Below are 144,179 nucleotides of genomic sequence, written 5' to 3' on the forward strand. Positions count from 1 at the left end.
CAAGACACAAAAGACACTATTTCAATTTTAGTGCACCAATTGAAGTGTTTGTTAGTCTATGAAAATAAGGAACACAATAAAGATCAAAAACCCTTGCCAAGGTCCTGCAACAAAGATCTATTAGCAGTTTGGATGGTTTCAAATGATCACCCCTTCGTGCAAGCACACAAGTTAGGTAAATTTTAGATCCAAAAGACTTTGTGAAATAGGGGCCTTAGACAAAATGATTTTGCTTTCAAGACAAGCTGCACCAATTTCATTAGCTAGATCTGAAGATGTTAGCTCAATATAAACCAAATCTGAAATCCAAATGACAAAAAACCAAATCAAAGAAACCAACATGCAAAAATTGAATACAGATGCGGTTATCAATAACACAAACGCTAGATAAATACGCAAACACGGTTAGATCTGTTACAGACATGGTTCTTGAACACATACACGTTTGTAGGCCTCACAGATGTGAATAGGGAACACAGATGTGCTTCTTGGAATTTGTAAAAAAATAAAATAATGCCAAAGGCATAGATGCAATTCCAAATATCACAAATGCGATAGAAAATCAAAAATGCGACCTGAAGGTATGCAGATGCGAAAATATCAAAATGTTGTCAGAAATGTCAGATCTGCAACTTCAAAAACACAAAATCTGCAACAAAAGATGTTAAATGCAAAAGGGACAAGAGTCCCACTGGGCATCCCAAAATGTACACGGTGAAAATGGATAACAACAATAATATTGAAAGACTGAATAGATTCAACCACAAAACCATAGCCTAATAACAGTAAAGATCCACCATAACATATGAAGATTACCTAAGACAATGCAAATCAAATGAAATCACAAATATTATACCATCACATGTCCAATAGGGTTTGAATCTCCATTCTTCCTATCTCCATTGATCTTGCTTGACATATTTGCTCTCAGATTTTATATGCACAAGAGCTCAACAAAAGAACGGAAATGTGGTTGCAAGTAGGATCGCATATGAAAGATCGAATGCTAGGATGCTTGATTAAAATGTATATGTCCAGGGGTTGAATGCATAGGGTTGATAATGAAGGAAGCATCTCCTTATATAGAAAACACTATAAGAAATGGAGGGATAAGATTGAGAGGTGTAAAAGATAAATGGTTGGCTATGATTAGAGGGTAGGTAGAGAAAATAAGAAAATAATGAGAGGGTAGGTAGTGTATGAATTAAGAGATGAATGATGTGTCATAGGTAGAAAAGGCTTATGAATTAATTAAATAAATAAAGATTTATTTAATTAATAGAGGAAGTGGGATCAATTAAATAAATAAGATATTTACTTAATTTAGGAAAAGGAAAATTTAAATAAATAAATGTATTTATTTAAATGAGAAATAATGCTAGAAGAGGATAAATGAATTAATTAAATAAATAAAGATATTTATTTAATTAGACTGGACAATTTTAGATGTCTACAATTAACACTCAAAATTTTATCCTTTTAAGAGAGGCCTACCAAGAGACACATCACTCTTGAGAATGACCTCGCACGGTAAATCCTTCAAGCCACTATAGAAATCAGGTGTGAGCAAAAGCTGTAGCCTTGGGTATAGTTGTTCCTACAGTGTAACTTGCCGAATGGACATATGGGCCTCACCACAAGTTACAAGGCTCTTAAGTGAATCACTGGAGAATGAACTTATGTCCAAAAACATTAAACATTACTAGACACCTTTTTATATAGAAATCCACCTATTCAATTGATTAAGGATATTTGTGAGAAGTTCAGTGCAAGAGCATAGATGGTTTTGCTCCCAAGATACTCACCATACATATTTCCTTGAGTTGAAATAGGGATTTTTGAAAGGCTACTTGTAGCTTGATAAAAGTGGTGACTACCCCATCATAGGGATCATCTATCTGTTATGCTCATGAAAGAATTAATATATCATATCCTTACCTGCTATGACAGGATTCATAAGGTATTTAGTACCAAAGTTGACTAAATATCAAGATGTGGGCTGAAATTATTGCAACTAGCCATTTGACCTTAGGGATAAAGTGTGTTTGAAGTGTCTTCATTTTGTGTCAGACTAGTGATAAATTGAGCTGACTTCAAGCTTATGGAAAAACATAAAAAAACATTTGAAAAGGGGTCAAAAAGTTCAAATATTGGGTTGATTTAGACCCACACCTATTTGTGCCTTTTAAGGAAATATTATTGTGCTTGTGTGCTTGCTCTGTTTTCTTGTCAAAGAAATTCAAAACCAATTCAAACCAAGTATTCATCCAACACAAATTTCCATCCAACATTTGACCAAGAAAAATATCAAACAAAGTGCAAACAAGATATCAAATTATATGACCATCCTTCAAATCTTGAGAAAGAGGAATCTTCATCAACATGTAAATTTGAAGAGAAGACCATTGAGTTCAAAGGCTTTTATCAAAAGAAGGAAATTTTTCTATCTCAATAGATAAATTTTTAGCTCACACAGAGCCTTCTTGCATCATATGCATCTATATCTTCAAGGAAAATCCAACGAGTTTGATAAAGAGCCTTTGAACAACAAAGCCTTTACTCAGTAAAGAGCTTTAAGTTATCATAAAAACAAAGGAGGCAAAATCAACCCTTCTTTCTTTCCAAACATCTGCATTACATATAACATAGCTCAAGAAGAACCACCAACCCCCAAGAGAGAAGAGGAAGAATTTTTCCTATTTGTGACACAAATTTTTTATTGAGGTTCACATTCTATCCACTTTCACATTAATACACCATCAATCCATTCAACTCTCAAAACATAAAAAGGTCTTGTCCTAATTTCTTTTTAGATATTGCTTAAATCAAAAGAACACATCACTTTTTAGAGTGTCTCTACATCTAGGATAAATCATCCTAAGAGGCATTTCTATGCAAGTTAAAACTAGTCTATGAGTGCATCCTCTCATTACTAGGTTGCTTGGTTTGTAACACATCTCAAACCTAGCTATACCTTATCACATCAACATTGTTGACAACACAAAGATAAATTCATAAAAGGACTTTGGTAACATCAAACCTTCAGTGTTAGAGATCCATCTTCTAAACACTTCACAAAAACATTTACCTCTCATTCCATCACCAACTCATAATCACTTTCACCAAACTTCAAAAAAAACTTTCAAATAAAATGGCTCACACCAGATTGAAAACTAGACAACTAGAGATCGAAGAAGAAGAGGACAAAAATCTCAATGACTTTCAAGAAGCCATTGGAGGAGGTCCAAATGAGGAAGATCCTAGTACTTCAACTCCTGAAGCAATAGAAAGAGCACAACATAGCCTTAGGTTCAATCAACTTTTTGATGAAATCCTTAAAAACAACATAGATGCTCATTTTTTGAGACTTCCTCAAGAGGGAGCTAAACTACCCTCTGATTTTGATACCACACAAATATGACAAACATCATAACACCATAGGCATAACGAGGGTGGAAGAGGTCAAGATTACTTCAAATATGACCTTAATCAAGGCAATCCCCCACCTCCTCCTCCTAACGAAATAGACATGTTGAGGCAACAAGTCAATAATCTCACCCAACAACTCCACAATGGTGTGAAGACTTCCTGGATTTCACTTAATGATATTTGTCCCTATTCCTTTGATAGGAGCCTACATATGCCACCATTTCCATGAGGGTTTGAAACACCTAAGTTTGAAAAGTATCAGGGAAAAGGAGACCCTAGAGATCATGTTAGGGAATTTCACTCAGCTTGCCTAGAAGTGGCATATGAAGACACATATCTAATACGCCTCTTTCCTCAGAGTTTGTGGGGAACAACCATGCAATGGTTTTCCCGATTACTAGGTGGCATTAGGACATTCGAATAAATAGTACAAAATTTCATCGCGCATTATTCACACTACATAGAACGCAATGTTACCATGACAGATCTATGTAATACCAAGAAAAAGCCAGGGGAGCTATTTTAAGCTTTCCTATAATGGTGGAGGCAACTGTCTAGTAGACGTTCTCTTCATCTACCTGAACGAGAGCTAGTGGAAATATATATTTCCAACTTGAACAATGAAATGGAATTACACCTAGACATGAAGGGCACAGAGTCCTTTCAAGACATGATCACTAAGGGATTAAAATGTGAATGGGCCCTTATCAAAAAGGGACTTATCAAGATATAGAATGAACCAAAAGATGGCCCTCGACCATGTTTTAATAGTGATAAACCAAACTTCTAGAATAAGAACAAAAATATTGTCAATAACGGGGTCGTAGATGCAAGGACCATAAAAAGTGCACAACTTGTGGTCAAATTTGCAGGGCAAAATCCCTCTCCTAAAAATAACACCATTTCTCCTCCACAAAATCAAGGTTTCAATGCATTTCAAGAGGAACCAAGACAATGACAAAAAAATTATAAACCAAAACGTACATACACACCCTTAGGGGAACCCATCGAAATGGTATTGCATCAATTGGTCTCTTCAAAAATGGTGACCTTACCAAAGACATCTAACTATGAACCTTAGGTCAAACCTCCATGGTGGAGAGATAATGAACATTGTGAATTCCACCAAGGGAAAGGGCGTAAAACAAGTAACTGCCATAGACTGAAAGATCTTGTTCAATATCTTATTGACCAATGAGAAATTTAAATCGAAGGACATGACCTAAAAACCTCAAATAATGATCATCTCATGTTCAAGAATCTGCTTTCATCACAAGATCAAAGGGGTCCTTCCACCTCAGGGCGAAACACAAATACAACTAATTATACGCGATCTACCTATAATTACACTGTGAATCACCTCTATGATGCCAATGAAAAAATTGAAACCCTCACCATTAGAGATCCAAACCCTACCTACAATGTTGTTATGCATCGTAGAAAGATCACCATTAAAGCAGCTCCACAAAGCACAACATCCATCCCAAAGTAGTATAATCTTGTGGAGCAATTAGATAAAACACCCACACTTATATCCATCTTAGAGCTTTTGTGCCTATCCACATCTTATAAAATAATCTTGGATCAAGCTCTCCAAGAAGCATCAGTCCCCGCCAACCTTAACACAGATCAATTTTAAGCCATGGTTGGCAGTCTCAGGTCATCACCATGCCTCACTTTTTCCGAAAGTGACAACGCTTCATTCCAACAACCACATAACGCATCCCTTCACATTGAAGGATTCATCAACCAACACAGAATCAAGCGAGTCTTGATTGACAATGGAGTCAGCTTGAATATATGTACCTTACAATTGGTCACAACATTGGGATATGCAGTTGAATCAGTAGACCCTCACAAAAAGATAACCATAAAAGATTATGATGATGCAAAGTGTTCTTCCAAAGGAGTAGTTGTGTTACCAATCCGAGTGGGCCCAATGGTAAAACACATCATATGTCAAGTTCTAGACCTTCCTCTATCATATAATTTATTGTTAGGAAGACCTTAGATACATGCCATGCAAGTCGTTCCATCCACCTATCATCAGTCTATCAAGTTTCCCCATAACCGTGTAGAAATCACAATCCTTGGTGATGCAAATCCATTTGCATATTATAAAAACATTACCATCAGCCAGAGATTATCATTCCTAACAATAGAGAAGTTATCCCATCCACATCATATGTTAGTCCAACCTCTCTTTCCAGCTCAAACACCCCTATACGAAAGCAAGAGAAGCTAAAAATAAAAATGGCAGAGGAAGGTCCTGGGAAATATAATCTAAGCCAACTCTTTTGTGTTGGGCAATTACCCACTTCCCTTAGAACTCATGGAAAGCCTCAAAAGTTGCTTCAAATGCCATCAGCTAAAAAAGAATGCACTTTGGCACCTTTTATCCTTGGTAAAAGTCAAGAAGAGGAAAGTAGAGATGAGGACCTAGAAAAATAGATCTATAAAGACCCTATCACCACATAAATCCCACAGGCTAAATTTTCTACTGATAAATATGGAAAAGGCCTTATAATTATGCAAAGAATGGGCTATGATGGTTAGAGCACTTTGGGACCTTGCAAACAAGGATGACACGAGCTGTTGTAGCTTGAGTTGAAACCCAAAGATATCACTGGATTAGGCTTTCAAAAAGAAGCTCTTGCCAAGCTCAGATTCAAAGGTAGACCCAAAAAACACATGTATCAAATAGTTACTCCAAGGAGGCCCTCCTTGATTATCTTTGTGGCACCAACAAAACCCATTGTACCAACAAGACTAATAATCAAATCAGCTGCATCACTCACACCCACTGCACCAACAAAACTGATAATTCCATCGGTAGCAGTAGTAGTAGCACCCACAGCATCAACAAACCCCATCACTCCATCAACAACATTAGTACCATTGGTAGCATCACTGACAATTCCATCAGAAACAACAGTAGCACCAACAATATCGATACTCCCAGCAGCAACATCAGCAACACTGATACTCATAGTAGTAGTATCCCAAACACTAATAATCCTACTAGTATCCCCATCAATCCCACCTATAAAAGTGCATAAACATGAGACCAATGCACTATTCAATACAAAGGACATCGCAACATGGTAGAGTAATTGGATGTTAGAAAGTGATTCAGAGACCGACTCGCGTGAGTGGGAATTTGATTCAGTAAATCTAAATACTTCAGACAAGGAAGACACATTGCCTCCACCATCCCATAAGGATATCCTTGTTTATGGGGAGACATGGATTAAAACCTTTTGGGCTCATGAGCAAGAAGCACCTTCCATAGGTCCTACATCAAATCCGACACCAGACTCTGACAAGGAGAGTACCATTGATGAACTTCACTCATCTATCTTAACCCTCACTAACACCTCCTCTGAACTTAACTTAATTGATGAAGTAATTCCCATTATCCACCAAAAATTCATTGACTGGAACCAACCTAATCCCCCATGCCTTGACCAATTCCAAAATGATGAGGTGATCATTGACTTTTTGGAACTATGGGATAACATACCAAGCGGGAATCACAAAGCTGGATTCGCCATCGAACTTAATAGTGCAACATACTTTGGGGCGGATGCGAAACCTTTCAGCCACAAAAATATCACAATAAAACATGGATCTTCCAGTGAAAACCACACTATGGCACTATTTGATCCCAAAAAAGTAAAAGGAAAGAGTGTATCCAATGGTGAAAACCTATCTGAGGTTCCTGAAGATGAAAGGTTTGACATCCTCCCCTCCAATAAAAATCAAGAACAATCAACGATCCTCATCAAGGAAAAAAAAGAATTCATTGTGGGGACACTTGAGACTCCTCAAAAAATACATCTGGAATCTCTTTTAACTCTTGAGGAACAACCTAAATTTGTAGAATTCTTCCAGAAGTGTCAGATCAACTTCATAAGGTCATATGCAGACATGCCTAGTTTAGATCCTGATTTGGTCATGCATCACCTCACTGTGGCAGAAGGAGCTGAGCTTGTCAAATAGAAGCTTTGCAAGATGCACCCCCAGATTGTTGTACTAGTCAAAGAAGAACTTAAGAAACTCCTGGATGATGGTTTTATCAGACCAATTGATTACGCAGAGTAGATCTCCAATATAGTACCTGTTGGTAAATCAAATGGGGGCATTTGTATCTGTACAGATTTCATAGATCTAAGCAAGGCATGTCCTAAGGATGAATTCCCCCTACCAAACATCAACATGATTATGGACCTAACAGCAGGACATGCCATTCTTTCTCTTATGGATGGCTTTTCAAGGTACAACTAGATAAAGATCGCTCCAGAAGATCAACATAAAACTACCTTCACATGTCCATGGGGAACATACTATTGGAACGTGATGCCTTTTGGTCTAAAGAATGTAGTGGCCACCTATCAATGAGCTATGACCACCATCTTTCATGATATGATGCATACCATAATGGAGGATTATGTCGATGATTTACTAGCTAAATCATTAACAAGAGAAGGTCATATGGAAATATTAGATAAAACCTTTGACAAACTAGAACAATATCATGTTCGACTCAATCCAAAGAAATGTGTCTTTGGAATAACCTCGAGGAAGCTTCTAGGATACATTATCTCAAGCAAAGGCATTGAAGTAGATCTGGTGAAAGTCAAAGCAATCATGGACATGCCACCTTTGAAGAACATCAGTCAATTAAGGACACTACAAGGGAAGCTACAATCAACTCGGAGATTCATTGCACAATTGGCAGATAAGTGTCATCCCTTCACACATTTGTTACACAAAAACATCCGCTTTCAATGAGATGCTAGATTCCAACAAGCATTCCAGATACTTAAGGACTATCTCATGAATACACCATTGTTGATCCCACCAGATCCACGTAGACTTCTATTGCTCTATATTTCAGTAATGAATATGGCATTAGGAGTACTGCTAGCACAACATGACGTAGAAGGGAAAGAGTGTGTTGTATAGTATATCTTGTGCACACTGGTCAACTATGAACTCAATTACACATCTATTGAGCGAGATTGCCCTACAGTTATCTTGGCAGCCACTAAACTGAGCCACTACCTGTTGACACATAAGTTACAACTCATTGCCAAGATCGATCCACTAAAGTACTTACTCAGCAAAGAAACATTGACAGGCCACTTGGCCAAATGGGTGATGATTCTGAGTGAATTTGACATTGAGTATGTGGACCACAAGGCTATCAAGGGCCAAGTTATTACAGATTAGCTGGCCGATGCACCCCTCATAGGTGATCATCCTCTTGTTTCTAACTTCCTAGATGAAGAGATCTTCATGATCACACCAACACAACCATGAAAGCTCTACTTTGATGGCTCATATACTAGACATGGCTCGAGGGAAAGCATTCTGTTTATCACACCTCAAGGTGACAACATCCTGAAGTCTTATAGGCTAACTTTTTCATGTACAAACAACATAGCTGAATATGAGGCCTTGATCATAGAACTTAGACTAGCCATACAATGAAAACTGAAAGAGATATAGGTATATGGCTACTCCCAACTGGTCATTCGACAAGTCATGGACAAATATCAGACCAAGGATGATAAGCTCATGTCGTACAACAAATGGTGGATAGTTTAAAAGCATCATTTAAAACTATCACCTTTGAGCAGATACCTTTGAGATGATATGTTGCCTTATTGGTTCTGAATCCCCATGGTACGGTGAGTTCTACACTTACCTCCGTGAACACACACTCCCTCCTAACCAATCCAATAACCAATGAAAAACCTTCATTCACCAAACCTCTCGATACGCCATTATTGCCAAAACCCTATACAGATGAAGTCTTGATGGTACTCTCCTTCAATGTCTGGAACAAGATGAGATAACAAAGGCCTTGTACGAAGTACATGAAGGAATTTTTGGGACTCACTCAAGTGGTCATTCGTTAGCAAAGAAGATCATGCACGTTGGATACTATTGGTCATCCATGGAAAAAGACTCCTACTATTTTGTCAGAAAATTCAAGAAATGTCAAGTTCATGAAGACCTGATACATGCACCAGCACAGGAATTACAACCAATCACAACACCATGGCCCATTTGTCAATGGGAACTTGACCTTGTGGGTAAAATTCATCCATCTTCATCCAACAACCACAAATTTATCATTACCACCACTGAATACTTCACAAAGTGGATCGAAGCCATTCCACTTACCCAAGTCACTCACAAGCAGATTGGCTCATTCATCCTTAATTACATCATATTCTAGTATGGTGTACCCATGTCCATCATCACAGATAACAAACTTCCTTTCAAAAATAGGATGTTCATGAGCTCTGTGAGAAGTTTCACATCCAATACTACTTTTCCAGTCCCTATTACCCATAAGGTAATGGTCAGGCTGAAGCATCAAATTTAAACATATTGAGAATCCTAAAGAAGACAGTCAATGATGTTGGCCATGATTGGAATGTTCAATTAAATCCAACACTATGGGCATATCGAACTGGAATTTGAACCCCTATAGGTGCAACTCCCTACTCACTAGTCTATGGTGTAGAAGCCATCCTTCCTATTAAGGTTGAGATACCATCTCTACGGGTTTCTTTTCATAATCTGATAGATGATGAAGCATATCGAGTCTCCTGTCTTCAAGACTTGGAACGACTTGATGAAAGGTGACAAGCTACATACAACCACCTCAAGGCCTATCAATAGTGCATGAGCAAAAGCTATAATCATCGGGTTAAACCTCATACATTTGAGGTAGGTGATCTTGTTCTCAGAGAAAATCCTCATAATCAACCACATAGAGAACATCAGGGCAATTTTGAATCCAATTGGTTGGGTCCATATGTTATCACGACTATATTTGGGACTGGTTAATATCAGTTGGCTACTTCAAAAGGAGAACTGCTAGCAGATCCGATCAACAGCATGCACCACAAATGGTTTCATACATAAGCTATACAGAGCATCAGGCTCCAATACATACCAAAAAAAAGAAAAACATTCATAAAAATGTCCTGAAGAAAATACAATAAAAAATCAAAATGGTAAAGAGAAAAATCATGCATCCAAACAGTGAACAACCACTCTGGTGGCTCCTTGGGTAAGTATAATGGTGAAAACTTGGCAACCAAGTGCCACTCATAAAGGTATGGCTCCATTTTCTTTCAGACTTGTTGCGATCACATTCATTGCATCCATTCATCCATCATTCAAACCATGGCTTGTTATCAATCTGCAATTAGGGATAGTACTTCATGCATCATGCATCCTACTTTACATAGTAATGTCTACAATTGGGGGAAATGCTCTTAACCTCTTGATGGAAGTGGATTCTACATTACTTGTGATTCATTGAGTTCTTCATTCAAAACTGACTCGCAAAATCCAAAAACATTAAAAAACACTCACAAAATCCAAAAAAAAAAGACATTCAAAACTGACTCACAAAATCCAAAAACATTCAAAAACACTCACAAATATCCAAAAACATTAAAAAACACTCACAAAATAATTTTAAAAAACCATTCAAAACTGACTCACAAAATCCAAAAACATCATAAAAAATCAAAAATCAATCAAAAACCTTGCAACGCATAATATCCTTTGTACATACACATCGCAAATAGACATCAAACAAACATTTTGAACTACTGAAACACTGACCACTTATCAAATCCACCAAAACAATCAACATAGGTACACACAATTGTCTTAACAAGGATGCATCCTTCCTTCCCAAAACAAAGACATGATAACATTTTCTTTGACAAGAAAATTTTGTTTAAGCTATCAAGTACCTAGTCGGTTTGATAAGTTATTTATTCATTTATATCAGGTTCCTACGCTACTCCAAGATATCCACAAGTGATTAGAGTAGCCGAGCTAGTTCCTAAGTATTGTTTTGTTTATTATTTGCGAATTGTTCCAATGAAGTTATGGGGAATGTACTAATGGTGTCTACGTGGGAAGTTCACTAGGCTATGTGATCATATGCAAAAATATAGTCATGGATCACTATGGCTTACTAACTATAGCGTATACCTCGACCATCTACACATGAAACATAATGGAGGGTCCATATTCTTTTATCTATACTCCTTGCTTGTAGGTACAATGCTCCAAACTTGGTTCCTGTTGCCTCATCCAAGATTGATACTACCATGCTCAATGATGAAAAATAAAGCACTATGGATCATCATTTCATCTCATCTGTTTATATTTCATTTCCTTGCATTCCATCCATCCATAAATTCATATAGCAGCATATCATTCATACATAGTAATGATAATGCATACTCTATTTTGACCTTCTTCCATAGGAGTGAGTCCTAGGTCCTCCATATCTTCTATCTAACATTGAATCCCACACCCCCCCACCCTCCCCATCTTGATAATCAACATCACATACCCTACATCATTTCCCATCAACTCAATCAAGCCACATTCATCATTTTCCATCTCTACTAGGAGGGGTTGCGTTTCCCATCCTAGGTCATCCACCCAATCAAGCAAGTTACTTTGTCTACACTAGTACATCGAATCTCACACACGTAGACTATCAATGGATACTCTGATCAAGTATCTTAGGTCTCAATAGGTAATCAATCATGGAAAACCTACAATACAACAAACACTTCTCATAATGACCTAGTCTCAACGGGGCTGCTATGATTCACCACAAACAACCTACAACACCAACACTATCAATTGATCAACCAATCAAGCACAATCAAAACCAATAATTATATCAATTGTCTCAATCTCAACAAGTATTTTGCATTAGATACCTTGGCTTCATCAAGAAATTACATCAATTGTCTAAGTCACGACAGGTCACATGTTGGCAATGTGTTTTCATTGATGTCAACTGGTATGGGATGACCACCGGTATAAGAGCTGTATGTGCAACACTGTTGTGAAAGAGTACATGATGTGATATCTTGGATATCACCTTGTGTTGCAGAATACCAATAAAGGTAAGGAAGATGACCTCAGGAGTCATTAGTACACAAGTTAGTGTCTAACTTGTGTGATGAGATAGAGAGGTGTTTGAGTAGTTGTTTGTGATGAAGAGGCATAATGTTATTTGAATCTCATCCACACCGGAAGAGAAGATTGAACAGGTCACCAGTATGATGTGAGGTTATAAAACAATAGGAATCTCACTAGATGAAGATGCAGTCATCTTCAAAAGCAATGAACAATAGTGAGTGTGTCCACACTGGTTCACATGTGCCTGTTTGAAGATATACTACACAAACAGGGAACTCGTATGAGCAGATGACAAGGTGTTACTCCACCAAGTAAGTGGGGCTTATATTCTATATGCATTGAGTGCATTATAGTTTGGCCAGATAAGAGTGAAGAGGTAAAGGAAAATACTTGAAGGATCACACTAGATCCACCAGTAAATTGAGGGAATGCCTTAAGTGCATGAGATCAGAGTTATGCACTGGATCGACAGAGAAGGAATGTTGAAGAATAATGATGTGTTTGTCATTCAGACAAACCAGCTAAGCAGATAAAGTCAAAGGAGAATGGTCTAACCAATGAAGGATTCTAGTGAAGGTTGATGATTGGTGTCATCATGAGTGATAACTAGTGTGTAATCCCACTGGTAATATGAGCAAGGTGCAGATGTATATGACTCTCCACCTTGGGAAAATGAGAAAATGAGCTTGCTAAAGAAAGACATGTCTGACAACCGGTCAAGGTGGTCCACCCATAGTTTAGCAGAATGCAGACATGATGAGGTTACTGGTACAGTGTGTGATACTGGTAGGGTTAGGAAACTGGCAAGAAAGAGGAACCGGTAGAGTGGTTGGTCGGTGATCCTATCTGAACCAACATGAAGTGTCAAGCTGGCAGTTGGTCAATATGAATGCCACATGGAGTCAACATGGCGGACATGTGTTTGGATAAAGATGGAATGTACATCGATGGGGTAGGTATAGACTTGGTCGACTTGAAAGGAGACTGCAAAGAGTGAGGTGAAGTTGCAAAAGTGCATGGCTCGAGATTAAACAGACAAGAGAGGATCAAGGATAGACTGATCGAGCATATCGGAGTAGTTAAAGAAACCCGTCATGCCATTAATGGTGATTGATCAAGAAGTATGCCAACAGATTGTTTGTAAGTTGTTGAAGAAGGAAGGTGTGTTTTATAAGGCACGTTAATGGCGGAGTTGTGTGAATGGATGTCAGAGTGATCCGATTGAGCAAGATCTAATTGGATTTGGTTTGCCTCGAGGATGGTGAGAAAACCCTAACTGCCTAGATTTTGAATTAAGCAATGGTAGGAAAATCTAGCTATAAGTATGAAGGTAAAAGAGATTGTTTGGTGCTACTGGATAGTAAAATATTGTGTTATATCAAAGTATGATACTTTTGCAAGTAAGAGACTTTTGCAAGTAAGAGAAAATCAGCCGAGTGCTCAATGAGAGTCTAAGAAGTGAGTGAGAGTGAGGGAGAACTTGGTTGAAGTGTTCAACTGATAGGAGAGAAGAACTGGTAGTGTTCTTATTGGCAAAGTATAAGTGAAGGAGGCTGTAGAGAAGGTTGACAGAGAATAGGCAAAGTGTTGTACTAGTGAAGAGAAGAGAGAAATGTAGAGATCCAGCAGAGAAGAAGAAGAGGAGAAGTGTATCGGTAGAGTTTACCAGCAGTTAAGAAGTAGCAGAAGAGTGAGTCGGTGTAGAAGAGAAGGTATCTCACCGATAGAGTAAGACATATGATAAGGTTGCAAGATCGACTTGTAACAAGATAACTAATTATGTATTTGATGTTTATATTGTGAACACTAATTTGTTGCTCAGTGCAGGGGTTGATTCTCCTTGGGTAGGTGCCCTAAAGTCAGGGGTTGGTGCTCCTTGGGTTGGTGCCCTAAAAATAGTAACCATGTTTTCATTGTGAGTTTGGATTGGAGCAGTAGACTCCAACAACACTTCTCACCGAGGTTTTTCCCATCTTCGGTTTTGCTCATATATGCTAGTGTTATGTGATGTCCTCTTGTGAGTGTTTGCATTTGAGTTAGTCTCCCCTCTAACCAGTAAGTTTGTTCATAGTTAGATCTAATAACTGGTATTCTCACATAGGATAGATAAAGGGAAAGGATTTCAGAACCACTGATTCATCCCCTCCCCCTCTTAGTGGTGCATTGTGTCTAACAATTGGTATCAAAGCATAGATTCCCAGCTAGATGAGCTTTCTCTATCTTGGGTAGATTCCTTCTTAAGGACACAATCGTTTGTTTAGAATCAATCCCTGCTCCTGTGTTTGATGGTTCAAACTATTCCACATGGAGTTGTAGAATGGAAGTCTTTCTATCCTCTCTTGGGTTTGATGTATGGATGTCAGTTATCAATGGTCTCCCCAGGAATGTTAGTCCTCCCACCAGATTTGAAGAAGAAAGAAGATGCTTGTGGAATGAAGAAGCCATGAAGGCAATATTCAATGGGCTCACCAGTGATGTCTCCTCACAGGCGGATAAGTGTAAATTGGCAAAAAGCCTATGGGATAGACTAAGGAAGCTCTATGGAAATGAACCCTACAACACTAGATCAGTTTGTGAGGATGAGAAGAACAATGCAGCAGACACATGTATAGATGACAGAGGAAGATCAGATTGTTGTTGTTGCAATGGAGATAAGGAGACTCATCTCTTCATGGCCCATGAGACAGACATTGAGAGACACTCATCAAAAGGGGATAAGGCTGATAGATCCCACTGGTATGATGTGTTTGACAGCAACACTGAAGAAGAAGATGTAGAGGTTGATCTAGAAGGTAAGTTGCTAAGCGCACTTGATGAACTAAAAAATGCTAGAAATGAACTTAAGGACTATAAGAAATCAGTTCATGAAGAATGCAGCAAGTTGAGAATATGTCTTGAAGAATCAAATAACAATATCTGCATATTGACATATCAAATTGAAGAGGAAAAAGAATTGACTGGTGAGTTGAAATCAGTCTTTGATGGTAAGAAGAGAAGATGTGAGGATCTCCAGCTAGAAGTGGAAACAAAGGACAAAGAGTGTCTGAAGCTGAAAAGGAAATGGAGAGCATCAAGAAAGACCTTGAGAAATGTCAAAATGAGCTGAAGATAAGGATCCGGTATGATGGCAGTACCAAGGCCTTGGAAAAAATGTTAAGTAAACAAAAACATTCCAATGATACTGGAGGATTAGGATGTGGCGCCAGTGAATTCTCTACAAGCAAGGAGACCTCCCACAAAGATATTCAATTTGTCTCCTCAAATGGAAATGGAAAAGATCAGACCTTCACTTTCAAAAATGCTCCAAAGAAAAGGATAGATCTAAATACAACCAATGAGGTCATGAAGCTGAGAATGAAGAATGGTGTTGCTTGGAGGAACAATGCAGATCCGAAAGGAAAAGGAAAAATGGGAGAAGATAGCTTCACCAGAAGTAAGAACATGAGAATGCAGCCTAGAAGGTCTTTCACCAGTAGAAGACAAGGAGATGTTGTTGCCCACACATCATGCCAAGTGTGGAAGAAGGAGGGATCTGATAGAAGACCAACAAAGAATGGACAACCCTAGATCCATTCCTAGAGAAGAAGAAATAGTGAGGACAAACCAGTAAAATCACCTCATGTCTGGCTGAACAAATCTGTAAGTAATAAGCCACATTTCTTTGGTTATTGTTTTGAGTGTTAAGGATTTGGTCATAGGGAAGATGAGTGTAAAATAAGGCCTAAGAATAGATAGGGTATTCCTCCTAGAAATAGCATGTTAGATTGTAAGAGAAGAAATGCATTTGAGCATAAGACATCAGAATGTAGAAACATGCATAGGCCCACTCTTGGTTATGCTAACAAGAATCCATTTACTATTCCTAGAAATGTAAAAGTTGTATGCTATGACTACAATGGATTTGGCCATATAAATTATGAATGCAGGAAGAAGAACTCACCTTCCTATGGCAAGTGGTGGAACCGTCCTAATCAACATAAAGGCAGTTATAGGAATTATGAGCAACAAAGACCTGGATGGAACAAAATGAAAAGTGTTCCTACACATGCAAGGAATTCAAGGAAACCGTTAATCAACCAAAATGGCATGGTCAGAGGAAGAAGAGATAACCAGTATGTTAGAAGGTTCCCCAATCATGAGGTTGGGATGAATATTGTGTGCTACTATAGCACTACTTCCATCTCTAATGGAGAATCTAGAAGTGCAAGGATCAATCAGTAGGAGAAGAAGAAACCTTCTCCCCAGACTGAAAAGGGGAAGAAAAGTGAGACCAAGAAGACCTAGAGGAAGAAGCAGGAAAATAGGACCATGGACTGGCATTTTGCATTAAATGCACAAGTGTTATCTCCTATAGCTTAAAGGAGATGCAGGACTTAGGGGGAGTTACATATTGACCAGATCTTTCACCCCTTAGTTGAATGTGGATAAGGAGATGAACAAGCTGCTACCGATAAGAGGAAGAAAATAAGATGGCAATGTGTGTGTGAAGTTACCGCCTTGACTACACATGGAAGATGGTCTACTGCTATAGGTGAAATGAACGGTAGCAGAGGAAACTAGAACTGGGAAACAAAAGTAAATAGGAAAGTGACTCGGTATAAAAAAGTGACCAGTGTTATTGGAAAGGACCTGAATGACATGGATTGGTTTGATAGCTGATCTCACATGGATGCATCTTTATGAGTCAACCAGTTGGATAGTTGGCATTGTGGTCATGATAGTAGAGGATATAGCTACTAAGGTGAGCACCATTTTTAAATCTAGTAGATGAGAAATGAGGACCATAAATATGTGGTTCAGGGGGAGAAAGTATTTGGTCAGTGGTGGTAAAGACAAGGAGGAATGACATCCTGACAGTGCCCTTTGCCATTGTTGTCAAAGGGGGAGAAGGATTCTGTAGTATACCGCATACTACATGTGTTTGAATCCATGGATCATAGTAAGGGGAAGGAAGACTATGTAGTATGTTGGATACTACATGTGTTGACATCAATGCCAAAGGGGAGATTGTTGGCATTGTGTTATCATTGATGCCAACCAGTATGGGATGACCACTTGTAGAAGAGATGTATGTGCAACACTGTTGTGAAGGAGTACATGATGTGATATCTTGGATATCACCTTGTGTTTCAGAACATAGGTAAAGGTAAGGAAGATGACCTCAAGAGTCATCAGTATACAAGTTAGTGTCTGACTTGTGTGGTGAGATAGAGAGGTGTTTGAGTGGTTGTTTGTGATGAAGAGGCAGAATGTTATCTAAATCACATCCACACCGAAAGAGAAGATTGAATAGGTCACCAGTATGATGTGAGGTTACACAACAATAGGACTCTCACCAGATGAAGATGCAGTCATCTTCAAAATCAATGACCAACAATGAGTGTGTCCACACTGGTTCACATGTGCCTATTTGAAGATATGTTGCACAAATAGGGAACTCACATGAGCATATGACAAGGTGTTACTCCACCAATTAAGTGGGGCTTGTCTCCTATATGCATTGAGTGCATTATAATTTGGTGAGATAAGAGTGAAGAGGTAAAGGCAAGGACTTGAAGGATCACACTAGATCCACCAGTAAATTGAGGGAATGCCTTAAGTGCATGAGATCAGAGTTATGCAATGGACCGACAGAAAAGGCATGCTGAAGAAGAATAATGTGTTTGTCATTCAGACAAACCAGTTGAGCAGATATAGTCAGAGGAGAATGGTCTGACTGATGAAGGATTCTAGTGAAGGTTGATGACTGGTGTCATCATGAGTGATAACCGGTGCATAAGCCCACCAGTAATATGAGCAAGGTGCAGATGCAAATGAATCTCCACCTTGAGAAAATGAGAAAATGAGCTTTCTCAAGAAAGACATGTCTGACGACCTATCAAGGTGTTCCACCCACAGTTCAGCAGAATGTAGACATGATGAGCTTACCGATACAATGTGATACCGACAGGGTTAGCAAACTGGTAGGAAAGAGGAACTGGTAGAGTGGTCAGTCAGTGATCCTATCTAGACCAACATGAAGTGCCAAGCTGGCAGTTGGTCGATATGAATACCTCATGGAGTCAACATGGTGAACATGTGTTTGGATAAAGATGGAAAGTACATCAACGGGGTAGGTATAGAGTTGGTCAACTTTAAAGGAGACTGTCAAGCTCAAGATGAAGTTGCAAAAGTGTGTGGCTTGAGATTAAATAGATGAGAGGATCGAGGATAGACTTATCGAGCAAATTGAAGTAGTTAAAGCAACCCATCATTCCATTAATGTCGATTGATCAAGAAGTATGCTGACAGATTGTTTGAAGGTTGCTGAAGAAGGAAGGCATGTTTTAGAAGGCACGTTAATGGTGGAGTTGTGCGAATGGATGTCAGAGTGATCCGATCAAGAAAGATCTGATTGGATTTGGTTTGCCTTGAGGATGGTGAGGAAACCCTAACTGCCTAGATTTTGAATTGAGCATTGGCAGGAAAACCTGGCTATAAGTATGAAGGTAAAAGAGATTGTTTGGTGTTGCTAGATAGTAAAATATTATGCTACTGTGAAGTATGATACTTGTGCAAGTAAGAAAAAACCAGCCCAGTGCTCAATGAGCATTTGAGAAGTGAGTGAGAGTGAGGGAGAACCTGGTTGAAGCGTTCAACCAATAGGAGAGAAGAACCGGTAGTGTTCTTCCTAGTAGAGTAAGTGAAGGAGGCTGTAGAGAAGGTTGACAGAGAACCAACGAAGTGTTGTACCAGTGAAGAGAAGAGAGCAAGGTAGCTATCCAATAGAGAAGAACAAGAGGAGAAGTGTATCGTTAGAGTTTACTAGTAGTTAAGAAGCAGAAGAGAGTAGTAGAAGAGTGAGTCAGTGTAGCAGAGAAGGTATCTCACCGACAGAGTAAGACATATGATAAGGTTGCAAGATTTACTTGTAACAAGATAACTACTTATGTATTTGATGTTTATATTGTGAACACCAAGTTGTTGCTCAGTGCAGGGGTTGATTCTCCTTGGGTAGGTGCCCTAAAGTTAGGGGTTGGTGCTCCTTTAGTTGGTTCCCTAAATCAGGGCTTGGTGCTCGTTGGGTTGGTGCCCCAAACTTTGTAACCATGTTTTCATTGTGAGGCTGGATTGGAGTAGTAGACTCCAGCAGCATTGCTCACTGAGGTTTTTCCCATCTTGGGTTTTCCTTGTATATGCTGGTGTTATGTGATGTCCTATTGTGAGTGTTTGCATTTGAGTTAGTCTCCCCTCTAACCGGTAAGTCTGTTTATAGTTAGATCGAATAACCGGTATACTCACATAGGATGGCTAATGGGAAAGGATTTGAGAACCATTGATTCACCCCCTCCCCCTCTCAGTGGTGCATTGTGTCTAACATCACTTTGGTTCACTTACTCAGACTTTATCATGTCCAAGAAAACAACTGACATTAACTGTCACACTTTGAATTGACCGAGGCAATTCAACCGATTGCACTAGATTGTCTAACCAATTTTGATCAATTGTACAGTATCAATCAAAAGAACAGACTACCTTTGCACTATATCTCTTGCATGACCTAAGGGTACTCGTTGGATTTCCCTTTGTCCGTATTCACCCATTTTCTCCCATTCTTTCATCATTATTACTAATTTCTTCTATTCTACCTCCCCTCCACTTTTCGTCCTTTTTCGAGAGATCACCTGATTTTTCAAAAAAAATTGACCCATCTCTCGAGGGGGCATACCACCCATTAAATTAACATTTATGGGGCATATTTCTTCAAACCTATCCTTCTTTCTTTGAAATGACATGATAAACTACACCGTCTCAAAGAGGGGCAAATGTAGTCACATAAATCTGTCCACTTAATTAAATGAATATTTACTATTTATTTGATTATTTAACCACCAGTCACCAGTTGATTAAGTTAATATTTAATTAATTCATCCTCAAGCCCTTCTCCTATTAATTAAATAAATTATTCAATTTATTTAAATTAATTCATTAAACCATGCCTCTAAATCAAGTAAATGAATAAATCCTATTTATCTAATTTAACCACTTTCTTCTTTTAAATAAATAAATAAACATTTATTTAAATCCCTAAACTACCCCCTCACTTGCATTCTCCTACAAATGCATGTTGCAAACACAATTGAAATAAATTAATTTTATTTTAAATAAAATCCTACTTTCCCTCACCCACCAAACCCACTTGTAATCCTAAATCCTCTTCTAGAATCTTCTAACCACTTTCTAAGTTCTTCTAAATCACTCCTAATTAGCCTAATCCCATCCCCTAATTATTATCACATTCCTAAGCAACTGGGAGTCACTTCTCAAAGCCTTAAAGTCTTTGAAAAGCATTTAATGCTTTATGTGTTCAACAAGCTAACCCCTAAAGTCTCCCAAACCACTAATGGCTCTTGCATGACCATTAATAGCTCTTACATAGCCATTTATGGTTAACTCAACTCACCCACATGGTTAGAGACTTTCTCTCTACTCTACCTCCATTTGACTCATGGATCTCTTCAAGCATTTATTGCTTTGACCATGGTTATCCTCACTAACTCTTGCACAAGAGTTTGTCCATTGGATAAAGACATTATTTATTGGATAATGGCTTTATTCATTCAACTCAACATTAACCTTACCTCCCAAGTTAGCCTTCAATTCATGTCAAGCATTTAATGCTTCTTTCCTCTCCCCTCAACCCATCTCATGTTGACATTTTTCATCCTGGGATTGGATTGAAATCCCTCACATGGATCATAAACCCATCAATCTTGACCCTTTTTGAGATTACTCAATCTCAACCCCCCACTGCTCTATTTTACCTATAAATAGAGCTCATTTCTTCATAATCCAGATCCAAAAATCTTGTATGCATCTAAGTTGTAGTGAAAATTAGAGAGAGCATTTAGAAACATTTATCTTTTGTTATTTTGGTTAAAATAACATTAGATAATTAAATAATCTCTCACATTTTAGCTTGTTTTACACTTTCATTGGCATCTCATAATCATTTCAATCTTGAATCTCCATAAGACATCTAGAATAGTGTAAAAAGATACTGAGATCTACACTCATTTGGAACTTGGAGAGGAGAGGAACAAGGGAGGAGTAGCTACAAACATGGTGGAGGGAATTTGGAGATATTTTATTGCATTTCTTAGTTTTGTTAAGCTTTCTACTTTCTGTTTGGCATCTCTCTTGATATGCTTGCTTAGGATAGTCTTTGATTTGTGATTTCTAACACTAACACTTGGATTGTTTCTTGTGTGTTTGTGTTTGTCTTCCTAACATATTCTAATCCCATTTTGCAGATCATCAAAAAGTATACAAGACAAATCTAATGATGTTCTTTATCTTATTCATACTGATTTATGTGGTCCTGCTAGAATAAAGAGTTTTCAAGGTGATAGATATTTTATGCTAATCATTGATGATTATTCTTAAATGATGTGGGTTAGTTTTATAAGGGAGAAATCTGAAGCTTTTGAAAATTTTAAGATCTTTAAAGCTAAAGTTGAGATAGAGATAGGGTTGAAGATTAAATGCTTAAGGTCAGATTAGGGTGGTGAATTCACATCCGGTAAATTTAATAGTTATTGTGAGAAGTATGGGATAAGGATGCATATGTCTACTCCTCAGACACCTCAACACAATAGTATTGTGGAAAGAAAGAACAAAACTATCTTGGATGCGGCCAGAACTATGATGATGGAAGCTAATTTGCCTCATATCTATTGGAGAGAAGCTGTGAGCATGACAATATACACATTTAATAGAGTTCTTATCAAAGGAGACACCGGTAAGACACCTTATGAGTTATGGTATGGTCATACACCTAATGTTTAAATTTTTTAGAATCTTTGGTAGTAAATGTCATATTAAAAGAGATGATTCCATTGGAAACTTTGATCCTAGATATGATGAAAGGATATTTCTTGGTTATTCTAATGAAAGCAAAGCATATAGTGTTATAACAAAAGATTGCAAAGAATTGTGGAAAGTGCTAATGTCAAGGTGGATGAGTTGTACATGTAATACCCTAAAAATGGTCATCTAAACCATGGGCCCCTCCTAACCAAAAGCAATTAAATCAATCTTTAGCACATTATTAATTCTTTAATCATCAAATATCACATGAAAAATCAATTACTCAATATTAATTAAATATTTATTTAATTAATTGAATCATTTCCAAGAATATCATTTTGATCAATTATCCTATTTTAATTTATTAAATATCCTTGCATATTTAATTAATTAATAAATTTTCCATTTAATCATGCAAAAGGAATTAATTTATTACAAAAGAGGAATTAATTACAAAGCAAGAGTTGAATTGAAATTAAACAAAAAGAATTGAATTGAGAGAGAAATCAAACTTGAGATATTATTTCTTTTTCTAAATTTAGAACTTGAAATCAGAAAAGCAATTAAATTGAATTATTGAATTATTCTCTAAAATTGGAACTCAAAGCTTTTCAGAAAAAGAAGTTCAGTTGCATTGAAAAGACCTTTTTCTTGAATAAATCAAATATATGCATGGAATTATCTATTTTTATCACAAATGCATGGAATTAGTTAAACCTTATTTCTAATGCAACTTGAACTTCTTATTTGAATGCATTTCAATTAAACTATAATTGGAATCTATCTCAAAGTTAACTAAACCTGATTTCTCAGTTATTTTCAATGAATCCTAAATTGAGCTTTTTTGTGATTCTCTATAAATTCAGCTTTCAACTCTCATTTCAATTTACCCCAGAGATTTTTGAGAACATGCTTGGAGATTATTATCACTCTAATTTCGCTTTGGAGTCATTGAAGATCATTGTGCTTTTTAGATTATTTGCATCCATATTTAGTTTACTCATCATTGTTTGAATCCATATTGCTTGAATTTGTTATTTGCTTGAATTATTCATCCATTTTGCATCCATATAGTTAATATCATATAGATTAAATCCTTCATCTTGGTGTAGTCTATTCACTGGTATTGCTTATAAAAATTTGAGAGCAATCTTATACTCGTATCTTTTAGAAGGCAATTAGTTGCTTTGTTATGGGTTATTACTTATTGATTATTGATTAACTAACCATACATGTAATGACTTAATTGAAGTGTTGTGATTGTAGCTATAGACCCTTTTTCACACACCACATATCTGGTGCCCACCGTGGGGCATAAGACTACATTTTTCGACCTCCAAGACTGAATGCTTATTCTTTTTGTTATTTTCCAGATTTTAGATTTTTTTATTTTTGTTCATACATCTCTACGATATTTCCCACATGCTAAAATGACAAATTGCAGGTGTCATACAAACTGGAATCCTGTCTCGTACGAGCTGGAACCCTATATCATACGAGTTTTTATACTATCGTACGACTCTATATTTTCTAGTAAAAAAAGAAAAAAAAGGTTAAATTTCATGATTTTTATTGATTATTCTGACGACTGACCCTGACTGTTTATCTATCTATCTCAGAATTTTTCACAGCCTAATCAGTTTTTGCAGAATGCTTGTCGAAGAATATGCTTATCGCACAAAGACAATATGACTACTGATTCATTGTCTTTGCAGGTTGCCTGAGGAGAATTGACTAAACATCATGTATTCTTTAAATTCATTTTTAGGAACCTAAATTGCTATCTAGTTAAAGAACAAATCTATATTTCATGTTTTAGAAGATTCTGAGAGGTAGGAGAGTATGCTCTTTTCTTTTTCTAGTCAATCAGAAATCCAGACCCTTGAGGTTTTTTCTTTGTTTGAGATTTGTACATCTTTAGCAAGCCTGCCCTCACGAGGGGTTGAAAAACTCTTAAAGCCATTACGGTCGGTGTGAGGGGAATGACCCAAGTGGGAATGGCTAAATGCCAAGTACTCCAACCACTATAAAATAAACATGATTTGATGAAAATCAAGTCAATGGCAGTGCTCGGGAGTAGCTCTCCTCCATACCTTCAGGTATATTAAACCTTGGTTTTCAAGGCTGGGAGACCTCTTAATTGAGTTTATACCTCGATGTGATGAATGGATCCCTTACTAGTTCCAATTAAAATTAGAAGCTACCCGTTTCATCTCTGAAAGGGGGTTAATCTTTGTGCAAGAGAGATAGAAAATCTCCCAAGATACTTGTCATTTCATTCCCCCATTAGCGTTTGGAGTGAATAATATGATGTTGAGAATCCATTCCATGAGACTCAATGGTCGTATTCTGATTAGCTATTGGGTGTGAACCTGAGTTTACAAGCAAATGATTTCTTTCCTCACCGGATTCCTTAGGGTTTGAATGTTGTGATTGGATTTACTATTCATACTATGTGTTTTCTGTGTTTTCATCCCTTAAACAAAAAAATAGAAATACCCACATTAGAGAAGACAAGAAACAAACTCAGTGATTAGAAACTCTGTCTATGTCAGAACTAGTCTATCCTAAGTCAAAACTCTATCTGTGTCAGAACTAGTCCATCCTAAGTCAAAACTCTATCCATGTCAGAAACTAGTCCATCCTAAGTCGAAACTCTATCTGTGTCAGAAACTAGTCCATCCTAAATTGAAACTCTATCCGTGTCAGAAACTAGCCCATCCTAGGTCGAAATTCTGTCCAAAACTAGTATATCCTAGTCGAAAATCAGTCCATCTCAGAGTTGGTCATACTTAGTTGTCATACTCAGCAATTGAAAAAACTCAAAATTTTAAGTCTCTGCCCTGTGAATAGTTGTACAGGTCTTCTTATTTATCGTCCTAAATCACATCTTGTCTCATATGAGTTTGTTTATTTATCATCCTAAATCACATCTCATCTCATACAAGTTTTTTCATTTGTCATCATGTGTTAGATCCTGTATCATATGAGTCAATTCATCTATCATTTGGCTCTATATATTGTGTCATATGAAACAGAACTAAGCTAAGTCTTTTGTCATCCTGCGTATACCCCTCTGTCGTACAGTATGAGGCAGCAACTACTACAAAACATAATTGTTGTCATCCTATAGCTTCTCAATTGTCATCCGGCTCAGAAAACCCTCTCGTATGAGTCTCTAGTTTTATCAGAACAAAATAGTCAAACTTGCCTAAAAATAGTCTACAGCGAACATAATACTGGTTATCATTTTCCTAAGCATAAACAGATCAAGACAGTGTACCTCTACCATTTGCATTGCATGATTTGGTCAATCATCTTTTAGCTAGTTCAATCAACTACCTATCAAATTTAAGTTACTTAGATAACATCTTACACAGGATAGATCGTTCCTAAAACCAGACCGAATCTTACACTACTCTTAGAATCAACTTAGATAGATGTCTTATACATGATAGATCTTTCCTGAAACCAGACTAAAATCTCAGTTGTTTCTCTCAAACAATACATTAACCAAACAAACTAGCTCTAAAATTGATCTTGACCTCTGCGTCACAAACAACTTTAGGTCACACTAATCCATAAAAATGCCTACTCAAACCAAGAGTTCTTGTAAGAAAGAAGCCAAAGGCAAAGGAATACCCTTTTCATACACCAACAATCCATTTTACGAAGGGGACCCTCTCACTGATAAACCTTCGTCATCAGGAGTACCAGTTTTTGATAAATCTGAATCTCCCACTATACATGAGACAGAATACAATGGCAAAGGCAACCTTAATATTCATGAGAGTGATATTGATTCCTCATCAAGTGAAGCTGAAGAAGATACTGAACCTCTAGAAAAAGAAATTTGTGACTGTCAAAAGGATAAAGACTTTAGAAAAATGATGAAAGCTATCATGACCCGAGAGAAGGAAGACTATTTCTTAGAACTAGCAAAACAAGGTGTCAAACTTCCTACTTGATATGATGTTCAGACACTCATTAATAAAAAGGAAGAATCACCTATACTCATGGTACACAAACAATTGCAAGCCTTACAGATGGAGGTCACAAAACTGAAGAATAAAGGTAAGTCCCCAAAATAATATTCTCTGGAAATAATATGTCCCTTTCCATTTGACAAGAATCTATACATGCCTCCATTTCCTTCACGAGTGGAGATCCAAAAATTTGACAAATATGATGGTACCTCAGACGCTCAAGATCATATCAGAGAGTTTTGTGCCACCTGTATGGAGTTCATGCATGATCAAACGTACTTCATGCACCTTTTCTCAAGGAGTTTAGGGGGTCAAACAATGGAATGGTTCTCAAGTCCACCCAAACGAATAAAAATGTTCGAATAACTAATCCAACTACTTTTACAACAATACTCATACAACATTCGACATCTTGTGACTATGATCGATCTTTGTAATACTAAACAGAAAATAGGGGAACCTCTTCTTACTTTCCTCCAGCGCTGGAGAAAGATGTTCTCTAGGTATCCACGACCTATCCCAGACTCTGAGAAAATGGATATATTTGTCAATAACTTAGTCCTCGAACTGAAATATAGCATACAAATGTAAGAACACCCATCATTTAACAAAATGGTAGATAATGTCATTCGAATGGAAGATGTGCTCATAAATAAGGGGGATATCAACCTTAGAAAGAAACACAACCAGGATCTAGCTCTAAAGAGAAGAACAAGTATTGGAAATTTGGCAAAGACAAAAACAAGAATGTTGTTAATGATGGAGTAGTAGACACTATTAAAGCTAACTCAAAGCCCACGATATTCAACTTGGCTAGTGGTACACAAGCACTTAAAGCTGCTGAGGCTGCAGCAGAAAATCCACCAAAGAAAACAAAATAATGGTTCAAAGAAAAGCCTTGGCTTTCCAAACCTAAGCATGATTTTACTCCTCTTGAAGAATCATATGAATCTGCTTTCAAAATTCTATTGGCAAACAACTTGATAATGCTACCAGATAACTCCAGACCATATGATCCAGAAGTCAAACCAAGATAGTGGAGAGAAAATTAATACTGTGACTTCCATTAGAATAAAGGTCATAACATAAACAATTGCATGAAGCTAAAACGTGAGATTCAAGATCTCATAGACGTTGGTAAAGTTGTTGTTGGGAATCATCCAACCAAGGACCCTTTTCCTATTTATGAACAAGGTGATTCTTCAAAGACCAAAGGAGGTGCCAAGGTAAATTATACTTATACCAGTCAGGACAACGTTATCAACATGACGGAGCCTTCCCACTCAGAATATTGCAATGTGATTAAAGTCCAAGATAAACCAAATGAATCACGATATGCAAGAGCTCTGACTTGATCTGAAAAGAAAGTCACCCTCTAAGGAGATAGTTCTTCCAACCCAGCTCAAGCAACATCAAACCCACCAGTCTTTCCAAACAAACAAAAAGAATCAACCTTGGACAAATTTAAAAGATTAACTTCATCATCATCTTCTGGATATAGTTTCGTTGAACAGTTGAAAAGGACAAATTCTCAAATCTCAATCTTTGAATTGCTAAAACTCTCATCTGCTCACAAAGAGATCCTAGACAAAGCATTGCTCACCACCAACATTCCAAAAGATTTAGACATTGATCAATTTCAGTCTATGTTGGGTGATCTGACTTCACCTCACTATCTAACCTTCTCCTAACAAGATGAAAACTCACTAAATTATCCACATAACCAGCCATTGCATATTGGAGCCATGATCCACAAACATAGAGTCAAACATGTTTTGATAGATGGAGGCATAGGGTTGAATATATGTACTTACAGTCTGCTTACACAACTAGGATTCTCTGAAAATGTCATTGCTCCTGGCAAGAAAATAACAATAAAAGCCTATGATTAAGGAGAAAGGACTTCTAAAGGTCTGGTGTCATTACCAATCAGAGTGGGACCTATAGAAAGAGATGTCCTTTTCTAGGTACTTGATATTCCTTTGGCATACAATATCTTACTAGGCAGGCCATGGATTCATGAAATGAAGGCAGTACCCTTAACATACCATCAATGCTTAAAATTCCCCTATAATGGAGCTGAAGTCAGTATTCTTGCTGATACAAATATCATTTGTAATGCATTAACAAAAGGTGCAGATACTTTTGTGCCTCATAATAGGGCAGCCTCTCCAAATGAAGATCTAGAAGCGTTGATGAAAGACTTAGAAAAGAGATTGAAGATTATGAATACCGACATGGATGGCTACAAGATAGAACCGGTACTTTCATTAGTTTTTCTCCCTCTATCACCAAAATAGTTGGGCAAGCCATCAGAGGCTATGAGAACACAAACTTCAGCTTCAAATACCATGTATGATGGTCTCTTTGTATAGTCATCTACCTCCCTAGTGGATGGAATAGAAGGAGATGTTGTTCTTAACTAGCTCTTTAAGGAAGATAGTCAAAATGAGGAGGTATGACATTGTGAGATTTCCTCAAACCAATATAGTCCTGGCTACAAAATGATTCAATGCATGGGATATCCAGGTGCTGGTCCTCTAGGAAAACAAAAGGAAGGTATTACTGAACCAATTCAGTTGCAAACAAAATCCACAAATGATAAGGCTGGACTGGGATACAATCCGAAAAATACATTAGACCAAAAACATGTTTCTAGGTCTAAGTGACATAAAAGGATATCACCTTCAACATTACACGAAGTAGACACTCAACAAACAAAAGAAGAATGTAGAAAAGAGAAAGAGGAATCAGTAGTCAAGAAAGAAGAAATAGTCAATGCTCAAGCTTCGATGGTATCAGCTACAATAATACAAGAAGTTGAGGTCCCTGAGGATATAAGAGATGAAGTAGTAAGAATCAGAGAATTGTTTGCACCACTAAAAGTTCCAGTCACATATACTAGCAAGCAAGTAGATGATCCAGAGACTGACTCAAAAGAGTATGAATGGGGTCCTGACCACCTCTCAGACACATCCACTACAAAAACTCTAGAAGATTCTAGCGGTGTCATAGATGATACTCAAGAGTTGATGCGCATAAAACTAGAGAAGGAAATACAAGAAATTAGACAAAAGAGACAAGGAAATTATGAACAAGGACTGAAAGAAGGAAGAATACTAGAAAGCTTCTCATCTATGTACCCCTATGATAAAATAGATCAAATCAAGTATAGCACTACACAAGAAGAGTTGGAAGCTACAGAATAAGAACCAGTTATCAGTCCAGAGGAAGCTAAATGGATTAGACGATAGCGAATCACAAAAACATCAAGATCATGTCAACAGGTGTGTCAGATACAAATGACAAATGAACCACAACATGAACGAACTTGCAGTATTAGAGATGTTGGTGTTGATACCATACATACACTTACTAAATCACATGAAGAAGACTCAGAAACTTCACGTGATGACTCTGATGACAGTCTTATTCAGGACAATATCTACTTAGCCTCAAATTCTGAATCATCTGATACAAACAATGAAAATATGTCTACTGATCTTATCACTGTCAAACCACAATATGACATCCATTTTGGCATAGTGAATGATGTTACAAGTATGTCTATTGGATTAGATCAACTAAATATTAATGTGAACTTTAATAATCATGATCTGACTCTTCCTGGTCTCAAGACACTTACGCAAGGTATTCTTCTGGAACTCAACTTTTTGATCCACCGCTGTGATAACAATACCATGAATGCTCTTGAACCTACCCAAAATTTATCCTTAGTACATCCTGAAATGATTGAATGTACTTTACAAAACTAGCCCATGAATATACCTACTTTTACCAATGATTATACATTAGCCTATTATCTCAATGCAAATGAAACTATGGACTCTTCCACTAGTGAACAGAGTGAAAATATGACTGAAGTGGATATCAAGTATCTTAGTCACAAAAATAAGAAAAATAAAAAATAAAAGATTTGATGGTGAAAACCACATTGTGGCGGTATCAGAATCTAAAAAAGAGAAAATAAAGGACATACCTAAAGGTGAAAATCTCTTTAAGGCGCCTGAAGGTGAGATACTTGATATACTGCCAAGTCATTTCTAGGAAAGGTCCTCCATATTGATCAAGACAACTCAGCCAGTGAACTTTGGGAGTCAAGAGACACCACACATCATTCATGTAGCTCAATCACTATCAGCAGAAGAACTGACGGATTTCACTAAGCTATTCTTAGAAAATAAAATAAACTTTACATGGACATACTCCAATATGCCAGGCTTGGATCCTGATCTTATCATGCACCATCTTTCAATCACACCAGGAGTAAAACCAGCTAAGAAAAAACTTTGTAAGATGTACCCACATGTAGCACTATTAGTCAAGGCTGAACTAGAAAAACTGCTCAAAGAAGGATTCATCAGAGCTATAGATTATGCCGAATGGATTTCAAACATAGTACCTGTGTTGAAGGTAGACAAATCTATCAGAGTTTGCATAGACTTCAGATATCTTAACAAAGCATATCTGAAGGATGACTTTCCATTACCAAACATTGACATGATAGTCGACATGACTACTGGATATGAGATGCACTCACTAATGGATGGGTTCTCCGGCTACAACCAAATAAAAATAGCTCCTGGAGATCAATAAAAGATAGCATTCACCTATGCATGGGGAACCTTTTGCTGGAATGTCATGCCATTTGGGCTAAAGAACGTAGGAGCATCCTATCAAAGAGCAGTTACTACAATTTTTCATGATATGATGCATAACAATATGGAAGATTATGTTCATGACACCTTAGTGAAGACTATGAAGAGATCAACGCATATTCAAGAGTTAGGTCCTATACTAGACAAAATGGAAAAGTTCAAGTTTTGGTTAAATCCAAAGAAGTGTGCATTCGGGGTGACATCTGGTAAACTACTTGGCTACATTATTTCAAAGAAGGGAATCGAGGTTGATCCTGAGAAGGTCCAAGCCATAGTGGAAACGCCACCTTCGAAGAACATTAGTCAAATGAGAAGTCTACAGGGACATCTCCAATCCATTAGAAGATTCATTTCTCAGCTAGTAGACAAAGCTCAACCTTTCACAAAGGTATTGAGAAAAGGAGTAATATACAACTGGGATCAACAGTGTGAACAACATCTTCAGCAAATTAAAGAGTACCTATCAAATCCACCAATATTGATGCTACCTATTCAGGGTAAATCATTGATCTTATACATATCAGCAATTGATTCATCATTGGGGGCACTTCTGCCATAACAAGATGACAATAAAAAGGAGCGAGCTATCTGTTACATCAGTAGGACATTGGTGTCTTATGAAAATAACTACACTATAATAGAAAAAGCATGCTTAGCGTTAGTCTTTGCATCACAAAAACTAAGACACTACATGTTAGCACATTCAGTCAAGCTGGTGGCCAAAATTGATCCACTCAAATATCTTCTCAATAAAGCAACACTTACAGGAAGATTGGCGATATGGGTCATGATCCTTATAGAGTTTGACATTGAATATGTGGAATGCAAAGCCATAAAAGGATAGGTAATTGCTAATAAACTTGTTGAAGCTCCACTCGAGGACACTCAACCACTACATATAGAGTTTCTAGATGAATCAATAATGCACCTTACTCAACAACCCTGGAAGATGTTCTTTGATGGGTCCTTTACCCAAAATAGTTCTGGTGCTAGAATATTGTTTATTACTCCTCATAATTATTGAATCCCAAAGTCTTATAAGATTCTATTCCCCTGCACAAACAACATTGCGGAATATGAAGCTTTGGTAAATGGAATGAAGCTATCAGTTGAATGGAAGGTTGTTGAATTGTATATCTATGGAGATTCCCAGCTGGTAGTTAACCAAATCAATGATACATATCAGACTCAAGATGAGAAACGCATACCTTACAAGAGGATGGTGGATGATCTCAAGAAGTACTTTGCTTTTGTATCATTCCAGCAGATTCCTAGATCCACAAACAGAGTAGTCATTATATGGCTACCTTGACATCCATACCTGAGTTACACGAGTCCAATGTTCGCTTTGATTTAATGGTGGAAGAGTTACATTACCCAGCCTATGATGTATGTGTCCAAATCATTATTACCTATTGAGGTGGAAATACCATCTCTAAGAGTTTCTTTCCAAGGTCTTGTTACTAATGAAGATCATAGACTATCTAGATTGTAAGAGCTCAAATTGTTGGATGAGCGTCGACAAGTGGCATTTGATCATCTTAGAGTATATCAGAAGAGAATGTCCAGAGGATATAACAAGAAAGTGAGACAAAGAGAATTTTAGGTTGGTGACCTAGTTCTGAGAGAAAATCATAAAAATCAACAGTTTCGAGACAACAAAGGGAAGTTTGAACCCAACTGGCTGGGTCCCTACATTGCTACTACAGTATTTGACTCTAGTGCCTATCAACTCTCAAATTCAGAAGGAGAACAACTTTGTTAACTGATTAACACCATCCACTTGAAGAAATTATTTTCTTAGCATTCTTTGTGCTATCAACATGTATAGCTAGAAAAAGTCCTGAAGAAATCCTAAAAATCGAAAAAAGTCCTGAAAAATCAAATTAAAAAAATCAGAAAAAGAAAAAGAAAAAAAAATATAAAGAGAGAAAATGCCCTGGTGAAAACCTGGTAAATAGGCACCTTGGTAAAAAATAAAAATGAATCTCTACCAAGTAGGTGAAAACCTAGAAAACAGACGCCTCTTGTACTCAAGCACTCCATCTATCAACACAACGTTGGCATTTCTCACTTTCATGTATCTTTGCTTTTGCTTGTACATATTCTTTTAGCCACTTTCGTGACATCCTGGTTCATTGAAACCCTCATGACTTGAAACTGATCAACAACCTAGTCTTAGGTTACTCGATAGAGCAACTCACATGTCCTAAGCAATATCAACCAAGTCATCTTTTCATCAGTGAAACCTGGTCATCCACTCTGAGTCAGTTACCTATCTCCTAACTACCAAAGAGTTTTATCACTGAGTAAACAAGCAAAACAAACAATCACTACATAGTTTGAGCTATGAATGAAAATTTTCTTTGTGCTGTCTTTTATATTGGTTTTTGACTATTATCCCTCTGAGTAACTCGAGGAAGTCTATTATGACTAAGAGGAGCAAGGATTGGGGGCATAATATTTTCTTTATTTTCTGCTTGTAGAATGATCCCAATGATCTGGAAACATCTAAATTAGCTGGGTGTCTATGATAAGAGCCTTCACAACAAGGTGAAATCGCCTCACAAACCTCAACTCCCCTTATTTGTATGCTACAAAGAGGTCCACATCATTTCTTTGTTTGTTTTGAGGAAGTTTCTTTATGATGCAATTCGGGTCCCTGCGAAATATGTCCAAGGAAATGAACGAAAAAAAAGGGTCATTGTGGACAAGATAATTAATATTGCACATTGAAAAAGAAAGGAACTCTAACCTGCCTGTTGTGTTCATTATGCTCGATGATGAATCTTAAGTATTTTAAATCCAGTGACTAGGTTCAGGTTGCATATCATGTTGCATATCATTCTGCATTTTTGTGAATTTAGAGTGATTTTAGTGTGATAATTGTGAGATTTTGCCAAGATCAAGGGCACAATGAAAAGTATTAAAATAGAGACAAAAGAATGACAAGAACAAACTGTATTCTCATCAATATGAAAATGATCAACTGGATTCACCAATACAATAAATATAGGTCTGCTTATATAGGCAAGGCCATATAGATGTATGAGCACACAATCATGACATGTGGCTCAATGAGAAACAAGGGTAGGTAAGAAATACTAGGGGTAGGTAGGAGAAATAATATAATATTCCACAAGAGGTGGATGACCCACCAAATGTGGAGTGTAACAACAAAACAAGACCACAAAAGGTGGAATTTCTCCTACAAGCTCTATCCCTATGTGCACACTTCCCTAAGTGTCTCAAATCCAAACTACAAAGAAATGCATTATCCAAAGTTAACTTAAGTAAAGTATAATAATATCCATAATGAATATTTATTTACACCAACACCCCCCCTTAAGTGCAACTTAGGAGAATGAAGACTCAAGTCAACAATGCAAGATGGGTCCCGACTACTAGGCCATGATAGGTACCCATGTACAATATGCAAATGCAAGCAAAACCATGCAATGCAATCTCTCACAAACAAAGAAAAGGAGAAAACCCAGTGGGAAAAAACTCCCCCCCAAAAGAGAGATGAAAGTACAAAAGACTCTCAAAGAAAAAGGACAAAACCTCAAAGAGTAAAAAGTCCCCCCAATAAGAGAGGAAGGAGAAGTTAGCTAACCCTCCCTGATGACACATCTTGCACCCCCAAGAGAGCTCGCAACTGCTGGAACTTACAATCGGTGAAAGGTTTGGTGAATATGTCTGCAACCTACTCTGCTGTAGGACAATACTGCAAATCAATGACTTGCTCTTGAATCAACTCTTGGATATAGTGCATATGGATCTCGATGTGTTAGGTCTGTTGATGTTGGATCGGGTTTTTCGAGATAGCAATAGCACTCTGATTGTCGTAATGTAGAACTATCGGTCATGGAGTGGTGAACCCAAACTCTGTGAGAATCTGCTGAAGCCAAATGGTCTCAGTCGCTGCATTAATAATGCCTCGATACTCAGCCTCAATCGAAGAAAGAGAAATAGCATGCTGCTTCTTGCTCTACCAATAAATAGGGCCTGAACCAAGGTGAAAACTATAACTGGAAGTAGACTTACGATCATCAAGATCGCCAGCCCAATCAGAGTCTGTGTAACCAACCAAGCAAAGTCCTATGCCTACTGCATAGTGAATCCCATAGTGATGTGTACCCTGGATGTAATGAAGGATGCGCTTGGTGGCTTTCCAATGAAGCTCATGTGGTTCCTGCATGAAGCGGGAAACCATGCCAACTGCAAATGAAATATTAGGGCGTGTATGGGTCAAGTAGATGAGACTACCCACAAGCTAACGATACAAAGTGGCATCAACTGGTGGAGAAGAACACTGAGCCTCAAGCTTGACTCTAGAAAGAAAGGGAGTTAGTGCAGGCTTACAATCAGCCATATGAAAGCATGCAAGTATATCAAGAGCATACTTGGGTTGTGATAGTGTAATCCCGGAAGGTGACTATGAAATCTCTATCCCGAGAACGTAGTGTAAAAGACCCATGTCAGTCATAGCAAATCTGTCATGCAAAGCAGATTTGACCCTGCTAATGATGGATGCGGTACTCCCTGTAATGATCAAATCATCAACATAGAGCACAAGTATCAAGTGAGAGTCATCCTGTTACAAAATATAGACATTCGGATCAGAATGACACCTAGTGAACCCTGCTGAGAGAAGAAAGGAATCCATCTTGGCATACCAAGCCCAGGGGGCCTGCTTAAGGCCATAGAGAGATTTCCTTAGTCTGCAAACCAAGGAAGTATCTTGGATGAAACCCTGCGGCTGCTCCATATAAATCTCCTCATCAAGGTCACCATGAAGAAAAGCACTCTTCACATCCACCTGATGTACAACCCAACCATGAGCTGCAGCAATAGCAAGTGTCAAGCGAATGGAGTTCATCTTGGCTATAGGCGCAAAGGTCTCAGTATAGTCAACACCTGCAACTTAAGAGAAACCTTTCACAACAAGTCGAGCCTTATACTTATCCACACTACCATCCATTGCAAACTTGGTCCGATAGGTCCACTTACATTAAACCATATTTCTCCCCTTAGTGAGATGGACTAAATCCCAGGTGTTGTTCCTCATCAAGGAACTATGCTCCTCCTCCATAGCTTGGTCCCACTCAGGAACCCCTGATGCTTCCCTAAATGTCTGTGGATCAGAAGTGGTAGCAATGAATGCATGTGGAAGATCCTGATGTTGTGATCGAGTTCTCCATGTATCTAAAGGATCCCCAACAAGAGAACTCGCAGACTCAAGTGTCTGTTGAGCCCAATGAGGTCTAGGTGGAGGTGGAGAACGAGGCTCCTCAACTACAAGTGGACCCTACAGAGGTGTAACCTTGCGAGTCAGAGTTAAAGGAGTCTCGTCATCTAAATCACTAGCATCACTATCCATAATGGAGGAAGGTGGAGGAGGTAGAGAGGCTAAGCTAGGAGAGCTTTTCTCAAAGTGAACACTCCTCTCAATGAACACCTCATGTGTCTCAGGATCCATCAATCTATATGCCTTAACACCCTCAGGATATCCAACAAATATCCAAGGCTGACTCTGAGGTTCCAATGCCTTGAATTTTTGCGGAGGTATGCGAGACCATGCTGAACACCCAAAGACTCTAAAATGTCTAACAATCAGTTTCCTACCAGCCCAAGTTTCAAAAGGAGTAATACCTTGCAAAGATTTGTGAGGAACCCAATTCTGGATGTGTGTGGCACAACTGATAGCCTTGGCCCAAAAAGTGGGATCAAGAGAATGTGCATGAATCATACAGCTAGCCATTTCTTTGAGAGTTCTATTCTTGTGTTCTGCAACTCCGTTCTGCTATGGAGTGTATGCTAGAGAATGATAAAGATCAATCCCCTCAAATGTACAAAAATCCTCAAGTCTCTTGTTCACATATTCCCTTCCATTATCTTTACAAAGAATCTTCACAACTTTCCCAAATTGCTTCTCAACACGAGTCTTGAAGTCTTGAAATCTGTCAAATACTTCATTCTTATGAATAATAAAGTAGACCCAAGTGAAGCGGGAGTAGTCATCAATGAAGGTGAGGACATAGCGGGCCTTACTAAATGAAGGTGCTGGAAATGGACTTGCTACATCATTGTGAACAAGTTGAAGAACTTCCAAAGCTCTCCAAGCTTTCCCCTTATCAAACTTCTCTTCGGGATGCTTGCCCATGGAACACCCTGAACATACACCCTCTAAAAAACTGATTTGAGGTAGACCTGTGACCATGTCTTTAGTGTTGAGCTGCTAAAGATAGCGGTAGTTGAGGTGACCAAACCGCTCGTGCCATAGCTTACATTCTAAATTTGAATGAGTAAGCAAGGCCCTAGAAGGTGAACTTGGCACAAAGTGGGAGAATGAATAAAGCCTTGAGTTGTCATTGACTTGTCCCACTACTACCAAGGTATCATCATCAAGTTCCTTTACCACAACTGAATCTGGTGTAAACTCAACCATTTTCCCATTCCCATAGTGAATGATTTGATAGATAGAGAGAAGGTTGGTAGACAAGTTAGGAACATAGAGAACATTCTCAAATGTTCCATCATCCATGTCAACTGAACCCTTGCCTTCAACCTCTACTTGTGTATCATCACTTATGTAAATGTGAGGTACCTTAGATGGCTCCAATGAAGAAAACTGCTCCTTTGTAGAACCCATGTGATATGAGGCACCTGAGTCAAGTATCCACTACTATGAAGAACTTGTTGTAGCCACAAATACTTGCCCTTTTCCCTTAGATTGTGAGGAAGAGGAAAGAGATGAATCCTTCTTTGTGTAGGCAGATAGCAAGTTGATGTTGTTTTTCTTAAGAAGATTAGTTAACTCATCAGCTTGCTTTGTGTAGCATCAATGCTCATCATGACCATACTTCTTGCAATATGCACAAATTGGCTTATCCTTCTTAGGTGGTGTCCCCTTCTTGGAAGAGGATGAAAAATTGCCTTGTGATGGAGAGCATGATTTTCCTTTTTCCTATTGTGGTTGTGACTTAGATTGCTTCTTCTTCTTGTTGGAATCTTTGCCTTGACTTCCTTGATTCCCTTGATTAGCCACCAAAGCCTTGGACTTTGAAGACTTGAGAAACCCCATGTTCAAAAACTTAGATTGTTCCAATATCAACATTTCTATGAAAGCATCAAATGAAGGCATAACATAGGAACTCCCCACTGTCAAATGATGAGTTTGGAAGCTAGACATAAATGCTGCATATTCTAGTGAAAGCTTGTCCAACAAGTTGAATATCAACTGAGCATCCTTTTTGTGAATTCCACAATCCTTAAGCTTTGCTCTTAGCTCATTTTCTTTGGTGACATAATCTTGGATTGTATCAAAACTCTTGGGATCCAAGTTGGTAAGCTCATTGTCAATCTTATAACCTCTGATTTCATCAACTTGACCATACAATTTTTGAAACATATCCCAAGCATCTTTGATTGTAGTACACTTTTCAATATGAAAGATGAGGTCATCTGATACATACTTGCACAAAGTTCCAAGAGTCATGCAATTCTTAGTGAGCCATTCTAATTGAGCATTAGGATCAGCCTTAGGATTAGGTGGTGCTACTTTTGTTCCATCTATGTAATGCGTGAGACCTTTTTCCATTAATTTGCTCCATACTTTAATTTTCCATGATGCATAATTATGTGGAGTTAAAGGTGGAAATTTATGAGGACTCATTGCAAAAAAAATGAAAGAGCACAAGGAAAGAGAGGAAAAATCACACAAGACACCCCCCCAAATTCACTCAATCAAAGAACCCCCCCAAAAGTGATGATTTGGTAGTTTATACTTAGTGCATGTACAATGGGCCACTTGCAAAAAATGGCAAAGTGGACTTCTAATTTCAATTTTACAACTACCTCAATAAGGCCAAAAGAGACTCAAACTAATAATGCAAGAGATCTAAACTAAGATCCAAGCAATTTACAAGTACCAAATAGGCCAAATAAGACCAATATCCGAAAGTACAATTTCTACTTAAAATATCTAAAATCTGATCATAGATTATGAAAGTAGATGAAAAAACATGCACTTTCAAAAAAAATGGTACCTGAAAAGGAGGTCGTATGAGCTCAAATGAGGCCTTTGAAGTTGCAGAATTGAGGATTGGACAGGTACAACTGAGAGAATCTAAACATTTTTAAAACAATGTGCACCAAAACTAGAAAATAACCACACCACAGCAAAGAGCATGAAAAAATAGCCTAAATAAAAAAAAATTGCACCCAAAAAGGAGCAAAATTGAGCAAGTTATGGGCCTCCAAAGTTGACCCAAAAATCCAAATTACTCAATGGAGAGGGATCTAAAAATTTCCAAAGAAAATGCTGACTGGGTGTTGCTGATTGGGTGTTGATTGTGTGCTATTGATTGGGCAGAAGCTGACTAGGTAGAAGGTACAGATCCCAAAAATAATTTTCAATTTTATTTATTTATTTTATTTTTTTACAAAAATCCAAAAATTTCGTGTCGTACTGCCTGAATTGGGCAGAAAATTTCCTCCACACCCAAAAATTGATTTTTGCCAAAATAGGTTGAATTTATACTTGATTTTTATGGAAACGGCCTCCTGAATGCAATGGTGAGGTTGAAAATTCTCCAAGATGCCTCCAAAAAGCACAATTCCTCATATCCGAAAATAGAAGGCTTCCACGATGTCTCCAAAAACCAATCAATGAAGCTTCAATGGCTCTAATACCATGTGAGATTTTGCCAAAATCAAGGGCACAATGAAAAGTATTAAAATAGAGACAAAAGAATGACAAGAACAAACTATATTCTCATCAATATGAAAATGATCAACTAGATTCACCAATATAATGAATGTAGGTCTGCTTATATAGGCAAGGCCATATGGATGTACGAGCACACAATCATGACATGTGGCTCAATGAGAAACAAGGGTAGGTAAGAAATACTAGGGGTAGGTAGGAGAAATAATATAATATTCCACAAGAGGTGGATGACCCACCGAATGTGGAGTGTAACAACAAAACAAGACCACAAAAGGTGGAATTTCTCTTACAAGCTCTATCCCTATGTGCACTCTTCCCTAAGTGTCTCAAATCTAAACTACGAAGAAATGCATTATCCTAAGTTAACTTCAGTAAAGTGTAATAATATCCATAATGAATATTTATTTACACCAATAATAATAATGATCTCTTTATTGAATGAGAGCTGAAAGCATAATCATTTCTTACGCTAAGTGGTCTATTTATCATCATTTCTTTGATCGAGTATTTGTGTTTATGAGATGTTAGCTGCATACATAAACATTTAATATAGATTCATACATTTCATTATTCACTCATCTGCAGTCATCTTATTGGATAGAAAAATGAAAACATTGCATTACTCATTCATTTATTTGCATATGGAAAGAAACAAAATTAGACATCTATAATAATTTGCATTACATACATTCATATTGAAAAGAAATGCATACATATAGAATAAAGCATATAAAAGATATCTCATAAATGAATCAACACAAGTATGATGAAGTCAAATTGGATCTCGTATATATATATATATATATATATATATATATATATATATATATATATATATATCATGTCAAGTCTACAAGTACAAAATGATGTCGAATGACATATACAAACTCCCATTAGAGCAAGAATTGTATAGGCTAAAAAAAATGCGTGACATATACAAACTCCCATCAGAGCAAGAATTGTATAGGCTAAAAAAAAATGGGTGTCTACAAAAAAATATCTGAGCAACAAAAGGAATATCTAGCTCTGGGCCTCTCCGTCATCGCCTGGTGGAGGAGGAGGAGCCTGATGACCAGGATCCTATTAAGGTGCCCAAGCTCTCTCTGAACATGTCATATACTGTGAATAGGGGATCACCTGCTGCACTACTAGAACTGCCACGCTATATGCTACAACATAGTAGGCTGCCCTGCTAGAGGGTGTCTTGCTCCGCTCTCATCGTCGTGACCTGACGATCATGCTCTACTCTCAGCTCAGCCAGCTGCCAATCACACTCTACTCTTAGCTCTATAAGATGACGATCTTACTTATCCCTCACCTCTGCAAGCTGCCAGTCTCGCTCCGCTAGCTAAGTTTGATCCATTGTTAACTTTGACTGCAGCTCTGCAAGATGGGCTCTCATTGACCGCCCTGCATCCATCCCTTGCCTTCTCGCAGGCTCTCCATCCCCATCTCCACCTCTAGTACCACCCTACTCATCCCTTTTCTATCGGACGTGTCTCAGAACTACTTGCTCCTCCTCAACTTTGTCCAATCTCAGTCCTTTTCTCCCAAGGGATCCACCCTCAGCTGGAACCCTGCTGCTACTAGCACCAGGATCACCACCTGTCTACCTCAGAGCCTTGACTCTCTATCCCTTTCCCTATCTCTAGCCCTGCCTCTGACCCTATCCCGGTCCTAGCACAGGAGCATCATCCTCAATATCCTCTATACGAGATGCCTGCTCACCCGGATCTATAAACCTAGGAAAAGGATGCTACTGGAACCACTCTCTGTACTGGGGAAATACCCCCACATCCGCAACATCATCCATATAGTCCCATCTAAGGCACTATAGACCAGTCAGCTCCTGCATAGCCAAGGCATAGGACAACCATGGAGACCATCCCTATCTCTCCTCATCCGCATAATGCGCATAAGTTGTATACTCCTGCGAGATACCCTGAGGCCTACCATACTGCCTCATCACTCAAGAAATGATGAACTGCTCAACAATAGTCTGCGATCTCCCAATAAGTGGGCGTGTAACAAAAAGGTCCCTGTAAACCAGCCACTAGTCATCCCATGGCTCCAAACCTCTATAAGGTCTCCATACTATAGCTATCAAATCATCTAACTGCCACCGCCAAAAATCTGTCTTGCCCAGATGGGGCTATGTGACATAACTGACATAACTATTTATAATTGGCTGCCCAAGCTCTCTACTATCATCTACAATAGGCTGACAAGTAGGAAGATGCTCCCAAGCCTAAACCTATAAAATAAATACACCTACAACCATGCTCCTGCTATCCCTATATACAATCTCATGCATCTCGCGATACATGTGGGCCAATAAGCAAGAACCGCAGCCAAGCCTCTGAGGGGTCTCCATCAATCTCATCAGCATCCTTCCCCAACCACACTGGAAACCCTATTGTCCTCTATCTGGCATCAAAAAACAACTGATAACTCCTACTAGAACACACGCCAGAGGAAACTCCCTGCTGTATCTGCTCATCATAATGTCCCAACTAATGGAATGGGTCAAAATGTCGGGGTCCCTGAAAGCATGCCTCACTGCCTATAATCCTGGAAGGTGTCCTGAATCGTAATCCACCTTATCCCTAGCAAAAGGGATATGGATGATCCTATATACATCCTCGGGAGTGATAGTCAACTCCCCCACTAGTAAATGAAATGTGTTATGCTTTGAATGGAAATGCTCAACCAATGTTGTGAGCATACCGTGATTCACACGGATATCTGGTAAACCAAGAAGATGAGTCAAAGCACACAAATCAATATGAGTCTGATCAACCTCTGATAATAGTCATACTAATGTCATGGTGGGAGGATAAATGCATCTAAAAAGAATAGGAGGTAATGGAACCTGCAAAAACCCAACAACGAAGCATTGGAAAATATTCCAAATGAGCCTACAAGAGAAGTAAACCATCACGCAAATCCAACCAAGTTGAGTGCAAAATCAAAATTTCACGTTTAGACCTTCAAAAATGCTCTCTGTTTCCCAAATGACAAAATACAGAAGGGCAACATCTCGTACGAGTAAGGAATAGTTGTAGTATGATAAAACATTCCCAAACAACAAAATATAAGACCCTGCATGACAAAATGGTCCTTTTACAGACATGTCGTATGATACAAGGGTAGGGTCCAAATGATAATTCTAAGGGCTTTAAATGACAAACTAAAATTTAACAGCTACTCGTATGAGACTGAATCCTATCTCGCACGATAAAACGTGAAACCTGACCCCAAACATGTGAAAAACTTGAAAAATGAGCCAAAAAAATTCAAAATTGAAAACATAAAGAGGCTTAAGATCAATCACTTACCGCTAGCTCATAGTTTTAGGGTCGATTATGACATCTCTAGTGCTTGAATTGATGTTGATGAGTAGGGACCACCATTTTCTTCGCATAAGGTTTTTTGAATTTTCAAACTTGGAGGGTTAAAATGAATTGAAAATGACACTTTTGTCCCATATATAGCCAAAACCCTAATTTTTCAACTTACTCCGATGGACATGAAAATTGTACCCTTAGCTAATTTGACCATTCTGATTCCATTTTCAGGATCAAAATCAAAATTCGACATCATTTTACTAGTCAATTTCACAATTTGGCCACTTAGCGCTCTTTTCATCAAATGCTCATTCTTTCTTCAAATTGCACTCAATTTCAACGCTGAATATCAATTTCAATTCTACACATCAACTTTACGATCAACTCTGCGCTTAATCTCATCAATCAACACCGAATCTTCAAAAAATTCCTCAAAATAAATTTGTGCTCAAATAACTTATCATTTCCAACAATTGCCTATAATGTACCCTTGTTATCTTTCGATTTCGCTCCCAAGGGGGCATACTCATGACCTTATGACCTCACATCTTCAATGTCAAGAAATTTTTCAAATCTTTATCAAAAGTCGAGCAAAAAATCTTTTCAACTAAAGAAAATCAATTCTTATTGCTAAGGGGCATCTCAGCTTCATCGCTTCATATCAAGTTGAGATCTCTCGATCATCTGAATCGAATCAATCACTAGGGGCATATTAGTTTCATCACTTCAAATCAAGCTGATATTTGTCTTTCATTTGAATCAATCTCTTAACGTTAATCAATTTCATCGCTTTTCATCAAGATAATTACTTGTTTAAACTTAATCAAGGGTTTAAAGAGTATCTTTGATCACACTCAATCTAAGCAAGTGTTCAGTATTCGTCACTTTGGATCAAGCTGGACAATTTATCTTCACTCATCATATCTTGATCAATCAAGTTCAAGATCGATTTTTATCTTCACTCACTGTGTCTAGATCAATCAAGTTGTAGATCAGTAAGATCTGCTTCTTGATCAGTCAAGTTCAAGTTCGGTATCTTTGTTTTCTATCATTCCTAAGTTCAATCAAGTTCAAGAACGGTGTCGCTTTAATCAGACTTCATTCAACTTCGTTGCTTCGAAACAAGCTAAAGACCTCGCTCTTCATCTGGTTCATGATCAATCAAGGTCAGAACTGGTATCTCCTAGACATCAACTATTCTTTGAATCAACACACTGCTCGCACATTAATTCAAAGAGGGGCAAATGTAATACCCTAAAAATGGTCATCTAAACCATGGGCCCCTAATCTCGACAACATCACCAAGGTCCTAACCAAAGGCAATTAAATCAATCTTGAGCATATTATTAATTCTTTAATCATCAAATATCACATTGCAAATCAATTACTCAATATTAATTAAATATTTATTTAATTAATTGAATCATTTCCAAGAATATCATTTTGATCAATTATCCTATTCTAATTTATTAAATTCAGCCTTCATCTCTCATTCAAAACACCCTAGAGATTTGTTGTTATTTTAAAGTTTTTTCTCTAGAGTCATTGAAGATATTGTGCTTACTTTTTGAGATTACTGCATCTTAGTTTAGCTTTTTGCATATTTATTTCAATTATGATTTCTTTAATTCATATAGCTTACTATTCATCTATCTAGCATAATCTTGCATCCATTTAGCTTAATATCATGCTCATATAGATTAAATCCTTCATCTTGGTGTAGTCTAGTCACTGGTATTGCTTATATAAATCTGAGAGCAAGTCTATACTCACATCTTTTATAAGGAAATTGGTCGATTTATTATGGTTTTATTATTCATGCTTATATCTATCTAGCCATATATGTAATGACTTAATTAAAGTGTTATGTCTTACAGCTTGCAGATACTTACTCCACTTTTCACACACACACGTACCAGAGGCTTTTTGAGGGTATTTATGATGTTGTCTAATATTGATTTATGATTGGTGATGTCTTCATATGAATTATTTGTGAGTGTGTATGCCTTTTACACCATTTGAGTTGTTTGTGCTTCCTTTCTTGTTGATGAGCTGAGAGAGAGATTGAGATTCTTGTGATTTTGCGCCAGCAAGTGAATTGTCCTTGTTGAGACTATTTGATGATTCATTTCACCTTTGTATGGATTTTCTTATGGGCCTTGTGATATTTTTTTGGCCAAGAGGCTCATTGGTTTTGGTTCTCACGTGTGGCCTTTCACATTTTTCATGCTTATGAGATGAGATTGTTCGTTGTGTATGGATAGTTTAAGATTTCTAATTCATGTATGTTCTGAGTTTTAATTTTGATTTTAGAGATTCTTGTGTTTTCATTGTTTGAGACCATGTTAGGGGGGAGTGGGATTCCTTGTGATGATCAAGGTCATGAGAGATAGGATTGCATGAAGTTCCTTGTAAGAATGCATGAAGTCTAGACCGCCAGAGCACATTGGGAGTTTATCATGTTATTGTAATCAAGTGGAAACCTAATAATGAACTCATGGGATGGGTAGATAGATAATTAAATAAGATAATTAATTTATTTTTGCCTCATGACTTTATCCTGGGGAGGATGTTTTAGGATAAGCATGAGAAGGTTGTGAAGATGGTAAGTCAATCTCCCTTGATCTCTCATAGGTTGAGATGGCTCCACATGTCCATCAGGCTAGTGCCTTATGTTATGTACTATGTGGATGTCATGTGATGACACTCCACTCCTAAATGTGTTCCCTTTGATGTTCATATGACTATGCCTTGTTGGTTGATAAGCCTCTAGGAGTTTCTTATTGTGATTGTTTATGTTGGTTATATTTTCTCCATGCTTGAGAGTGTTGTTGTAATCTTGTCATTTGGTATTAAGTGTCAACCTATATGTAGAGTGTGTGTTGGGACATTTTGTCAACTCATAGCTCGGGGGATGGTTCCCTTGGTTCCACATGGTAAGGTGGTTGGCACTTTTTACCATTGGTTTTTTTTTTCACCTTGTTGGTGTTCTTTCTTGCGTGGAAGTGGATTATTCATCAAGATGGATTATGGATTCTATTGTATCAGATTCATGTATTTGGTTATCATGTATATGAGATGTAAATTACTCTTGTAATGATAATAGGAGATGTAGTAGATGGATGACCTATGCTCTTGTTATGTAAATCATGTAATTGCAATGATGTATGTAGCCTAGATGGTGCCTTGGATTGAGGCTTATGAATGTAATGTAATTGAGATATTTGTGATTGATGTTATGAAAGTGATTCATGTAGATCCCTATTTTTGTAATGGTTTCATATTGACTAGACTTTTTTCATGTATGTGTTGATTGATATTTGAAAGAAATGGGAAACTACCCTTGTAGTGGATTTTTAGGTGATAATGAACCTTATATGGTAGAATGATTATAAGGATTAATCAAGGATAAAATATTATCATTCTTAAATGTGGTTTTTATTCATCTTAATGCATTTAAATGTTAGGCATAACTGTTAGGGTTACCATAGATACTGAGAGGGGGGGTTGAATCAGTATCTGACCGGTAATGAGATTTTCTTAAAACTGAATATGTAGAACATAAAGTAATAGTATACCAGTATGCAAGAATTAATGCAAATAACAAAATCAAAAACATCCACATGAAAAGAACACCATAACACAAGATGTTTAACAAGGAAACCCGGTGTGGGAAAAACCTCGGTGGGATTTGTGACCCACAATATTCACTTACTGACCAATAAGAGAATATTACTTACAATAGGGGCCTGCACATGCAGGAAGGCCAACTGCCTAGAGCTCACTGCTCAATAAGAAGTCACACTGACTTACAATGAGGATTTACACAAATCCAATATTATGTACTACTTTACAATAGCATCTTCAATGCTAGATTCAGTACCGGTTCTTGCTCTTTTCTTTACATATACCCTTGACCTACAATTCGCACATTAGGTCTGCCTTATAATTTATTTTATGCTTTCTATCCATATCCTACAAATGTCTACAATGATCTCTTTTATATACAAGTGTCATTTTACAATTTGCCAAGTCGGCTTATAATAATAAACAAAATATTACATATCAAAAATCCTATCAGCCTCAGTGTCGGTATACATGTTCTTTTTTGTGCCGGTGTACATCTTCTGTGCCGATGCCGGTGTAGATTGATCTTGTTGATGCCAGTGCACTATCTTGTTTGAGTAATGCTTTTCCGGTATAATGTATTGTCGGTGCCATAGGATTGCAAGGTTGCCTAAGTAATGCTTTGCCGGTATAATGTCTTGCCAGTGCCATAGGATTGCAAGGTTGCCATCAATGACAAAACCTTCAATCACACACAATGTCTCATTGGAGTGTCCATATGCCAATAATCTCCCCCTATGGCATTCATGGCAACACTCATGAGAAATTTCAAAAAGATATTAAAAAATGTTACCAAAAATGTGAGAGCTCCCCCTGAGCATGTGATCCCTGTGTTTTGAATTGTTTCATCTACTACTCCCCCTTTGGCATCAATGACAAAGGTTAGTAGATTTTGTAGTTGTACCAATTCATAACCTCAACCTTGTAGTTGGGTGGTTATTATCTGAAGAATATCTCCCAAAATTAAGTTAATGCCATCCATAAACTTCTTGCTCTCCTTTATTGCTATCTCAATTCTATATATTGTACCGGTGAGATGCTGCAAGTGCTCTGTCGATGTTTTGCTACCCTATGTTAGTGCCTCTAAGATTTCCTTCTGCAAAGATGTTGAATAGTCCAATCTTGGACTTAGTTTAGATCTCAAGAATTTTGCCTTGTTTATTATTTTCTCTTTCTCTTTTTCTAATTTGAGCAATTCTTCCTCAAAATTTGTTATCTTTTCCTCAAAAATTGATAATGTATCAGGTGAGTTAACAAAATTATCAGCAAGTTTATTGATCTCTTCCTGTACCTTGCTCATCTTTTTGTCTACATCTGTGGTCAAAAAGTTTGTCTTACAGGTGTCCTTGTATAGAGTTTTGTACTCTTTCAATAAATTGCACAGTTCTAGTAGAAGTGTGTCAAATTCCCTATTACACTTCTTTATTCCTTCCTCAAAGAGTTTCTATTTCTCTTTTTCTACACTTTCCTTTACAGTTTCTGCCTTTGTTTGCTCAAAATTTCTAGAAATATATTTACAAAGTGTATCCAATTGGCCTAAAGAATCTTTGTTGGCTATATTACAATTTGGAGCTATTGATTTCAAAATTGGAATTGAATCATCTATCGCTTTATAAGCTTGTGAGCTATAATCAGTTATTTTCTTGATAGATTCAAGCAATACCTCTGTTACATTTGATAGTGACCCAACAAACTGAGTGCCGGTGGAAGTGACCATGCTAATATTGACCTTTGGTAGGTCTGTTTGTGTCTCCATCTCTTTAAGCATTGGTTTTCCTGCATCATTTCTTACCGGTGGCATCTATTCTGGAGCCTTTAGCTCTATTGGTTTCTCTATTTGTGTTCTAGATTGCATCTTTTTCTCTAAATCTGCTGTCGGTTGCTCTTTGTTTCCTACTGTCGGTTGCTCTTTGTTTCCTATTTTATTTGTTGTATCCTTATCTACCACTATGTTAATTTTCTGAGCATCAACATTCACAGTATATAGGACTTCAGGATTAGGATTATTATCCTTTGTGTCCATGCTCTCAGCTGTTGGTTGATCTTCTGCAGTTACCAGTGGAGTATTTAAAGGAGGTGGGGGTAAGTTGTCTCTAATCTTGATACTTGGTGGTCCACTAGCTTTACCTTTCCCTTTGTCCTTTTGATATACCAGAATGGGCTTGGGATTCCTATATTCTTCTTGTTTTTCTTTTTCAACCAAGAATGTATCCCAACCATCTTTTGTTTCCTTTGAAACTTCAGTAGCTCTACCTGCCATTAGTGATATTTGCTAGTGTGTAGTGGAAAAAACTGTCTGATTGGCCTGAGCTATCAGATCATTAATTTCCTTAGGTGAGTTGACCAGGTATACTGCAAGTAATTTCTCTATTTTAATTTTCTTATCCAACTCAACTATTCCTTGCCTTCTGGCCTCAAGTCTTTTATATAATTCATCAGGAATTTCATTTAGGACTTGCATCAAAAACTTTTTATACATGTCCATTTGTAATATAACACTCTCCTTGACTTGTCCTTTCTCATCATCTGATAGGGTGTCATAGATTTTCCCTATGTTTTTCAATTTACCTTCCTCTATGATCTCATTCAGTAATATGTCAAAAGAGGCCAAGTCAGTGTTTGTCTTCTTCTTCTTTTTGGGGGTCAGCTTTTTCTTAGGTGTGGCTTTCTTGACCGGAGACCTCACAGCTTGTTGCTTCTATCTTGTCCTTCTAGGTGAAGGAGTGGTTACCAGTGAGGGGTCTCTTTTCCTAACAACACTTTTGAAAGTTGCTGGCATATCTCCTTCTGAGGAAGTATCTACCGATGATAGATGAGTTTCAGGTTGTTGGGCTGCCAACTCTTCTTCTGTTATGCCAGTTTTCTCTAATACATCTTCCTTTATGGCTTTTGCTTATCTGGTTCCTTTCCTCACAAATGCCTCAACCTTTTTCACTCTCTTTTTAGATTGAATTTGACTTTCGATGGTCTCAGCACTACCAAATACTTCTTCCTTTGGTTCATTGGGGGCTTCCAGAAGTGCTTTGGCATAAGTTTCCACTATGTGGTCATCTATTTCATACCCCATCTTTGTAACCCAGATTGTTCTTGGGATGACTGCTTCCATCTAGATCTCATCCTTTTTTATTATAAAACATATATCATCCTTGTATTTGTTGACAATTTCCTGTGATAGTCTGATTCTTTTATTCATTCTGACTTTTAGTGCTTGAAAATACTCATTTATATTATTTTCTCTGTTTTCACCCATGTTGTTGAATAAGTCAGACAATTGTTTTCCTACCGGTATGTTGAATCCAAAATCCTTGTAGCCTATACCGCGAGCCTGTTTGGTTATATGTAGCATTAAGCATACAAGTAAATTTCCAAATCTAAAGGTTCCTTTCTTATCCTTCTTGATTTTTGCTAAATTGTCAATTAACTCATCCTTTAACCATTCATAGATATCAATTTTCACATTGTCCTTAACCATGTCATAAGCACTTTTTATGCATAAATTGGAAACTGAGTTAAGCCTATTAGCATGAGTTGTTTGTAACCTAGAATCATGCTAACAAATCTAACATTTGTATTGGTCACATCATTAACCCTCAATGATCTCTTGTTGAATGTTGCACCAGTTAAGTTTGTTACCAAGTCATTGCAGACCTTCTTGGTTTTGTCAGTCTGTTACCGGTGGAAGGTAACCCTGTTACTACTTTCATAGCTATCTTTGTAATTTTATGCACTGAGTCAAGCCAAAAGAATGAATCATGTACCTTGCTGAAAACTATCCTAACCACTTCCTTGGGAAATTCAGGAATGCAGAGGATTTCAGTGAATCCTAGGGTTTCAACAATTTTATGTTCAGGTTTCACATTCCCAGAGTTGTCACATATAATAGACTTATACATGTTTTTGATTTCTTCATCACCTAATTCCTCTATGTTGCAATGAATATACATTCTAGGGTCTTTTGCATAAATGACACCTTTTGGAATTTTTGAAAAAGCACCTGTGTTGTCATCTTTCTTAGCTACCTCAGGAACTAGCTAAAACACGAGCCTAGGTCATTTTATAACCTCGACTACTGTAGGGTTTGCTATGAATTCAGGTACAGAGGAGGATTCCATGATGATAAATACATTTTTCTGCTTTTGGATGGATTGGTTGCTGAAGTGCTTTGCCTCTTTGCTCGGAATGCCTTAGCTCGGAAATCTTCACACTCTCTGAAAGTTTGAATTCACAATGAAATGAAATGGAGCCAAAAACCTTATTTTATAAAGTCTTTTCTGCTACCTACCACATTAATTGCTTGCCGACAATGTATTAGCTTAACTTTATTTGCTGGTAATGAAAGATTTTCAACTTCTTTTCTCTAACCGAGGGAATAATAGCACATGTGTCATTTGATTGCCAAACCCTCAAGATAATTTTCTTCAATTTGATGAAAAACATCGTACCGGTGGAGCATTGCTCTATCCTGTCGGTGGAGCATCATATTGTCCTACCAGTGAAGCATTTGTTGGTTCTACCGGTGGAGGAGTAACCCCAATATTTAGATCACCTTTTCTAATCCATTTATGTACACTTACTATCTGTAGTAGTATCATCTGATTGTGGGTAAGGTATCCCACCATGGTTTTTCCCCTTACAAGGTTTCCACGTACAAATATTGGTGTCATGTGTTGTGGATGACTTTGTGTTTATGTTTCATGCACTAATCTTTACTGGTATAGCAATTAACTATTAAAACTGTTTACTAGCATACTTAACTGGTTTACCGATATTAAGCATTAAGTTGGTTAAGTTGTTTTTAGTTTGAATTTATTTGACAACTGATTCACCCCCCCGCTCTCAGTTGTCTCTAGGACCTAACAATTGGTATCAAAGCTTAGTCCTCTTTTGCAGAAGTTTAACAACTTGAGGAGATCCAATGTCTACTAATTATTTCAGGAAGGATAGTCCTAAACTTAATGGAACCAACTATGGTATATGGAAGATCAGAATGGAGACACATCTAAATTGCATTGGTAAAGATGTCTGGGAAGTTACAAAGAAAGGTTACACTGCTGATGTACCTGGTCAGCCCAGTCCAACTACCTTGGCTAAAGATGAGGAAAATGATTGTAAAGCAAGAGAAGCACTTTTGAGCACATTTTCAAATCAACAAATCGTGGGATAATCAGATAGGTCTACTGCTAAAGCTATTTGGGATCATTTGGAAACATTGAATGAAGGAGATTCCATAGTGAAAATTGCAAAACTTAAAAGCTTCCAGGTCAGGTATGAACATCTGAAAATGGAAGAAGATGAAAGGATTTCTGCTTGTATGGAAAGAGTAAATGAAATTGTTTTGCTTACTAAATATTGTGGAGGAACCTTAAGTGAGGATGAAATTGTTTCAAAAATCTTAAGAGGATTGCCACCGGCATATAAAATGAAGGTTACTGCTATAAATCAGTTAAGAACAATGCCTAATACATCAGTAACTAGGGATACATTGATTGGGAAACTTTTAGCTTTTGAAATTGAAGAATTTGGTCTTGTTGCTACTATAAAGACAGATTTAGCCTTTAAAGAATCAACATCATCTACTCCATCATTTAACAAATCTGATTGGAAAGCCTTTTATGCAAGAGAACTTGAAGAAAGCAGGAAAGAAAATGAAGAACTTGAAGCACTATTTGCAAGGAAAATGCCTAAAGGTCCAATTGGAAGTAAGTATGAAGGTAAAGCACACTTTAAATGTTTTAACTGCAATAAGATTGGTCATATGGCTTCGAGATGCCCTGATAGAGATGCTAGACTAAGAGAAGAAGCTAGAAGGACATACAAGCCTAATCCTGAATATCAGAGATACAGATTCAAGAAGAACAAAGACAAATCTTGTTACATTGCTGATGAAGGTGTGACTGATGATTTTGATGAGGATCCAATAGACAATGGATGGGTTTTTGTTGCTATAACAGAAGATCAACTGGCACCTACTGTTCAACTGGTAGAACAAGCCCTAGCAGCTAAAGTTGAAGTAAAGGATGAATGGATCATTGACTCAGGATGCTCACATCATATGACAGGAGACAAAGGTAAATTCTTGAACTTTCAAGAATAAATGGGGTTTTAGTAAGATTTGGAGATGACAAAGCCTATTCAATCAAAGGTAAGGGTACAATATCTCTTGATGGTAAGCATAACACTGACAATGTCTACTATGTTGAAGGATTAAAGCATAATCTTTTAAGTGTTGGTCAATTAGTTGAGAAAGGATTTCAGTTACAATTTATAAATGGAAAATGCAAAATCATGAATAGAACTAGTCTAGAAATTGCAACCGGTAATCAGACTAGAGGTAATATCTTTCATTTGAATAACAGTGAAAAGACATGCTTGATTCCACATATAGATGAAAGTTGGTTATGGCATAAGAGACTCTATCATGTAAACTTTGATTGCATAGTAAAGATCAGTACTAATAGGGAAGTTAGAGATCTACCTAAAATTGTCAAACCTCATAATACAATATGTAAGGAATGTCAATTTGGAAAACAAGTTAGAGCTAGTTTCAAAAGTATTCCCAAAAAATCTAATAATGCTCTTGATTTGATTCACACTGATTTATGTGGTCCAGCTAGAACTAAAAGCTTACAAGGTGATAGGTATTTCATGCTAATCATTGATGACTATTCTAGAATGTGTTGGGTTACCTTTCTCAGAGAAAAATCAGAAGCTCTTGGAAAGTCTAAACTATTCAAAGCAATGGTTGAAAATGAAACCGGTAAGAAAATCAAATGCTTAAGATCAGATCAAGGAGGAGAATTCACATCTAAGGACTTTAATACATTCTGTGAAGTGAATGGAATCAAAAGATAACTATCAGCACCTCGGACACCACAGCAGAATGGAGTTGTTGAAAGGAAAAATAGAACTATCTTGGATGCAGCAAGAAGTATGTTATCAGAAGCAAATTTACCACATGTGTATTGGAGAGAAGTAGTCAGCATAGTGGTCTATACATTCAACAAAGTTCACATCAAAGGTGAAACCGGTAAGACCCCTCATGAACTATGGTTTGGTAATACTCCTACTCTTAAATATTTCAGAATTTTTGGAAGTAAATGTTATATTAAAAGAGATGAGTATATTGGCAAATTTGATCCTAGAAGTGATGAAGGAATATTTCTTGGTTATTCATCTAAGAGAAAGGCATATAGATGTTTTAACAAGAGATTGCAGAAAATTGTTGAGAGTACAAATGTAAAAATTCATGAACAATTCAGAGGAACTTCAAGGTATATAGACTCTGAACCGGCAACAGAAATTGTGACAAATGAACCTACACCAAATCCATCGGTACAAAATGAAGATCCGGTTACCCCGGTACCATCTAGGATTCCATAGTAATTGAAGAACAACAGCAAACTAAGACACCCCGGTATGTAAGATTGAATCATTCAGAATATCAGATAATTGGAAATAAATTTAGAGTTATGACAAGAGGAAGATTGGCAAATGAAGAGGTATGTCTTATTTCTCAAATAGAACCATCATCTGTTAATGAGGCATGTGAAGATAAATTTTGGATTAAAGCTATGGAAGAAGAATTAGAACAAATTGAGAAAAATAACACTTGGACATTAGTTCCATGGCCTAAAGATAAAAATGTAATTGGAACCAAATGGGTATTTAGAAACAAACTTAATGAAGATGGTAAGGTCATCAAAAATAAAGCAAGACTAGTGTGTAAGGGATATTCTTAGAAAGAAGGAGTTGATTACAATGAAACCTTTGCATCGGTAGCTAGAATTGAGGCAGTCAGATTATTCTTGGCTTTTGCAGCACACGAGAACTACAAAGCTTATCAAATGGATATTAAATGTGCATTTTTGAATGGAAATCTTGAAGAGGAAGTCTATATTGAACAACCTGGTGGATTTTCTTTGACAGATGACAATGATATGGTTTGCAAGTTAAAGAAAGCTCTGTATGGATTAAAACAAGCCCCAAGAGCTTGGTATGCAAGATTGGATAAGTATCTTTTAAAGATTGGTTTTACTAAAGGAAATGCAGACAACAATTTATATTACAAAATAACTAATGATGACATCTTGATCATAGAAGTATTTGTTGATGATATAATCTTTGGAGGAGAAGATGGTTTATGTAAGGAATTTTCTACTAAAATGCAGCAAGAATTTGAAATGTCTATGACTGGAGAAATAAAATTCTTTTTAGGATTACAGATTTCACAGACTGACAAAGGTATATTCTTCAGTCAATCCAAATACTTGAAAGAGTTACTAAAGAAATTTGGGATGGAGAACTCTAAACCGGTAAGCACACCTATGACTACAAATGATAAATTATCTCAAAGGGATGAATCTACACCTGTTAATCCAACTAGATACAAATATATGATAGGAGGTTTACTGTATTTTGTTAGGGTTCCCATAGATACTGAGAGGGGGGGGTGAATCAGTATCTGACCGGTAATGAGATTTTCTTGAAACTGAATATGCAGAGCATAAAGTAACAGTATACCGGTATGCAAGAATTAATGTAAATAACAGAATAAAAAACATCCACATGAAAAGAACACCATAACACAAGATGTTTAACAAGGAAACCTGGTGTGGGAAAAACCTCGGTGGGATTTGTGACCCACAATATTCACTTACTGGACAATAAGAGAATATTACTTACAATAGGGGCCTACACATGTAGGAAGGCCAACTGCCTAGAGCTCACTGCTCAATAAGAAGTCACACTGACTTACAATGAGGACTTACACAAATCCAATATTCTGTACTACTTTACAATAGCATCTTAAATGCTAGATTCAGTATCGGTTCTTGCTCTGTTCTTTACATATACCCTTGACCTACAATTCGCACATTAGGTCTGCCTTATAATTTATTTATTTTTTCCTATCCATATCCTACAAATGTCTACAATGATCTCTTTTATATACAAGAGTCATTTTACAATTTGCCAAGTCAGCTTACAATAATAAACAAAATATTACATATCAAAAATCCTGTCGGCCTCAGTGCCGATATACATGTTCTTTTCTATGTCGGTGTACATCTTCTATGTCGGTGCCAGTGTAGATTGATCTTGCTGATGCCGGTGCACTATCTTGTTTGAGTAATGCTTTGTTGGTATAATGTCTTGTTGGTGCCATAGGATTGCAAGGTTGCCATCAATGACAAAACCTTCAATCACACACAATGTCTCATTGGAGTGTCCATATGCCAACAATCTCCCCCTTTGGCATTGATGGCAACACTCATGAGAAATTTCAAAAAGATATCCAAAAATGTGTAGACCAAAAATGTTACCAAAAATGTGAGAGCGCCCCCTGAGCATGTGATCCCTATGTTTTGAATTTTCTCATCTATTACTCCCTCTTTGGCATCAATGACAAAGGTTAGTAGATTTTGTAGTTGTACCAATTCATAACCTCAACCTTGTAGTTGGGTAGTTATTATCTAAAGAATATCTCCCAAAATTAAGTTTATGCCATCCATAAACTTCTTTCTCTCCTTTATTGCTATCTCAGTTCTGTATACTGTACTGGTGAGATGTTGCAAGTGCTCTGCTAGTGTTTTGCTACCCTGTGTTAGTGCCTCTGAGATTTCCTTCCGCAGAGATGCTAAATAGTCCAATCTTGGACTTAGTTTAGATCTCAAGAATTTTGCCTTGTTTATTATTTTCTCTTTCTCTCTTTCTAATTTGAGCAATTCTTCCTCAAAATTTGTTATCTTTTCCTCAAAAACTGATAATGTAGCGGGTGGGTTAACAAAATTATCAGCAAGTTTATTGATCTCTTCCTATACCTTGCTCATCTTTTTGTCTACATCTATGGTCAAAAATTTTATCTTATAGGTGTCTTTGTACAGAGTTTTGTACTCTTTCAATAAATTGCACAGTTCCGGTAGAAGTGTGTCAAATTCCCTATTACACTTATTTATTCCTTCCTCAAAGAATTTTTGTTTCTCTTTTTCTACACTTTCCTTTACAGTTTCTACCTTTGTTTGCTCAAAATTTCCAAAAATATATTTACAAAGTGTATCCAACTGGCCTAAAGAATCTTTGTTGGCTATATTACAATTGGGAGCTATTGATTTCAAAAATGGAATTGAATCATCTATCGCTTTATAAGCTTGTGAGCTATAATCAGTTATTTTCTTGATAGATCTGAGCAATACCTCTATTACATTTGATGGAGACCCAACAAACTGAGTGTCGGTGGAAGTGACCATGCTAGTAATATGTCAAGAGGGGCCAAGTCAGTGTTTGTCTTCTTCTTCGTTTTGGGGGTCAGCTTTTTCTTAGGTGTGGCTTTCTTGACTGGAGACCTCACAGCTTGTTGGTTCTGTCTTGTCCTTCTAGGTGAAGGAGTGGTTACCAGTGAGGTGTCTCTTTTCCTAACAACCATTTTGAAAGTTGCTGGCATATCTCCTTCTGAGGAAGTATCTACCAGTGATAGATGAGTTTCAGGTTGTTGGGCTGCCAACTCTTCTTCTGTTATGCCGGTTTTCTTTAATACATCTTCCTTTATGGCTTTTGCTTGTCTGGTTCCTTTTCTCACAAATGCCTCAACCTTTTTCACTCTCTTTTTAGATTGAATTTGACTTTTGATGGTCTCAGCACTACCAAATACTTCTTCCTTTGGTACATTGGGGGCTTCCAGAAGTGCTTTGGCATAAGTTTCCACTATGTGGTCATCTGTTTCCTCTATGTTTATCATCATGGCATCCTCCTCTACACCTAAATTCATAGCAAACCCTACAGTAGTCGAGGTTATAAAATGACCTAGGCCCATGTTTTAGCTAGTTCCCGAGGTAGCCAAGAAAGATGACAACATAGATGCTTTTTCAAAAATTCCAAAAGGTGTTGTTTATGCAGAAGACCCTAGAATGTATATTCATTTTTCTGCCTTTGGATGGATTGATTGCTGAAGTGCTTTGCCTCTTTGCTCAGAATACCTTAGCTCGAATATCTTCGTGCTCTCTGAAAGTTTGAATTCACGGTGAAATGAAATGGAGCCAAAAACCTTATTTTATAAAGTCTTTTCTGCTACCTACCACATTAATTGCTTGCCGACAATGTATTAGCTTAACTTTATTTGCCAGTAATGAATGATTTTCAACTTCTTTTCTCTAACCGAGGTTATAATAGCACATGTGTCATTTGATTGCCAAACCCTCAAGATAATTTTCTTCAGTTTGATGAAGAACATCCTGCCGGTGGAGCATTGCTCTGTCCTGCCGGTGGAGCATCATATTGTCCTGTCGGTTAAGCATTTGTTGGTTCTACCGATGGAGGAGTATCCCCAATTTTTAGATCACCTTTTCTAATCCATTGCTTTGAAAATTCTTGCTTAACCTCTTCAACCTTTTCTTTACCTTTCAAGCTAGTACTTCTATTATCTAGCGGTGTACCTTTACTTCTACAAAATTTAGCAATATGACCAATCTTGTTACATGCATAACAAGTTACATTATTTTTCTGAATAGCTTTCCCATAACCTATGCCAGTTTGTGTTCTACATTTATTTGATAAATGACCAAATCTTCCACAAACATAACATCTTACATTCATTCTGCAATTTTCATAGTTATGACCAATTTTGTTGCATTTGGTGCATTGACCGGTGGGAGGATTGATATTTTGATAATTCCTAGATCTACATTCATTTGCCCTATGACCATATTTATTGCAGTTAAAGCATTTTCCATTGAATTTGTAAGTATTAGATGGTCTTACCAGTTTGCTATGATCCTGGGCATTTGCAGTACCGGAGCTTTCTCCAACTTCAAATCCAATTCCAGAAGTATCACCTTTGGGTTTTTGATTCTTCAATAAGGTACCAAGTTCTTCTGATCTTTTCTTGAATTTTTCTTTGTGTTGATTTGCAGTTTCCAATTCCCTTTCCAAGATTTCTTTTTGTCTCATTAGTTCATTTGAGTCATTCTGAGTATGCATCAGATCTGTCTTCAACATGTCATTTTCATAGCTAAGTCTTGTGTTCTCATTTGCTACATACTTAGTCTTCTGGTCAATTCTTCTTCATTCTTCTTTCTATCCTCAATCTCTTTGCAAAATCTCATAGTCATATCCTACATTTCATTTTTTGTTGTCATGATCTCTTGTTTCAATTTGCTTATCATATCATTTAGTGATTCCTTTTCATCATTCTCATTTTGCAATTTTTCACAAAGTTCTCTTCTCTTGTTTCTTGTAACAGTAAGATTTTCTTGAAGTGCCTGAATAATGTCCTGAGCTGCTTTTAAATCATCGTCTAATTTGATATTTTTCAACTTCTCTACATCATAGTTAGTAAGAGCTCCTTCAAGTTGCTTCATCAGATTTTCCATCTTTACCGGTGTCAAGATCTTCCTCAAGCTATTAGGCTTCTGAAAATAGAGGACCAAGCTCTGATACCAATTGTTAGGGTTCCCACAAATACTGAGAGGGGGGGGGGGGGGGGGGGTGAATCAGTATCTGACCGATAATGAGACTTTCTTGAAACTAAATATGCAGAGCATAAAGTAACAGTATACCTGTATGCAAGAATTAATGTAAATAATAGAATCAAAAACATCCACATGAAAAGAACACCATAACACAAGATGTTTAATGAGGAAACCCGGTGTGGGAAAAACCTCAGTGGGATTTGTGACCCACAATATTCACTTACTGGCCAATAAGAGAATATTACTTACAATAGGGGCCTACACATGCAGGAAGGCCAACTTCCTAGAGCTCACTGCTCAATAAGAAGTCACACTGACTTACAATGAGGATTTACACAAATCCAATATTCTGTACTACTTTACAATAGCATCTTAAATGAGAGATTCAATATCGGTTATTACTCTATTCTTTACATATACCCTTGACCTATAATTTGCACATTAGGTCTGCCTTATAATTTTATTTTATTTTCCTATCCATATCCTACAAATGTCTACAATGATCTCTTTTATATACAAGAGTCATTTTACAATTTGCCAAGTCGACTTACAATAATAAACAAAATATTACATATCCAAAATCCTGTTTGCCTCAGTGCCGGTATACATGTTCTTTTCTGTACCAGTGTACATCTTCTGTGCCAGTGCCGGTGTAGATTGATCTTGCTGATGTCGGTGCACTATCTTGTTTGAGTAATGCTTTGCTGGTATAATGTCTTGCCGGTGCTAGAGGATTGCAAGGTTGCCATCAATGACAAAACCTTCAATCACACACAATGTCTCATTGGAGTGTCCATATGCCAACATATTTGACACAAACCAAACCTGATATTATGAATGCAGTATGTATTGTTTCTAGATTTCAAAGTAATCCTGGAGAAAATCATGAATTAGTAGTACAAAGGATTTTCTGGTACTTACAAGGCACTATAAATCTTGGATTATGGTATCCTAGAGATGAAAACTTTGAATTATGTGCATACACAAATGCAAATTGGGTAGGAGATGTGGATGATAGAAAAAGAACCACCGACGGAGCATTCTTTCTTGGAAACAAACTAGTTTCTTGGTTGAGTAAGAAACAGAGTTGTACATCTTTATCAACGGCAGAATCAGAATATGTTGCAGCAGCAACCAACTGTACATAGGTACTATAGCTTAAGCAAATGTTGAAAGACATAAAAGTAAAATACAAGGAACCTATTACCATATATTGTGATAACACTATAGCAATTGATATATCTAAGAATCCAGTACTACATTCTAAAACAAAACATGTTTCTATCAAACTGAATTTCTAAGGGAAAAAGTTGAAGAAATGGAGATAAAACTAGTTTATGTGAACACTAAAGAATAACTTGCAGATATTTTCACAAAACCATTGCCTAAGGAGACTTTTGAATATCTCAGAGATTAGCTTGGAGTCATACCACCACTGGTAGAGACTTAGATAGTTGATGATTGTCATCAACCGATAGAATTAAAAGACAAATCTTGTACTTCAATCTTTGATGAGGAAGCTACTTCTCGGGGGGAGTAGTTGGTATATTGAACTGATTGGTATTTTGTATATGAACTTAGTTTTGTTGCAACTTTGGCATTTGATGTCAAAGGGGGAGAGATATCTATGGAAAAACACATTATCTTTCGAGGAGAGATTGGTATTGAAAAACACATGTTGCTCCCAGGGGGAGAGATTGTTGTTTGGGAGAGACTATTACTCTCTATATGTATTTTGATTTTTGATTATAATCTTTTCTGGAGAGATTGTTGGTTTTTGGTATTTGGCATTTCTGTTTTGGCACTTTGATGGTTTTTCCATCCTGTGTTGCCATCAATGCCAAAGGGAGAGATTGTTTGTATTTTGGTATGGTTTTGTCATTGATGTCAACACCTACTAAAACACTAGCACTTTGGAGATCTAGCAGCATTCACTGGCAAGCAAGTAACTACTGCATAGTTACTGGTATATAGTTCACCGGTAGGATTTAATGATCACTGGCACTCGGAATGATCAAGGAAAGAGAAGTTACAACTTTAGAAATAAAACTTTAAATTTAGATCAAGGAGAACATTGAAAAAAAATTATTAATAAAACATCAAACGCTATACCAAAACACTAATGATGGAAATAAATTAGATAAAAATAACAAGACAACCAAGGATCTAAAGACAATCTAAAAATGTCAAAGAAAAACAAAAGGTTACCCCTATTTTGAAGGAAATCCCTAGGAATGATCCCCCTAAAGTTAATTCCACTTCTAAGAAAGAAAATAATTCTCAACCAAAAGTTGATAAATCTTGTGTTGTCCCTCTACCAAATTATACCCCATTTGACATATCCCAAATGTCATCCCAAAATAAAATCTCAATGTCATTCTAGAGATGATGAAAATTGAAGAACATAAAAATAGTGCACTGTGTTACAAGTGCGGTTGTCATTGCACCAAAAGATCGACCTACTAATGCCTGATACAACCACTAGACTTGTAGAATCCATAGGAGGTGGTTAATACATGTCACAAACCTGAGCATTGCACTTTACAACACAAGCAGACCAAGGGCATACACCTTGCAACAATCCTTTGCCCCAGTGCAAGCGAGGGGTTTGAACCTATGACCAAGCTCTGAAACCACTTGTTACAAGTGCGGTTGTCATTGCACCAAAAGATCGACCTATTAATGCTTGATACAACCAATAGACTTATAAAATACATAGGAGGCAGTTACGACATGTCACAAACCCGAACGTTGTGTTGCACAACACAAGGAGACCAAGGGTGCACACCTTGCAACACACTATCTTTGATTGCTAATTCTTCCAAGAGGTCAAATGAGAGAGAAAATGTATGATACATCTAAAAAAGGTGAGTGAACAAGTGTTTGGATTGAGGATAAATTAAGTCTAGAGATCCAAAAGGTTTATGTGGGAATAACTCTAACCAAATGCCCTTCTCAAGTGGATCCATTCTATGTCACTTTTCTAGTTAGTGACAAGTTTGTCAATAACTATATGATTGAACCAAGAGTTGCAAAAAATGTGATGTCATTAGGAACTATGAAGGAATTTGTCCTACAAGTAAATCAAGCCTATGGTATATTTTTTTCAATGGATTCTAGTGAAGTTATTGTTACTAAGATCATGAAAAATGAGGAGTTTAGATTAGCTACATTTCATGACAGGAAATTTTATTGTTGATATCCCACCTCATTATGGGATGTTACTATCTAGGTGTTATCCTTAATTTTGGCTTGCTCAAATAGTAGGATAACCCCTACAAATTTTGTCCAATTTGTAGCCCATGTGTTCTAAGCACATTGATCAAGGTAAAATTTCATTGTCTTCATTCATGACTTGGCCCTTGAGAAATCATCTCACTTAGCAGAAAGATTGAACAAAATGCCTTTTAGGAGTTAGTTTTATTTTTGTTGTTTTGATGTATTGTTGGCTTTAAAACTTGACTATACACCTAGAAATCAAGTTCAAGTGTATTTCGGGCCCATGAACCCGAAATACAAATTAAGTGTATTTGACTTGGTGTAGTTCAAATCCACAAGACCGACTTACACCAAACCATCCCTACATTGTTTTCATTGCACATTTTTTGTTGTGTAGGTCGGGCCTGTCAACCCAAACTACACCAAATTCATAGCAATAATTTGTGGTTTAGGTTTGCAGACCTGGCCTATACCGCCTTTATACATCCTTGCATTCAATCTAAAATAGTGGAGTTTGGGTTTATCAACCCGAACTACACCTAAGAGTTATCCAAAGTGGTGTAGTTTGGCTTGGTAAATCTAAACTCCACCTAGGGAATCCTTCAAATTGTTGTGATTTGGGTCCATAGACCCGAACTACACCTTAGCATATGTTTTCCCATGTAGTTCAGGTTTGTGGATTTGAATCACACATTGAGTCTTACCATTTTTTTCCCATAGTGTGAATTGGGTTCATAAAATCAATTCTCACAAATGTTTTCACCCACCCACTTTGAGTGTAAATTGGGTTTATAGACCCAATTTGAATTTAACTACATGTTTAGCCCTTAGGTGTAAATCGGGTCTATAGACCCAATTCACACCTAATACTTGGAGTTTTTTCTAAGTATAGAAATGTATTAATTTTTGAAGTATTGAAGATGTTTTTCTATAATGATTTAATCTAATTATGGAGGACCTTTTTGAACTCTATTGTAATTCAAGCTATTTACAAATGTCAAAACCATCTCTAGGGAAAAAGACAATGAAGTTCAATAATCAATACTCCTATCTAGTCTTCCCACCATCCTTAGTATCGTCAAACATTGTGAACATCAAATGATTCTAAAATATAGGCTACCTAGCAGCAATATGAAAATTTTATGAAGAAGGATGATCATAATAAAGATGTGTCTTTGGACACTTACTTAGTTTTATGCATTCTTAGTCTAGTGTCATTTTGCATGTATAGTTTTGCATTTAGGAGTGCATAAGTCCTAAGTCAAATCCAACTCTTTCTTTGATTTTGCATTTAGGAGTACATAAGTCCTAAGTCAAATCAAACTATTTCTTTGACTTAGTCTTAAATTAGTTGCAACTTTCCTATTCTTGCTCATTGCACCTCACCTATATATATGTGGGTGCTATAATTTATAATTAGTATCTTTCATTTTATGAAACAAAACTCTACGAAGGTGAAAATAAAAGTGAGACTTTGTGCTCAAATTGTGATTTCGCAAGCTCAATCAAAATAAGAAGACAAATTTTGGCTTTCAAACTTTGCATTGGAATCATCTTCATTTGTGACATAGATGTTCTTATGTCATTTATGTCATATATTCTTGATGAAATTTGTATACACATAAATATGGCTATGAGCGATTAAATAAATATTTTATATTTATTTAATATTTATTCTTCTATTAAAAAGTTAATTTGAAAAGATTAATTTATTTAATTCATTTCATGTCCTTCTATCAATTAATTTAATTGAAACATTTTATTAATTAATTAATTTATCCTTTTCCTCTAATCAATTAATTAAATATCTAATATTTAACTATTCCTTTTCTTCTAATCAATTAATTAAATATCTAATATTTAATTATTTCTCTAATAAATCAATTAAATATCTAATATTTAATGATTATTCTTATATCCTATAGTCTCAAATATTAAATGATTTCTTAAATTATTTAATTTATTTCCAACTCATCCTTCCATCTCCACTTCATCTTTCCTTTGCCAACTCATCTATCATGTGGCTAAATTAATTCAACAAAATTAGTTAAATAAAACATTTTATTAGCCACTTATCTCCAACTTTCAAAATAAATGAAATATTGTGTACATACACATATTTCTTAACCTTCTTCTATATTCTCTCTAGCGTCCCTATATCTTAGGAAGGACTTGAGTCCACTTATCCTCTCATGCCTAGATCTTCTCCAACTATCCCTAGATTAACTCAGTCAGCAACCCAATCAAGGTGAGATGAGTGAAACTTGTCTTCTCCTTCCCCCTTTCTCTCAACCTTCACCTTTGTTCACAGCCATCCAAATTTGCAAATCTAATCATGACCGTTGATCTCAGACACATCATCTTATCCTCTCAAAAGTCTATAAAAGTAGGAGTTTGAGTTGAGAAAGAGTTAGTCTTAAAGTTAACAATTTGAGTAAACTTATGCATCTATGAGTTTTATCTTGAAGCAAATTAGAAATTTAGCCTTTCTCATTTAGCATAATCATTTATCTTTAAATCATTTGCATTGCATATCATCATATCAGTTAAATATCAGTTATCATTCCATTCTTCATATGCCATCTTGGAAGCTACCAGTGCTTGTCTGAGAGAAAATCATCTGCAACTAAGAACAGTGGAGTTAGGACACAATGAGACTTAAATCATCAAGGTAATAATAGTGTTTTTATTTTAATATTCATTTCATGTAGTTTCATTGGTTGAGTTTGGATTTCTTGTAGCATTTCCTTTGTATTTTGTGAAACTAATATGTTGCAGGTAGTATTATGATGATGACATTCAAGCCAACACATTTTGGTGCGCATCATGGGGTTGGAGCCTCGCATATATCTTTCTAATATCCCATCTAGTTCTTGCAAACACAAGTTTAATGCATCTGTAATCTAGATTCACGTGTATGTGAATTCTGATAGTGTTTTCATTTAATAGATTAGCAATTTTCTCTTGCAGGTTAGCATATTTGGCATTTAGGTTAGCGCTTTTGTTTGCAAATCAACGCATTTAATCCTTAGATTAGTGCTTTCTCTCTGAGATCAATGCATGTGTCATTTCAGTTATCACTTTTGTCTGTGAATTCTCATATTTTAGTCCATAGAGCAGTGCTTTCTTATCTTAGGTTCACGCTTTTGAGGTGGAAAACAGTGCATTTGCTACGATCGCGCTTTTATTCATAGCTAACAATTTTTTTCTGGAGCTCTGAATGTCCAAGAATAGAAAATTTCAAACTACTAACATATCTGTTTGCAAGATTGTTTTAAAGAAAATTTCATGCATTTCCTCATGTAGTTAATTAGGATTTTTATTTTGGAAAATAACACATCATATTTTTCTCATTTAGCCTAACTAAGGGGACAAACTGACAACATGCAACTTGCATTTTGAGTGACTTCTTTAAAGTAGTTGCACATAGATTGTAGAGGGCTAAAATAAACTTGTGTTTTCTGTGCTTGATGAAGTAGTAGGTAAGTATGCTCTCACCTTCATATGGTGATCACAAAACTAGACCTACTCTCTTTTACGTGTAACCTTTAGAGGGCCTGCCTTCCTGAGCTGCCTTGACAGGGCCAGTGAGAGGGGAATGACCCAAGTGGAAATGGGCTAATACTGAATCCTTCTGATCCACTCTAAATAAATCATGTTTTTGATGAAAGTCATAAACAACATGTGCTGATAAGTTCATACCGACACTATGTTTCCACACAAACCCTATGGAGCGTAACCTCTATAGGCTGGGAACCTTTTGTATTTACAGAGCTAAAAGTGTCACATGTATGTCCACATGACCAGAAGCCTTTACTAAAAACCACTTGTACTAGTTGCCAAATCCTTCTAATTGTTGGCGTAGGAGGTCAGACCTCTAAAGAGGCTCACACACATACGGTTCCTAGTAGAGATAAAGTTTGTCACTAGGAGTTTTCATGAAAACTGGTGCTTGTCTGCCCTAAAGAAGTGAGTGTCGAGGGTGGAGCTAGTGGGTTCAAGCATCTAAGTATCCTCTCTGAATGGTGTAGCCTTGGAGGAAACCCCATGTAAGATTAAACAATTATTGTCTCACTCTACCATAGGATTTTGTGTTTTCTTGTGCATTTTTTTTCAAACATTGTGTCTTCTATGTCTATAACATGCTCAGAATGGTCAAAAATTGAAGAAAATCATCATCTAAAAATGAGCAAAAAATCTAACAACTTGCTGGAAAAATAAAAAAATCCTTGAAACATAGTTAGAGCAGCGCTTTCAAGCAACAAAGTAGTGCATTTGTTCCATAAGTTAGCACTTTTGACCAAAACGTTGGCACAAATGCTTTCTCACATCTAAGACAAAGCATATCAAACCAAAATTTTGAATTTAGTATCAAAACCCTTCTTGAGTAGAGTTGTCTTTAAACTATCACACATCTTCAAACTAGTTCAATAACTTGGTTACCAATCCAATGGGTTATTTCCAAAAAGGTTTCCATAAGCATAAAACATTCAAAAAGCTAGTGATTCAATGGTCTTAAGTGAAAAAATAAACATCATTATTAGTTTCTCATCAGGATATATCAAATCCTCTATCATGAAACTTGATCAATTCACCTTTTGTTCATTATCTTGGATATATCTTTCCTATTTTGAACCTGGGTCATATCAAAAATTAGAATTGCATTCACATTGGAATCAAGCAAACTTGTAAACTATCATATGCTTATGTGACTTTTAAATATTGCCTTAAGAAAACAAAGCCCATTTATCAAGCTACTGAGAAGAGGATAAGATTTTTGTATATCAATCGCAATATCTTGTTAAAACATAGGACATTCCTACACCATTTTCATCACTATTTACATGGCTAGGAGACAGAATTTGATAGAGAGATTTTGCAAGGACATGCTTTTCAACAAAGAGACACTTTATTACAACGAACCAACAACAGTGGTAAAATCAACAAAGCATACCTTCCTAAACCAATAATCACCTATTTGGACTCACATGCCAGTTTGGACTAGAGCTCAATATGAACAATTCAAAAAACAACAAAAATAAATGGAAGAAGATAATTCAACGTTCCAAACTTTTGGGTATACGGTTGTTGATGAAGAAGTGGGCAATAACACCATTAGAGACCTTGAGCAAGATTTCAAATTTGATAGACTAATGGAAAAATTATTAGCAAAGCAAAAAGAAAAATATTTTTTAATGTTGGCAAAATCAGGAGCTAAATTACCACAAGTAACATAGAAGGATTGAAAAAAGATGCAAAGACGAGTAATACTCAAAACACAGATGATCCAAATAATGAGGATATAAACAAAGAAAACCATGAAGAAACAAGGGGAGATAAAACAAGAAAATAACATCATGACACAAGAAGAGAGCATAGTGATAGAAGAACTTATGAAGAGACAAGGAGAAACCGTATAGATAATCCATTGTTAAATCTCACTCAACAAATGAAAACCCTACAACAACAAATACAAGATATGCAGAATGGAATGAGTTCCAAGAAGTATTCATTGGAAGATATTTGCTTGTATCCTTTTGACAAAAGTCTAAATATGATACCATTTCCACAACATTGTGAAATCCCTAAATATGATAAATACGATGGGAAATCTGATCCTCAAGATCATATTAAGGAATTTTGTACTATGAGTATGGAATTTGCACATGATCAAACTTACATGATGTGTCTATTTACCAAGAGTTTAAATGGACAATCGATGGAATGGTTCTCAAGACTACCATCTGGAATCAAATCTTTTGAAGAACTTGTAAATAAATTTATTTCACAATACTCCTACAATGTAAGAAATGAGATAGTAATGCTGGATTTATGCAATGTTAAGCAAAATAATGGTGAATCTTTCATGATCTTCTTACAGCGATGGAAATGAATGTTTAATACGTATCCAAGAGATGTACCTGATCAAGAAAAATTGGACATATTCATCAAGAATCTTATCAGTGAAATGAGTTATCGTCTAAAAATGCAATGTCCTCCTTTTATCAAGATGATTGAAAATGGTCTAAAAATAGAAGATGCAATGGTAAATAAGGGAGAGCTAAAGCTTTACAATAATTCCTATAATAACAATCACAACAATAACTACAATAACAATGACAAACCTAAATTTTGGTCAAAGAATAGGAATGTCATCAATGGAGGAAATGACGACAATAATGCTACAAAACAACAACCAATCTTTAATCTATCAAGTCAAATCCCAAACAATAACAAATAAGAAAACAGTAAATCCAGGTCTTTCTTCTCCAATGCTCATAGGAAATTAACAAGCATTGGAGAACCCTTGGAATCAACTTTGAAAACTCTTCTTGCAAATAAACTAATTACTTTACCAGAAGCAAGAAGTTATGAACCACAAGTCAAACCTAATTGGTGGAATGACAATCATTTTTGAAATTACCATCAAAATAAAGGAATCAAACTAATGATTATCAAATATTGAAGCACCTTATCCAATATTTAGTCAATAATGGAACTGTCATAGTGGATAGTCATAAGAAAAATGAATCACATCTAGCCTTAAAGACTACGCTTCCAAATTATGAAAAGGTGAACAATCTAAATCAAAAGATGACAAAGGAAAAGCCAAAGTGAACTACACTTATACGTATGTTGATGTGGAAAATGTCATCATCGTTAAAGATAACACACCTTTAGAACCAATCAACGTCATTCAAGAAGTAAAGTGAAGGTTACATTTCTGAGTATAACAAATAAATCAACATCCACTTCACAAAAAATATAACTTGGTGGAACAATTGCAAAGAATACCCGCTCAAATATCAATTTTAGAGCTTCTCAAGGTTTCACCTATGCATAAAGAAATTTTGGAAAAAGCTCTAATGGAAAAACCAGTATCAAAAGACCTGGATGTAGATCAGTTCCAAAACATGGTGGGACACCTTATAGCCCCTCATTGCTTATCATTTTCTAAAAATGATGATGCATCCTTGCAACATCCTCACAATACTCCCTTACATGCTGAAGTCACAATTCACAAAACTCATGTCAAACGCATACTCATAGATGGTGGAGTTGGCTTAAACATTTGTGCAATAAGTTTAATAAATATTTTAGGATATTCAAAAAATATAGTAGATCCAAAGAAGAAAATAACCATTAAGGCTTATGATGAAGAAGAATGTTCTTCTAAAGGAACTATGGTATTACCAATCAAAATAGGACCATTGGAAAGGAATACATTATGCCAGGTTTTGGATTTGAATCTCTCTTATAACATTCTTCTCGGAAGACCATGGATTCACAACATGCAAGCAGTTCCTTCTACATATCACCAATGTGTAAAGTGTCCTCATAAGGGACAAGAAGTCACTATAATTGTAGACTCCAGCCAATATTGCAATAATCTGAAGCCAACACAAGATACAAGAGTTCCACATAACAGAGAATAAGTCTATCCTACCAAATAAATTCAAGAAAATTTATGGGAAACCTTTGAGAAAAAGGTCAAATTAAATGATGAAGGAATGAGAAAATATTATTTACATAGCTTACCACTTTCACCTAAATAATATGGAAAGCCTACAAATGTTCAACCACGAATCTTAAAAAAATTAGTAGAAATGTATGATGGAGCATTTGTTAGAGCTGGAACACTTGTAGAAGAAACTGAAGACAAGGACATTCTTGGTTGGTTGTACAAAGATTAAAATGAAACTATAGCAATAGCTACATAAGTCAATATTCCCATAGAACAATATGACAATGGTTATAAGATCATGCAAAAAATGGGATATGAAGGAAAAGGACCAATTCGTAAGTGACAAGGAGGTATTTCAGAACCTATTTTTCCTCACTCACAATCTAAAGAAGATAAATTGGGACTTGGATATCCAAAATCAAATCAAAAGCAACATAATTATCAACAGGCAAAGTGGAGAAAGAAAGCAGCCCCTAAAGAAGAACCATGCCAAGAAAAGCTACACCAAGAAGCATAAATAGTAGCCAATAAACAAAAACAATAAGAATATGATAAATAGAAGGAAGAAATTGCAATCAAAAGAGAAGAAGAATCTTGTAAACAAGTTCAAGGAATACGAGCAAGGACTAAATATAAGCAAGATATTCCAGAAGCAATGAAAGAAGAGATGGCTGAAATTAGAGAACCATTTGCACCATACAATATCCTTGTATGGTATAGTGGTGTAATCCTAGACAACAGTTCAGAGACATATTCAAATGACTATGAATGAGGTCCAGATCTATTTTATCAAGTGAAGAAAAGAATGAAGAGCAAGAAACTATTACAAATGAAGACTTGTCTTTTACAAAATAAAGGATAGAGTTAGAAAGAAGACAAGAAGAACTCAAAATTCAGAGAAAAGAGGCATATGAAAGACAACAAAAGAAAGAGGATGAAAAAGAGCAAGAAGTAACACCACAAGAAACACAAACAATTATTGATCAAGTATCAAGAAATATCAGATTTCTAGCAAATGATGAGTAAGATGTACCAAGGTATGGAAGAACTAATAGATAGTCAAGCATGATTGACTATTAGTCTAGAAGAAGTTGAGTTTGAGAGAAGATAGAAGATAGCAAAAGAATCCTCTATGTCATGTACACAAGTATGTCAACTCCAAAATACAAATAAATCTATTGAAATTAATCAAGAAGGAACTTGCAGTGTTAAAGATGTATGTGGTTATATAATCCATTCGTTTGAGGGACAAACGTCAGATGAAGAGTCACTTGATTGTGAACCAAAAAATACCAATACTAATTTTGTTAGAACTGATTGGAGAACACTTGGGAGAGACTATCCTCAAGAGTGTACTATCTATGACATTACCTACTTTACGCCAAATTATGACTATTTTGTCATGAACCTTGAAGCACCTAACAATGACAATGACTATGACTTACCCCTTCTTCATCCAGAACTAATTGATTGGGATAACCTAGAAAACCCTGAATTGGATGTCTTTTCCAATGACCATGACTTAGTTGTATATCTTAATGTTGTCAAACCTATAACACCTAAGATATCTTCCATCACAGAATCAAGTAATGTTTCTTGCAATCAGGAGAATGCCAAAGTTTCAAGTTGCAAAATTGAAATAAAACAAGGAAAAGACCTAGTGCTGAAAACCATTTCATGACAACACTAGATCAATCAAGAGGAAAAATAAAGGATGTATCTAATAGTGAAAACCTGTTTGAGGTGCCACAAGATGGAAAATTTGACATCCTCCCTGCATATTTTCAGGAGAGATCTATTATTCTCATAGAGCCAATAGAAGCAATAAACATTGGCACACCAAAGGATCCCAAGATACTTCATCCTGCTGCATCATTATCAGATGAAGAGAAGAAGGAACACATAGATTTATTTAGACAAAGATAGATAAATTTTGCTTGGTCCTATGCAGACATGCCAAGACTTGATCTAGATCTTATCGTACATCATCTCAATGTGGATCTAAAAGAAAAACCAGTTAAATAAAATCTAAGGAAGATGCACCCACACATCACTCTTCTTGAAAAATTTGAGCTAAAGAAACTATCAGATGTGGGTTTCATAAGACCTATTGCCTATCCAAAATGGGTTTCAAGGATTGTGCCAGTGTCAAAGCCAGATAAAAGCATAAGAGTCTGCACTGATTTCAGATATTTGAACAAGGCATGTCCCAAAGATGATTTTCCACTACCCAACATTGATATAATTGTGGACTTATCAACAGAACATGAGATGTTTTCATTAATGGATGGATTCTCAGGATACAATCAAATAAGAATTGCCCCTAAAGATCAAGAAAAGACAACATTCACCTATGCATGGGGTACTTATTGCTAGAATGTTATGTCATTTGGGCTTAAGAATGCGGGAGCAACTTATCAAAGAGCCATACCAATAATTTTTCATGATATGATGCATACATTTATGGAAGATTATGTAGATGATATACTTACAAAATCTCATACAAGGAAAGAGCATTTGAACATTTTAGGCAAGATCTTTGATAGGCTTGAACAATATCAACTAAGATTGAATCCAAAGAAGTGTGCATTTAGAGTAACCTCTAGAAAACTTCTTGGGTACATTATATGAGATCGTGGAATTGAAGTAGATCCAGAAAAGGTCAAAGCTATCATGGAAATGGGGTCACCTAGGAACATAAGTCAATTGTGTTCTTTACAAGGGAAATTGCAATCAATCAAAAGATTTGTCTCTCAATTAGCATATAGATATCATCCATTCACTCATATTTTACATAAGAATGTTCCATTCAAATGGGATCAGAAGTGTGAAGAGGCTTTTATGCAAATCAAAGAATATATCATGAATCCTCTAGTACTTGTATCACAATTCAAAGGGAAACCATTGTTGCTTTATATCTCAGCAACAAATGTATCATTAGGAGCTCTTTTAGCACAAAATGATGAAGAAGGTAAAGAAAGAGCACTCTATTACATCAGTAGAACACTTGTAGGCTATGAGTTGAACTATACATCAGTAGAGAAGACATGCCTAGCAGTTGTATTTGCAACTCAGAAAGTGCGACATTATATGCTGACTCATTCTATGAAACTGATAGCAAAAATAGATCCACTAAAGTATTTGCTGAACAAGTCAACTTTGACAGGCAGACTAACAAAATGGGTTATGGTACTAAGTGAGTTTGATATAGAATATGTTGATCAAAAATCTATCAAAGGATGGGTCATTGTTGATCAATTAGCTGAAGCCCCTTTACAAGATGACACACCATTACATATTGAGTTTCCTGATGCAGACATTTTGACAATAAGTACAAAATTTTGTGAGTTGTACTTTGATGGTTCCTATACAAAATATGGATCAGGTGTGGGAATTTTGTTCATCACACCTCAGGGACACACAATTCTAAAATCATATAGACTAAGATTTCCATGCACAAACAATACTGTGAAATATGAAGCATTGACTATTGGGCTCAAAATGGCTATTGAATGGAACATCAAGGAATTACATGTCTATGGTGATTCACAGCTTATTATCAACCAAATAAATGATGATTATCAAACTAAGGATGACAATCTCATGCCCTACAAACAGTTGGTAGAAGAGTTTAAAGAACACTTTTAATAAGTATCATTCACTCAGATTCCAATAAATGAGAATAAAGTAGTAGAAGAAATGAGAATCAACAACATTACGAATTCCTGGCGGAAGATATCTTAAAACCTACTATTGAATCCTAGCATACCCATGTGATTTTCCAAGTATTTGGAACTGATCAATCCTTATACAACCAAAATTATCAATACTTAAAAGAGAATATCCTTCCTCTTGACCTATCCAACAATTAGAGAAGAAAATTTATCCATTAGTCATCCCGCTATACTATTATTATTGATACCTTATATAGGTAAGGCCTAGATAACACTTTATTGAGATGTCTCAAACAAGAAGAATCTAAGAAAGTTCTTAACAAAGTTCATGTAGGTATTTGTGGCACACACTCAAATGGATTAACACTAGCTAAGAAACTTCTTTGTATGGGTTACTATTGGCCTATTATGGAGAGAGATTCATTCACATGTGCCAAGAAATGCAAAAAATGCCAGATCCATGGGAATCTCATCCATGCACCAGCACAAGAATTGCATCCTATGGCAGGATCATGGCGATTTTCTCAATGGGGCCTTGATTTGGTAGGTAAGATAAATCCTTCATCATCTAATGGACATAAGTTCATTTTGACTGCTACTGAATATTTCACTAAATGGATTGAAGCAATGCCTTTGAAGAAAGTGATAGGAAAACAAATATCATCATTCATCTTAAATTATATAATTTGTTGCTATGGAGTCCCTATGACCATTATCAATGATAATGGATGACCATTTAAGAATCAAGATGTCAAGGAACTATGTGAGCAATTCTATATCCAACATAGGTTTTCTACACCATAATATCCATAGGGAAATGGTCAAGCTAAGGCATCAAACAAGACTATCTTAAAAATCTTGAAAAAAATAGTCAATGAAGCTGGAAAAGATTGGCACATTTAGTTAAATCTTGCTCTTTGGGCATACTAAACCAGTATCCGTACACCAATGGGGGAAACTCCATATGGCTTAGTCTATGGATCAAAAGCCATATTACTAATAAAAGTAGAGATACCTTCTCTACGATTTTCCTTGAAAGGTCTTATACCAGATGAAGAACAACGAATCTCTAGACTTCAAGAACTTGAGTTGATCCAAGCAACGTCATCAAAATGCAACAAATCATTTAAAGGAATATCAAGAGAGAATGGAAAGAAGTTATAATCATAGAGTCAAGCCATGCATTTTTCAGACTAGAGATATAGTTCTAAGGGACAGTCCGAGAAATCAGCAAGACCGAGAAAAGAAGGGTAAATTTGAACCAAACTGGTTAGGCCCTTTTGTTATAGTAGCAGCATATGGCTCAGGAGCATACAAGTAATCTACCACTGAAGGTGATTGGTTTGATGAACCTATCAATTCCATCCATCTCAAGAAATTCTATGCTTGAGATATAAAGTTCTGAAAAAATCAGTAAAAAGCATATAAAGTCCTAAAGAAATCAATAAAAAATAGAAAAGTAGAAAATCCCTAAAAAGCATAAAAAAACAACGAAAACAGAAAAATAAATAAATCAAAATATGGAAAAAATGCAATAAATTTAGACAATGAAAACCTAGTAAACATGCGCTATCTAAAAGTGAGTTCTTCCATCTATGAGATTGCTTTACGCACCTATCTATCCATCCTATCGTATCTATCGCTTTCCATCTATTTTAGCTTATCCATTTCATCTTCTGCATTCATTGCTCTAAACCATTTAGCAGAAAATATGTAGCTTACCAACAATTAGCAATCTTTGACATACTTATCGTAGTCATTGTCTTGGACTTTATCAAAATCAATCAATCTGTATTATATCCCGCCATAGTTTAGATCTTGATCAATTCGTACATCCATAATAAAGTTTTGTTTCTGCTGGGGGAAAAATTCTAATTCCTTTTGCTAAGGTGATCTTTTGAATCTTTGAAAACCCAAAACATTCAGAAAACTTAGAAAAAACAAAAACACCCGGTATTTTGAAATAGATAACGAGTAACAAAGAAACGAAGATCAAGTCCTTTTATAACAACTGAATCGTGAATCTTAGGATACAAGGAATCAACCAGCAAGTAATAAAATATTATCAATGATCATTCATCAAGATGATTATATCAGTCAATGACCATGAGAACATGTGAATGACATATAAGATTCAGTGTTTATATCTTGATTTTATTGCTAATCATGTACTCTATGCAACTCAAGGATGTCCATAACTAGAGAAGCTATGATGGGGCATGATTATTTTCTTTGTTTGTTGTATGTGGTTTATCTCTTATTAAGGTATGTACTTGTCTAAGGATAAGATCAGTAAAAGATCAAGGAGGACGTTCTAAGTCATACATGAAAGGGGATAATCCTTATCTATTCTGCAAGAAATACTCAGGTCACCTTGATTCATTATATCAAGTTGCTTGTATAAACTTTTTATATCAAAATCCATGTAAGAAATACTTAGGTTAGCTTGAATCATTATGTCAAGTTGCTTGTATTTTCTTACAACATTTTAAAGCTCAATGATGAAATCAAGCACTGTTACAAGATAACATATGAAGAATGGATGTATCATTTTAGTTAAATCATTCTAGATTATCCCATTATTCATCTGCATTATAAGCATTCATTGTCAGTTGCATTATAAGCATTTCATTTAATTTAGACATCAGCGGTCATAAATAAAGATTACGTATTGTAGCTTCGGAATTAGGAATCATCAAAGCAATATATAAAAGGACATATTATTCATTATTAGCTCAATCCCAAATACACATATTGCAATGATCTAATCCTAAGCACACTCAATAGAGACATAAAAACAAAGCATTCAAAAGCAAATATCATGCAAACCAGATAACAATTTGGATGCTTCTTCCATGTTGCTCCATTGTTCTTCTTTCCTCTTCAAATGGATTTGTGGATCTCACCTACAAGTGCACAACATACAATTGAAAGCAAGATTGATATTGGTTTGTTGATCAAGAGTACTAGAAGCATAAGTTCAATAGTTTGATTAGGGATTCGGGATTCGGGATCTGATTGAAGAAATTCATCCAATTTATAGGTAAATTGGAGAAATGACAAGATTAACATGATTCAATTCAAATGGAAATTGCAAATCAATTATGTCAATTATGACAAATTATGACAAATTATGCACTTTCTATGCAAAATTTGTTGATTGATAATTTATGACAAATTATGACAACTTCTATGTCAAAATTGATTGATTGTCAATTATGACAAATTATGACAAATTGACATGTCATTTCCATGAATTTTGGAGAGAAATAGGAGGAAATTGAAATTAAGAATTAGAAAATTAAGAAATTAGGAAATGAGGAAATAATGAAATTAGAAATTAGGTAAATTAATTAATAATTTGTCATTTATTAATTAATTCACAAAGAGGAATAATTAGCCAATTAAATGAACATTTAATTGCAATGAGAAGACTTAGGATAAATAAACAATTTATTAATCCTAAAGGAAGAAAATGACACACAAGGTTAAATGATTAAATCACGAAACCCTAGAAGATGAATTAGGTCTTGAAAGATAATTGACTCGATCATGATTTGATTTTGGATTGATAAAAGACCAAATTGATATGCGCCAATTGACATGATTGAAGAGGACAAGGATTGATGACAAATCGATCACAATATGACAAGATTGACAAGGACAAAGATCGACCCAAAATCATGATTGAAGATTGTTGCCAACAAGACCAAATTTGAAAGTGAGACAGATGAAGAATGCAGAAGAAGGACTCAATGTTCGCAAATGATAAAGACCAAGTGCGTGACATAGGAGAAAATGTTAATGCGACGCAAAAACCTAAAATGAGGCAATGCGCAAATGTTAAAGCATGACTCCGCAAGCGTTGACCATTTTTAGGTGTCTACATTTTGCCCCTCTTTGAGACAATGCGATTTTAAGCGTTGTTTCAAAGAATAGTAATGAAAATGCCCCAGACAATGACAATGACATATGCATGCCCCCTCGAGGAATTGGCCGGAAACATGTAGAAAAGAGGCCAATTGATCGATAATAATGATAGGAGATGATAGGATCGAACGGACTGCCAAGACTGACGGAAGAAATGTTAGTAAGAAGAAATTAGACAGAGGATAGTTAGAGATGAAGAAAAACTTGCTTTCAGTAATGCACTTTGTAGGTGAGAACCTTTATTTTTATGTAGCAAAATGGATGCGTAGCATCATGGCATTGAAGGCCAGAGCTGAAATGCAACCCTTTTTGCCAAAGACAGACACATCACAGATAAACGACAATCACAATCAAAAAAGAAAAAGACCATGAGCCATCTTGGTCACTCTAAATCACTCAGTGACATCATCAAGCAACATAGGAACATGATTGAAGATAAATCAATAAAAAGATAAGATGCACAAATTCCAACAAGTCAAACAAACATCTTGATCTTCATTGTCAAAAGTTGAAAGCACTGATAGGATGATCATGCTGTCTGGTTTCAGGACATGCGGTACCCCATCTAAGATAGGACACAGTCTGGTTTCGAGTATACCACACCCTGTATAAGACCCATGATAGTGTGCCAAGGACGAATTGATTTTGAGGTTGATTGATATGACAATTCTAATCAGTTTGAATGTTTGAGTTGATTGAAAGAGTTCATCTGTTTAAGTGTGATTTCATTAAAGCACAGTGTATGATTGCGAGTGTCATTGGAGGGATTCTCAGTGATCTATCTATGCACAAAGGGATTATTGAATTTTTTTGTTTTTGCTTTTCGAATTGTTACAATTTTTTTGTATTCATTTTTTCAGGACTTTATTTGATTTTTTTAGGTATTTTTTTCAGAACATTTTTCAATTTTTTTGAATTATTTCAGGACATTATTCAATTTGTTTATGATTTTTTCAGGACTTTTTTCAATTTTTTGTTAATTTTTTCCAAACATTATTTGATTTTTAAGATTTTGCCCCCAGTGTCTAGCAAGGCAAGGAATATGACAGGTGAATAAATAGGCTTGCTGAAATGATGGTGGATAGAGGGAAGACAAAGGCCTTTTATTATGGAGACAATGCGGATGCAATTTGCAAGGGCTATGGCATGATGGGACAAGAGACTGGATATGACAATGTAAAGCAGTGACATGGCATGAGGGACATGTCAAGAGGTTTTTGAAAAATATGTTTAAATTTTGTGTCCTTATGTCAGATCAAGATCAAGGGACAGAAAGAGTGTATGGATAGTGATAAGATATGGATAGGATAAGCAAGACCAAGAATGGATAAGGGACATGGACTGAAGGTTGGGATAGGCTAAGGGATAGTGGCAGAAAGTTGCAATAAGCTAGGGAATATTGATGAAAAGTTGCAATAAGCAAATGGATAAATGACCAAAAGCTATGATAGACTGAAAGCTGCAAACAAGATGCATGATGCTCATGAAGATCATCAGCCTTGTCAAGATCAAAGGTGGAAAGGGAAACTGGACATGAGGGATAATAGGATATGAAGGGTAATGACATGGTATGATAGGATAATGAAGGGCAATAGGATATGAAGGGGGAAAACTGCCCCCAAGTGTGATTGTGCAAGAAGTTCATAAATTATGCATGACACCTGTTTGCTAGGTTTTCATCATGGTACTTGCCCAAGGTGCCTGTTTGCCAGGTTTTCACCAGTGGACGAATTATTTTTGCTTTACTTTTTTTTTCTTTTGTCTTTTTTTTTTCACTTTTTTTTTTGTATTTTGACTTTCTCAATAGAAGATGGACACATGATAGGGGATGGAAGAAGGACTCACACGTCTTTTTGTTTGGATAGTAGCCTTGAAATAAATGGACCATGACCTTTAAAAGTATGCTCAAAGACGTTGGTAGGATAAGGACATGGAAAATAATATGAAACTAAGGCAAGGATTTATGCAAAGGATTGGATCAAAGGGATGGAAGGATGGAAAATATGCATTGGATAATGGATAGGGTATTGGAAGAATTGGGCTTGAGTGGATAGAAATGTTGGCAAGATCGACATTGGCACACACCTTGAGGGGTGATGGACTGATGGAGGAAGAGTGGGTTTTGGATATGAAGATTTTGTGGAAGGAATAGCTAGGGATTTGCGGACATAAGGGCCCAAAACGGATGAAGAAGGTGATGGAGGAACAAATTTGAGAGGTTTGGATGGAGGAATAGCAATTGTAGATGCCAAGTTGATTGTTTCTTTAGGCATTTGTGCTTCAAGGAGCCGCTTAGGGATCCACATGGTTTTTGACTTTTCATGCTTTTGTGGTTCCTTGGAGTGCATTGCTTGCACAAGGGATTTAGGAACCCATATAGATTTTGACTTTGCTTTATTCTGCTCAGTGGGCCTTTGTGGCCTTTTGGATATTTCTTTTTCTTTATAGATCATATTTTTCTTTGTTTTGACATGTCAATTATATTGGACATGTTGATCCTTGAATACATGTGGATTGCTAGACTTATGACTTTTACGCTTGGCATCCAAATTGCTTGGAGGGGGAAAGAAATGCATGGATGGATATGAATGAAATGGAGTTCTTTTGGATTGATTAAATTTACTCAAGGATGTGTGCCTTTTCTGACCTTGCATAGAGGATGAAGGGATATAAGGACCTAAGATGGATGGAAGGTATGATGGGGAAGGGATATGTTTTGATTTTGATGGAGGAATACCAACGTCTTGAGAGTGAGTTGTGTAGACATGACCCTTAATATTTTCTTTAATATGGAGGGGTTCTTTCTCATGGAGATCTACTCCTTTGCCTTTATGAATATCTTGACTTGTAGGAGACTCTTTTCTTTGGGACGAAGACGCGAGTCCATTATGAGGTGGATATGATATGAGAGAAATAATGAGATCCTGAAGTGGATCGGATTGCACCAAAGTGGAAGAACCCATTATGCTTGTCGAGGGTTCATGAACATCTTGCACTGACACGTTAGAATCATGAGGGGGATTAGGATCATGAGAGGGACTAGGATTGTGTAGTGGACATGGTTCAATGACAGGCTCTTCAGGAGATGGAATGAGAGACATAATGGGATCATCACAAGAAATGTGATCTTGGAGTGTATATGTTGGATTAGGACGAGGAGATGGAGGAACAAGTGGATCTTGTGGAGGATCTAAAGGAATGATAGGGTCTTGTGTTGGAAATGAATTTGGAGGGATACTTTGACCTTGACAAGGAGGAAGATCATTGGATTCCTCTTTAAAATTGCTTTGCTCTTGACTTTTAATGGGATCATCGGAAAGGATAGAAAGGATATCTTGATCTTTCTTAGGAAGTGGAATGTCAATGGGATTTGAAAGGACATTTTTTTCATGAAATGGAAGGGGATCGTTTGGGATTGGATGAACTGGGATATCTTGATCTTGCTCAAGGAATGGAGTGTCAATAGGACTTTGGATAGGATGGACAAGAATAGGGGAATCATCGTGAGTGTCTGGGAATATGGGGTCCTGGTCAACAATTAGATGGGATGATAAGGTTTCAGGATCTTGATCTTGATTTGTTTTAAGACACATTTCTTCATGCTCTAAATTATCCTCTTGACATGGGGTTGGATTTTGGATATGCATGAGGGATTCTGACAAGGAATCAATGCTTTGGCATGAAGGAAATGCACTTTGAACATTTGTGATGGATTCTGGCAAGGAATCAATGTTTGAACATGAGGAAGGACTTCGAATGGGGTCCTCTAAAATAGGTAATGGCAATAAAGTGCATGGTGGCATTGGGTCTTATATTTCTGAAACATGACAAGGATGTGCATCATGAATTGGATTATTTTGGCAATCAATTATGGATAGCTCTTGGATAATTGCATCCTTGGGTGTATTATTTGATGAGGACAACATGGAAGGTTCTTGTGAAACTTCTAGAGGTGCAGGGATAGATGCCACTGGGGAGTCAATTTGCTTGTGAGGGGATGAGGCATTGCTAGACATTGGTGTATGATTTTGATCTTCCTCAAAGAACTCACTTGGTCATTTCCTTAAGAGCATTGCAATAAAGCCACCTTTCTTTTGAGGTTTTGACATAGTTGTATCTGGAATTTGAACTTGTTTTTGGTTTGATGTCATGTTTTGATATTGGATTTGGTTCAATTGTTCTGACATGTTTGAAATTTGGGTTGGTGTGTGCTGCAACCTTTGCTTTTGAATGTTTGGTTGTTGTTGTTGATACTGAGTTGTCCATTGAGTTTGTTGTTGATACTTGATAGTTGGTTGGACGTATTGTTGAAATTGAACCATTGGTTGTATTGGTTGAAAATTGGATTGATAGTAAACACCTTCTTGTTCTTGTTGTGGAGGCACATAATGTTGAAATTGATGTTGTCTCTTTTCTTGAAATTGTTTCATCATCTCTATTTGGGAGAGGAGAGCTGGTATGTCTGATCATTCAAGAAGAGATTTGACATCAATTGGCTCAATATTTGGATTTCGACCTGGAAGTTTTTGAAACATTTTGGACACTTGTGATCTATTCTTCTGAATGTTTTTCACTCTTTGTTCCAATATCTCATTTTCTTGAGCTAGTTTCTCCTCTAGTTTTTGTATTTGGACATTTACATCATCATGAAAAGTTTGACCAATGTTGCTTTGTTGTTGGGTTGGATGTAATTGCGATTGCATTGTCGATTGATATGTCAAACTTTGTTGCATCATTGGTGCTTGGAACCTTGTTTCAATAGACATGTCACTATGCAAATGCAATATTTTTGGAATTTTTCAAGGATAATATATGCTATGCAACTAAATGCAAACTTGAATAGATGAAAATGCAATCTATGTTTTTGGTTGTTTTTTTTTTTCAATATTTTGACAAACTTTTTGGAATGCAAATCTAAGAAAGAGACCCTTAGGAAATTGAAATGATGTCTAGACCTCAAAGGACAAAAGGACCAAGTGACAAAAGGACAAAATGACAATGTCTCCCCTATATGCTTGGATACTAAGCTAGGTTTGACCAAATGATATTGATGACAAAAGGACAAAAGACTTGATAAGGTCTAGACTTCTTAACAATGACTTAGGGTTTATCAAAGATTTGGATTACTCAAGTATGACAAAACCTAGTTTTTGAGACTATATACAAAAGGACAACTAATATGCAAATGACTAATATGATATGATACTGACCTAAACTTAATGAAGAGACTTAAGGTATGCAAATATGAATGTATGATAATGGTATGAATTTAATGCAAGAGGACACATGAAAATGGATGACTTTTATTGATATGCAAAGGAGTATGACTTAGGTGAAACTTAACCTTGATAGTTGACAATGACTTTTGCAAAATGCAACCTAGGATGAACCTAAATGTAAGTGACATGCTTCTTGAGACAAGATCTTGAACAATATTTGACAACCATGTTTGAAGGTGAGTTTTGAATCTTGATAAACTTTTGTTGGATGAATGTCTCTTGTGTTTAATCTTATGTTGGATCAATTTAGCCTTGTTTTTGAAATGGGATGCAATTCAACTTTTGACAAGAAAAGAATACAAGATATTGCAACTTAGACTCAAGACAATCATGCTCATTTCCACATTTCTTATGGTAGGCAAAGACATTAGGTACTTGAGAGGTAGACTCATTATGGGATTCAAGGAGAATACATAGATGCTTGACCCCACGGGCTCCCCTCCACGGCACTCACTTCTCAGGGCAGCCAAGCATCAGTCCCCATGGAAATCTCCCCATGGCAAACTTAGTATCTCTTCCAAGTATCCGAATTTGTCCTTCTCAAGCAACTAGAAGGGTTTTGGGCCTCTAAAACAAGGTGTTTAGTAAGGATTTCTGTTAAGCATTACTCCTTGATGTCACGCAAGCATGATTGAGACATTAAGCCCATCAAGATACCAAACAAATGTAGTCACGCAAGCATGAAGAGGCCCTACTTAGATGTTGATATGAGAAAGAGTTCAAGGGTCATCACTTCCCAAGTAACTGCAATTCCCACGTAACACTTCCTTCAAAGCTTTCGCTCATCGGGTATTTTTTTATAGTGAGTTAGAATGCCAAGGAATTCTAGCCATACTCACTTTGGGTCATTCCCTTCTCACGATTATCACTTTCTTGCAAAAGCAAAGTGGTCAGGAAGGCAGGCCCTCTAAATGTGACACACAATCAACAACACAAGCATGGTATCGAAGATCTGGATTTCTGATCACCCTATGAAGGATGAGAGCATACTCTCCTACTCCAATGTCATACTTAACAATCAAAGAAAACAAATGTTCATTCCCACCTATTTATAAATCACTAAGTGCCTAATTAAAAATCTCAAACACACAGTTTGGTTGTTTCTCCAAGGTAACCTGCAAAACCCAAGTTAGAGGTTTGATTTGTTGTCTTTGACCATTGATTCTGCATAACACATGTTAGTAGTTTGATTTATAGTCTTTGCCATGCATATGCCAAGATTCTGCACAAATAATTAGTACCAAAATCCAAAGCATAGAAAACAGAATGCAAAAACACCAAAAATTTCAAGTAAACACTGCATTTTTCACCTCTGTTCTGGACTTTACACAAGCGCAGAACTCATGACACAAGCGCAAGATGTCTGACACAAGTGCAGAATATCACCTACACAAGTGCAAGATGCAGGACACAGGCGCAAGATGCAGGACACAGGTGCAGAAGTGTCCAGAATACCCTGCACGGCCCTGTTTTTGGGTTTTTGACCTGCAAAATCAACTTGAAAGCACTCCAAAACATAGTAAAGGGGTTAGAAGGTTAGTATTCACGTCGGGTTCACCAATTAATGTAGCTTCGGAATTAGGAATCATCAAAGAAATATATAAAAGGACATATTATTCATTATTAGCTCAATCCCAAATACACATATTGCAATGATCTAATCCTAAGCACACTCAATAGAGACATAAAAACAAAGCATTCAAAAGCAAATATCATGCAAACCAGATAACAATTTGGATGCTTCTTCCATGCAGCTCCATTGTTCTTCTTTCCTCTTCAAATGGATTTGTGGATCTCACCTACAAGTGCACAACATACAATTGAAAGCAAGATTGATATTGGTTTGTTGATCAAGAGTACTAGAAGCATAAGTTCAATAGTTTGATTAGGGATTCGGGATTCGGGATCTGATTGAAGAAATTCATCCAATTTATAGGTAAATTGGAGAAATGACAAGATTAACATGATTCAATTCAAATGGAAATTGCAAATCAATTATGTCAATTATGACAAATTATGCACTTTCTATGCAAAATTTGTTGATTGATAATTTATGACAACTTCTATGTCAAAATTGATTGATTGTCAATTATGACAAATTATGACAAATTGACATGTCATTTCCATGAATTTTGGAGAGAAATAGGAGGAAATTGAAATTAAGAATTAGAAAATTAAGAAATTAGGAAATGAGGAAATAATGAAATTAGAAATTAGGTAAATTAATTAATAATTTGTCATTTATTAATTAATTCACAAAGAGGAATAATTAGCCAATTAAATGAACATTTAATTGCAATGAGAAGACTTAGGATAAATAAACAATTTATTAATCCTAAAGGAAGAAAATGACACACAAGGTTAAATGATTAAATCACGAAACCCTAGAAGATGAATTAGGTCTTGAAAGATAATTGACTCGATCATGATTTGATTTTGGATTGATAAACGACCAAATTGATATGCGCCAATTGACATGATTGAAGAGGACAAGGATTGATGACAAGTCGATCGCATTATGACAAGATTGACAAGGACAAAGATCGACCCAAAATCATGATTGAAGATTATTGCCAACAAGACCAAATTTGAAAGTGAGACAGATGAAGAATGCAGAAGAAGGACTCAATGTTCACAAATGATAAAGACCAAGTGCGTGACATAGGAGAAAATGTTAATGCGATGCAAAAACCTAAAATGAGGCAATGCGCAAATGTTAAAGCATGACTCCGCAAGCGTTGACCATTTTTAGGTGTCTACACGTATACTTGGACAAACAAAAAAATTGCATTTGATCATTGTAGGTTCATTCATCTTTAGAATCATTTAAATCATCATTCATTTCATTTAGTTGCATTTCAATCATTGTATTAGATTGCATTCTATTAAGTGCATTTCATAATCATGTAGTACATCATCATTATTATTTGCATTGGGATCATTATCATTGTAGTTGTTAAGGTCATTTAGTTGCATCTTTTCACGTAGATTCATTTATCATTATAAGCATTACATATAAGAATCAAAAACATTTCATGTAGATCATTTGCATTTCAAAATCATTATATACATACACATCAAAAATAAAATAAAAAATTATTAGAAGCATTCTCATATAGATCATTGCATTTGCATCATTTAAGTAAAGCATATCATTTAAGTTAGTAATCATTTTCATTTTCATTCATGATCATCAAAATAAAAAATCAAAAGAATTTTTCATTGCATCATCATATAGAACATCATCATCATGAAAATAAAAGGAAAGACAAGATCATCAAATCTGCATCCATCTAATCACTGCATATATGAATCAATCCATATAGATCATCATCATATAGAGTAGCATGCATAATAAATCATGAATCACCATCATATAGAGTCCATGTCTGCATATAGATCATCATAAAACAATAAAAAGTCCAAGTATACAATGATATCAGATAAAAAATACAATTGCCTCATCAATATAAATCAAGTCAGTGTTGTCCTATGCCACTACCACCTGACTTTGTCTATTTCTATGGCTGTGGGCGAGAAGATCCTCCAAATGGTTGTCCCCCCCAATTGTCACTCCTCTAAGGAGGTCCCATGAATCCACCGCTGCTAGTATCCATCCTCACAGTAGTATGATAGCTACCTGCCCTCTGACTATCTACAACTAATTCCTCATATAATCGTCGCTAGTGTGTTGTCTCCTTCCCGATCTGAAATAGTGCTCTGACGGTATCCATTGAGAGAGTGCTAGATCTAACCTATTGAATGTGATCAAGAAGACCTTGAGTATCCTATTGTCTCCTAACAACCATGTCTCTTTCTGTCATGAGTGTCTGCACTTGTGATCTAAGCTAATCTATCTGTGCTCTGAGACTATCCAAAGTATCCTGCTCTGGCACATCCTGTCGAGGAACGTGATCCCAAATCCCCTCATCTCCACGTGATGGAATCTTAACTTGAGTAGCTCTCAAAACCCATCATCTAATGAGAGGAACATGATCCTCTAAATCCTCCTCCTCTCCACCATGAGTTGCAATAACCCTAGGGTCTGGCTAAATCTAACCAAAATCAATGCCTCTCGCAACCCCCATCCTATCCAATGCTCCTACCTCCTCCTATAGAGGGTAATCCTGTCATTGATCTCATACCTGCCCTGCCAGTGTCCCTCCCAATTCGCCCTGCATATCTCCCACACATAGGAAGTGGTCTCCCAACCCTGCCAAATAGTCCAAAAGGTCCTCCACGGATTCTCAATCGACCTCCTCTCCATCCAGGTCTCCTATTGCCTCTGCCTCGATCTCCTCCCTCATCTCCCTCACCTCCAACCTTTCAAGTATCTCTAAGCTCTCCTCTCCATCTACATCTCCTAATAATGGGATCATCTTAATCATCCTCCTCATCTCCTAAGCTAGGAGGAGGATCTATTGGATCAGTAATCTGAGGAAAAGGGTGTGCAAGCATGTACTGAGCATAATCCGCAATCACCCCAGGATCTAGAATGTGTATTCTTAAATCATAAGCTACCCTAGGAGTAGCTAGAAACTCTACACGTGTTATTTCAAAATATAAAGAAGGTCCCCAATCTCACCTATCCTTGTACCGTCATGCATATATAGTGACACCAGTAGGTATGTGTTGAATGATACCAAACTATCTCAAAATGTGACTCATCAACTGCCGCTTAATAATGTATGGAGTACAACCAATCAGATATCTACTCTGTAGAATATATGGTAATGTCCATGCATTATCCATCCATGGCTCACAATCGATATAAGGTCTATAAATTATGCTATCTAATGAATCTAGAATCCAATGCCAATACTCCATCTTACCCAGCTTATGCTGAGTAAGGATGATTGCATATAAATAGACATATGGTTGCCTCTCACCATGAACTATGATGGATAGGCCAAGTAATAACAATGTGCTCCCAGCACCAGATCTGCAAAAGCATGCATTCTCTAGATAGACTAGAACTATCATCAAAAACAACCTAATGAAGATCATGATACAAATCAGTAAGCATGCAAACACCCCACATATATTGAGTCCAATGTTGCATCATGCTCTGAAGTATCTCACCCCAACCAACAACAAAACCTCAAGGTCTCTTATCTGGATAGATGACTCTGTCAATCAAACCTGCAAGAATCACTGGGAGAGTCTTGTAGTACATGATCATATCCTCCCATCAAATCTCTCCTCTAGAAATGCTCTCATCACCAAATATGGTTCTGCAAGCCTCTATGCCTCCAAGATCCTAAAAATCATACTGGACTAACTCACCAATCATGGGGATGTGAAGAATCTTGTAGACATCCTCAAGTGTCACACTAATCTCACTAGTGGGTAGGTGGAAAGTGTTATGCTCGCTATGCCATCTCTCTACTAAGGTAGTCAACAATCCCCTATTATGGGTAATATCAAGCATGTATAATAAATGGCATAATCTATAGGCATCTATATGTCTAATCTCATCCTACGTAAGCTCAGGCACTAAATGGCGCATTGCTAGGAATTGCTCCTGACACTGGAGAACATTGAGTTTCTCTTGTTTAACAAGAGAATTTGGTCTCTATCAATCATCTATCTATCGAATCAAAGAGATCGCTAATCTATCACATCAACAATTTGTATGGCAAATCAGATAATCAAATCAATCTGAAAACTATCAATCATGGTTTTCTATCAATCAATGAGTTCAATCAAACTCTGTTATGCTCTTCATCCAAAACTAAATTAGACTCTTAGAGCTAATCTATCAATCTACCAATCAAATCAATCAATCTTTTATCCTATCAATCAACATTATCAAAAATTTCTATCAATCAAGACATCAATTGAATACCTATCAATCAAATTTGCGCATCAAATGCCTAAATCTAATCATCTCAATGAATTTTAACATGAAAAAAATCAAACAAATTCATCTAAAGAAAAAGCACTAACCTTTTCAACAAAAGTGCTATTCTATTAAACATGGCCACTAAATCATTCAAAACCAACCAATAAGTCAAAAGCATTAAATCAATCAAAAGCACAAACCTTTTTCACATATGCGTGAAAACATAAAACAAAAGCGTGAATTCTACAAAAGCGCTAACATCCCAAGCAAAAGCAATAACCAAACAATCGAATGCACTAATTTTACAAAAGTGAGAATCTACAAAACAAAAGCGCTAACACGAAAAATTGAAAATCAAAAAATTAAAAGCAAAACATAAAACGTGTTGAAAAGCAAGGAAATTAGTACGGCAAGTTGAAAACAAGCTTGGGATAAGGTACATACTGGATAACCATACTTAGGAGGTTGTTGATACTGTCAAACACGCTCAAATTGATGGTTCTCAAATGGAATCACCATTTTTCCAGCTCACCAAGACAATTCTTTTTACTCCACAAGTTGACAAGGATGCAAATGAGGATAAAATTAACCTAGGTTAATTTTATAATTACCATTTGGAAGGGTAATTAATTCTTTTGAGTGGGGCAATTTTACTTACGTTTTACAAATGAATTTAATTGAAGGACCTTTTCAATTATCGTGAGATCAATCGCTTATCCAAATTTCTCAACAATTTCACGATCAATCTCCCAAGGGGGCACACAATCAGGATTTTTATCTCCATCAGGTGCACTATCAAGACTTGATTTAATCTTTGAAACAATGTTGTCTCGACATCATTTCAAAGAGGGTCAAAATGTATACACATAAAAATAGCTATGAGCAATTAAATAAATATTTTATATTTATTTAATATTTATTCTTCTATTAAAAAGTTAATTTGAAAAGATTAATTTATTTAATTCATTTCATGTCCTTCTATCAATCAATTTAATTGAAACATTTTATTAATTAACTCATTTATCTTTTTCCTCTAATCAATTAATTAAATATTTAATATTTAATTATTCCTCTAATCAATCAATTAAATATCTAATATTTAATGATTATTCTTCTATCCTATAGTCTCAAATATTAAATGATTTCTTAAATTATTTAATTCATTTCCAACTCATCCTTCCATCTCCACTTCATCTTTCCTTTGCCAACTCATCTATCATGTGGCTAAATTAATTCAACAAAATTAGTTAAATAAAACATTTTATTAGCCACTTATCTCCAACTTCCAAAATAAATGAAATATTGTGTACGTACACATATTTCTTAATCATCTTCTATATTCTCTCAAACATCCCTATATCTTAGGAAGGACTTGAGTCCACTTGTCCTCCCATGCCTAAATATTCTCTAACTATCCCTAGATTCTCTCATTCAGTAACCTAGTCAAGGTGAGATGAGTGACACTTGTCTTCTCCTTCCCCCTTTCTCTCAACTTTCACCTCTGCTCACAGCCATCCAAATTTGCAGATCTAATCATGACTGTTAATATCAGACACATCATCTTATCCTCTCAAAAGTCTATAAAAGTAGGATTTTGAGTTGAGAAAGAGTTAGCCTTTAAGTTAACAATTTTAGTAAACTTATGCATCTATGAGTTTTATCTTGAAGCAAATTAGCAATTTATCATTTCTCATTTAGCATAATCATTTGCATTGCATATCATAGTATCAGTTAACTATCAGTTATCAGTCCATTATTCATATGTCATCTTGGAAGCTACGAGTGTTTGTCTGAGAGAAAATCATCTATAACCAAGAACAGTGGAGTTAGGACACAATGAGACTTAAATCATGAAGGTAATAATAGTTTTTTTATTTTAATATTCATTTCATGTAGTTTCATTGGTTGAGTTTGGATTTCTTGTAGCATTTCTATTGTATTTTGTGAAACTATTATGTTGCAAGTAGTATTCTACTGATAAAATTCAACTTGACACAAGATTGAGTTGAGTAGTATGAATTGTGTGACATAGAAGAGCTATTTAGATTTGCTAAGTAAACTTTGTGTTACTTTGAGAATTTAGAAGTAAGAATTGTGTGTGGATAATAGGTTAAAGATTTTGAGCTTTACTTTATTATCTTTAGAGAAAGTTTATTAATTGTATGCATGTAGCAACATAAAGACTTTGTGCTTTATATGTTATTTCAAAAAATATTGTTTCAAAAAGAGTTATTAGTAAATAGGTTGATAGGATAGTGGTAAGAAGAAGACTTTGAGCTTCATTTCTATTTTCTCATCCTGGGGAAGCAATGGAAGACTTTTGAGTTGTTTCATAAGTTACTATTGCTCATGATTGTAACTTATTTTCTAAAAAGAGAAAAAGAATAGCATTTATTCTAAAAAAAAGAATGAAATGATTTATCACAAAAGTCTAGTTTAGGATCCATAATTAGAATTTTTTGTAGAACAATAATAGTAAGTAGAGGGGGAGCCTTCCGTTATAATTAGGAGAGATTTATCTCATACACTGTGCTTAAAACTACCATTTTGTAAACCTCCCCATGTTTGAAAAAATTTCAACCAATAGTTTTTGGTGGTTCTACTGGAGATACGATACACATCCAAATGCATCATACTTTTGGTTGAAGTATACTAGTATCCTATTCATTGTAATTATTTTCTTGTAATTTGTCAAGATTTCACCAAGGACATGTAAATTGGTTTCCCAAGGTCCTTGGAGGAATGCTTTTCGTCCATTGAATTTGACTCCACCTCTACATGCTCTTCTTGATGGCTCCTAGAAGAACTTCCCCAAGTTCTATGGGGATGGAAAACAACATCTAGCTAAACACGTCACTTCTTTCTACATTGCATGTGGGATTCTTGGTGTTGAGCATGAAGATGTGTTAGTAAGACTATTTATTGAAACAATCCAAGGTGTTGGGGTTGATTGTTTCCATCATCTTACACCGTAAACCATCACCAATTGGAAAATACTCATAACAAAGTTTGAAGAGAGGTTCAAGCTTGTAATAGATGCTCATGCATTGTTACAACAATTGACTCAAATGAAAAAAGAGCCACAGGAACCCATACGGGAGTTTGTGGCTAAATTTAACAAGTTGTCTAACAAAATTCCAACAATGGCTCAACCCACTATTGAAAATTTGAAGTGCTTCTTCATCATTTCTCAGTTGCTTGAGGTGAGTTTCTTGTTAATAAGGGTGGTTCCAAGAGACCATGCAATTGCAAAAACCTTAGCTATTGATATTGAAGATGATCTTATCCTTGTGGGTAAGATAATGATAGAGCCAAATGGCTCCAGAAAAAATTCTCCTTTGGATTAATCATCTACCAAGAGAACAGATCCCATGGTCCAGAGGTTGTCTAATGAGTTTCTCGCCCTCAAAAAGAAAATATCTCAAGGTGTATTCTCTTCCCCATACAAAGACATTCCAAGGAGGCCCTATCCAAATGCTATCTATGATTATGCTATAGGAAATCAGAATAAGCTTCTTTCATTACCAAAAAAGCTTGCACTTGAGGAACCATCAACAAATGTAGTAATGGGGAAATCTGAACCTGAAAAAAGTGATCTTGCTAATCTTTTCTAGGAGAAGGAGGTAGACATAGCTAGCAATTCTCATATCTAGCTAGTGCATTATTAAGGAGTTGTTGAGAAAGATACCATGGGGAATAAATCTTTGGGTGATGATGTTGGCATTATGGATGAATTGATTATGTGTTGCATTGATGTTTTGTCATTGATGTCAACACTAACTGTTATGAGTGGTTACCGGTAGACAAGTTTTGGTTACTGGTAGAAGATCTAGTGTTACTAGCAAAAGAGACTATCTATTGGACACTTCTTGCATGTTTGGATCGATGAAGTATATTTGATTTCATGTGTTATATGCTCCATGAGCATGTTTTGGTCAATTAGTATTGGCTTGGTAATCAGATTCTATCATACACTCTGGTAAACCCTTATCGACACTAGTTTAAGGCTTTACCGGCAGAGCTTTCATTAAGGAATCATGACAGGATATATAGTTAGTGTTGGTTCAGCTTCTTCTTGGATTTTAGGATGCTGAAGATATTCTTTGATCTTGCTTCAACTGCTTGAAGACATTTCTTCGGAGTGGTGGACCCAGAATAGGTTTGGTACCTATCTAGGTTATGGACCAGTATCATGCTAACATGTACTCTACACGTTACCGAGATGTTTTGAGATGATTTATGGATTTTTTATTATTGTTTTGGTCTTAAGCCAACATGGCATATCATTGTAATATGGAATTATGTAATGATCTTATTGTAATATCTTTTAGGTGGTCGACCTAATTAGTTTAGGCCTTAGGGTTTGTATAAATAAGAGGTAGAAACTCTTTGTAAAGTATCATGGTTATTGAAAGGGTCATGGTCAAGGAATGTTATGTGTGAATATTGTAATATCATTCAAGCAGAGGAGTTGGTCGATCATTGGTGATCAAATTGGATTCAAAAGAGGATTCAGTCCTCCAGCACTAAGCTTAATCGGGACTGTAATCAGGAATGGTAGATGCTATTTCTATCAGTTCACTCTATTGCATTGTTGTCCATTTATCTTGAGATGGTAGTAGCCTCTCTATATTCAGTGAGACTCTTTTGTAATGAGAAGTACGCTTTGGGCAGTGTACCTTCCTGCAAGTGCATGCCCCTCATTGTAACACATACTTTCTGTAGAAGTATCATCTGACTGTGGGTAGGCTTCCCACTATAGTTTTTCCCTTTCTAGGTTTTCCACATACAAATAATGGTGTTATGTGGTATGGTTTCTTTGCATTGATTATCTAGTTAATTGTTAAGTTTTATTGTTTACTGGCATCTTTCCCTACCGGCATCTGTGTGTGCTTTACTAGGATTTTATTTGTTTAAGGTTGTATTGTGGATTAAAATTTATAATTTGTGAACAACTGATTCACCCCCCCCCTCTCAATTGTTCACCGGTTATCCTAACAATTGGTATCAGAGCCTTGGTCCTCTTTTGTAGAATATTAACCACTTGAGGTAGATCCTATGGCAACTAACACTTCTAATCCACCGGAAATAATTTTCAGAAGAGAAATCCCTAAGCTTACTGGATCAAATTATAGGATATGAAAAATTTGAATGGAGACTCATCTTAGATGTCTTGGCAAGGATATTTGGGAGATCACTGAGAAAGGATACACGCCTTATGATCTGGCATCTGGCAATCCTTCACTTGCAGACTTGGATAAGAATATTGAAAATTATTACAAAGCTAGAGAAGCCCTCTTGTATGCGCTTATTGATCAGTAGATTATGGAATTGACTAAAAAATCATTAGCTAAGGTTATGTAGGACAAAGTGCAAACTTTGAATAAAGGTGATCCCACTGTCAAAATTGCTAATCTTGATGGTTATCGGGTAAGAAATGAAAACTTGAAAATGGAAGATAATGAAAGAATTGTTGTGTTTATGGAAAGAGTAAATGAGATTGTTATGGGAATTCAATGTTGTGGAGGATTTCTAAGTGAAGATGAAATATTTTCCAAAGTCTTGAGAGCCCTTCCATCGGCTTACAAGATGAAGGAAACTGCTATTAATGAGTTAAGAACAATGGCAAACACCTCAGTTAACAAAGACATTCTATTTGGGAAATTATATGCTTTTGAGCTTGAAGAATTTGTATCTTTTGGAGCTGTAAAGTCTTAACCTTCTAATCATGCATCATCATCAACATCTATCAGCAAAAGTGATTGGAAAGCCCTATATGCAAAAGAATTAGAAGACATGAGGAAAGAAGATGAAGAACTTGAGAAACTTGAAGCCTTATTTTCTAGAAGAATACCTAAAGGGCCAACTGGAAGTAAGTATGAAGGAAAAGCACCTTTTAATATTTTTGCATGTAATAAGATTGGTCATTTTGCATCTAGATGTCCTGAAAGGAATGCAAGGTTTGAGGAAAGAGTTAAGAAATCTTTTAAGCATAACCAAAACAAATATAGATTCAAGAAGAGTAAATAATGCTACATAGAAGATGAGGAAGGAGTAAATGATGACTCTAGAGATGAATCGGCAGAAGACTCTGCTAGTGGATCTGGAAATGGAAAAGAATGGGTGTTCTATGCTTTGAAGGAAGATGAACTGGAACTGGCTATCAAGAATGAAGAAAAAGCCCTAGCAGAAAAATTTGAAGATAAGGATGAATGGGTAATTGATAGTGAATGCTCACATCATATGACTGGAGATAAAGGGAAATTTTTGTCCCTGCAAGAATACAATGGTGGTCAAGTCAGATTTGGAGATGACAAGGCCTGTATAATCAAAGGTAGAGGTATTATTTCTCTTGATGGAAAACATAACACTAATAATGTCTATTATGTAGAAGGTTTAAGGCATAGTATTTTGAGTGTTGGTCAATTGGTTGATAAGGGTTTTCAACTTCAGTTTAAAGATAGAAAATGCAAAATCATTAAAAGACTAGTTTGGAGATTGCAATCGGTATTCAGATAGGAAGTAATATCTTTCACTTGAACATTGGTAATAAGACATGTTTGATTGCTCATATTGATAAGATTTGGCTATGGCATAAGAGGTTGTGTCATGTTAATTTTGATTGTATTGTTAAGATCAATTCAACTAAGGCAGTTAGAGATATACCTAAGATTATGAATCCTCATAATTTGGTATGTAAGGAATGTCAATTGGGTAAGCAAGTCAGCAGTTATTTTAAGAGCATACATGATAAATCTAATGATGTACTTGATTTGATGCATAATGACTTATGTGGTCCAACAAGGACTAGAAGATTTCAAGGTGATAGTTATTTCATCTTGATTATTGATGACTATTCTAGAATTATGTGGGTGAATTTTCTAAGGGAGAAGTCTGAAGCTTTTGAGAAATTCAAGATCTTTAAAGCGAAGGTTGAAACTGAAACTGGATTGAAAATCAAATGTCTAAGATCAGATCATGGCTGTGAGTTCACTTCTCATGAATTTAATAGTTATTGTGAGACAAATGGAATCAAGAGACAACTATCTGCATCTAGGACTCTTCAACAAAATGTAGTAGTTGAAAGAAAGAACATAACCATTTTGGATGTAGCTAGATCTATTATGATGGAAGCCAAATTGCCTCATATCTACTAGAGAGAAGCAGTGAGTATAGAAGTCTACACATTCAACAGAGTTCACATCAAAGGTGAAACCGGTAAGACCCCTTATGAACTATGGTTTGGACATACACCTACTGTTAAGTATTTCAAAAATTTTGGAAGTAAATGTTATATCAAAAGGGATGATTCAATAGGAAAGTTTGATCCTAGATGTGATCAAGGGATATTTCTTGGTTATTCAATTCAGAGCAAAGCATATAGATGTTATAACAAAAGATTGCAAAAAATTGTGGAGAGTTCTAATGTGAAAGTGGATGAACAATACATAAATAATTCTATATCATATGACAGGGAACCAGCAGTGGAAATGATCATAATTAAACCAGCAATGCCTCAACTAGTACATGAAGTTGAGAGAGTTACATCGACACAATCAAAAAATTCAACTATGACTGATGATCAGAGTAGTGAACCTGAAGTTCAAAAGAAACCAAGGTATGTAAGATTAAATCATTCTGAAGATCAAATTATTGGAGATAGAAACAAGGGAGTTATGACAAGAAGAAAGTTGGCAAATGAAGAGGTATGTCTTGTTTCTCAAGTTGAACTGGCAACTATTATTGAATTAGATGAATTAGATCAAATAGAGAAGAATGAAACTTGGTCTTTAGTTTCTCGGCCTAAAAAGTAAGAATGTTATTGGAACTAAATGGGTTTTTACAAATAAACTAAATGAGGATGGTCAAGTTATAAGGAATAGGGCTAGATTGGTAGAATTGAAGTTGTTAGACTGTTTCTTGCCTATGCAACTTATAAGAACTATAAGGTTTATCAAATGGATGTTAAATGTGAATTTTTAAATGGTGAGCTTGAGGAAGAAGTTTACATTGAGCAACCTGATGGATTTTCACTGAAAGATGATAAAGATATGGTTTGCAGATTGAAGAAAGCTTTATATGGTTTGAAACAGGTTCCTAGGCCTTCGTATGCAAGGTTGGATAAATATATTTTGAAGCTTGGTTTTACTAAAGGCAGTGCTGATAGTAATCTATATTATAAGATCACTGATAATGATATTCTGATTATTGAATTTTTTGTTGATGATGTCATTTTTGGAGGAGAAGATAAACTATGCATGCAATTTGCTAACAACATGAAGAATGAATTTGAAATGTGTATGATTGGTGAGATAAAAAATTTCTTAGGTTTGTAGATTACTCAAACTGACAAAGGGATTTTTATCTATCCAACTAAGTGTCTGAGGGAATTGTTGAAAAAATTTGGTATGGATAATTCCAAACCGGTAAGTACTCCTATGGCTACAAGTAAGAAATTATCTATCAAGGATACTTCTACACTGGTAAATCCGACAAGGTATAAGTCTATGATTGGTGATCTATTATATCTAACTCAGACTAGACCTGATCTTATGAATGCAGTAAGTATTGTTTCAAGATATCAAAGTAATCCTAAATAAAATCATGAATGTGCAGTAAAGAGGATATTCTGTTATTTGCAAGGAACAGCAGAATATGGTTTATGGTATTCCAGAAATGAAGATTCCACTTTATGTGCATATACTGACTCAGATTGGGTAGGTGATACTAATGACAGGAAGAGAACTTCTAGTGGATCTTTCTTTCTTGGAAAGAAATTGGTTTCATGGATCAGCAAAAAATAGTCATGCATTTATTTATCTACTGTAGAAGCTGAGTATGTTGCAGGACCAACTAATTTCACTCAAGTCTTGTGGATGAAGTAAATGTTGAAGGATATCAGGGTAAATTATAGTGAACCAGTAGTTATCTATTGTGATAACTCTGTAGCTATTGACATGTCTAAGAATCCAGTATTTCACTCTAAGACTATGCATATTTCAATAAAGTATAACTTTCTGAAGGACAAGGTTGAAGCAAAGGAAGTCAAATTGGTTTATGTGAACACGAAAGAACAAATTGCAGACATATTCACTAAACCAATGTCTAAGGAATCATTTGAGTATTTGAGAGGTAGGTTAGGGGTTTCTACCCCTCCGATAGAGACTTGATTGATGAAGCTTGTCATTAGTCTAGCAAGCATTACCAGAGACATTATTCATTATGGCACTGATGAGTGGTGCTACTACTCAGGGGGAGTAGTTAGCTTTGAGATTCAGAGGTTTATATCATTGCTTTGATATTTTTGTCAGACTTTTGGCATTGATGTCAAAGGGGGAGTGATAGTAATGTGAAAAATCATTTAGAACCTTACAAAGATATCATTCACAGGGGGAGAGCTATTGATTGTTGATTGTCTTCCACAAGGGGAGACTTGTTTGGCATTTCTTGGTACTTAGATGTTTTTCACATCTAGTGTTGCCATCAATGCCAAAGGGGGAGATTGTTGGCATTATGGATGAACTGATTATGTGTTGCATTGATGGTTTGTCATTGATGTCAAAACTAGCTATTATGGTTGGTTACTAATAAATAAGTGTTGGTTACCGGTAGAAGATATAGTTTTACCAGTAGAAGAGACTATCTGTTGGACACTTCTAGCATGTCTGGATCAATGAAGTATATTTGATTTCATGTGTTATATGCTCCATGAGCATGTTTTGGTCAGTTGGTATTGTCTTGGTAATCAGATGCTACCATACACTCTGGTAAACCCTTACCAGCACTGGTTTAAGGCTTTACTGGCAAAGCTTTCATTAAGGAATCATGATAGGATGCATGGTTGGTGTTGGTGCAGCTTCTTCATGGATTTCAAGATGTTGAAGATTTTCTTTGATCATGCTTCAAATTCTTGAAGACATTTCTTTGGTATGGTGGACCTAGAATAGGTCTGGTACCTATCTAGGTTATGGACCGGTATCATGCTAACGTATACTCTACACATTACCAAGATGTTTCAAGATGATTTCTAAAATTTTTATTATTATTTTGATCTTAAGTCAACATGACATATCATTGTAATATGGAATTATGTAATGATCTTATTGTAATACATTTTAGGTGGCCGACCCAATCAGTTTAGGCCTTACGATTTGTATAAATAAAAGGTAGAAAGTCTTTGTAAAGTATCATGGTTATTGAAATGGTCATGGTCAAGGAATGTAAAGTGTGAATGTTGTAATATTATTCAAGCAGAGGAGTTGGTTGATCATTGGTGATCGAATTGGATTCAAAAGAAGATTTAGTCCTCTGACACTAAGCTTAATCAAGACTATAATCAGGCATGGTAGATGTTATTTCTATCAGTTCACTCTATTGCATTGTTGTCCATTTATCTTGAGATGTTTGTAGCCTCTTTGTAGTTAGTGAGACTCTTTTGTAATGAGCAGTACGCTCTAGGCAGTGTGCCTTCTTGCAAGTGCAAGCCCCTCATTGTAACACATACATTCTACAGAAGTATCACCTGACTATAGGTAGGCTTCCCACCGTGGTTTTTCCCTTTCTAGGTTTTCCACATACAAATCATGGTGTTATGTGGTATGATTTCTTTGCATTGATTATCTAGTTAATTGCTAAGTTTTATTGTTTAGTGCTATCTTTCCCTATTAGCGTCTGTATGTGCTTTACTGATATTTTATTTGTTTAAGGTTGTATTGTGGATTATAATTTATAACCTGTTAAAAACTTATTCAACCCCCCTCTCAGTTGTTCACTAGTTATTCTAATAGATGAAAGTCATTTTTCCAAGGTGTTGGTATAGAAGGACAATGATGTCTTGAGATGTGAAAATATGGGCATGCATAAAGGTACCATTGAAGTTGAACAAGATGAAAAGAATGCATCTATACTTCAAGGTCATGAACTTGAACATATTGTGCATGAGAGAACTACCAGATAAATTGATGAAGACCCTTTCACAAACATAATAGAGGATTTTTTCTCAAGTCTTGATGAAAACACTCATAAATCTGAAGTTTGTGAACACATGATGAAGCAAGCTATGCAGACATGTTTTCACTTGAATCGCATGAAGATATGGTTGAGAAATTAGTTCATAGAAGTGGAACTGACAAGAATATTCCTAATTTTGTCCTATCAAGGGGATGCCCTATAAGACATCTAGCTTGGTTGGAAGTGAACAAGACATCAAAGGTTACACTTGTTCCTGAATATGAAGATACAATTGAAAGTGATGCCAAAGATGCATTGGTAGTTGAGCAGGAGCAGTCCCAATTCATCGATCCACTTTGGAGTAGCAGTACATATAACCCATTAGAGGTGGCAAGTGCATTTGTTTATTCCTTCCAAAAAGTGGTGCACCAAGCTATGGTGCAATTGTTTGTACTTCAATGGGTTGTGGTTGCTTATGATGATGTAACACACTCTACCTTGCTAAAGAAAGGTAGCTACTTTAGAGTACTAGTTAATGGTTTCATTTGAATAAGTTTCTATTGTTGGTTAGTCTAGGTTAGGTTAGTTTCCATTTCACATAAGTACAGTTGCACAAAGTTGAGTCATGCTTTATTTTAGTCAGTTGTGTCATCCTTTTTGTTTTTAGTATCCTTTGTTGCTTGACTCTATATCACAATAGATGGATAAAGGAACTTAGAATTCTATATTCTATCCCCTTCAACAATTCCAACAATCGAAGGAATTTCCCTAATCAAAGCCAGTTGTTATCCTCATTTTGCTTGCTCAAATTGTAGGATAACCCCTACAAATTTTGTCCATTTTTTACCCCATGTGTTTTAAGCACATTGATCGAGGTAAAATTCCATTGTCTCCATTCATGACTTGGCCCTCAAGAAATCATCTTGATTTGAACTCTCAAGTTGTAAATTTGAAAGATAGAACAAAATTCCTTTTAGGAGTTAGTTTTATTTTTGTTGTTTTGATGTATTGTCAAGTTTAAAACTTGACTATACACCTAGAAATTAATTTCAACTATATTTTGGGCCCATGAACCCAAAATACACATTAAGCATATGTGACTTAGTGTAGTTCAGGTCCACAAGACCAACATACACCAAACCCTCCCTACACCATTTTCATCGCACAAATTTTATTGTGCAGGTTGGGCATGTCAACCTGAACTACATCGAAGTCATAGCAATATGGTGTGGTTCATGTTCGTAGACCTGACCTACACCATCTTTACACATCCTTGTATTCAATGTAAAATGTTGGAGTCTAGGTTTATCAACCCAAACTACACCTAGGAGTTATCCAAAGTGGTGTAGTTCAGGTTGGTAAACCCAAACTCCACCTAGGGCATAATTCAAATTGATGTGATTTGGATCCATAGACCTGAACTACACCTCAACATATGTTTTCCCGTGTAGTTTAGGTCTATGGATCTGAATCACGCATTGAGTCTTACCACTTTGTTCCCAAAGTGTGAATCAGGTGCATAAACCCATTTCTCACAAATGTTTTAAACCGCCCACTTTGAGTGTAAATTAATTTTATAGGCCCAATTTGTATTTAACTGCATGTTTTTACCTTAGGTACAAATCAGGTCTATAGACTCGATTTACACCTAATACTTGGAAAAAAAATTAAGTATAGAAATGTACCAATGTTGGAAGTATTGAAGATGCTTTTCTATGATGATGATTTCATCTAATTCTAGAGGACCTTTTTGAACTCTAATGCAAATCAAGATATTTACAAACATCATAGCCATCTCTAGGAAAAAAGACAATGAAGTTCAAGAAGAAACACTCCTATCTAGTCTTCCCACCTTCCCCAGTGGCATCAAACATTCCAAACACTAGATGATTCTGAAATATAGGCTACCTGGCAACAATATAAATTAATTTTGAAGAAGGATGATCATAATAAAGATGTGTCTCTGGACACTTAGTCATTTTTATGCATTCTTAATCTAGTGTCATTTTGTAATTTCAATCGACACTCCTGTTGTCATTTTGCGTGTATATTTTTGCATTTAGGAGTGCATAAGTCTTAAGTCAAATCGAACTCTTTCTTTGTCTTACTCTTACATTAGTTGCAACTTTCCTATTCTTTCTCATTGCACCTCACCTATATATATGAGGGTCCTCTTTGTAATTAGTATATTTTATTTTATGCAACAAAACTTTGCCAAAGTGAAGAGAAAAGTGAGACTTTGTGTTCAAATTGTGATTTTGCAAGATCAATCAAAATAAGGAGACAAATTTTGGCTTTCAAACTTTGTGTTGGAATTATCTTTGTTCATAATATAGACGTTCTTATGTAATTTATGTCCTATATTCTTGATGAGATTTAGTTTAGTGTGAATTATGTGATATAGAAGAGTTATTCAGATTTGCTAAGTAAACTTTGTTTTACTTTGAGAATCTGGAAGTAAGAACTGTGTGTGGATAATAGGTCAAAGACATTGAGCTTTACTTTAATATCTTTAGAGAAATTTTATTAATTGTATGCAAGTAGAAACATAAAGAATTTTGTCTTTATATGTTATTTTAAAAAATATTGTTTCAAAAAGAGTTATTTGTAAAAAGGTTGATAGGATAGTTGTAAGAAGAATACTTTGAGTTTCATTGCTATTTTCTCATCCCAAGGAAGCAACAAAAGACTTTGTGCTTTCATAGAAAATTTTCTTATTTCATCCATTTATTTCATTAATGTACTTTTGAGTTGTTTCATAAGTTATTATTGCTCATGATTGTTACTTGTTTTCTAAAAAGAGAAATAGAATACCATTTATTCTAAAAAAAGAGAATTAAATGATTTATCATTGAATTCTAGTTTAGGATTCATAATTAGAGTTTGTTGTAGAATAGTAATAGTAAGTAGAGGGGGATCCTTCCCTTATAATTAGGAGAGATTTATCTCACACAATGTGCTTGAAAATACTATTTTGTAAACCTCCCCGTGTTTGCAAAATTTTCAACCAACACTAGGAAATGGACTATTATTATTGGTTGAAGCATGCAATTATATCTTTTGCATGCAATGATCCTTGTTCTCCTACATTGGTTAAAGATGTGGAGCTAGAGGAACAAGTCTACTTTTGTGATGTTGATATGGATAATTTTAGAGTTAATAGCCCTAAACAAATGACAAAATAAAAGGATCCCATGAGTGATGACTTTAAAATTCTTAATGGTAAAGGTGATCTATGGTGGATGTAATTTGATGGAACGTGCTCTAAGGAATAATCGGGAGCTGGTGTAATTTTCATTGCATCTAATAGTAAGACCTTTAAATTTTCTTTTCTTTTAAACTTTGAATACACAAACAATTCACTAGAGTATAAGACACTTTTTCTATGATTAAATATGGTTGTGAAACATGGAAATAAATTTTTAAGAGTATTTTGTGACTCTAAATTAGTTGTTTAACAAGTCATGAAAAAATAAATCCTATAAGAACAAGAGGCTAGACTAATATAAATCTACATTGAGACATCTTGGAGTTTTTTTATGCATTTTCTATTGAGTGGATTGAAATATCTAAAATTGTCATTATAGATTTATTGGTTAATGTGGCTTTGAGGGTAGATGATATAACACTTTTTAGGATACCAAAGGTTGAGGTCAATTTAAGACCTTCTATGATCTAGAGATAATATCTGCAACTAGCAAGTTTTCAAGGATGATAATGGTTTCTTTAAGTTTCTTGATTGCATATATGAATACCATTCATAGTAGATATTTTTAAGATTTTGTATAGGTGGTGGATGCAAAGGAAACTACCTTTGGGAATGAATAAATTCATACCAAAAATAATAATATCCCAAAGGGATTAGTTGCTCTAGAAAGAGTATTTGATGATGTAGATAGGAAAATTAAAAAATAAACACCAATCCATAACAAGACTTAGAAGAGGTGAACTTAGGTATTGATGGCTCTCCTAAGAAGGTATATATTGGCAACAAAAATAGTCTAAAAAATAGGACTATGCTCATTACTTTACTCAAAAAATACAAGTATGTATTTTCATAGTCCTATGATGATTTAAAGACATATAAAGATGATCTTTTCCATCATGAGATACCTCTAAATCCTAATGCAAATCCCTTCAGACAAAAGTAGAAACCAATCAACCTAACATCAGCATATAAGATGTAGCATGAATTGATGAAGCTAAGAGATGATGGAATCATAAAGTCAATCATTCATTCTACCTCAGTCTCAAATCTAGTGCTAGTGAGAAAGAATAATGGTGTAATGCCTGCCAAAATACCCTAGAGAAAAATAACTAGCTATCCAACAAATAGAGATTAAAAAAATTAAACATCATTATCTAATCCAACATAACCAACTAAGATACTCAAATGCATCTAACACTCATATCCTAATATGCACATATTCAACTCAAGAAGCATAATCATATGTTCACATTACACAAGCATAAATAAACAAAACTCATCATTTACATAACATATTAATTACATTCCCTAGGGTATCTTAACACCATTAATTATTCTAACATTTACTCCCAAAAATTACCAATCAAATCAACATAAAAGAATATCCATTCATTTAACACATTATAGCATAACCAAATACCATGAACACATTTTAACATAATTCTAATATCATTAATCCCCTTAGATTGATTTTAGAGAAAAAATCCAAATGTTCCTAATACCCAATGCTTGTATACATCATTATCCCTTCAGTATTCCATTCCAATGATAATAAAATAAGAGAATACACTCCTTTCTAATCTAGGAACATATAGTCTAATTTCATTTACACTATCTCCTATCCCATTCCTACTCTATTTCTTACTAGCAATAGGTATCCATATAACAATAAATTCATATCTATTCCAAGAGATAAGTGCAATAAGGAAAAACATCTTTTACTACTAGAACATATACTCAATTCCCATATAAAGCTATCTAATAACAACTATATAATCATAATTCTAATATCTTATTTCCATCAATGATCAATATCCAAGATACATTAAGAGCTACTACAATAATTACAACATCATATTCTTATTAATGCCTTAATCACAAACTATTACATTTTCTTTCCATTACATATGAACACAAGAACCTATTACATCATGAAACATGGTTCTCTTTCTACAAATATAATTATCTCATAAGTCTTGTTGGCATTTTTGATGATGATGTTGTGATTGTCATTGATGGACACACACTCACTTTGAGATCACTTTTTGTATGATTGAGTTATGCTCAACCGGTATTTATTCCAACCAGTATTATTATGTATTATAGTCTTTAGACTATCGATGTTTTGCAGAAAGTGTTTACTGATCTCAAGTGATATGAAGACCCAAAGCGGTATGAAGACCTCAAGCGGTTCGAGGATCTCAAGCGGAATGAAGGAACTAAAGTGGCAGTTATCATTTTCCCAGTCTTCATCTTTGACAATTGGTAATCGGTAAAATGTATGAACCGGTATTCTTGTGATGAGTTACCATCCACTGACACTTTGGCGGTGATTTTGTGTTGTGTTACCAAATGTGTCTAGATGCATTGAACCTAGGAACTTGCAATGTAATCCTATTGGACTGACATGAAATCAGATTCCTTGTTAAGGACATCATGTCTAAGGTTTTAGGAGTCGTTAGGTTTTTTAGGTGGTTGATGAGGTTTTTGTATGTGTGATCACAGAAGAAGATTAGGTCTGTGTGAAGAAATAGAGTGCGGAGATTTTGAAGACTGAAGTAATGTTGAAATGCATTAACAATGAGCTAGCAAGGATCTAACCAAGTATACTATGCTAGTATTTAGATCACTCACTTGTTGATTACTCACATCTTCAACAAGTTTGAAACCCTTAACTGGGTAGGCCTGGCAAAGCCTTTGTAAATCCTCTAACAAGGTGGTTCACAACTGTGGATCTGAAATCCTCTCACAAGGTAGTCTTTAATTGGACTTATCTCCTAACAGAGATTGAGATTCCTAACAGGATTTGTTCTGGTGAAGAACATTGTATGACCTTAACCAGTCTAACCTTAACCGGTTTGGTTACTATTCTGCAGATAGTTACTTGTGAGTTTCATCTCATCATGGTTTTTCCCATTTGGGTTTCCACGTCAAAATCTCATGTTATGGTGATTATGCTCCTATGGGTGAATGCCTTATTTGCTGTTTGGTTTGCATTTGTCTTAACCGAATTGTTAGTAAAACTGTTATGCCGATTTACTGCTAAACTATTTAAGTGTTTGAGTTCAGTATTTTTTGGTATACTAATTTACCCCCCCCCCTCTTAGTATTCATCAATTGGTATCAGAGCCAACCTTTCTATAAGTTTAACCACTTGGAAGGAGATATAGGGGAATACACTATGAGGGAGCTTACTCATCGTCTCACTTAGACTGAGAATGCCTTTGATGAACTCAAAGTCAAATATAAAGCCTCTCTAGAAAAGAGAAGAGAACGTGCTGAGAAACTGATGGAGCTTACTGAAAATAGTTCTTCTGATGAAGCAAACATGGAAGCCCTAGTTGAAGAAGTTGAAAAACTGAATGAATCTAATGCTAACCTAAGAAGGGAACTAGAAGGACTGACTATCAAAATATGTCAAGAGCTTGAGAACTGGAGGAAAGCTAAAGATCTGATAAAAGACAAAGATCATGAGATCTCCAAGCTGAAGCAAGAAATCAGTGCACTTACCGCCCATCTCCAAGAGAGTAAAGTGGAAAAAGAAGAAATGCAAGGTGAACTAAACATGGCTATTTCTGAGAATGCAACCTTGAAGGAATCCAATGCTACTATTTCCAAAGAACTCACTAAGTCAAAGGAAATACTTTCCAAATTCAATAAGAGTACTATTAAGCTAGAACAAAAGCTTGAATCAGCAAAACTAGTAAAGAATACCACTGGACTTGGTTTTTCTAGTTATGAGGAAGGTGAGACCTTTGGAACAAAATATGGAGCATCAAAGAAGCAACTGGCACCAAAGGATAAAGGTAAGAAAAAGTTCAAACCTATTTTCTTTAATTGTCTCAAGGAAGGACACACTGCCAATGTATGTAGAAGTAAGGCTAACAATAATTTTCCCTACTTTCTAAACAATAAGCCTAGATCCAATAGATTCAATGGTAATTGTTAAGCATGCAACAAGTTTGGGCATAGAGAATTTGAATCGAGGTCTGTTATAGACAACACTGGAAGATATCCTCAAAGGAGTCAAGGAGTTTTTCATGAATCCTCTATGAACTGGAATCCAAACCGGTATAATGCCCATGACCATTAGTCAGGTGGTGGTGGCTATCAAGCGGCAACCGGTTGGAGAGAAACCTATTTTATCTATCATGGTAGTGGTCACACTACTGCAACATGCAGAAGGAAGAATGGAAACATGAACAATAGACCATGGAGAGCACTTGGAATGGTGTGCTATCATTGCAACAAACCGGGTCACACAGCCAGAGTCTACAGGATGAGAAAAAACATATCGGATGATATACCGATCACTCTAGAAGGAAAGATTGATGTTGAAACCATTCAAACAGATATGAAGAAAACCTAGAAAAAGAAACCAGAAGAAGTGTCACAAGAAGAACAGGATTTTGCACCTAGTGTGGAAATCTCTGAACCAGCAAACTAAGCTTTAGAAGAGCTTAGGGGGGCAAATCAGTGAAATATTTCAAACCCCCAGTTTATACCGGTAAAAGACCTTAACCAGTATGTGATACCTGTCAATTTGAAGAAGATAGGAAATGGTAAAAAGAAAAATTAGGGTTTATGCCCTAACAACAGTGCATTTATTATGGTAGGTGAAGAATTCATTTCAATGGGATTTTCAAGTCATTTTCACTTATCAGTTTGCGAGCAAAGAAATTTTCAAGTGCAGAGTAACAAAAGGTGATTTGTCTTGTGATTCAAAGAGATTTCAAAACTTTGAAAAAGAATCTGGAGATAATATCAATCAGTCAAGTGAAGAACATAAAGCGGTAATCCAGCAACTAAAGTAGTGTGTGGCGAAGCTGAAGTTGCAAACCCTAAATTATGGATTTCTGAAGGTATTTATTGAAATTCTTGTTTATATGTTTATCATGACTACTACATCACAGTCTATTTCTAGTGCACCTGTTGATTCAGTAGATTTCATCCAACGGAAGGCGAAATACAATACACTATCCCAAATACCCGCTAGAGTTATAGTAGAAGGTGATATTTTAGGGTATATTGATTGTAAATTGGAAGACCTAGGATCACTTGTGATTCATTCCCAGCTAGGTAATTTTTGTGGGGATGATAAGAAGATCAAACCCGAATATGGCATCTTGGAAAAGAAGAAGCTTCACAATGCGGTGTATTTTCTTGAAGAGTTTATAGAAGATCACATTCACATCATTCTGAGCAAAGTTCATGGTGATAAAATGTATCTTGAGAGAACACATGACATAACACCTGAAGCTATTCATGCCATCACCCATTTCTACAACACTAGTGAGGTGCCATCTCTAAAGAAATTCATCAATACCAAAATGACCAAGCTCACCGGTTCTATGAGCGACCAATGGGGAATGACCGTCAATAATATCAAGGACGATCTGGTCAAGTATGCTTGTATGGTGATAGGTTACCGAATGTTCTATTCTAGCAGAATTAACTCTGTCTCTATTACAACAGTAAATACTGCCTACTGAATGATCATGGAAGATGCCTCATTTGATTTATGCACCTATATGCAAAGGCAACTTCTAGTGAACCTGAAGTCTATTAAATAGGACAATGCCTTAAGATTTAAATTTGGACAATTATTGGTATGATTGTTTTTCTACTTTCAAGGCTATTTCTCAGGAGTCAGTGATATACAATGGTCTGCTGACCAACCGGTTACCAAGCAAATCAAAGAAAGTCTTCAAGTGGTAGGAATCGGTTATCCTGAAGTCCTGAACAAATACTTTGATGAATTCAGATGCAAGATGAGCCAGAGGATGAGAATATCTGGCGATATTGTCAAGAAGTATGAAGAGGACATCTGCTTTATCATCAGAGTAGATGAGTGCATAATGGAGGCAGTTGAGCCCAGAAAGGAAGAAGTTGAGCCCATGGGATATGAGGTGATGTATGACATGCTTGATGGGTACGCCTCTACCCTACTTGCCTCACCTCTTGATCCAAAGAAGAAGAGAACCGACACCTACTTGGAGAGGCTAACACCGATTGAAAAACCTTCAGTGAAGAAAGGAAAGGCAGTGCCATCAGTATCGACACTGGTTACTTCAGCAAGTCCTAAAGTGACCAAGTAGTCACCAGCCAAGAAGAAACCAAAAGTTGCAGCTACCAAAGTCTTTGAAAGAAAGTGCAAGACTAAGAACACCTCACCAGATTCTGAGGATACAGAACCTGAGGTATAGCCTAAAAAGACTAGGCAAACAAGGAAGAAGACAAAGACAAGCAGCAATGAACTGACATCATCAGCACCGGTAAATATAGACATTTCCTCTTACAAACCATTGACACATTGTCAAAGAACCATCAAGAATATTAGGAGAAAAGTACTGAGTGATTTAACAGATTATTTTGATGATTTTAATGATAATGAAAAGGAGGAAGTCGAATAGGAAATTATTCAATATCTATGTATTAATGATTGGCCACCATCAGAAATTAGATCTGTGACCCCGGATTCTTTATACAATTATTTAGATAACAAATGGTGCATTGCCATAGAAAAGGAACAGGAAATAAGAGAGGAAATATTCGCACAATATTTTCCTAATGTGTCAAATTTTAACTTTATGAAGTTATGGATAAATACAAAGGCCTCTTCTTCATGAGAAAAAGAAGACTCTTGTTACTGGAAGGGAATGTTCTCAAAGTAGTAAATGATACCCACTCACATGCCAAAGCCGCTCTAAGATTGCACCAAGTGTCAGAAGACAACAAGAAGGTTGAACAAGAACTAGAAATTGGAAAACCAGATGAGGTGTATGATAGTGAAGGAGAACCGATCACTGAACGAATGGACCCAATTGAAGTTGATGCTTTGGATAGTGAAAATGTCACTCTGGATGCAGCAAAGGAAAAGGTTGATAAAGAGAGAGTGGACAAGGAAAATCAGGACAAAGAAAAGGCTAACAAAGATCAGGAAGAAGAGAAGAGGAAACAAGCAGAAGAAGAGAAGAAGAAACAAGAGGAAGTTAAGAGAAAAGAGGAAGAGGAGAAGAGAAAAGAGGAAGAGAAAAGGAAATAGGAAGAGGAGAAGAAGAAACAAGAAGAGGAGAAGAGGAAACAGGAAGAGGAGAAGAAGAAATAGGAAGAGGAGAAGAAGAAAGAAGAAGAGAAGTGGAAAGAAGAAGATAGAAAGAAGGAAGAAGATAAGAGAAAGAAAGAAGCAGAGGAGAAAAAGAAGGTAGAAGAGGAAAAGAAAAGAGCCAAAGAGAAGGAGGAAGCAACAAAGAGCACACAAGTGGAGACCCCAAAGGCAACTGGTGGTCAAGCTAAACTGGCTGACATCAGCAATCCATTTGACCTCCAATCTACAAATGAATCTGAGCTGCTGCAAAGCATTAAGCTTGCCCAAGAGTGACTGGAAGCGCTAAGAAGGAAAAAGGAGCAAGATGTTATTCAAACTGCGGTGGAAACTCTTACCAGTTTGATTCCCAGTACCAACCTCCCAAGTACCGATTCCTCTTTGGCCCAACTGAAACTTTTATGCATAGTTGTAGAGGACCAGGTACAATTCCTGGAAGATGTTGTTGAAGCCAATGTTCAAAAGAAGCATCAAAAGGCACTAAACACTGCCTTAGTGAAGAAATTAAATGAGCTCTGGTCTGAACTTTAGAAAGCATAGAAGGACATAAGAGATGCTATGGATGAGGGGAAACTACTGCTCAATAAGATAAGCCAACCCCATCCATTTTTTGATGATGTGCTTGCACAGAAGGAAAAGTTGCAATCTGACTTGCAGGCATATATAAGCACCTTCAAGATGCCCTATGATTACTTCACCACATATGGGCAAACTATTCACTAGTTTCAGCTCTAGACTACCAGAATAGAGCTGGAGATCAGCAACTGGACCCAAGATTTGTAGGAACTTCAATTGGTTCTACTATCTCAATCTGGATGCCTTAACGGTCACTCAAGAGATGAGTACCTTGGATGCCATGGAGGAACAGGTATCCCAAATGCAAATAGAAAGTGAGGTTGCTACCTCATTTCTTGAGTCATGGTCTTTATCCATGAAGACCTTTATGCAGGATTTTAAATCAGTTTTTGATAAGTTTCACTCCTTATTGTCATAAACACTTATTTTAATGATAATATGAACAGGGGTTATTCTATAGTACTTTGTCATTGTTGGCAAAGGGGAAGTAGTACTTTGTATTTAAAATTTTGATGCATGTTTTGTATACTTACATGTTTATCTCTATAAGGGAGTAGTATACATGGTATTTTCTACAAAAGGGATAGTGTATATGCTTAGGGGGAGAACTTTTGATTATGGCATATTTCTATTGTAAAACACTTAGATGTCAAAATTTTCCTAAGTGTTGCCATCAATGCCAAAAGGGGAGATTGTTGGCATTTTTGATGATGATGTTGTGATTATTATTGATGGACACATGCTTTGAGATCACTTTTTGTATGTATGAGTTATGCTTAACTGGTATTTGTTCCAAAAGGTATTATTATGTATTACAATCTTTAGACTATCGGTGTTTTGCAGAAAGTGTTTACCGATCTCAAGCGGTATAAAGACCCAAAGCGGTATGAAGACCTCAAGCGGTTCGAGGGTCTCAAGTGGAATGAAGGAATTAAAGCGGCAGTTATCATTTTCCCAGTCTTCATCTTTGACAATCGATAATCGGTAAAATGTTTGAACTAGTATTCCTGTGATGAGTTACCATGCACCGACACTTTGGCGGTGATTTTGTGTCATGTTACCAAATTTGTCTAGATGCATTGAACCTAGGAACTTGCAATATAATCCTATTGGACCGACATGAAATTAGATTCCTTGTTAAGGACATCATGTCTAGGGTTTTATGAGTCGTTAGGGTTTTTAGGTGGTTGATGAGGTTTTTGTATGTGTGATCACAGGAGAAGATTAGGTCTATGTGAAGAAATAGAGTGTGGAGATTTTGAAGACTGAAGTAATGTTGAAATGCATTAACAATGAGCTATCAAGGATCTAACCAAGTATACTATGCTAGTATTTAGATCACTCACTTGTTGATTACTCACATTTTTGACAAGTATGAAACCCTTAACTGGGTAGGCCTGGCAAAGCCTTTGTAAATCCTCTAACAAGGTGGTTCACAACTATGGATCTAAAATCCTCTCACAAGGTAGTCTTTAATCGGACTTATCTCCTAACAAAGATTGAGATTCCTAACAGGATCTATTCTAGTGAAGAACATTGTATGACCTTAACCGATCTGACCTTAATTGGTCTGGTTACTATTCTGCAGATAGTTACTTGTGAGTTTCATCTCACTGTGGTTTTTCCCATTTGGGTTTCCACATCAAAATCTCTTGTGTTATGGTGATTGTGCTCCTATAGGTGAATGCCTTATTTGTTGTTTGGTTTGCATTTGTCTTAACCGGTTTGTTAGTAAAATTGTTATACTTGTTTACTGCTAAACTATTTAAGTGTTTGAGTTCAGTATTTTTTGGTATACTAATTCACCCCCCTCTTAGTATTCATCAAGTCCTACTAATACAAATTCCAAATGAATCATATTACATCAATCTGCTACATAAATCCATCCATAGCTAATGAGATAAAGGAATCCATATCCACGCACAAGAGAATCCAACATAGAGCACCCCAATGGAAGAAGGCATCAAACCACTCGACCATGTAGAACCATAAGGAACCACTCCTCGTGCTAGAAGATGACACAAGATCTCGGTTAACACCTAACATCCAAAGGATAACACTCCACACATCGCATGGCTAAAACAAAGTTCAACATAAAACATAAGAACTCTAGAGGCTTCCCACTAATCAAGGCTTACGGTGCTAGGACCTACATGTAGGGAAGGAGTGTCATTGCATGATATCACAATAAAACAACAATGGCAACCTAGGCTCCTATCTCGGATTTTGTGATACTCATGCAGAGCCATCTCAACCTTGATAAAGTAAGGGAGATTAGCTTACCTAGATAACCAAGGCCATTCCCAATCCTATCTCGGATCTATAATATCATCCTTGGGAAAGGTATTGGGTCCACAATGTCCATTACTTATCTTATTAAGGTGAATTACTACTACCCAACCCACGTAGAATTAATTAATAAAGTTATCACTTGGTTACAAGGAAAAATTCCATTGAGCTATCCTGGTGGCCTAGACCCTAAGTAACCTAGTTGTCTGCTCCTCATGACCCCCATCACTCATTTGGAAGCCCACTCTCTCTAGCATGCACCTAGACCTTAGGGTGACATCAAAACATAAACATAACCAAGGGCTCTCAATAACACATAACCTAGTTATCCAAGGTCATCAAATTAAATAACAATTATCAACATATGCAGTACAAGTACCAATATCCACAACCTCATAAGCAACATAAAGTCAAATCCACAATATCAAGAGTATGACCATCATGAACCCTGTGAAATCACATAAAGGAACAACATCTTTCTTAAACCCATAAATAACACATATAATCCATTTCAATCAATAAATTGGTCTTGGAATAGACTCAGGAACTCTGAAATCAATAGACAATAGCCTATGGAAAGACGCAAATTCAAAAAAGTCGACTCAAAAAGCCAAAATAGTCAAAATCCAAAGAACATGCACAATAGCGCTTTCACCCAACTCTACAACACATATGGAAAACAAGTTAGTACATTCACATATCACTTCAGCGCCTACAAACTACTTTATAGTGCTTTTATCAAAAACATTAGCGCATTCACCTAGAATTCTAGTGCATAAGAAATACATACTAGCACATTAGTGACAAGAAACAATGCATGTGACCAATATTATAGCGCCTTTACTCAAAACAATAGCGCAATTGTTATAATAGTGCATTTGACCATAAGTCTAGCATTTTCACCTCAAAACTTAGGACACCAAGTTACATAGATTTGACAAATCCAGAGAATCAACAAGGACACAAAAATTAGCCCAATTGAGTCAGAATAAAATACCAAAGGCAAGGAATTATGCAATATAAGATAATAGTCCAACATATATCTCAAATAGGATTTCCCATAAACACCCATAGAAAACAATTCCCAGCTCAAACACATTGAAGGCCCATTGCAAAGAGTGGCACATAGCTTCTCCAATATCAGAGCATTGATGCAAAATCTAAGGCAACACAAATTAGATAACAATACTATGTTTGTGAAATGTGGACATGTATCTATATCTGTATCTGAATACACAACACTTCAATTAAGTCATTAGTGAATGGTTATTAAATAAATAATCAATTAATAATAAACCATTACAAAGTGAGCTATTGCCTTCTAGTAGATGTGATTTTAGATTGCTCTTAGATTGCTAAGCTATCCAGTGACTAGACAACACCTAAATGAAGGATTTTTAATCTATATAAGCATGAATTTGAGCTAAATGAATGCAAGATTAATCTAACATGATTTAAGCAATATATGAATATTTAAGCTAAATGATTTAATGAATATGAAATAACTAATATGCAATATCTCAATGCAAATTATCAATGAACCTAGAGCAAAAACAACATAATAACAATATATTCTCCAAGATCCTTGGATGAGAGATGAGAGCCTAAATTTATAGAAAAATCATAAAGAAACCAACGGCTGAGATCAAATGATGATGAGTGGTCAATATTTTCCAAGAGGAAGCACAATCCAGGTGAATTGATGTGATTGACTGCTTTTCTTAGTTTTAAAGGAAATTGAACTAAAATTAAGATAAAATCAGAAAAAACTAATTTATTCTCTATTTCATTCAATTTTAATATTTAAATGTTTTAATTGCTTTCTCTGAGATTATTTATCAATTTTTAATTTGTTTTTCAAGATTATCTCCAATTGATTTCTTTTCTCAATTTATAATTTTTTTTTGTCAATTAATTCCTTTTTTGAATATTTGATGGTAAATTGATTTATTTCATTAAATATGCTAGGATATTTAATAAAAGTAAATAGGATAATTATTATTAAAAAATGAATTACTTGGAATGATCAATTAATTATATAAATATTTAATTAATATTGGTTGATTTATTTGCCATGTGACATTTGATGATTTTTGAAATTAATTTTGTGCTCAAGATTGATTTTAATTGCCTTTGGTTAGGACCTTGGTGATGTTGTCGAGATTAGGGTTTCATGGTTTAGATGACCATTTTTAGGGTATTACATTTGCCCCTCTTTGAATTAATGTGCAAGCAGCGTGTTGGTTCAAAGAATAGTTGATGTCTAGGAGATACCAGTTTTGAACTTGATTGATCACGAACCAAATGAAGAGTGAGGTATTCAGTTTGTTTTGAAGGGATGAAACTGAATAGAGTTTATTAAAGCGAAACCAATCTCAAACTTGATTAAACTAGGACCGATGAAGAGAAAAGATACTGAACTTGAACTTGATTGATCAAGAAGAGGATCTTACTAATCTAGAACTTCATTGAACTAGACACAGTGAGCAATGAGAAAAACTAGTCTTGAACTTGATTGATCAAGACACGATGAGCAAAGATAAACTGGCCATCTTGATTCGATGCGATGAAACTGAACACTTGCTTAGATTGAGCATGTGATTAAAGAAACTCTTTAAACCCTTGATTGAGTTTAAACAAATAATCAGCTTGATGAAAAGTGATGAAACTGATTAACATTAAGAGACTAATTCAAACGAAGACAATATCAGATTGATATGAAGCAATGAAAGTGATATGCCCCTAGAGATTGACTTGATGAAGCTTAGTTTCTCCACTTGTAACAAAGATTTTTGAAAGAAAAACATGACTCTGAGGTCATGAGTATGCCCTCTTGGGAGCGAAATCAAAAGATAACGAGGGTTGCACAGTGATTTAAAGCAATTATTTGAGCAATAATGTTATTTGAGCACAAAGATTAATATTGATGATTAAAATTAGAGTTGATTTGAGAATCAAAATGAGATTTATTGAGAAATTGAGTGTAAATTGAAGAAGAGAATGAGCAGTTGATGAAAGTGCTAAGTGGTCTTAGTTGTAAAAAATTGACTAGGAGGATGATCTTAGATTTTGATTTCGATCTCGAAAATGGAATTAGGATGGTTGATTTAGCTTAGGGTACAATTTTCATGTTCATCGGAGCAAGTTGAAAAATTAGGGTTTTGGCTATATAAGGGGTCTGTGTGTTTCATTTTCAATTCATTTTCACCTTTCCAAGTTTGAAATTTTAAAAGCCCTCTGTGAAGAAAAATGGCCATTTCGATTGAGGAGCACTGTTTCGAGTGTTAGAGATGACATAATCGACCGCAAAAATACGAGCCAACAGTAAGCATTTTTTTCCACAATCATCTGGTTTTTAAACTAAGCCTTTTCATTTCATGAATTTTGACTTTTTGTTGAATATTTTGCTTTTTAAAGTCATTAAAAATTAGTCAATGTCATTTTGTCATGCGATAAGACACCAACTGTCGTACAACAAACTGTCCCTCTTGTGGTTTGTTGTTTTATGCTATATGTTTTGTCGTATGGTATCGACCCATGTCTTGTACGGGATTGTTCTTCATAGCCCCTATTATCATGCGAGAGAATACCATTTGTCGTATGATAATGTTTTATCATTCGACATGTATTTTTGACTTGTACACATTTCTGCTATACTGTGAAAACTTGTATGGAAAACAGTGAGCATTTTTAAGGGTTAAAACATGAAATTTTAATTTGGCATTTGGTGTATTTGGATTTGCGTGATGTTTAACATGTTTCATAGCATAATTTGGATGACTTGTTGATGCTTTGTTGTTTGATTTTTCCAGGTTCGATTGCCAGATATCCTATTTCGCTATGTTTATCCACCTACTATGGGATTAGTTTAGAATTTGTAGATGTAGATGGAGCACATATTGATTTGTGTGGCTTTACTCACCTTTTAGAGATGTCTGATATTTGTGTGAATCACAAGATGCTTATTGTGCTAGTTAAGTGTTTCCATTCAGAGCATAACACCTTCCATCTACCATTTGGAGAGATGACCATTACATCAGAGGATGTGTACAGGATTTTGAGGATTCTATTTGTTGGGGATAAGGTTGACTATGATTCACAATGACCTGGTATCTTAGCCTTGAGATGCATATTTCACGATGAGACTATCCTCGAGAGGGCTATCACTTGGGATGTTATGATGGCTATGTATAGTAAATAGTTTTTGCTAGCATGTGTATTAGCAGATAGGATAGGTTGTTTCGTCATGCCGGACAGGGGACAATAGGGCTTTCTATGTGGTTGGGCTAGGATGTTCAAGAGACTACTGATGTAGCCTAAGAGATTAGGGTGGGGATCTTTCTTATTAGCCCACATCTATCATGAGATGCATGAGATTACATATAGGGATGGGAAGAGTATGGAAGTAGGAGTCTTGGTTCTTCAAATATAGGTATGGGAGCACATCCCAGTGTGTAGACCGATAGTAGATAACGCCAAAGATCCACACCGACGGATCGTATATAGATATTCTGGATATGTTAATCACCCCCATCTAGGAAAGATAGAGTATTGGAGACAATAGCTCGATGATCTGATCATTGTAGTATGGAGACCATATAGGGGTCTGGAGTTGTGCGATGACTGGAGAGCTTAGCGGAGAGACATGTTCATGACTCATCCTCTTATTGGCAGATCAATATCAATTATTGAGCAATTCTCCATTTTGAAAGTTATGAGGCAGTATGGTAGACCACAGGGTATGTCATAGGAGTATACCACCTTCACCCAATATGGTGATGAGGAGAGATGAGGATGGCCCCTAGGTTGTCCTACGCATTGAACATGCAGGAGCTAGTTGGGTTCGCATTGAACATGCAGGAGCTAGTTGGGTTACAATGACTGTGATGGGACTATCTTGAGGGTATTGTAGATGCGGGGGTATGGTCCCAGTACAAGGATTGGTTTTAGAGACATCCCTTCCCTAGATTTATAGATCCTACAGAGAATGCATATCTCATAGATGAGGCTGAGGATAAGGCCCCTGCATAGGCACGGGTATCGGGACAGGCACAAGGATGGAGAGCAAAGGTTCCTAGATGTGCGGGAGGTGATCCTGGTGCTAGCAGTAGTAGAGTACCAGCTAGGGGGAGACAGAGGCAAAGAGGGGAGGGTGAATCCCTTGGAGCTGTTGGTGTGGGGACTAGTGGTGCTAGGGTAGTGGAGGGTGGAGGCGAGTGATGTAGAGTGGTTAGGCTCTCCCACTAGATTTTCTTACTCTTGATGTCTCCTTAGGTTGTCTCTTGAACCATCTAGTGGCTCCACACTTTAAACCTTTCAAAGGTTTTAGGGCCCACCCTTACTAACCTTCATAAGGTCCTTAGACTAAGGTGACCACTTCTTGTTTTGTGAGTGTCCCACACTCCTTATTAGAGACCTTCCTACTCAACTCCTTAACCAAGAGCCAACCCCCTCTACTACAGGATCTTCACTCACACAAGACCAACACATTTAGGGATTATTTTCTTTAGTTTTCCAAACCTATCCCTTCATTTAGGACTTTGGTGTTTATCGGTTCCAAGCTTTAGAGCCAATTTTCTCTTTTAGGCCTACTAGGAGACATAATACAATTAGCCCTACTTGTGAGGTATTTTGTAGTTATCTGTCAGAAGTCCTAAACACCCCTATTAACTCTTTGTCTTTTCAGATACCCTTTTGTAAGATTCATACAATCTCTCAAAATTGGACATGGGTTTGGTCTCTAACCATCCTAACCCTTTTTAGGCCTAATTCCTCCTTTTAAGCCTACAAAATAGGGGTTTTCTTGAATGTCTTCACCAGTCTGATTGCTCAAGTATTTTGATGATTGTTTCAGGTCTATACATCCATGAGGATATCCAATCTAACCTTTCATCAATTCCATCCAATGGATTTATCCAACTAGGGCCTGTTGTCCATAATCCCCAATGCTTTCCAACTCAATGTGCCAAGCCTAGGGTATGGTAGCAAATCTAGAGTTTAGCCTCCCTTGTCTTAGAACCAAAATGAAAACATACTTTACAAGGCCTCCTAACATTCCATAAGGCTTCAATATGGAGTTTCACCATGGAATGCTAGGAATGGGCCATAGAATCTTCAAAACCCTGGTTTTTAGGTCCTTAGGACCCGCCTGCAACAAAAAAATGACAACACTTGCAAACTATAACACTTCAAAACCTCATACCACTATAAAATGGAAGATATGACTCTTCTCTAACAATTCATGCCTTGTTCTAGGCTTGGAAGTCCATACAGGCAGTACAAATCTGAATAAACTCAACTATACTCGCTGAAAACATAAAATTTGAAAGGATAAACTTGCTCTACTTGTTTCAATTCTTCAACCACCTATTCTCATCAGTTTTCTGAAGCCTTATATCGGCCTTGGGTTGGATACAAATTTCTTCAACTAAAAAATACAACCAACTAGCCGTTGGAGTGTGAAAGTGCAAAATGATGGAAAGTTGTTATGAGCAACTTTTACAACTTTTTACATAAGTGAGAAACTTTGCTCAAATCCAACCTAGGTCACTTCCAAATGATCCAAATGACCTTATAAACCTATAAACAACATTAAACCCACCTATTCTAACTCAATAACAATTTATTCTACCAAGTGCTCTATCTGGCACCCTTAAGCGCCCACATGCCAAATTTGGTCAATCAGTGACTCCTAGGGTCCTTACAAACATTTGAGCACTTATTCAAAGACCTATTGACCTTATTACAAACCAAAAAATAATAATTCCAATCTCCTAGAATCAACACAACATAATTTCTTTTGTGCCCCTGCACCAACGAGGAGGAGCGAGCAGTTCCTCGGTAGGTGAGGCAACGGAGGGATGAGCAGGGAGGCGGAGAGGGAGGCAGATAGTAGGGGATACCAGATGCAGCACGGTCTATGAGAGCTAGATTAGAAGGTTTGCATTAAAGTTGATAGTAGCTCAAACACAACTTGCAGATCGAGACCAACAGCTTGCGGAGGTCAGAGCTGAGTGCGAGCGTCAGCTCACTGAGATGAGGGCAGAGCGAGACGCTCTTGAATAGGAGGTGTTGCATCAAACTAGCTGAGCAGCTTATTATGTTGTGGCATGTAGGATTGTAGTTCTAGTAGCACAGAAGGTTGTCCCATATTCTTAGTATATGACTCGATCTAAGGGAGCTCGGGCACCTAGGCAGAACGTTGGTCAGCAGGCTCCACCTCCTCCACCACCTGACGATGAGAGAGAGGTAGAGAGATAGATTTTTATAGCTCTCAGATTTTCTTATATACCTAGTGTAGGAGCTCCTCATAAAACCCTTCAATATGACATGTCAGACTCTGATAAGGGAGGACAAGGCATTAATAATGTCTTTAGGATGTTTTATATAAGTTTTCAATCATGCATTATATGTTTGTAATAATGAACCCCATCTTGTGAGCCAAACTCCTATTTTGGCATTTCTATGAGCCAATTAGGACTTTTGGACAATAGGGGAATCAATATGTTGGTTTTGAGTGTTTTAATATGTTTTAGGAGGGGTTGAACTTGACCCAAGGCATTAGGAAGCGAAAGATGACATTTTGACAACTTTTGCAAAAGTTGTCATGAGCAACTTTTATGCACTTTTTGCATTTTTGTAATTTGAAACTTCTCCAATGGCTCTAACCTCTTGATTTTTGGTTGAGAGAAGTTGAGGAATGGTTTATACACCTCAAGGATCCAATTTACAAGGGGGGGTCATTGTACGGAGAAGAGTATTGATGCAAACAAACCAATAGAATTCTGAGTTTTCCTACAATACTGGAGTTTTGGTCCGTGGTACGATTCTGTACAGATTGGGATCCATCCCAATGATGTGAATTGATTTGAGAGGAGATTTTACTATGTTTTGGTTTTTTTTTGGAGACTTAATTGTGTTTTTTGCTCCTGATATTGAAGTTTTGTTGTAGGTACCCGGAAAACCAGGGTTTACCTTGGGTTTTTTTCCTCATTCATGGCCATATCTTGCACTTTACCAATTTGAGGCTCATGGGATTTGGCGAGAGGCAAGTATGGTCAATTTATTTTAGAGTTCCAAGATTTTTTTGCAGGAGGATCAAGGGAGAGAAATGTTTGAAGCGACCCTAGGTAGACATCTCTATGTGGTTGCCTAGACCTTGAACAAACAAAATCACCTTGTGTGCAAATGGTGATGCTTCCAGACGTGTAACCCTAGAATCCATGTTTATTTATGTTTCTTATCATGCCCATGGGATTTTAACCCACCGATTCATTCATCTGAGCATATTTGCTTCACAAAAGAGACCTAATTAGCCCTTCTAGGACAGTCAAATTCCTACCGGCAAAGACCTTTATTTTCCATAACTTGATCCTTCCTTTTGGGGACTTGTATAGCTTCCAAAAGGGTATTTGAATCCATAATTTTTTTACTAAGGTGTTTGTTAAAATCTAAACTAAAGGTCCCTTTACTCGCTAAATAGGGCTACAAGCGACTAGGCTTAATTGAGTGAGTTTCTTACAGAATGAGTAGGTACCCTTGCCACCGGTGCTTTGTTTGAACTTGGGGAGTTTTGTATGACCCAAAACTGGTGTGAAACTGATTTGTAACCCTTGGAGGTACCATGTGTGTGTTGTAGAAAGATACCCCTAATTGAGTAAGAGAGGGTCTTAGAGATGTTGAGAAGATTGTAATAAAGTTGTAGAGCCTTTCCTTGATAGGATCCCATCCATGTGCCAGGGGCTTAGTGTCATACATTTTGAGGTGTTTGGCAGGTACCAAGGAGGGCTCTGCATCAAGTGGTATTAGAGCTAGTAACAGCTTTGGTAAAGAGATAGAAAATTGAGAGATGTCAGAGGGACAAGAAGAAGAGGTCCCTAGAGGACCAATGACCAACATGGAATTGGCAAAGATTGTAAGAGAGCAGGCCACTTCTTGCAAGGCAATGCAGAGGGAGCTAGAGAGGTTGAGAGACAGAGTAGATGGGAAGGAAGATGGAGGCACTGGTAGTTGTGATGAAGGGGATGAGGATGAGATCCCTATGCTGGAGGAAGAGGCAATTCCTCCTAACCAGAGGCACTTCCTTAATGCCCTCAAATCCATGGAGAGGAGAACCATGGAGTAGAAGATTGATTTGCCAACTTTCACTAGGAAGATGGAACCAGATGTTGTGATGGATTGGATAGACTCCCTGTCTAATTTCTTTGAGTGTGAAGATATTCCAAGACACTAGAAGGTGAAGATTGCTATGTTAAAGTTGAAGGGAGCAGCCCTAACTTGGTGGAACTTTGTCCAAGAGGAAAGAGAGAAGGACAATAAGCCCAAGAGTTTTTCTTGGAAGAGTATGGTTGCCTTAATTAAAGAGGCCTGTGTACCCAAAGACTATGAAATACAACTCTATAAGAGGAGACAAAATCTCAAGAAGAAAGAGATGGATGTGAACTCATATACAAAGGAGTTCCAAAGGCTATGCATGAAGTCAAAAACAAAAGAGGAAGAGAGTGAGAAAGTTGTATGGTACCTGAATGGATTAAGCTACAACATTCAAGAATAATTGAACCTTCTTAGCCCAGATATGGTTGGTAGATGCCATCAACTTTCTATCAAGGTGGAAGAGAAGATCAAAAGGAGACAACAATAGAATAATAAAGGAAGAGGAAGACAACCAGAGGGGTGGGAGAAATTTTTTTAGACTCAAAGGAAATGGTTTTGGAAATCAAAGTGAAACCAGTCAAGAAGGCACTAAAGGAGAGAGTAGTTCCAATAACAGTGGAGGATACAATCAGAGAGGTAACTTCAGAGGAAGAAGACCACCATTTAGAGGGAGATCTCAAGGTAGATGTCCAATCAGATGTTATAACTACAATCAAGAAGCACATGGCTAATAGATGCTCAGAGAAGCCTACTAGTTCCATAGGAGAAAGAAGAAGTAACTTAATTTTAGAGGTTCACTGCCAAAGTGTGGCAAGTGAAAACACATACCAAAGTGTCAATACCCCTGACAGTTATGGATACCCTAAAAGAAGTGAATCCTTGATGATCAGAAGAGTAGTAACCACTATGAAGATGTCTGATAGAGAACCCCCATAGAGGAAGTCTCTATTCAAGACCACTTGCAAAGCAGGTGGAAAGGTCTGCAAGGTCCTAATGGATTTTGGTTCAATTGAGAACTTTGTGTCTCTAGAGATGGTGGAGAAACCAAAGTTGAGGAGACTACCTCACCCTTGCCCCTACAAGGTCTCATGGCTCACACAAGGACAACAAGTTGTTGTGGAAGAGTAGGCTTGGGTGAATTTTAGATTGGAACCTATAGAGATAAGTTGATGTTTGACATTGCAAAGATGGATGCTTTCCATCTCCTATTTGAGAGACCATGGCAGTTTGATTTGAAGGCACAACATGATGGTTCTAGAAATACATATTCCATTACCAAGGATGGTAAGGTAATTGAGTTGCTACCTTTGATGGAGGCTAAAGAGGAGACCAAACAAAAGGAAGCCAAGGTGTTAATATTAGGAGGGAAGAAGTTCATGAAGAACATGGCAAATGAAGGCATGTTCTATTATGCCCTTACCCCTATTCCAACACCAACAAAGGTGGAGAGGTCTGAGGATAAGACAGAGGACAAATTGAGATTGATTGACCCTGTAGTGTAGTAGCTACTAGACAAGTACAAGAGTTGCATCTTTGATGGCATGCCAAGGTCACTACCTCCCATGAGGGACATAAACCATTGTATTGACCTTATTCCTAGATCCACATTTCCTAATAAAGAAGCATACAAGCTCACACCATATCAGAATGTTGAGATGGAAAAATGGGTTAAAGAATTGTTGGAATCTGGATTGATTAGAAAAAGTTTGAGCCCATGTGCAGTCCCTGTAGTCTTGGCACCCAAAAAGGAAGGCACTTGGAGGATTTGCACTAATTCAAGAGTTATCAACAAGATTACTATCAGGTATAGGTTTCCCATGCCTAGGATTGAGGATTTGTTAGATTGTTTGGGGGATGCTAGATATTTTACAAAAAATGATTTAAAAAGTGGCTATCATCAGATTAGGATTAGGCTAGGAGATGAATGGAAAACTGCCTTCAAAACAAATGAGGGGTTATATGAGTGAAAATTCACGCCCTTTGGCTTATCCAATGCACCTAGTACTTTTATGAGATTAATGAATAAAGTCTTGAGGGATTTCATAGGGAAATTTGTTACAGTCTACCTAGATGGCATTCTATTTTTTCAGTCAAACCAAAGGAGAACATCTAAAGCATGTAGACCTGGTCCTAAGGAGATTATATGAAGAATAATTAATGATCAACTTGGAAAAGTGTTTCTTTAGGAATAGATCATTTACTTGGGATTTGTGATCTCATATGGTGAATTGAAAATGGATCAAGAAAAGGTGAGTGCCATATTGTCTTGGCCTACACCTAGGACAATGAATGATGTTAGGAGTTTCCATGGCTTAGATACCTTCTATAGGAAGTTTATAAGAGGATTTAGTCATATTTGTGCCCCTATGCTTGATACAATAAAGGGAGGACAAAAGTGCAGGTTTAGTTGGACGGAAGAAGCTAATAACTCTTTTGAAACATTGAAAACAAAAGTTGCAGAACAACTAGTCCTTGCCCTACCCGACTTCAACAAGATCTTTCAAGTAGAATGTGATGCTAGTCATATGGCCATTGGAGAAGTACTCAATCAAGAAGGAAGACCTATTGCTTTCTTTAGTAAGAAGTTGAATGAGGCAAAGAGAAGATACTCATCTTATGACCTAGAGATGTATGCTCTAGTCCAATCCTTGAAAAAATGAAGACACTACTTGCTACCAAAATAATACATAGTTTTCACAGACAATCAGGCCCTTAGCTTCATAAACAGTCAAGAAAAGTTGAATCGTCGGCACATGAAATGGGTAGAGACCCTACAAGATTTCACTTTCATTCTTAAGCACAAGAAAGGAGTCAAGAATAAGGTGGTAGATGCTTTGAGCAGAAGAGTCCTAACTGCAAATCAAATTCAGTTGGAGAGTGTTGGAATAGACTCTTTGAAAACCATGTATGAAGATGATGAAGATTTTGGAGAGGCCTACAAGGTATGTACTTCATTTGATGAATGATTTCATGCTGAGTATTCTAAATTTTTTATTAAAAATGGATTGTTGTTTAAGGGTGCACAACTTTGCATACCCAAATGCTCTATGAGACTAAATATCATTAAGGAAAAACATTGTGGAGCAATGGCAGGACATTTTGTTCTTGACAAGACATTAGATTTGGTAAAAAGACACTATTTTTGGCCCAAACTATAGACAAAAGTCAGGAGATTTGTGGAGACATGTGTGATCTGCCAAAAGGAAAAAGGAAAGTCCACCAATGCAGGTTTATACCAGCCTTTACCCATACCTTCAAGACAATGGGAAAGCAAAAGTATGGATTTTGTTTTAGGATTGCCTAGGACAAGGAAAGGATATGATAGTGTTTTTGTAGTGGTGGATAGGTTCAGTAAGATGGCACATTTCTTGCCATGAAAAACTACTTGTGATGCTTCTTATGTAGAATATTTATTCTTTAAGGAGATTGTCCAAATACATGGCTTACCTTTAACCATAGTCTTTGATAGGGATGTAAACAGATGGGAAGAAACTTGGTACAAATTTATCCTTCTCCTCAGCCTACCATCCCCAAACAGATGGTCAAACTAAAGTTGTAAACAGATCACTAGGGAATCTCTTAAGGTGTTTGACTAGACAACATGGAGAAAGGTGGGATAGTATATTGTCTCAGGCATAATTCTCCTATAATAACACAGTGAATAGGAGTACCGGTAAGTCACCTTTTTAGATTGTCTATGGCATCCACCCAAGGTGTGTCCTGGAGTTGAGAGAGATACCTCAAGGAGAACCCATTAGTGCAAATGGAGAAAACTGTGCTACTACTATACAAGAGATCCATGACCAAGTGAAGACTCATCTTCAACAATCTATAGAAAGATATAAAGCTAATGCTGACAAAAAGAGAGATGTTTAGTTTGATGTAGGGGACTTGGTGTGGGTTCACTTGAAGACGGAAAGACTTCCAAAAGGAAGATACACAAAGCTGATGCAAAGAAAGATTGGCCCCTATCAAATCTTGAAGAAATGTGGTTCAAATGCCTATGAAATTCAACTACCATCTGATCTTGGTTTGTCACATATTTTTAATGTTTGTGACTTAACTCTTTATAAGTGTAGTGTTGATGCAGAAGAAGACACAATGCAAGATATTGCTAATGATGACATTCCTAAACATGAACCACCAAAGTTGCATAAGGTTCTAGATACTAAGGTTGCCAAGCAAACCAGGAGTAAAGTTTACATGGATTATTTGGTGGCTTGGAAAGGACAACCTGATACTGAAGTAGACTGGATGACAGAGCAATAGATCAAAGATCACGGTGCAGACCTGCAAACTCTCATCTAAAGTGGACTTGAGATTTCTTCTTCCAGGGAGTATGGTGTAGGAGCACCTCATAAAACCCTTCAAGATGACATTTCAGACTCTGATAAGGGAGGATAAGGTATTAATAATGTCTTTAGGATTTTTTATATAGGTTTTCAATCATGCATTATATGTTTGTAATAATGAACCCCATCTTGTGAGCCAAACTCCTATTTTGGCATTTCAATGAGCCAATTAGGACTTTTGGACAATAGGGGAATCAATATGTTGGTTTTGAGTGTTTTAATATGTTTTAGGAGGGGTTGAACTTGACCCAAGGCATTAGGAAGTGAAAGATGACATTTTAACAACTTTTGCAAAAGTTGTCAAACGTTGTCATGAGCAACTTTTATTCACTTTTTACATTTTTGTAATTTGAAGCTTCTCCAACAGCTCTAACCTCTTTATTTTTAGTTGAGAGAATTTGAGGAATGGTTTATACACCTTGAGGATCCAATTTCCGAGGTGGGGTGATTGTACGAAGAAGAGTATTTGATGCAAACAAACCAATAGAATTATGAGTTTTCCTGCAATTCTGGAGTTTTGGTTCGTGGTATGATTTTGTACAGATTAGGATCCATTCCAAATTATGTGAATTGATTTGAGAGGAGAGTTTACTCTATTTTGGTTTTGATTTGGATAATTGATTGTGTGTGTTTCTCCTAATATTGAAGTTTTGTTGTAGGTACTTGAAAAATCAGGGTTTACCTTGGGTTTTTTCCTCATTCATGGCCATATCTTGCACTTTACCAGTCTGAGACTCATGGGATTTGGTGAGAGGAAATTATGGTCAATTTATTTAATATTTCCAAGAGTTTTTTGTAGGAGGAGCAAGGGAGAGAAGTGTTTGAAGCGACCCTAGGTAGACATCTCTATGTGGCTACCTAGACCTTAAACAAACAAAATCACCTTGTGTGAAAATGGTGATGCTTCCAAGCATGTAACCCTGGAATCCCTTTTGATTTATGTTTCCCAACATGCCCATGGGATTTTAACCCACTGGTTCATTCATCTGAGCATAGTTGCTTCACAAAAGAGACCTAATTACCTCTTCTAAGATAGTCAAATTCCTACCAGAAAAGACCTTTATTTTCAAGATGTTGACCCTTCCTTTTGGGGACTTGTATAACTTCCAAAAGGGTATTTGAATCCATAATTTTTTTACCAAGGTGTTTGGGAAAATATGAACTGAAGGTCCCTTTACCCGCTAAATAGGGCTACAAGTGACTAGGCCTAATTGAGTGAGTTTCTTAAGGAATGAGTAGGTACCCTTGCTACCGGTGCTTTGTTTGAACTTGGGGAGTTTTGTATGACCCAAAACCAGTGTGAAACTGATTTTTAACCCTTGGAGGTACCATTTGTGTGTTGTAGCAAGATACCCCTAATTGAGTAAGAGAGGGTCTTAGAGATGTTGAGAAGATTGTACTAAAGCTGTAGAGCCTTGCCTTGCTAGGATCCCATCCATGTGCCAGGGGGTCAGTGTCATACATTCTAAGGTGTTTGGTAGGTAACAAGGAGGGCTCTACATCAATACCCCATTTTTTGTAGCCTATGTGATTCTTGCTCCGATGAGACATTGTATATGACAATTGATATCATTTGTATGCTAAGACGTTGAGATTATGATATATACGAGATCTTGATTTGATTTCATCGTACTTGTGTCAATTGATTATGAGATGTCTTTCTATATGCTTTATTCTATATGTATGCATATCTTTTCAGTATGGATGTATGCAATGGATATTTATTTTTGTTTTATTTCATATGCAAATAAATGATGATGCAAATAAATTATTAGAATGAGCAACTAGTAATGCTAATATTTATTTTTCTTCATGCAATAATATGAATGCAAATAAATATATAAAGAAATGTATGGATCTATATAATATGCTCATGTATGTAACTAACATCTCAATACACAAGTACTCGATCAGAGAAATGATGATCAAACATAGACCACTTAGCGGAGAAATGATGATGCTTCAAACACTCATTCAGAAGATAAAGAGATCATTGTTATTATGCTGAAATCACTTTTAAATATATAAAATTTAGAATGAATGCAACCTAAACCTAGTCACTGTATTTGACATGCTTAATTTTTATCACTGAGTGCTTTATAAACACAGCAAGAAGAATAGAGGTCATTTCTTTGTATATGCAATATTAACTATCTTGTCCGCAATGACCCTTTGTTCGTTCATATCCTTGGACAGATTACGCATGCATCTGGATTGCACATGATTAAATAAATTCCCTTAAATAGACAAATAAATTACTCCAACCTCCCTATAGCATACAAATAAGCAGAGTCGAGGTATGTGTGGCAATTTCACCTTGATGTGAAGGCACTTATCATAGACACCCAGCTAATTAGATGTTTCCATATCATTGGATTCATTCCTACAAGTAGAAAACAAAGAAAAGTATTATGCCCCAAATCCTTGCTCCTCTTAGTCAAGATATACTTCATCGAGTGACTTAGAGGGAATAATAAGAGAAATCCAATGTAAAAGATAACACACAAAGAAAATTTCATGCATATCGCAAACAATTTAGTGATTGTTTTCAGTAGTCTTGTTTTGCTTGTGTATTCAGTTATAAAACTCTTCGGTAGTTAGGAGATAGGTGACTGACTCAAAGTGAATGACCGGGTATCACTGACTAAAAGATGACTTGGTTGATACTACTTAGGACATGTAAATTGCTCAATCGATTACCCTAATACTAGGAGAGTGATCGGTTTCAAGCCATGAGGGCTCCAAAAAAGAACTAGGATGTCACAAAATCGACTAAAAGTTATGTACAAGATAAAGCAAAGATGCAACATTTTAGTACAAGAGATAAGACCAACCAGGACAAAATCCAACAGCCTTACTGATCTATGTCATTGTTTTGGTTTGAGCATTGATAGGAATGTCTGGTTTCAAAGAGTAAGTACTCGTATAAGACCGATCTGTCTAGTTTCGAGTGTATCCTTCCTTGTATAAGACATGTTGATGTTTGATAGAGTTTGATAGATTGATTAACAAGACATGTGATAAGTTTGATTGTAGACTTTGAGAGTTTGTTTGTGGTTGATTTGGTTTGAAGGATAGTATATGCTTTCTTGTTTCAATTTTTCAGTTTTTTTTTTTTTTGAGTTTTTTTTTTTAAGGATTTTGTTCAGGACATTTTATAATTTTTAGGAGTTTGTTCAAAATATTCTATGATTTTTAGGAATTGGTTCAGGACATTTTATGATTTTTTTTAGGATTTTCTCAATTATGCCCCCAGTATGCAGACCTATATGACATGATGATCTGCACAATGCATGTGGAGACAATGAATTTTTTATATGACCTATGTTAATGCAATATGCATGATAAAGATGCATTTCCTATTTGAACAAGGATGACAGTGTTTTTTTAGCACTTTGTAATACATCAATTGAATTGGAGATACAAAAAATTTCTTAGATAAGCATTCAATTGATCCTGAAGGTCCCTTGGAACATCCAAATTAACACACTTAGTGACTCGGATTTACAAATGGAGATGTAGAAAACTTCCCCATAGATTCTTGAAACTTTGATCTTATTTTATCCATGTGAGTGCAAATGAGTTAATTCCTACTCTTGTGTTCACGAAAGATCCTTAGCATCCTATATGACTAGCTACGTGGATTATCCTAACTTCAAAAGCATCTCGAATAGAGCCTCGCTGCCAGCAAGCTTTTAGAGGTCCGACGATGTTATAGACTGCAATTTCTCGAATATTGCTCCATTTCCAGTAGGCATCCATAGCCCTGATGGAGTTACTCGCATGTTCCCATAGTCAAGATTTTTGTCACACTTGTATGCATGATATTTTAGTTATGTATCATTTCTCTTTTTCCTTGAGATGAATATTTGGCATAACACTTTTTCTTTCATATTTTCTTTCCTTGTCTTGTAAGTAATGAAACCTACTTGGGTGTGACAATTACAGTGGCACTGAAGTAGAATGTTAGATTTTTTACTAGTCATATAATCAACTAGGTGTCTCAAATGAGTTAGAGATTTTGTTAATGTGTTTGAGATGTAGCAATTGATAGATTTTGGGTTAACAAGTCTCAAATAGTGAAATCACTACCCAACCATAAGTAAAGCATCATCACAGGGTAATGTTGAAAAATGAATGACCTTATGACCTCAAGGACTTCATGTCTGAATATCTAAGAAAGGAGATGACCCTTGTTTCTCTTGAATGCAAACAGATGATAAACTTGGATAGTTGCCTTGTTTTATTGATGTTGCTATATGCAAATACAAGAATTTTGTGAATGCAATGCATTTAAAAAAGAAACTATATGTGATGCAGTGCTTTGAATAAAATGATATGCAATACAGAAGGAAAACGCTAAACTAACCTAGCCCTTAGATATAGTATCATTGAAGGTGCATGTTGTTCATAGGGTCAAGGAGTTTTGTGTAGGTAGTTCACTAGTCTAGCATAAAGATATCTTTCCAAGAAGGACTCAACTAAGTGTACATGTTCAACATCTCCAATGTTGATATCCTTAGTTTTTTGGATTTTGTGATGAAACTAGGGTAGCGTCTTATGCAAAGGATTGGATAAGGGGTATGGAAGGATGAAAAGGTGTTGGATAATGGATTAGATATTGAAAGTTTGGTGCATGAGTGAATGGAAACATTTGTAGGATCACTATTGGCACACATCCTGAGGGATGGTGGATTGATGGAAGAAAAGCGGATCTCAGATTTTGAGATTTGGATGGAGGAACAATCAGGGATTTTGGGACATAAGGATCCAAAATGGATGAAGGAGGTGATGGAGAAATAGATTTGGAAGTTTTGGATGGAGGAACAACAATCTTGGCTGATGATTTGGATTTTTCTTTAGACTGTTGTTCTTCAAGGAGATGCTTAGGGATCCACATGGTTTTTGATTTTTCATTCTTTTGCAGTTTCTTGGAATACATTGCTTCTACAAGTGCCTTAGGAACCCATATAGATTTTGATTTTGCCTTCTTTTGTTCAGTGAGCCTTTGTGTCCTTTTAGATGGATGGAAGGTGTGTGCAAATGTACATCTTTGTTGATCTTGCACAAGGGATGGAGGAATATAGGGTCCTAAAATGGATGAAAGAGATGAAGGGGAAGGCGTGTACCTAGATTTTGGTTTAGTAGGGATACCACCATCTTGAGGAATTTAATTGATGCCATGAACCTTAATATTGTCTTTGACATGGAGGGGTTCTTTCTTGTGAAGGTCTACCCCTTTGCGATTATAAATATTTTGACTTGTAGGATCATGAGAGGGCTTTGTAGGCATGATAGATCCTTGAGGTGAACATGGAGAATTATGAAAAGGATATTAAGAGATACTTTGATCTTGACATGGAAGAGGACCATTGGATAGAGTAGGAAGGGTGTTTGACTCTTAGTTTTGAATAGGATCATTTGAAAAGGTGGAAGAGGCGTCATGATCTTGCTTAGGAAGGATGCTTTTCTCTTGAGATGGAAGGGGATCATCTTGGAAGAAATGGAAAGGTATAATGGGATCCACATGGAATTCTAGGGAGATAGGACCTTTTTCAACCATTGGATGGGATGGCTTTTGAGATAGCCCTTGAGGGTCAACATGAAAAGTTTCATCATTAGGTTCATTATTTGAGGGATATGATATGGACTATTGTTGAGAAGCCTTAGGAGATGGAGGCATCATGGAAGAGATGGAGGCTACATGTGGGCCATTTCTAGACATAGGTTCATGATTTTGATCATGCTTAGAAGTAGTTCCTTCTTTTTCTTTAGGTGAGTCATTAGGATCTTGAATTTCAATAACACCATCATCAAGGAGGTCTTGAATTTTATGTTTTAATTCCATACACTTTGAAGTCTTATGTTCATTTTGTATATGATATGCACAATACTTATTAAAAAATTCACATCCCCATGTGGTCTTTTTAGGCAATATGATAAGATTATGCTCAAGAATCTCTTTCAAAGTCAACTCAATAGATTGCCCCAAAGGTGTAAACTGTCTATCTAGAGGATATTTGGAGGAAATATCTTTATTTCTTGGTGAAGGTGTCTTGTGATCTTGTATGATATTTAGCTTTTGATTTTCAATTACTTTATGTTCCATCTTATGTAATTGTTTTAGTATTTCTTGAAGTCTAGTGTTCTTAATATCATGAATTTTCATCTGAAGAGGAGTCATTGAATATTTTTGTTGGGCTTGAATGTCATATATTTATTTCTCAAGATCTTGAATTTGTTGGGCCAAGGTAGCCATGGGCTTCTTACTTTTGTCACAATTTCTAGAAGATCTTCTAGTTTGAATAGGCATTTACAACCGATAGGACCGAGAGCTAGATGTGTTGTAGAAGTCAAGATCAAATTGTAGCTAGTTGTTCATTTAATGTGGTGATTGAGGGAAGTAACTAAGATCTGGTCTAGTTTCAGGAATGATCTATCCTGTGTAAGATGTTATCTAAGTTAACTTAGGTTTGATGAGTAGTTGATTTAACTAACTGAGAGATGATCGAGAAAATCGTGCAACACAACGGGAGGGGTACACTATCAAGATTGTTTATTCTCAAAACTATGATTTCCAGTTTTATGCTCGCTGGTTGTAGACTGATTTGAGTAGGTTTGACTATTTTTACTAATAAGAACATGAATTCGTATGATAGAGTTTGTAGTTCCAAACAATAGTTTAGCTATTTTCAGATGATAAAGATAGGTTTTTGTACAAGTTGCTGCCTAATTTTGTACGACAATTGGGCAGACTCTAGACGATAATATGTTGAATGTTATGTATTTTCGCACGACAGACTATAAGAGACCAGATGTCAGTTTATCAGACTCACATGACACAGTTTGTAAAGTCAGATAACAAACTATTAGGATCAATGAAACCTCATATGACAAGATGTATCTATCAGGACGACAATTAAACAGACTCATACGACAGAGAACTAGATAGAAACAAAATTATGATAGGCACTATTTGTGAATGATTGACGACTACTAGTTTTTGATAAGGATTGATGTTTCGATGACTAACAGAGACCAGTTTGGACACGAACAAAGTTTATCAGTGACTTTTTTGATATTGTTTTCTCTATTTTCAGTATTTCAGTTTTAGTTTCAAGGGTGAAAACATAGAAAACAAGCAAGATGTATAATAATTCCGATCACAACATGCTAACCCTATGAAAGTTGGCTTAGAGAAGAAAACCTTTGCTTGCTGACTTCGGTATACACCCAATAGCTAATCAGAATGTGGTTGTTGAGCCTCACGTAATGGATTCTCAATACCGTATTAGCCGACTCCAAATGCTAATGGGGGCACGATATGGCAAGTGTCTTGGGAGAGTTACTATCTCTCTTGCACAAATATTATCCCCCTTTTGAAGGTGAGCCAGGTAGCTTCTATCTTATAGTTCTTAGTCAGGAATTCCATTTGAAATTACCCCTTGAAGTTATGCAAGAATGATTGAGGCCTATAGCCCAACAAGGTACCGAAACAAGATGTAGTCACGTAAATGTGATTGAGACCGCGAGGCCCTACAAAATGATTGATATGAGAGATCTCAAAGAGAAAACTCAAATAATCCCATCCTCTGAGACTTTAATCACTAGAGGCCTATTTATTATAGTGAGTTGGAATGCTTAGGTCCAGTTGTACTCACTTGGTTCATTCTCACAAGGTGATTACTTTTTCCCACTATGACAGGCCCGCTAAAGGTACACAAATCTCAAAATTTAGAAAAAGCTTCGAGGGTCTAGATTTTTTATTGTTTGTAAAAGACAAGAGCATACTCTTCTACCTCTCTGATCTTTTTGAAAACACAAAAGACAGATTTGTTCTTTAACTAGATAGCAATTTAAGTGCCTAAAAATGAATTTAAAGAATACATGATGTTTGGTCGATTCTCTTTTAGGCAACCTGCGAAAACAATGCATCAGTAGTCATGGTATTTTTTATTCTTTAATAGGCATATGTTTAATTGATAAATTCTCTATCAACCATCCTGCAAGAAACTGGTTGGGCTGTAAAAAAAATCTCAGATAAACAGAAGACACACCAGGGTTAGCATCAGCGTTAGTAAAATCAAAATTTAATTCATGAAAAACCTTGGCAAGTATATTGTTTTTGAAACAGTAAAATAGAACTTCGTACGATAGATTATACCTTCCCGTACGAGTATTCTCACAGACCCGAATGACAAAACACAAAGTCAAATTATCAGAGCAGAAACTCATACAAGCTCCTTTTTTTATTCGTACGATAAAACAGATTCCTTAACAGAATGTCATATGATGGAGGAATAACACTCATATGATATTTAATAGAGACTATACATACGAGACCTGTAGGATATAAAAAAGTGATTTTGAGGCTGAAGTATTGAATTTTGAGCCCCACAGTGGGCACCAAAAATATGTGTGTGAAAAGTGGACCTGTATCTAAATACACAACACTTCAATCAAGTCACTAGATGAATGGTTAGTAAATCAATAATCAATGAGTAATAAACCATTACAAAGCGACCTATTTCCTTCTAGTAGATGTGAGTTTAGATTGCTCTCAGATTGCTAAGCTATCCAGTGACTAGACAAAACCTAAACAAAGGATTTTTAATCTATATGAACATGAAATCGAGCTAAATGAATGCAAGATTTAAGCTAGATGAATGAAAGATTAATTTAACATGATTTAAGCAATATATGAATATTTACACTAAATGATTTAATGAATATGAAATAACTAATATGTAATATCTCAATGCAAATTCTCAATGAACCTAGAGCAAAAATAGCATAATAACAATATATTCTCCAGGATCCTTGGATGAGAGATGAGAGCTTGAATTTATAGAAAATTCAGAAGGAAACCAATAGCTGAGATCAAATGATGATGAGTGGTCAAGATTTTCCAAGGGGAAGCACAATCCAAGTGAATTGATGTGATTGGATACTTTTCTTAGTTTTAAAGGAAATTGAACTAAAATTAAGATAAAATCAGAAAAAATTGATTCATTCTCTATTTCATTCAATTTTAATATTTTAATATTTTAATTTCTTTCTCTGAGATTATTTATCAATTTTTAATTTGTTTTTCAAGGTTATCTCCAATTGATTTCTTTTCTCAAATTTTAATTCTTTTTTTCTCAATTAATTCCTTTTTTGAAGATTTGATGGCAAATTGATTTATTTCATTAAATATGTTAGGATATTTAATAAAAAAAATAGCATAATTATTATTAAAAAATGATTTACTTGGAATGATCAATTAATTAAATAAATATTTAATTAATATTGGCTGATTTATTTGCCATGTGACATTTGATGATTTTAGAAATTAATTGTGTGCTCAAGATTTATTTTAATTGCCTTTGGTTAGGATCTTGGTGACGTTGTCGAGATTAGGGGCTCATGGTTTAGATGACCATTTTAGGGTATTACAAATACATCTAAACTAGTCATCCTAGAGGCAAATGCAAAGAATGGACTCGAACCCATTCACAGCAATACGCAGTAAAAGAATACAAAATCTTTCATGGCAATCTCTAGAAAATACAACACAAATAAACAATAACCACCAATATATTTATTTCTTCTTTAGCTATGTAATAAATCTCACGATATTCCAATTTTCCTAGCCTTGTAAACAATCTTTCTCTCAAACATGGAACAGACGGGCTTTTCAAAAATAAAATGCAAAGAGGAATTAAGCTCCAACCTGGAAATTGAAGTAAGGATCTATGAAATCTAATGAAGGGCAATCCAACCAAAAATATAGCCAAGCCAAGCTCCCAAAACAAAATCCAAAATCCTTTATGCGGAAAAATTCCTAAGAAGGCCAACCCCCAGCAATGCTCACAAAACTCAATAAATAGAATATGATTCAAAAAACTATAGAAAACGTCGGCCAATAAAAATAATCTATTAAAATATATTTCATACCAAACCCTACCTTAACTCGAGGCATAATATATTGAAATAATATTATTTAAACTTACTCAATCTCACGGCCAATAATAAAATAGGGTAGACCTAGAATAAATAATTAATTAAATAACCCAAGGCACAATAGAATATAAAGGCCCGATCAAATAATAAACCATAGAACCTAAATAAATATTAAGCCACAACCATATAAATAATTAATAAATAATCCTTAATAAATAACAATAATATAGAATTCACTAATTAAATATAAATCCAAAGGATAAACATTAATGAATAATAATTCTCAAATAGTAATCTCTCATTAATATTAAATTATTATTTTTTGTTAGTCCAGGGTATCCCCACGACACAGGTTTCCCATTATGGGGTGAGTTGAGGTGAGACTAGTCCCTAGAGATGTACCAAGTCGCTCGTAAGCCAGGTCCATCGGGTGATTCCAAGCCTCAGAATTGAACCCAAGACCAATGGGGAGCAAACCCATGGTCTAAGCCAACTCCACTACCCATCTGGGCTTCATTAATATTAAATATTAATGCCAACCATTAATTTAATTTATTATTGTAAACTATATAATCTAATTAATTTATTAATAATTTAATTAACTTTTAATCACAATAACATAAAACCACAAGACAACTCTAACCACCATACAAGGATTGATAGGATACCAACCTAACCAAGAGTGTGGAATGGGATTTTATGTCACCTTTGATCAACTTGCCATTGGGTTGAACAGACACTCAAACCTATGAAGCTAGGTGGAGTCGATGTCTAGTACTTGCAAACTTGTCACCGCCATACACATACAATAACATGTATCATAAAATAATAGACAAGTGAAAGGGAATCACAACATCATATCATGCTCATAAATGAGTGGTATGACATCGTGCCTAACAGAACCGCACTAGAAGACAATCATAACAACCAATCACTACCATAATCATCATATCAATTATAACCGTGAGGTGAGGTTCGCACATAATATGATACCATCAAATCACCATAAGCGAATATGACCCTCACATATAAAATAAGTGCACGTAAATAATAAAATTCAAAGTATCCAAATCATAGATAAATCTATAAGCATTTTCTCAAAGCATCACAAAATAATCTAAGCTATAACCTTATAGTTTATTAATGCACAAAAGTAAAGATGAAGCGGGAAGGGTGTCATAACCCTCTTTTTGGACCTTGATATGGTCTATTATTACTACTACTACTACTACTAATATTTATCTTTTGGAGAAATGGTAGTTGGAGATGAGAAATTGAATAAGGATGGAATTATTTTAAAAAGAAGAATGAATAGTGGTGTAGGAGAGATAAGAAGATACTAGAAGTGAATTTCGAATTCAAAATGCATGGTCAAATGTAACTGCCACGATGACAAGCTGTATAGAATATATCTTGCATAAAAGAATTTCAAATTCAAATTTAAAATAATTGAGCACATGGTGTAGGAGAAATAAGAAGATACTAGAAGTGAATTTTGAATTCAAAATGCATGGTCAAATGTAACCACCACTATGACAAGTTGTAAAAAATATATCTTGCATAAAAGAATTTCAAATTCAAATTTAATATGCATGTAACCCCCACCTTTGCATGGAATTATTTTGGGTAAAAGGAATATGTGAATCATTTAATTCTTTTTCTAGTGGGAAATGACTCTTTTTCTATAAATTGAACTCTAGTTTTTCGAAAAATGGGAGTTCATTGTTTTGGGGCGGAAAGAAGTAATTTCTCAAGTTATTGTAGATTCTTGTGATAGTAGTAGGATTTTGTAGCCACATTTCATTATAGAATTATTAAGGTTGTTCGTGAAGAATTCTCACCAAGCTACCAGGAAGGATTGAAAGACTAGTTGGGAGATTGGAGATGATTCAACAATACGAGCTTCGTCAAACTAGGTTTCCCCTCTTTGCATTCACTTATTTGCATGTATGAATCTTGTATTTTCAAAGGAAATAACTTTTATCTCTCTTTAGTTTTTTAGTTTTTTTCCTTCGAGAATTTTTTTTTCAATTATTTAGATTTAATTAAATAAGAATATTTTCCCTTCTTATTTCTTTCAATTTCATTTGATAATGAAAAAAGTGCATATAGGAAATGATGTGATAAAAGTTCTTTCAATGTGCATATGCAAATTCTTACTTAAATGGTTATCTTTATTTTTATTTTTTTTATTTTTTTAAAAAGAAAGAAAAATCAAATATTTAGGAGTAGAATAATACAAGTGAATATCTTTTTGAAAAAAAATCCCATGCTTTTTCTCTGAAAATCTTTCTTCGGAATATGCATTTAAACATATTTATTTTGTGCAAACTATTTATCCGTGAATTAATTCCTCTATGAGAAAAATATTACCTCAAGGGTATGTGCACAAAGATGGTGATAAAAAAAGTGGACACCACCCAAAAAAAACATGGAAAAACAAGCAGCACGTATGTGGTTTTAAAATTTGAAATTCTCGCGTATGCGCTTAGGTTTGTTCTTCTCGGGCCTAGAGAAGATAGCGCGTGCGTGCTGCTTTTAGGAAAATGAGCACATATGCGCTATGCCTAGGAAAATGAGTGTGTATGCGCTGCTCATAGGAAAATGAGCGCGTACACACTAATAATCCAAATATAACCGCGTATGCGGTGCCTAGTAAAAAAAGTGTTTTTTAAAAAATTGGGTCTCATTTACCCATGAATAACATGTTTTTTACTTCATTTTTTTTCCATTTCCTCTTCTAAATTGCGAATGGGGTGCTAGATTTATCCTCCAAGCTATGGATCAAGGTTAGTTTTTGTTTATTTTTGTCTTTCTTTCCCATTTGTTCAATTTGTTTTAGATTTTGAATTTAATTTCATTAATTTTGATTAGGTTTTTTCATTTTCTATTTCAAAAACCAAATTCTTCTAATCCAGAACAAGAACAACCAAATGCACCTCCTAAAAAACCCACAAGAGCAACCAAATGCACCTCCTGAAATCAAACAAGAATAACCCCCAATTCCTCCTTTTGACTGCACACCCGAAACACGAGCAATTAATCAATCAGTTAGGACAAAATACGTCTGAAGTCAATAGACTGATTGTTAAATTGAAAACTTCTAAACTTGAGCATCATCAATCCCTTGCCACTAGCCTAGAAACATTAGCTAGTGGTGCCATAGTTGTTTCCACACAAATTACCAAATGGGGAAGCTTTAGGGATAGGTGTCGTCAATTCTATGTCGATGGGATATCATATGATGGAGTAAAAAACAAAAATATTACTAAACAACAAATATGTGCCCTTTTCATTAATCCCAAAACTGGTCAATCATTACCTCTTAATGCAAAGAGATTTCCCATACATTGGTGTACCAATGTGCAGATGAAGAATCTTTTTTGGCAGAGGTGGTGGATGGTCTTTGATGATCCACCTTGTAATAATTATGAGGTGCCATTATATTTTTTGAGAAAAGTATATTATGAGTTTGTGCTCAATGTGCACCCAAACTATTTTGTCATGAGAGAGTTCCATGGAAGAGGTGGTGGGTTTGCCCAAGATAGACCTGGAGCCCGTAGGCGATTACCCATGGAGAGTCGCTGCCCCCTAGCACCCAAACCCAAGGTGCATTAGGTTGTCCAGTAGAGATGAAAGAGTCGATGGAATTATAGACTCTTCGAGTGGCCACAATATTGACTGGTGCCATCATCCAGCATGGGACGTCATTAGCACACCCTATTGTATTGGATGATGAACCATTAGGTGGCGACAAAGAGACCATCTAGCATATGTGTGTCATTTTCTCAGGGATATTCTTGGGGATAGATGATACAGCTGGTGCAGATGGATCCTCATCTCATCTATGTACGATTTGCGGGAGTAGATGTTAGGCCCACAAGGTTGAGGATTTTGTGCTAACAGATGAGTTGATGGACATGGTGTTTTCCCATGAGCCACAGACACAGGTTTGTTGATTTGAATTCATAGCATTTTATTTATCAATCACTTTAAATTTGTAATTACGTAAATGAATTTTTATTTATACATCAATTTAAATTGAGACAAATAATATGCATTTCAGGATGCAGCAGTCGTATCCCATATTCCTCCCCCAATTACTATAGTTGCAACTTCGATGCCTGAGGTATAAATTTTGTAACATGTTAAAATAGAATAGTACACTTTGAATTCAAAACAATACAAGATATACTAACTATCTTTAATGCTTGGTCCAATTTCTAGTTTGTAGGTGTTGACAGGGGATGAAATGTCCCAGATTGATGATATCACCCTCTTAGCAATTGATTTTGGCCTACAAGGCTATACGGTATCATATTTTGTACAACCCTTTTTATGTATTGTTTTGATGGAATATGCAAGTCATTTCATTTTATATTTTTAAAATTATGTTTAATTTATTATCTGTACTAATATCTCATGTTAATTTTGTTTTTTTAGGGTACCCCCTCCGCGTATATGGCTCGTCCTAAGAAAAAGAATTCCTCAAAGATGCCAAAACGTAGGAAGAAGGTAATTGAACACATTTTTAGTTGTACAATTGTTTGAAAATGTTGAAATCAAGTATTAGTTGGGGTTTGTAGATTGATTAGTGTTTTTTGTTTATTTTACATGTACAATGACCATTGAGCTATGTGGATTTGTTGAATGCACCTAATTTGCCCGTGGATCAAGAGAGGGCGGAGGTATGTATCTCTACTTTATTTTCTTGATTTCATGATTATATGCACGCGTACATGTGAACTTGTGATATATTATAATCTTATAAGTTTTTCATACAAGAAATATCCATACCTATTTCGTCAATGGCGAACCCTCCTCCTTGCACTGGAGAAACATCTCAGGATCCGGTACACTTTTGTTTGATATGTAAAATTAATTGTTTTTAGCCTTCAATACTTATCATTTTATTAATTATATTTAATCTTTGAACATTTTTTGTATAGGTAATAGTGACAGTTTCTACATCGATGGTGAGCCATCCTCAATCCATTGGAGAAGCATCTCAGGCATAGGTACATCATTATTCTCTATATTATAGCTTTTAAGTGTTTTTGATATATTTATGTTAGTACATTGTATTAATTGTACATTTAATCTACAATAGAACCCTTCACGGTATGGCCATAACGTGGATCCATTTAAGTATGTCTTCAAGAAAACTCCTAAGAGTGACAAGGAGAGGAGAGTGAAGACATTAGCTCCTAGATCAGCTGATGAGGTAATCTACATTTCAATTGCAAAGGAATTAAAGTTAAATGCATAGTTATGTTGTTAATTGTGAACTATTTTCTACAAAATAATTTTAACTTGGCTTTTGAATTATGGTTTTGCAGCCATCTACAGAGCCACGTACTCCATCGAAGAGGCTTGAGTTTGATGATCCACCACAAGTTTAGGATCAAATAGTGTTATTTTTGGTCATAGAATGACCAATACATGTAGATATATTCTACATTTTGATTGTATATTGATTTGGACATGGCATATGCCAAATTTTTGTAATACTTGTATTGACTTGGCAAACATGCCTTTATATATATCGATATTCGATCCAATAAATATGTACTGAGTTCATTATTTTGTATTCATTGTATTTTGTGGTTGTCCTTTTATAAATTTAAATGAATGTTTGCATATGTAATCAACAATATGAATATAAACAACAAAAATATATGATATAAAACATTGCAATCATGGAATATGATTTGATAAAATTTCTAAAATATTGAATTAACCCTACAAAACTCCTTGTATTCAATTCATTATTGTGTATTCATTGTATTTGGTGGCTGCCCTTTTATAAATTTAAACGAATATTTGCATATGTAATCAACAATAGGAATAAAAACAACAATATGTGTTTGGTGCAAGAGCACCCTCACGCTCGCAATGGTCAATATTTTTTTCATTGTGTGCACAAACCGACATCGCGAGCATGTCTAGGTGGGAATTTTTATGCTAGGCATGCCCCTGTCATGCATCCCAAAGCGTTGGAATGTCGAGAGTCATACCATACACATGCGATCTCTCAAGTGCCCTAAGTCCAAAAAATTATCAAAATTTGACGGACTGTTTCTTTAAATAAAGGAAACATTTGGTCAATCCATTTGAACCCATGGGGTCATGTAAGGGTCCTCTACAATGGCATGTCTTGGTTTTTGATGAGTTGGAGCCATTTTCAATTGGTAGCATTTTTCACCTTCTACAAAAATCGTTAGTTGCATGCAATGCAAAATTGCCAAATTAGTTAGAATTGATTCAATTCATTGTGTGCACAAACCAATGTCATGAGCGCATCTGGGTGGGAAAGTTTACGCTAGGCATGCCCCTATTGTGCATCCCAAAGTACCGGAATGTTGAGAGTCATACCGTACCACTGCGATCTCTCAAGTGCCCTAAGTCCAAAAAATTGTCAAAATTTGATAGACTGTTTCTTCAAATCCAAGGCACATATGGTCAATCTGTCTGAACCCATGGGGTCATGTGAGGCTCCTCTAAAATGGTCTATCTCAGTTTTTTACTAGTCGAAGCCATTTTCAATTGGTAGCATTTTTTTGCCTGCTGCAAAAATCATTAGTTACATGCAATACAAAGTTGTCAGATTGGCTAGAATTGATTTGATTTGTCATGTGCACAAACTGACGTTGCGAGCGTGCCTAGGTGGGCATGTTTACGCTAGGCATCCCCCTGTCATGCATCCCAAAGCATCGAAACATCTAGAGTCATACCGTACCGGTGTGACTTCAAATCCAGGACACATATGGTTGATTTGTTTGAACTCGTGGGGTCACATGAGGCTCCTCTACAATGGCCTGTCTCTTTTTTTGAGGAGTCAGAGCCATTTTCAATTGGTAGCATTTTTTGCCTGCTGCAAAAATCATCAGTTGCATGCAATGCAAAGTTGCCAGATTGGATAGAATTGATTCGGTTCATCATGTGCACAAACTGACATCACGAGTGCATTCGGGTGGGCAGGTTTATGCTAGGCATGCTCCTTTCATGCATCCCAAAGTGTCAGAACATCGAGAGTCATATCGTACCAATGTGATCTCTCAAGTGCCCTGAGTCCAAAAAATTGTCAAAATTTGATGAACTATTTCTTCAAATCCAAGACACATATGGTTGATCCGTTTGAACCCATGGGGTCATGTAAGGCTCCTCTACAATGACCTATCTCAGTTTTTTATGAGTCAGAGCCATTTTCAATTGGTAGCATTTTTTCACCTGCTACAAAAATCATGAGTTGCATGCAATGCAAAGTTGCCAGATTGGCTAGAATTGATTTGGTTCATCATGTGCACAAACCGACATCATGAGCATGTCTGGGTGGGAATTTTTACACTATGAATTCTCTTTTCGTGCATCCCAAAGTGTCAGAACATCGAGAGTCATACCATATCGACGCAATGTAGAAGTTGCTTGACAACTTTTTTGACAATTTTTTGACAACAATGACAATTTTTGCTCAAACTGTATGTAGTCTCAATCTATGACCCCTATGACCCGATAATGACAAATAATTCTCCATGATTATACAAGAATCAAGAATGCTCATAATTGACCAGGGACACATCACATATACTCAAAACATAGTCACAAAACATTGACACACAAAATAGTCACAAAACATTGTCACATATTATTCAAAAATTTGCCTCTAAATATGGTCAAATCAGCTCTTGGCTATTTTATTATACAAAAAAATGTCTTACAAATCATCTCATGGGCTTTTATACAAAATTTGGCATTACAATATGTGTGATTCAACTCATCGCCATTTTAATATACAAACCATCTCATGGGCTTTTATACAAATTGTGGCATTACAATATGTTTGATTTAGCTCATCGCCATTTTAATATACAAAATTTGGCATGTACATATGTAAAAATCAGCTCATTTCCATTTAAATATACAAAATTATGCCCCTAAACATGTAAAAATCAGCTCATAGGCATTTATACATACAAAAAATGAATATAGAACAAGTCGTCGACAATTTATACAAAATTCTCAAAATTATTCTACTCTGAACCGTAGAATCAATCAAGTGAGCCTTCAGGATCAGCTCTAACCCATATTGTGT

The sequence above is a fragment of the Cryptomeria japonica genome, chromosome 11, assembly GCF_030272615.1.
Source record: "Cryptomeria japonica chromosome 11, Sugi_1.0, whole genome shotgun sequence".
Taxonomy (NCBI): domain Eukaryota; kingdom Viridiplantae; phylum Streptophyta; class Pinopsida; order Cupressales; family Cupressaceae; genus Cryptomeria; species Cryptomeria japonica.